The sequence below is a fragment of the Acipenser ruthenus genome, chromosome 2 (genome assembly GCF_902713425.1).
Source record: "Acipenser ruthenus chromosome 2, fAciRut3.2 maternal haplotype, whole genome shotgun sequence".
In the NCBI taxonomy this organism is placed as follows: domain Eukaryota; kingdom Metazoa; phylum Chordata; class Actinopteri; order Acipenseriformes; family Acipenseridae; genus Acipenser; species Acipenser ruthenus.
In genome coordinates this window covers 12,161,036-12,284,318 of record NC_081190.1, presented here as the reverse complement: position 1 = coordinate 12,284,318, position 123,283 = coordinate 12,161,036, and the positions used below count along the sequence as shown (strand labels likewise).

At 41.5% G+C, this 123,283-nt stretch overlaps 1 protein-coding gene across 4 annotated transcripts; it reads right to left on the bottom strand.

Moving 5' to 3' along the window:
- Positions 1-16,028: 16,028 nt before the first annotated feature.
- LOC117403781 (WD repeat and FYVE domain-containing protein 3) lies at positions 16,029-120,301 on the bottom strand. Of its 4 annotated transcripts, none has more exons than XM_058989513.1 (65): positions 119,804-120,301; positions 98,538-98,736; positions 96,530-96,653; positions 96,309-96,418; positions 89,628-89,789; positions 88,332-88,524; positions 86,379-86,565; positions 85,335-85,501; positions 84,454-84,921; positions 83,682-83,780; positions 79,424-79,617; positions 77,330-77,787; positions 73,754-73,837; positions 72,969-73,149; positions 72,382-72,596; positions 71,616-71,728; positions 71,057-71,285; positions 68,476-68,576; positions 67,412-67,630; positions 66,631-66,812; positions 65,739-65,970; positions 63,355-63,515; positions 62,823-62,934; positions 61,581-61,771; positions 60,704-60,856; positions 60,042-60,115; positions 59,497-59,658; positions 58,615-58,709; positions 57,996-58,116; positions 57,238-57,455; positions 56,552-56,742; positions 55,419-55,553; positions 54,833-55,012; positions 53,177-53,410; positions 52,665-52,764; positions 50,644-50,804; positions 49,604-49,833; positions 48,695-48,804; positions 48,113-48,295; positions 47,532-47,689; positions 46,964-47,041; positions 46,488-46,715; positions 41,342-41,510; positions 40,303-40,466; positions 39,039-39,187; positions 38,468-38,588; positions 38,037-38,122; positions 37,864-37,944; positions 37,023-37,077; positions 36,770-36,889; positions 36,213-36,330; positions 35,685-35,791; positions 34,448-34,601; positions 34,205-34,296; positions 33,616-33,828; positions 33,163-33,310; positions 32,643-32,797; positions 30,643-30,801; positions 28,219-28,398; positions 25,649-25,831; positions 25,133-25,229; positions 24,255-24,632; positions 21,748-21,859; positions 21,311-21,508; positions 16,029-20,145 (listed from the first exon to the last, which is right to left on the bottom strand). In XM_058989513.1, exons 2-65 carry the CDS (start codon positions 98,715-98,717, stop codon positions 20,025-20,027), a joined length of 10,533 nt encoding a protein of 3,510 aa, XP_058845496.1. In that variant the 5' UTR covers positions 98,718-98,736; positions 119,804-120,301; the 3' UTR covers positions 16,029-20,024. The 4 variants fall into 4 exon arrangements, with proteins under 4 accessions (XP_058845496.1, XP_058845486.1, XP_058845491.1 ...); XM_058989503.1 differs by lacking the exon at positions 119,804-120,301 and adding an exon at positions 106,842-107,276; XM_058989508.1 differs by lacking the exon at positions 119,804-120,301 and adding an exon at positions 106,842-107,276 and having other exon boundaries at positions 83,682-83,777.
- Between the last annotated feature and the right edge of the window lie 2,982 nt (positions 120,302-123,283).

Sequence of the window (123,283 nt, the reverse complement as noted above, 5' to 3'; positions counted from 1 at the left end):
GATGTAATAGATTTTTTTATTTGAAGTTTTAAAATTAATCTCATCCATTCTCATACCTCTTTATCACTGGGCCCCCTTTAATGTAATGCTAACTACGGTTTTAAAAATGCATTATGTGAAATACTGCTAATAAGATGTTAGGAAATTGATTTTAAAGTTTAGTTACTCCTCTTTTAAATCAAAACCAAACATTGGACACACTGCAGTCTTTTTTGTGTTTTCTCTTTCAAGATATGTTGATGTATGTCAGCAAAAGAAATTGCACGGCTGCATCATGTTCACAAACAGTGCAATTAACCTTTATTTGCAAAACCTGTGCACTCGTTAAGACGCAGCAGGGTACAGCTGTTGGCGTATCTGAAAGCGCTGCTGCATGGTCCCAGTGCACAGGTGGTATTGAGACATTGCTATTCAGGTTGCTGGTCTTACTGCACCATGTATCCTCAGAAGCACTGTCAAGGCAGCTGGAGTCCACGAGGCAGCTCACTGTGAGAGGGAGAGACACTGTTACAAGAGGACATAGCCAGGGCAAGGGCACTGCTACAACATTATTAAAGTTATTTTTTATTTATTTTGCATTTGTGACAGTATTTTCAGTGAGTGTAAAAAAGCTCCCAGCTGCTATACTCCAAGTATATTAAAAGCAAGGGCTTCCACACAGGTGTGGCTCATGCGTTAATTAAGCAAATAACATCCCAGCATGCTTAGGGTCATGTGTAAAAATGCTGGACAGGCCTGGTTGCCTATAATTATGGCTAGCATGGCTGCAAGAGGATACCTCAGTGACTTTGAAAGAGGGGTGATTTTTGGGGTGCGTTTGGCAGGAGCTTCAGTGACCAAGACAGCTCAACTTGCTGATGTTTCACGAGCAACGGTGTCTAAGGTGATGTCGGCATGGAACTCGGAGGGAAAGACATCATCAGCAAAGGGCAACAGTGGGCGGAAGCGCATACTCCAGGATCGTGATATGCATTAATTCGAAGTGCAAGGCAAAACAAGCGAGCAACTGCAGATCAATTGACTGCGAGCAGCCAGTTTCATCAAAAACGGTCCTCCGAGAACTCCACAGAGCGGGATACCATTGTGGCCCAACGCCCTGTTAAGTGACTTTACATTGATGTTTCCATTTTTTTGTCACTACCTGTACATTTCACTTGTATTTCTTTATCTATACATTCCCCCAAACCTAGAACAAAACTCCTAAGATTAAAAGCATCATTAATTTATATATCATGATAATAGAATTAATAAAATATTGTTTTCGTTTGTTCACCTTCATCACAGCATCCCTCCTTCCTGCTACTAGTTAAAATTGCTGTTGCTGGGGTAACTATCCCTGCCTTTAAAAATTGTAATTTAAGTTTTGTAAACTGTGCTGGGCTGTGCCTACAGGATAGTATAAATTGGCAAACAGTGTCTTAGAACGCCAGTCATTCTAAGCACCAGCCGTCTAAGGGCCACACGTCCAAGAGCAGTCTGAGCTGTGGCAGTCTAAGGGCCACACGTCCAAGAGCAGAGCTGTGGCAGTCTAAGGGCCACACGTCCAAGAGCAGTCTGAGCTGTGGCAGTCTAAGGGCCACACGTCCAAGAGCAGTCTAAGCTGTGGCAGTCTAAGGGTCACACGTCCAAGAGCAGTCTGAGCTGTGGCAGTCAGAGCGAGGACAGGTGGAGTGAGGACCTTTTCCAAATCTCTCCCAATGGCTACTAGAGGCCTCATTCCTACATTGACACCTAACGTCTGGATCCCCTGGAAAAAGCGGGCTCACTCTTTCTCCACTCCCAGAACGAACACTGGCAAGTACCTGCTGCACATACCGTTACGAACTCCTTCTCCCCCTACGTTGCCTGCTACAAATTTGAAAATCTCCTTTTTTAATTGTCATTCTCTGACTAATAAATCTCTGCTTCTCAGCTAACTTATAACTGATACCAATCTTGATCTTCTCTGTCTAGCTGAAACCTGTCACTCTGTAAATGACATGCACTCGCTGCATCTAGCCACCACAAAGGGCTATTCCCTCTTTGACAAACCTCGCCTCACTGGCCGAGGCGGGGGCACCACCTCCCCCCATCAGCTTTTATAGGTATGATCTTTTAGAGGGGTCTCCTATCTCATCCAGGTAGTGGATCCTCAATCCAAGATGGTTTGATACCAAAATTGTTTATGTTTATCGCATACTTATCAATAAAAGTTTTCTTATCTCACAATTTTCATGTCATGGGGTTTGTCCTGAGCATCATATTTCTCTACAGAACCTTTTAGGTTGACTTGCCACTCTTCCCACAGTGTAAATGTCTGTTATTAGGGGTAAAGTGAGGGTTCTATGGCCTTACTGACTCATCAGAGTCAAAGACGCTATTTATGGGTCCCTTCTGACACGCTGCAAACCCTGAGTTCCACAGAATGTGGCCTCTTGGTAACCTTTATGTAATAACTGTCTGATTTTTGTATCATAATCAATGTCAGTTATCAGGAAGGGATGAAACATGGAAAGGAGGAGTGTTCACTTCTCTACATCATCTGGCTGGATAAACTTTAATTGGATGATTCCAAACAACGACACACCTCTGCAAAGGTGTTTAAGAAGTGCTGCTTAAAAAAGAACATGGGCTCCATCTCTCTCAGCAGCTGATAGGAAAAAGCATTATGGCAGCAGTCATATAGCGGCCCAGAAAATTCACTGTATTTTTAAAAGAAATTCACGAATGACAATAAAAAAAAATGCATTTCACGTAGTTTCACGAAACTGACATTTTATTAAAAAAAAAATCTATTTACATTATATTCTACTGCTTTAAGTTGCTTAAAATTATCAAGAACATCACCCAAAAACCAACGCTGAAAAATTTTAACATTTAGCCTAAAATGCACACTGCAATTCAATTCTCTAAAAATGTAATAAACTTCTGCTGGAAACAAGACGTTTAAAATGGTCTGTGTTGACTGCGAAAAAAAGTAACAAGCAGACAAAATAGATTTTTTTAAAAAAACAACCTTGAATGACAAATTAGGCAACATTTTCAAGTTTTGTAAACCTTTAAAACTTATGTTGACATATCACTTAAAATGATTATTCCCATAGCCTATTTTGCTACCTCTAATCCCAAAATACAGGTATTAAACATGGGAGAAATGTTAACTGCAAAACCTGAAATGACAAAAACATTTGTGTTTTTCTTTATACACACTATACATTAGTAGTATGTAGAAACGGAGGCTGTGTGGTCTAGTGGTTAAAGAAAAGGGCTTGTAACCAGGAGGTCCCCAGTTCAAATCCCCCCTCAGCCACTGACTCATTGTGTGACCCTGAGCAAGTCATTTAACCTCCTTGTGCTCCGTCTTTCGGGTGAGACGTAATTGTAAGTGACTCTGCAGCTGATGCATAGTTCACACACCCTAGTCTCTGTAAGTCGCCTTGGATAAAGGCGTCTGCTAAATAAACAAATAATAATAAAATTCATTGTACAGTATGAGGAATTCACCAATCATAAAGCTGGTATTTGCTTGACCCCGTTGCTGTAGTAACCAAATGCATGGCATTGAGCCGGACCATGTACAGCTACTGTAACGCTGCTTCTACTTGATAAAATTATTGAAATCAACAGGGGAGGTGAAGAGTACAATAATGTAAAATACTGTAAGGGAAATAAAATGCATATTTTTCACGAAATCTGTGATATCGTGCATTTTCAGAGGCATTTCTTACGACGGAAAGTGCAGACCCCGAACCTTCCTAATCAATTTCTTGAATCTGCTGATCCTCATTGATTGAACCTAAGAACGCAATATTAATTTGGGCCAAGTATTGAACAATAATATTCTTCATGAGTTCTGACATGTTGGAGGCATGTCCTAAAGGACAATAATATTCTTAAATAGTTCTGACACTCAACACAATACACACTGTTCACACTCAAGACTCTTGACATTCGTAACACTGGAATATTACCACACATTCATTATAAATAAATATTTATACCATCTGAACCGTTCTTAAAGCACATTACTAGGAACACCTGAATATCTGCACTGCCCTAGTATTTTGTTAGCTACAACTTTAACACCCTATTGAAGTTCAATTAAATAAAAGAACCTGATTGGAACAAAATCTTACAATGGAATGGACTAGAAGGGTTAAGACTGTCTACAGTTGAGCTATGTGATATTTGATAGATAACACACGGCAGACAATAAAAATGTAAAAATAAAGTCAAAAGCAGAGATGTCACAGGATAACAAATGAAAAGCACAGCGCGTAGAGGATTTAGTAATTTGAGCGAGGGGGATTTTAAAGCTGTTGTAGTGGCTAAAGGAATGCTTTTTCGTAAGGCAACAGAAAAGACAATTTTCTCAAAATGTTTCTCTACTTCAGCTCTAAAACTCATTGGCTGATGTGAAAACCACCTAATTGGTCATATCTCTATGAGGGCGTGGCTTACCCTAGTAGTTAGACAGTCCTGTCCCTGGTGTTCAGAATCTCATTCTAATGGCAACAAAGAGGGTTTAAATTGTTGATTCCTGCTGACAACATCATAACATTGTGGTAAGAGAAACTGTGTTTAATATCTGTTTAGAGAATGTATATTTAGTGCAATATTCTTGAAATAATGTTAGATTCTAGTCTTTGCAGGTATTTCATATTTAGCATTTTCTGTAGCTTTTCTCTTCATCTGAAAACGCAACTGATCTTAAAATGTTGACTTTGATGTTTTTAATGTTTTCACTCACATTAACAAAAACGTAATTACTATAACTACATTTTTTAGGTATGTTGGCTTAAAAAGCAAAAATTCATGTAAAAATCTCCCATAACATGAAAACTTAGTGGATATGACCCACTCTACAGTGTAATAATGTAGAAAGATATTGTATATGTGTTGTTAATTTTAATCTTTCTCTAATTAGAATATCCTTTTGGCCAGTAAAATTCCTTGCTGGATCATTCAGTACGCAATGGATTCATTTTCCACAAACTCTACCATGGTCCCCAACATCACCACAGCTCTTTATATCAATGACTCGCTGGTATGCAGAGACAAATATGGACATGCATTCCAGGCCGCTGTGGGTGTTATAACTACAGTTCTGGGTTTGCCAGCCAATATGATGGTGCTGTGGATTCTACTGAGGAAACAAACTGCCATCTCATCTGCTGAGGTGTTTGAAATCAACCTGGCTGTCATGGATGCTTTGTATTGCCTAAATACACCCCTTGATATATATCATTATTACTTCGCACAACAAAATGGAATTGTCCGCATTATAGTATTTTTTTTCTATGGCTTCAATGCATATGGAGGGCCCCTGTTCCTTTGTTGTATCTGTATGGAGCGTTACATGGCGGTGGTGTATCCAATCACCTACCTGGGGTTCAAGTCACTCACGTACAGAGTGCTTTGCTCTGTTGCTGCTTGGGCCATTACTTTGGCATTCTCCATCTACTCAAGCATGGAAGCATTTGATGCCACTATTTATGTATACACAGGTTACATTTCTGCCTTGTTTATTGTCATGATTTTCTGTAACATATCCATCCTGAGGGTCCTGAGGAGATCTTCACCGGGGAGAGACGAGATCCATCCCATGAAGAAAAAAGCCTTCAGGATGGTTTCTGCAGTTTTAATGATTGTGTTTGTTTCCTGTTTTCCTGCAATAGTCATCTTCCCATTGAAACCATATTTCAATGTCATTACATTTAAATGTTCTGTCGTACCAGTAGCGTTTTGCTTTGTTGGCCCCAGCAGCTGCATACAGCCTTTCCTCTACCTGTCCAGTGTGGTTACATTTTCTTTTCGAAAGTACCCATGCAATGGGCCATGTTGTTTAACACTGAGCTCAAGTCCATGAAGTCAGCACAAAAGGTGTCCTAACCCCCTTTCTCAAATAATAAGTTAGAATTATATTTTGGTATAACCTGAGTAAGGGTTTTTTTTTTTTTTAATTTCCAGCTCTGACCCAATATGTCAAAAATGTCTATGAGCTCTGGAAGTTCCCTGAAAATAAGTAATTGGCTTTCTACTGATATATTAAGAAAATATGTCATACTTGGCACAGATACTCATTAATGGATCCAACCACACTATTTGCATAATTATATTGTAATACTTTTGCATCTGCATAAATCTTGGTGTCTAATGAAAATAAAGACTGTTTCATCATAAACATTGCAAGTAACAATGTTGAGGCTGTGAGACAACGCTCATGTTTAAAACTTGAATTATTGAATTATAACTGTCGATAAAAATAGCATTACCAGTTAGGCAACATGAATCTTTTTTTGTGTCCTGTGAATGATCCCACTCATTATCCAGAGGCGATGACGATAAATGTACACAGGTGGTTGTCTGAGTGGATTTTTCAGGGGGTGTTAACAGAGTGATTGTGTTGTGAGCTGACACCAGTTTAACAATAGCAGATCAGATAAATTACCATTGAATGTGTGAAAGGTAAAGATTATTATTATTATTATTATTATTATTATTATTATTATTATTATTATTATTATTATTATTATTATTAAGTTGTGAAACTCATTCTGGATGTGTTATGTTTCATTGGTATTTATTTGTGGATTTGTTTAAAGCCCTTTTAATGCAGACTGAAAATAACAGATAATCTGTAAAAATACCTGGTTGCTTTTTGGATAAAATATTCTCTTGCTGAGACTTGGTATTGTGGGTCAGGGGTGTATGATGCACTAATGTCACAATCTGATATGTATCGTTGTATGCAAGTCAATTGTATCACAATGCATGTAATAGTCCTGATGGGCCACTTGTATGGTGCATATTAAGACCGAATGATCATGTAAGACAATAATTAAGGGACAGTATGTATCCATACCAACTCTAAATACACATATTCTTCATGCGAACCACCTGGTGAACTGCAGTGAGCTCTGTATTTTTGAATTTGGGACACTCGGGACAATTCAGAACCACTGTCCTTTTAACAGTGGAACAAAAGCTATCAGATTCACAGGTCCAAATATAAGGTAAAACAAGTGATTTTTGCTATATACAGTAGCATTACTGCAAATTGCAGAAGGGTTATGGGTAACACACCATTGACATGCTAGGTCATGTTACACATTTCTAAAATCCTTATTTTGTACAGTTTCAAAAGAATGTATACTTATGTCAGGGTATCTCATTCTTTGGTGGCGTACTGGGCACATGAAATTTTGGGGGGCGGGTACTATGGACCATGGGCTGCATATTTCAAAGTGGAAAGGTAAAAGTGGCCTGCTGTCTGTCTATAGCAGGGCTTTTCAAACTCTGGGGACCCCCTTTGGCTGCTGGTTTTCATTCCAACCGAGCTCTCAATTACTTAACTAGACCCTTAATTGAACTGATCATTTGCTTAATTAGACCTTTTTATTGTTTTCAGCTCTTAAACAGTTGCATATTTCAAGTTAGCTATTTGATAAGTAACTTGAACTGCAACTGGTTAAGAGCTGAAAACAAGTAAAAATGTCTAATTGAGCAAATTATTAGTTTAATTAAAGGTCTAGTTAAGTAATTAAGAGCTTGATTGGAATGAAAACCAGCACATACAGGGGGTCCCCAGGACCGAGTTTGAGAAGCCCTGGTCTAGAGCATGTAAACCCCCCAAAACTAGTTCCACATAGGCACAGGCACATCCAGCAGCTTAAAAGTTTCTACATTTTCCATCAAACATTTGCATTATAGTGACTAAATGTGATGCAGGTATAATACATTTTATGAAAAAGCAACTTTTTTTTTTTTACAATGTATTTTGTGGTCACATGACCAAATAAACCACAAAAATTGTGTGACATTATATATATATATATATATATATATATATATATATATATATATATATATATATATGGTTTGCCAGGAGTATCTGAAAAGGAAAATAGAATAATTTTGATGTATAATAAGCAAGTCCAAAAATCACAACATGCCTGTAGGGGGCCAGGGTTCCACTCCTATCTATAAAGTAGATGAATCTCCTGTTTAGTGAATTACTGGGCTACTGCCATCCCTTGGTTTCAGATAGAGTAACTCCCCTGCCAATTTTTCATTATTTTGATACAGAGACCTTAAAGGTTTTAACTAGATGAATCTTTTGTATACGGTAAGAAGTGTATGCATTTTCTAAAAAGTGCTTGTAAAACCTTTCAAACTATGAGAAACTAATAAAAAGAAACAATAAAAAAAATTGTTTTTTTATGACTTTCGTGTTGCTTCCTCACTCACTTTTAAGAACCTGTTTACAAATTATTTTTTGTATTTAGAGTGTAAGCTGAAATACAAGATCTGCAGTGCCTGTGTTTTACCATTTAATTAATCCATAACACTCAATTATAAAATCTCACTCATTCCAACAAAACTGTCTGAAACTCAGACAGATACCTTTTCCACACATTTATCTACTGGAAAAGTTTAGTTAGTTTTATTCATGTATTTGTCATATAGGAAATGTACTATAGCAGCAAAAATCCCACCTGGATTTGGCACTACCAGTCAGTGCTGCTGAATGAGGCGATTCAGCTGGCAGAGGGTTATCTAACCATGATTCAACAGGAGGTAGGCCCAGTTGATTGACACCTGCGAGGGAGGTGAAGGGACACACATGGGTCAGGGAAACGCTTGGACTACGGGTGATCCGGGCTCAGAAGCAATAGCAGTGTGGGCTATCTCTTGTTCTGCTGCTGCGCCGGTCCTGGGACTCCTGGACCTCAAAACATGTCATCCTCCCTTGCTGGTAGGTTTAGTAGGCTGCATAGTAGCAGCGCAGTGGTGCACATTCCTGTGCTCTAACTTAAAAAAATAAATAAATAAATAACCAACAAAGTGTTTATTTGCCAGTTCAGGTCAGCGGGGGGAATCTGTGCAGCTTTTTTAATCTTCAGTCCAGTGTAGCAAGGTAGAGGCTGTGTTTAGCCGAGAGACCAGAGAGAGTATTCAGTTGCCAAGAGCACTTACAGTGCAGTATAGGCTTAGTTAGTTAGGGAGACAGCAAAAACAGAATTTCTGAACACAAAAGAAATCGTGCTATAAGAAATCGTGACCTTAAATCATCGGTAGTGATACATTTTAATTTCATGGAACATGACATCTGCTCCCTCAGATTCCTGGCCATTGAATTGGTTAAGATTCCAAGGAGAGGTGGTGATCGTGATAGAATACTTTTACAAAAAAAAAGCAAAGTGGATACATACGCTTCAAACAAAGGAGACTAAGAGGGGATCTGATTCACGTATTCAAAATTCTAAAAGGCATAGACAAAGTCATCCCTCAGGACTTTTTTTGACCTGAAAAATGAAACAAGGACCAGGGGTCCCACATGGAGATTAGATAAAGAGGCATTCAAAACAGAAAATAGGAGGCTTTTTTTTTTTTTTTTTTTTTTTTACAGAGAATTGTGGGAGTTTGGAACAAACTCTCCAGTAATGTTGTTGACACCCTGGGATCCTTCAAGAAGCTGCTTGATGAGATTCTGGGATCAATAAGCTACTAACAACCAAACGAGCAAGATGGGCCGAATGGCCTCCTCTCATTTGTAAACTTTGTTATGTTCTTATGTTCTAATTGTTCATTTAAATATGGTGTTTCGGCTGTGCAGATTTTTGATATGATGTGCTTGAATAAAACGTTTGAGTTGTATCCGATAGTTTGTCTTTCATTTTAATATTGATGTTGTTTAAAATGTACCGTCATAATGACTGCCGGTGGTGGTTTTAGGTATGAGCAGCAGTTCTGGTGTTAATATATGAATCAGTCAAGAAAATGTTTTTGAAGTCCATAGCGCATAGTTAAAGTCTTTTTGGCGTCCAGCTCTCTGTCTGTTTACATCTCCGTCTGTTGTTTACATCGTTGAGTGGAATTTGTTTGAATTTCAGAAAGTCAGAAAACAGTGACAGTGATGTTTTAATTGCCATTTTAGTGTTTGGAGCATCTTTCTTTTGTTGTATGTTTTGTGATTCATTTTCTGTTAAGTCATAGAATCACATTTCAGCACGTCTTCCACGTTAGGCCATTTTCTCTTGTTGTGAGGAGTGCAGGGAAAGGGCGGTGCGGTCCTTTGAAAAGGAGCGGGACTGACACTGATGTGAACCAATCACATATGAGAAGGGAGACTATTGCCCTGTGGTGTAGGGATGTAGGAAACTATTACCCTGTGGTGTAGTGATGTTAGGGCAATAGTTCAAACTACTTTTGGTTGTATGCACTGGAAGAAGTGGAGCTGTGTTGTTCCTGGGACATCTTAAAAGAATAAATAATAATAATTAATAATAATAGCTTCAAATGCCATTGACTGCTGAAATCTCGTGAGATACGAGCACGAGTCCGGCTTCGCTTCACTTGCCATTTTTGAGCTATTTTAAGCATGAGAAAGTGATTGGCCCTGCCCTACCCAGCTGAGCGATGTCATTTTGCTATATCATGAGGAATGCATGTGATATGTGCTACGTCACAAAGTCATGACGGTGGAGGCATTTTGTAAGTGCATGTAAACCCAGCCAGTGTTAAAAATTATAATAATAATAATAATAATAATAATAATAATAATAATAATAATAATAATAATAATAATAATACCTTTGTTCCCCCACAAAACTAAGAAAATAAAGTACATTTTACGTTCGATGCACTGGGTGCATTAACTCACTTTAACAGGACTACAGACAAATATGCTTTTCAGCACTAACAGTCCTTTGTAAGTCAACATAGTAAAGCAAACTTTGGAAAAATACAATTATTTTATTTTATTTTTTTACAAAAACAAGTAGAGTTTGCTTTCAATGCAAACTGTGAACAAAGAACACACCACAAGGATCAGCAAAGCTGTTGAAAAGGTATGGCAAGCTGTTTAACATTTAATCCTCAATTTAACAATTACATTTTTTTTTTAATTAAATTCAATTAGAGTTGTTGATACCAAAAAATCTTTTTTTGATATCAAGACTTCTACTTTTGAGAACAATTTTATTTTTGATATCAATTTCTATATTGGATATCAATATTGAGAATTGTTGATATCAGAAATTGAGGAATAAATGTTAAAATGGCTTGCAATAAAAAGGGTTAATATGATGCATATCCTTTTGATCCATATTTTAGTGCAACATCAGCACTGGTCTTAAAGCCACAATAATCAGAGGAACTTAGGCACAGTCAGCTCACACAAGCAAGACTGGCTTCTGGGAAGCTTGCTGTCAGGCCAGGTGCAAAGACAACAGAAAGGCAATCTTCCAGGGACAGTGTCTCACATCCTGTCCAAAACATGGTCAAATCAGAAAAAATAAACTAGGCACGTTACTTTTTGCCAAACTCTAAATAATTTGTTTTAGGAATATTTAGGTTAAAAATGTATTTCCAAAATGCAACATTAATTTGTATGTATGTAACAAAGGTATGTTGATAATATTTCTTATTTGCACAGGGTGCAAGTACAAGACTGTTAGGTGGTTTGGTGGTTCAGTGTATTGCTGCTCACCTGTCATCATGGCCATTCATACTTTAGAACTTTAGAAATTTAGAACTTTAGAACATACGAACATAAGAACTTAAAAACATAACAATTTAAAAACATAACAACATAAGAAAGTTTCCAACAGAGAGGAGGCCATTCAGCCCAACTTGCTTGTTTGGTTGTTAGAATCTCATCAAGCAGCTTCTTGAAAGATCCCACGGTTTCAGCTTCAACAGCATTACTGGGGAGTTGGTTCCAGACTCCCACAATTCTCTGTGTAAAAAAATGCCTCCTATTTTGTTTTGAATGCCCCTTTATCTAATCTCCATTTGTGACCCCTGGTCCTTGTTTCTTTTTTCAAGTTGAAAAAGTCCCCTGGGTCGACATTGTCAAAACCTTTTAGAATTCTGAATGCTTGAATCAGATCGCCGCGTTGTCATCTTTGTTCAAGACTGAATAAATTCACTTCTTTTAGCCTGTCTGCATACGACATGCCTTTTAAACCCAGGATAATTCTGTTTGCTCTTCTTTGCACTCTTTCTATAGCAACAATATCCTTTTTGTAGCGAGGTGACCAGAACTGAACACAATATTCTAGATGATGTCTTACTAGTGCATTGTAAAGTTTTAACATTATTTCCCTTAATTTAAATTCAACACTTTTCACTATGTATCCAAGCATTTTGTTGGCCTTTTTTAATAGCTTCCCCACATTGTCTAAATGAAGACATTTCTGAGTCAACATAAACTCCTCATAGATTCCATCTTCAATTTCAGTATCCCCCATATAGTATTTATAATGGATATTTTTATTGCCTGCGTGCAGTACCTTACACTTTTCTATATTAAATGTCATTCAGATGCAGGGAGCCAGGGGTCCATCTCTTGGGGGGAAGTGACTATCACTTCCCAGCCTTAAAGGTTCAAGCACACTTGCCTCGTACTCCGAGAGGAAGGTTCTTTGTGAGCCAGAGGGGACCCCCGGCCAAACCTATTCTGAATCTTCAATTTCTCCTTTTCTGAGTATGCTACTCACTTTATCTTACTTAAATCTCTCCTTGACACTTCCTCATGCATGCTCACTTGTCATCACTTTTCAATACTCCGGTCTCCCTGCAAGGGAAGTGAAGCTTTTGCAACCTTGGTTGTTCTGCCGAGACAACCTTCCAGCAGGCGACCCCTGTAAGCCAAAGAGACCTAGTTTCTCATCGTTTGACTATCTATTCTGATTTCAGCTTTCCCTTGGGTGAAGTAACACATGCTTCCTGGCCTTGGATGCTGATCGGTTCAGTCTCACCTCTGCGCGGGTGGTTCTTCACCGAGTCAAGGGAACACTCTATCCTCTCTCTAAGTTACAAGCATTTACCTCATGTTTCTATCCCTGAAACCCTTGAATCAGCATTGTAACCAGAGCTGACATTCTAGCGAGGTCAAACTGAGGTTTCAAGCTATAACTGGTAGTATTTATATGACTGCTTGGTATTTACTATTCAACCTCCAAATCTGTGTTACACGGCAAACCAACAGAGAAAATTAAAGAGTCTTTTGTACTTTACCAGAATTTTTACATGAGCATCAGCATTGATAATGCAAAAAACAAAACAACCGAAGACATGACCTCGGTGTCCTCATAGTTAGTTACGACCATGCCTTGCATGCAGCCCTTGCTCCTGTGAATAAACTGGAATGTTGAAGATGAAACAGGTGCCATGTTTCTTCAATACAGATGAAGAATGCAGTGCTTTTTGGAAGTGGAATTTCCCATTCATGGTATAACAGATTATTTATACACAACACATATAATGAAAGATAACTATATTGTAGACTTGGTCTGGGTTAATGGCAACGTCTTACCAGTTGATTTAAACCACTAGTGGGTTTTTTAAAATTTTATTTTAGGGAGGACAACTTAAGAGTTATGCCATTTTCCCTGTAGAACTAATGAGGTTTAAGGACGCTGCCCTGAGCCAAAAATGGCCTTACTGATACATTACTTATTGGATGCAAATTTCCGCAGTGGTCAAATTCCCAATATCATGCATTAACTATAAAGAGGAACATCTGCACACAGTGTAAAATAACAACCCTTAGCAGTCATTTGCAAGCTCATATCAAAACAATGTCATGGGACAGGTGCCTTGCATATGCAAAGCATTTGATTAATGGCTTATTCTATGTGTTTAGTGTAGCTGTGGTACTTCCTTCCCTTATTAACAAAGTAGAATTTGAATAATAAAGCTGGGTTTGATGTGCTGCTATACACACACATCTGTTTTAAAGCAAGCTTTTGAATATATTTTTTTTTTATTAACCTCCTGCTAATTTGAATGCCATTAACTTCATAAATATACAGACTGCCCTCTCTGACCTGTAATAATTAGACCTATTTTCATGTTTAAATCTAAATTACCCTAATTAATGTTACCTTGTTACAGTTTCCTGTAATTAAATCACATTCATAGGAAATGATCATCATCTCCATTTTCAAATAGCTCATCCTTAGATTACTCTAGATTTGTTTTAGGATCAATTGCTTTTATAAAGTTGATGTCAGTCACATAGATATTACAATTATTAGTTAGTTACTTATATAATCATTTGATCATATCACAGCAGCTGAGTATACTGGTAGTTCTCAAAAGCCATGACTACCTATTGAAGGATACTGAGGTCATCTAGAGGCGCACTGAGTGGACGAGGCATTCCTAGCTGAAACTCCTCACCAGAATCTCCAGGAATGATGTTGCTAGCTGCTTCAACTACACTTGACACCTCCTTCAGGATCTTACAATGATGATAAATGAAAACACCCATGAGGAAAATTGAAATAACAACATTATAGTACATGTACATACACATAAGAAACTCAATGTACTTCTCTTTATTCCTCATATTCACTTTAACATAAATTATTAAGCTCTCACTAGTCGACTAAATACAGTTCTGCAGATTATATACATGTGTCTGTAACGGGCCATTTTCAATATAACATGTTTTAGATTTTATGTTATTTAGACTCCTGTAATTATGACTTATAACAAATTGATTGTAGCTGCTTGATTGACATTTCATTATGAAAATAAAATATTAAACAACACAGTCTATAGCCTATGTATTAAACACCACAGTCTATAGCCTATGTATTAAACAACAGTGTCTATTGAGGGTTTTCATGTGACGTCACATTTTCTCCGCCGCGATATTGGCAGTCAAAAAGCGCTGCATATCAATGTGTCAATGGCGGATTATTATTATTATTATTATTATTATTATTATTATTAACACGGTTAATTGTATAGCCAATTTTTTCATAAAAAATATACACTTAAATAGGTTGGTGATTCTTGTCCTTTAAAAAAAAAAAAAAAAATCCTTCATCATGAACAGAATCCTAAAGGCACTGCATTGTGAATGACAATTTACTAACGCGGCTGTACAATAATAATAGGCCTGCAGAGTGCACATGCACAGGAGAGAGACCCAAAGGTAGGGTCTGAGAAGCTGCTGCCATCAAGCCCAGAAGCTTCTGGAACTTCATACCGTGAGCGCTCTGTTGAGCTAACAAGCTCTAAACAAGCGGCTATTCTCTGCACTGCTGTCTGACAGAGTGGACAGCATTGACCTGGAGTCCAAGCACACTCCTAGATAGGAGGCTGATCGGGAAGGCATGAGCTGGCTCTTCACATGATTCACTGTAAGGCCCAACCGTTGAAGGCTGGATACTGGGCACAAAACAAGAACAAAATAACTCCAGCCGGAGTTATTGCAGCCTGGGGAGAGAGCACAAAGTCAGCTGACTTATGTTGCTTGATCCTTGGGAAGGGGTGACTCAACTCACCAGCTTCAAGCGTGGCACAAGGCTGCAGTGGGATGTAACAAACAACAGGCTGTAGAGCACAATATACACGTAATTAATTTTTACAAAATCACCACATAAATTATGTAAAACACAATAATTAGTGAAAAGCACACAGAGTCGTAAGCACCTAGTAGTCATCTGGCTCCTCCAGTCAGGTCAGTTCGTGAAAGTAAAATGGTGTCTGTGACCGCAGTGTTTTTATGTCCTCGGGGGCAGGCCCTGACACAGGCTCGTCGAGCAGCTTTGATGTATCTTATTCAGGTTTCAGGTCTTTAAGAGGTAAATACCCATTCGGTAATGGTTACATTTCGTACTTGAAAGGGAACCTAATCCCCTGAACTAAAACTGCCTGTGATGTTAGTTCCATCTTTAGGATACGTCTTGGTTCGGTTCTTGAGACCTTTAAAAGATCCTTTGTGTCTGACACTAAGCTTCTGACTCGCTGTGCATCCAAATTGTTTGTCTACTGCTGAAAGAAAGAGTGGATACCAGTACCTTTCCACAGACCCCCATCTCAATAGCTGGTAAACACTCTTCGACCAGCCTAGCTCTACTCAGTCACCAGGATTTGGCATTTCCTGCTGCAGTTAAAATGGCACTGTCAGAGTTTGCAAAATATGACACACAATCATTTCAGTCTGAACGTCAACAACCAAGTGCTGCTTCTACACGCCATTGTTAAACATGCACAATGTAACAAAACAACACAAACAACAAGACTCTTGGTGGTAAACAGCAGGTTTTTAATTGAAATAATAATTTAAAAAAAGTTTAGTACCAAGACTATTGCATTCTAGTTACATACTGTACTGTTTTTTATAGGTTATTCTACTTTTTTGCTATTGTACTGAAGATCAATCTACAATGACACATTCAGCCATCACAGATTGCAAGCTAGATACTGTAGTAACGCATCAGTCTAGCACAAGACCACCAAAAAAAGGAAACATTTTTTCCCCATATATAGTACAAAATTTCACTCTTCAGTTTTCCAGTATTTATTTCATTACTGTACATATAATGATATTTTAGGGCTACAAGTAATTAATTAATGCCTTATGAATCAAAACAAACAAACAAACAAAAAAAAAATATACATAGCACTGACACAAAAAGTCAGCAGTGTTAATAAGCATGCAACAAGTAACAAAACTTGCTGACATTAACAAATACTTAAAAACCAGTATAATTGCATAAATACTTTATACAGTTAATTTACTGTGAAGAAACATGTCATTTAACGTTATAAGAGCATGAATAAATGTATCTGATAAAATTAAGGTTCCAAGCAATTTATACATAACAAGAAGGTGCAAAACAACTTGTTCAAAACTGTTTTGCCGTGTAGTTTCTGAGAGCTGTGAAACAGCAGCGGGTCCTATCATCCACAACAGCCTGGCATTATGATTGCACACGACATATAAATACATACAGTACTGAATAAATAATAAGAACGAGGACACACTACATGGCATAAGGGGAGATCATTCTGTATTAACAGTTAACAGTGTAACTGGACACAGAAAACAACTCTACTCGTTACATGTTATATGTAATAAAATGGTTATGAATGTGCTTTGTGTATGTAATAAAATGGTTATGAATATGTTTTATATATGTATGACATAGAAAGTTACCTAATCAAGGCTGCTTTCTTCCTGTTAAAGCAGCATTACATAGAACTATTGTTACCCAGAGTACCTAAAAGAAAGCAACCTTCTAGCTTAGAGGGATAGTGATATAATAGTGCAAGAACATCATCAAACTATTGATGAACAAAAGACGCCACAGTAAACGGATAAAGGGTCCTGGCTATCCTCACACGTTTGGAACCAATTAAAAAAAAATGAACAGCTCTAAACAGACTTGATATTTAACAAGTGAAGACAATGGATTTGATGAGGAGACCAGTAATGGGAAGAGAGCCACAGCGTATTTACAGACGGACATCACATCAAAGGTCTTACATTCTAGTGTAGTCACCAAAACCACCAAGTTATCTACATGCCAGTTCCATTGCTAGCAAACAGAATGCATTCCTAGAACTTACAATAAACAAGCTACCCTTCAAACAAGCAGAGAGGAGACATCAGTGCACACAATAGCCTGCATGTCAGTTAAAGAGGTGGAACGCTGTGTTCCTATGGAAGTCAGTGAGTCTCAATGCTATCGGGGAACGGTGTGTTCCTATGGAAGTCAGTGAGTCTCAATGCTATCAGGGAACGCTGTGTTCCTATGGAAGTCAGTGAGTCTCAATGCTATCAGGGAACGCTGTGTTCCTATGGAAGTCAGTGAGTCTCAATGCTATCAGGGAACGCTGTGTTCCTATGGAAGTCAGTGAGTCTCAATGCTATCAGGGAACGCTGTGTTCCTATGGAAGTCAGTGAGTCTCAATGCTATCAGGGAACGCTGTGTTCCTATGGAAGTCAGTGAGTCTCAATGCTATCAGGGAACGCTGTGTTCCTATGGAAGTCAGTGAGTCTCAATGCTATCAGGGAACGTTGTTCCTACGGAAGTCAGTGAGTCTCAATGCTATCAGGGAACGCTGTGTTCCTATGGAAGTCAGTGAGTCTCAATGCTATCAGGGAACGCTGTGTTCCTATGGAAGTCAGTGAGTCTCAATGCTATCAGGGAACGCTGTTCCTATGGAAGTCAGTGAGTCTCAATGCTATCAGGGAACGCTGTGTTCCTATGGAAGTCAGTGAGTCTCAATGCTATCAGGGAACGCTGTTCCTATGGAAGTCAGTGAGTCTCAATGCTATCAGGGAACGCTGTGTTCCTATGGAAGTCAGTGAGTCTCAATGCTATCAGGGAACGCTGTGTTCCTATGGAAGTCAGTGAGTCTCAATGCTATCGGGGAACGCTGTGTTCCTATGGAAGTCAGTGAGTCTCAATGCTATCAGGGAACGCTGTGTTCCTATGGAAGTCAGTGAGTCTCAATGCTATCAGGGAACGCTGTGTTCCTGTGGAAGGCTTTGTACCTTCTTGCAAGTCTCAATGCTACCATTTCTTGAGAGATGTCTTTGCTTGAACTGCTGCAATATGCAAAGCATCTTAAGGCTAAGTAACAAGCAGGATAAGTTGGAATGATATGTTTGCGAAAGGTCACGTAATGTAACATTGTTTAAAATAAACAAAGAAACTGGATCAGAACTATCCTGAAAACAACATTATCATCCTGTGTATGTACTGATGTTTTTTAATTCTGAATGCTATTACTTAGTGGTTTATATAATTGAAAGTCTATTGGTTCTAAACTACTGTCTACACACTGAACAGTCATCATTGGAAACAGACTCCAGGATACTGTGGGCAATATTTTAACAAAATCAATGTAGTAAAACAACAGGTAACAATTCATGACATTTAATCCACATAAAATACACTCAGAATGGAATTAACATGTAAACATTCATTGTTGTGTTTTTTTCTGCCCACATTTTCTATATAGCGGCATCAGCTGACGTTCTTTTTTCATATTTTTTTCCTTTTTTTTTTTTTTTTTTTTAAAGCAAATAGCGTTTTGACAGAATTCTTAGTAACAGGCAACATTTTTAATAAATTTGTCAAGTTAAAAAGGCCATTGTGTTTATTTACAATATAAACAAATTAATTTTATTTTTCAAGGAGGCCCAAATATAGTGTATATCTAAAATCTAAAAAGCCAGTGTTCTTTGAAGATTTTCAGGTAGAACTGATGTCAAGACAAAAAAAGCAAAGACAATAAGGGGAAGAAGAAACGAGTGCGTTATTGTTTAAAACCATCCAATCCTACTGGACCCAAACCTGCCACATACAGACATTTAACACATTTTAATACAATCAGTGATCCCTTTTCTAAATCAGTGCTTTATACACAGTACAAAGAAATGTATGTGAATGTCCAGAATCTCACTCTCCTCCTCCCTCTCATTCAGGTGCCTTGAGGGGTGGGGTTGGCTCTAGTTCCTGGAGCTCTCCTCTCTCTGAGCTCTAGCTCCTGGAGCCCTCCTCTCTCAGCTCTAGTTCCTGGAGCTCTCCTCTCTCTGAGCTCTAGTTCCTGGAGCCCTGCTCTCTGAGCTCTAGTTCCTGGAGCCCTCCTCTCTCTGAGCTCTAGTTCCTGGAGCCCTCCTCTCTCTGAGCTCTAGTTCCTGGAGCCCTCCTCTCTCTGAGCTCTAGTTCCTGGAGCCCTCCTCTCTCTGAGCTCTAGTTCCTGGAGCCCTGCTCTCTGAGCTCTAGTTCCTGGAGCCCTCCTCCCTGAGCTCTAGTTCTTGGAGCCCTCCTCTCTCTGAGCTCTAGTTCCTGGAGCCCTGCTCTCTCTTAGCTCTAGTTCCTGGAGCCCTGCTCTCTCCGAGCTCTAGTTCCTGGGGTCCACCTCTCTCTGAGCTCTAGTTCCTGGAGCCCTGCTATCTCTGAGCTCTAGTTCCTGAAGCCCTCCTCTCTCTCTGAGCTCTAGTTCCTGAAGCCCTCCTCTCTCTCTGAGCTCTAGTTTCTGGAGCCCTCCTCTCTCAGCTCTAGTTCCTGGAGCCCTCCTTTCTCTCAGCTCTAGTTCCTGGAGCCCTGCTCTCTCTGCTCTAGTTCCTGGAGCCCTCCTCTCTCTCTGCTCTAGTTCCTGGAGCCCTCCTCTCTCTCTCAGCTCTAGTTCCTGGAGCCCTCCTCACTCTCTCAGCTCTAGATCCTGGAGCCCTCCTCTCTCTCTCAGCTCTAGATCCTGGAGCCCTCCTCTCTCTCTCAGCTCTAGATCCTGGAGCCCTCGTCTGGCCCCCGCTCGTGCTGTAGGTTGTAGTAACAGTTCTGACACACTCTGACTGGGGAGGAGATTTTTAGACGCTTGATCTCAGATTGGAATCTACTGCACCTGGAACGAGAGGACGTGGAGCAGCTCAGTTAGCACAGCACACAACAAAGAGAGGCTTTTGTATTTCACAAGCCACTTCATTCCAAAGCCCCTTTCACACTGGCGCTCCTACTGGGATCCCAACCCGGGTTCTGGCTACCTGAGTCACAATCCCACATAGTGTGAAACCACTGGTTTACCTGGGTCCGCAACAACCTACCTCAGGATGTGGGCCGACATGCTTTGACTCGGGTAGAATGCATGATGGACTTTCAGAAGCTGACAAAGTAACAAACAGCCTCGCCTCCGTAAAGGTTTCATATCCACAAGGAACATTTCTGTTTATTCTGTTAAGCCATATTTCTGTTGCTTGAGACACACGATGAGCCAGATTGAGGCACAGTTACATTTGCTCTAATCAACATTTGGGCCGATGATTCAATCCAGAGAAGCTTGGATGGACGTTTCTGTAACAAGCTGCTTCCGGGGCATTGCTACGCTCATTGTGTATTTGCTTCTGTCACCCAGGTCAACCCTGCTTCTTCAAAAAGCAGTGTGAAATCACGTAGCCGACCACATGACCCTGGGTCCAGCCCGGGTAGAGCATGCCAGTGTGAAAGGGGTAGAAGAGGAATTCAGAGAAAATAAACCCTTTAGCTTTTACTCATTTAGAAGAGCTGACCTCATTGCTACAAAAATATTATACAGCTAGCTTGCAGATTGTTAAGTGCAGGAGTTATTTTGTGAAACTGTTCCCTGTTCACTACCTATCTGAAAGACACTCAACAGAAGTAAACATGTTTAAAAATAGACAAACCTGTTAGCAGTCTTTGTCAATGTCTCTTATTCAAGGTTAAATAGAATTGTCTTCCACACACATTTTCTCCTGCACAACTCTTATTTTCCATGTGCTGCTATTCAATTGCTTTCATTTTGAACTCTCTCTAAGGTTTCCCATAAAGCTTTACAGGCACCTGTCTGCAAATGCAGCACATGCTACTGCTTCCATGCTGGGCTTTGTTTCTACAGAAGTACATGCTGCACCAGTGAGAAAGCACATTTCCATGCTTCCTTGTACTCACAAAGCCTTTCAATCAATAGTTCTTATGTTTGCATCAAAATGTACCACCATCTAAAATCGCTATTATTAATATCTCCTTCAGCCACCCTCAGAAAGCACCCTTACTTCTGACAGAAGAGCTGTCCACAGTTCCTGCAGTGATGGCGCCTCTCAGTGAGGGAGAAGCGCAGTGTGCAGCCGGAGCAGCTGTCTCCTCCCTCGTCCTTCACCCAGTGGTCTGCAGCAGAGCGGCCAGGCTGGTCACTCACTGACCAGCAGAACACCCTGCCCCGGCCGTCCCCCACCAGGACCTTGCTGTGATCCCTGTGAGTCACAAACACCATATCAGACAGGGCTTCCTCAACAATGGACAGTGCATCTCAAACAAGACACAGGGCTTCTACAACAATGGACATTTCATCTCAAACACAGACACAGGGCTTCTACAACAATGGACATTTCATAGGGCTTCTTTCATGCTACTGGCTACTAAATAAAACAATCTGTAGTTGTATATAATCTTGGGAAGGACAGTTCTTGTTAAATTAAAAAAAAAGACATACTTGGAGATTCCAAGAGATGTGATCTCGGCTGGATGGGCATTGTCTTTGCGATCGAACGCAGTGTGCATCGTCAGCTTGCTTCTGAAGACCAGCTGGCGCTCCCATCTGTACCCTGCAGAGGAAACATTATGTAATACAGTTTGTATTATGTTGTAATATGGAAACGTCTGGGACTAAACAGATCCATGGCAACTGCCTTGCAAGCTGTCAATCAAACGCGGCTTGCACATGATTCGTTGTGTGAGAGCAAGATCCCACCCAAATATTGCATCACAATGACTACTTTGCTTTGATTGGCTAAAGCCTGCAGCATTTAAAAAAAATAGCCTATTTGGCCTAAACTTGAACACCTGCCTTTGGGGCGCACAGTTTACATTTATTTTTATTTTGTTATAAATGTTCTTAAACTTGACATTCACATCGGCGCAGATTTGGGTGGGCCTGTGTGCGAACTGGGTGGGCTGTGGCTACGCCCCTGATCGGCACACACATTATATACAAACCAATGGAATAGCGTGTGTGTGTGTCTGCGCGCACGCACATCTATTTTTAATAGAGAGAATACAGGCATGTCTGTCTCCAGTCACATGACTGAACACAGTGAACTCGTTGGTTGTTGTCTTTGAGACTTGCGAATGGGTATAACACACTAGCTGATGCGAGGGAATCACATCGCAAAATATTAAACATGTTTAAACTCTGCGAAATCGATCGGCCGATCCTGTAAAATCCCATCGCAAAGCATAACACACTCACGTCACTATTGATCACATCGGGCAGTGTGTCCAGGGCTTTAGTGCTTAATAATAATTTTTGCTTCATGAAATCAAATAAAGAAAACATAGTTCAGTCCAAACATACTGGCTAAAACTGAGCCCATCTAATTTTTGTGCATGACACATGGCAAAACAAAAATAATAATTCAACTAAAAATTAATTTGAGTGCATTTTTAAACATATTCTTTACATTCAAACTAGGGTATATTTCATCATAGAGTGAAAACACTACTCTCTTAATAATCTTCAGATACTCAGCTGTGTATAAAGGTATAATACGGTATACTTTCGGTGGATATTTGTCCTGATACACAAGCCGAAAGTCATGTTATGCTAAACGGGTAGAATGGGTTAAAGGATTGATTTCTAAACTACATTACCCAGAAGAACGGCGATGACGCTTGTTTAATAAGTTTTAGTTTCCTATATGGCCATTGGATAAAGAGAAATCATTTTGTTTTGTGGGCGTTTCAGTGGTGTTGCCCCGTCGGTCTCACAGCAGCATGATTGTGTGAGATTGAGGATGGTCAGTGGAGTTGAGTCAGCATTCGGGGAAGGTAGCAGTTTATTAAGAGTGCCCTGCTGTGGAGTATTTTCAAAGTTGTATTAAAAATAATGAAGTCAATCTATAGCTTTACAATCCCACTGCCAACCACCCGATTAAGTAGCTTTTTAAAAAAATTAATAAAATTAATAATTAATAAAAAATTAATAAAGTGTTGCATCTAAAATAGTTTAAAGGTTTTTGTAATTTTTATTATGTAAATATTCTGGTGGTCAAACTTTACTATAGACAAAGGCAATGTAATAGTATTGTTGCATTAGTTTAAATATGTGTGTTACTGTGTGTGACTGAGGGTTTGTGAATTAAAAGGATATGTGTATTTGTGTACTCTATATATATATGTAAATATTTTTGCTTTGAAGTTTAGAGTTACACATTTTTATTTTTTTTATTTTCATTTGTATTTGCGAGACTTCTGCAGTTTAGAGTTTCCAGGAGCATGCGTGAATCCCTAGAAATCTGCGGGAGTTTTTCTAGCAACAGAATGTTGTTACAGAAGAAGAAAAAAAGTACTTGTCTGACGTGCAAAGTATAACGTTTATTACTGTGTTTTATTTTGCCGTTTGTTTTCATTATTATTTCTGAGCACCTGCGCGTGCTGTATAAAACAAGTGAGAGCCCTTTACCATCATTGGTATTGGGTATAGCAGAACCAGCGCCATCTGGTGGATAATAAAAGAAACAAAAGAAAATAATAATACAACTGGGCACCAGAGAGGTGTTTCAATTAAACCTTCTGTCTCCCGTGTCAGTGAGTACCCACACCCTTCCACAGTCTCTCAAATGTAAACATTTAACATTATGTACATTCAGCTGTTTGATCATCATTGTGATGCAGAGCACTCACCATTGCCTGAAGTTTCTATTTCAATTTTTTTTTTTTTCAAAGCCACGTTGTTTGTGCTGGTCTTGTAACAGTGGTTAGCAAAACTACACTGCAGACCAAACTACTAATTTGACCACTATCTTTATTAAACTCCAGCCATGGGTAAATCTTCAGCCAGTCTGCTTGAAAATCTATCTTTTTTAACTTTCCCTTCACTGACACTGCTTACAGTGCTGTTGTAAGAGAGGGTTGCAAGTATTTCAGGCGGTCATGCTTTATAACACTGTACTAAAGGGACTAAATACACAATGAAGCTGGAGTAAGCAAGGCTGTATTTACCTGGTCTCAGTGTGTTGTAAGGTCCAGGCCTGTGCTGTAGAGGTTGAGGGGGAGGGGGCTGGGGCTGGGGAGGGGGCTGGGGCTGGGGCTGGGGTTGTACTGGGAGGGCCTGCACTGGGATCCTGGTTTGACCCTCAGAGTAATTCACAAAGACAAAGCCATCTTTCTCATCCAAGCTGAGGTGGTCTGACCAGCGGTGAGAGTTGTCTGAGTCGTTGTCTGCAGACCAGGAGGGGGCTGCCTTGCCCCCTGCTCCTTTGGGCCTCTGGACGACACTGCCAGGCTGGCTCTGGCAAGGTTGGGGTTTGGCCTCCTGACTAATGCTCTGGTCGTCAGCATCAGAGTCGCTGCTCTCCTCATCCTGCGCTTCCCTTCCCTCTGCACAAGACAGAACCCCAGAAGACTGTTAAATGAATGGCTTGTTTAGTAGAACCCCAGAATGCTGTTAAAGTGAGGGCTTGTTTATGATGAATGCTTCACTTTCTTGTGCTGTCTTGGCTCTGTTACAATAGTTTTGGGAAATACGGAATTCTTCAACCTGCTCAGAGTCTGAACACCTTGTGAAAGCAGATCTAGTAAAATATCGTGCATGTGTGGAACATGCTGCACTGACAGAACTGCAACATACACAATCTCCACCATCACAGTCTCAAGTTAAAACAGAACTACAGAAGATAATACAGACGCACAAGAAAGGAACAAACTTTTAGTTTATCATACTAAAGGCATTGTGTTCTGTATCGCTTTAATAATCACCATGACATACTGGAAAGAATAATACATTATTACATTATACTGTTTACATTATCATACTGTATGCGAGTAATATGGGGAATAGATGCTGAATTGTACATAATCCTGCAGCAGTGAGCTGTTACCTATCTTGTCATCTGCACAGCAGTCAGGTATATCTGGAACCTCCACTGGCCCTGGAGCAGGGGTCTCTGGAACCTGCAAAAACTCCATCCTCCAGAACTGGAGAAAAAACCAACAGATTAGCATTGCAGAACAGGGGCTCCCATTATAGAAGCTTCACTGTGCATCAGGGCTCAGTGCGAAATAAATATGCCTCTCATGCTGCCTTCCTCAGGGCTACCTCCCAATAGAACATCACTAATGCTGTCCACACCACGAAGAACACAATGAATTAGATAACGATGTTAATCAGAATTAGCAGAGCCCTCACAGAGGAGAGTTATTGAAAAGCCTAATAGGATAAAATTCACAATTGTAAATAGGGGGTTTATTTTTCATGTAATGAATGAATGCTACTAAACAAGCAAAACAGATCCCACAGACTGATGTGAGCGTCTGTACAGACCTGCTCTCAGAAGCCGTGCTGTGAGGTGATGTGTTGCTAATGAAACACAAAGAGAATCCGAAGCAGCACTTACCCGGACCACTCCGTCAGAATGTCCTGTTAATATCACATTCTGGGTGTCCCATTCATTCATCTCGGATACACAGCAGCACAGGATCTGCTGGCTTCTTCCTGTGAAGGTGTTAACGCTCACAATGGGACTTCCATTGATGCTCCACACATGGATGTAGGTGCCAGCACAAGAGACAATATCACCCTGGAGAAAAACACAAGCCAAGCACCTCCATAAACACAATATCACCCTCGCGAACACACACCAAACACCTCCATAAACACAATATCACCCTCGCGAACACACACCAAACACCTCCATAAACACAACATCAACCTGGAGAACACAAACCAAACACCTCCATAAACACAACATCACCCTGGAGAACAACGCACACCAAACACCTCCATAAACACAATATCACCCTGGAGAACACAAACCAAACACCTCCATGAACACAATATCACCCTGAAGAACACAAACCAAAACACCTCCATAAACACAACATCACCCTGGAGAACAACACACACCAAACACCTCCATAAACACAACATCACCCTGGAGAACACAAACCAAACACCTCCATAAACACAACATCACCCTGGAGAACACACACCAAACACCTCCATAAACACACTATCACCCTGGAGAACAACACACACCAAACACCTCCATAAACACAACATCATCCTGGAGAACACAAACCAAACACCTCCATAAACACAACATCACCCTGGAGAACACACACCAAACACCTCCATAAACACAATATCACCCTGGAGAACAACACACACCAAACACCTCCATAAACACAATACCACCCTGGAGAACACAAACCAAACACCTCCATAAACACAACATCACCCTGGAGAACAACACACACCAAACACCTCCATGAACACAATATCACCCTGAAGAACACAAACCAAACACCTCCATAAACACAACATCACCCTGGAGAACAACACACACCAAACACCTCCATAAACACAATATCACCCTGGAGAACACAAACCAAACACCTCCATGAACACAATATCACCCTCGCGAACACACACTAAAGACCTCCATAAACACAATATCACCCTGGAGAACAACACACACCAAACACCTCCATAAACACACTATCACCCTGGAGAACACACACCAAACACCTCCATAAACACACTATCACCCTGGAGAACAACACACACCAAACACCTCCATAAACACAATACCACCCTGGAGAACACAAACCAAACACCTCCATAAACACACTATCACCCTGGAGAACAACACACACCAAACACCTCCATAAACACAACATCATCCTGGAGAACACAAACCAAACACCTCCATAAACACAACATCACCCTGGAGAACACACACCAAACACCTCCATAAACACAACATCACCCTGGAGAACACACACCAAACACCTCCATAAACACAATATCACCCTGGAGAACAACACACACCAAACACCTCCATAAACACAACATCACCCTGGAGAACACAAACCAAACACCTCCATAAACACAACATCACCCTGGAGAACACACACCAAACACCTCCATAAACACAATATCACCCTGGAGAACAACACACACCAAACACCTCCATAAACACAATACCACCCTGGAGAACACAAACCAAACACCTCCATGAACACAATATCACCCTCGCGAACACACACCAAACACCTCCATAAACACAACATCACCCTGGAGAACACAAACCAAACACCTCCATAAACACAACATCACCCTGGAGAACACAAACCAAACACCTCCATAAACACAATATCACCCTGGAGAACACACACCAAACACCTCCATAAACACAACATCACCCTGGAGAACACAATCCAAACACCTCCATAAACACACTATCAGCCTGGAGATCACACACCAAACACCTCCATAAACACAATATCACCCTGGAGAACACACACCAAAAACCTCCATAAACACAACATCACCCTGGAGAACAACACACACCAAACACCTCCATAAACACAATATCGCCCTGGAGAACAACACACACCAAACACCTCCATAAACACACCAAGCACCCTAGAGAACAACACACACCAAACACCTCCATAAACAGCTTTCAGTGTCGGGGCCCGAGGCACCAGGCTTTAACTCCTTATTTATTTAAATAATGCTTTTTCAAAGAATACAAAGTTTTACACATTTGGGAAATTATTTCAAACTCTTGTTAAAGAAGGCAATAACAGACGTAGAACAGTTGCTTGAATTTCAAACTGCTTTGTGAATATGGGCCACAAAGAAGCAGGTACTGGTGCAGGTTCCTTATTTTCCAAGATGTACCAACAGTGATAACACCAGTTTGTATTCAATGTGCAAAAGACATCTTCTACTTCTATGAAACATTTGGTTTCTTTGTAATTTTCATTCTGCTGTGCATACAACAGGCTTGCTTTTCATTATTTCAGAAGGAAACTATAAACACTGCATTGCCCTGGCTTATTGATTCTCTCGGTAGAGGGTAAACGATACAGCAGTCATCTCATTCCCCCACAGTCCAATAACTATAAACTCTGGCTGCATTCCATACATGAGAAGCCACTAGAGTGGAGCACATACCGTCAGCTCATTGATGCAGAGCGCTGAGACCGGCGCCCTGTGGCCTCGCAACTGGGTGACGAACAACAGCTTATTCAGGTCCCAGATGATACAGGTCCGGTCCCGAGATCCACTAACAATGATGTGATAGGCTGAGGAGGCTGTAAGACATGTCACAGCATCTGTGTGGCCCAACAGTGCCTGATGAAAAACATTACACCATTAACCCAGGGTACACTCACAGCATTAACACACTGAGACAGCATGAACCCAGGGTACATACTCACAGCATGAACCCAGGGTACACACTGAGACAGCATGAACCCAGGGTACACACTGAGACAGCATGAACCCAGGGTACACACTGAGACAGCATGAACCCAGGGTACACACTGAGACAGCATGAACCCAGGGTACACACTGAGACAGCATGAACCCAGGGTACACACTGAGACAGCATGAACCCAGGGTACACACTGAGACAGCATGAACCCAGGGTACACACTGAGACAGCATGAACCCAGGGTACACACTGAGACAGCATGAACCCAGGGTACACACTGAGACAGCATGAACCCAGGGTACACACTGAGACAGCATGAACCCAGGGTACACACTGAGACAGCATGAACCCAGGGTACACACTGAGACAGCATGAACCCAGGGTACATACTCACAGCATGAACCCAGGGTACACACTGAGACAGCATGAACCCAGGGTACACACTGAGACAGCATGAACCCAGGGTACACACTGAGACAGCATGAACCCAGGGTACACACTGAGACAGCGTGAACCCAGGGTACACACTGAGATACAGCATGAACCCAGGGTACACACTGAGATACAGCATTAACCCAGGGTACACACTGAGACAGCATTAACCCGGGTACACACTGAGACAGCATTAACCCGGGTACACACTGAGACAGCACTAATGCAGGGTACACACTGAGACAGCATGAACCCAGGGTACACACTGAGACAGCATGAACCCAGGGTACACACTGAGACAGCATGAACCCAGGGTACACACTGAGACAGCATGAACCCAGGGTACACACTGAGACAGCATGAACCCAGGGTACACACTGAGACAGCATGAACCCAGGGTACACACTGAGACAGCATGAACCCAGGGTACACACTGAGACAGCATGAACCCAGGGTACACACTGAGACAGCATGAACCCAGGGTACACACTGAGACAGCATGAACCCAGGGTACACACTGAGACAGCATGAACCCAGGGTACACACTGAGACAGCATGAACCCAGGGTACATACTCACAGCATGAACCCAGGTTACACACTGAGACAGCATGAACCCAGGGTACACACTGAGACAGCACTAACGCAGGGTACACACTGAGACAGCACGAACCCAGGGTACACACTGAGACAGCATGAACCCAGGGTACACACTGAGACAGCATGAACCCAGGGTACACACTGAGACAGCATGAACCCAGGGTACACACTGAGACAGCATGAACCCAGGGTACACACTGAGACAGCATGAACCCAGGGTACACACTGAGATACAGCATTAACCCAGGGTACACACTGAGACAGCATTAACCAGGGTACACACTGAGACAGCACTAATGCAGGGTACACACTGAGACAGCATGAACCCAGGGTACACACTGAGATACAGCATTAACCAGGGTACACACTGAGATACAGCATTAACCCAGGGTACACACTGAGACAGCAGTAACCCAGGGTACACACTGAGACAGCATGAACCCAGGGTACACACTGAGACAGCATGAACCCAGGGTACACACTGAGATACAGCATTAACCAGGGTACACACTGAGATACAGCATTAACCAGGGTACACACTGAGATACAGCATTAACCCAGGGTACACACTGAGATACAGCATTAACCCAGGGTACACACTGAGATACAGCATTAACCCAGGGTACACACTGAGATACAGCATTAACCCAGGGTACACACTGAGATACAGCATTAACCCAGGGTACACACTGAGACACAGCATTATGCTTCCAACTACCAAATAATTCTCTATAAATCAATGTAGGTTCTTACAGTCACAAAAACAAGATATTTCAGATCTGTTTCCAATTTGATGGAAAAATCTCACAAATACTCTGCACAATATCCAATTTCTTTTCAGCCCTGGGATGTACGATTCGCACCTGTAACATTCGTACCTGTTCAGCGGGTAGAATTACTGGAAACTCAGGGGTAAAGTACAGCCCACTGCAGGAACGCTGAAGTTGATCTTGCAAACTGAGATACAGAGACTGGACACTTGAGCATATACAGTGTGACACATTCAGACTAGAACGCTCAAGAACACTGGCAGAGGAGATTTTGCAGTAAATACAGATTTCCTCTTGTTCACACACCAGTGCTCACAGCTCCAATTTAATGAGAGAAGACAGTCAATGTTGAGCCAGTTCACCTGTTTCAGTGTGAGTGTTTTTGCCCTCTCTTTTGAAGTTCCCATCTCCCACACACAGATTGCAGTGCTTGTCCCTCCAGTAATGACCAGCTTTGGGTTCGGACAAATAGCGCAGAGGATCTGACCCCATTCAGACAGGCACTCGTACACAGTAACAGCCTGCAAGAGGAAATAGATTCATTAGAACTTCATCAGGCACTTGCACTGTATTGACTACATTACTTTGTCATTCATATGCACTGCCAGTGATTTATCTGAATTGTAAATCGGCCTGCATAAAGGGAGATGAATGTATCAAGAAAGATCAAATTCCTGATAATTCTGTGCACTACAGTCAGCATTCACATATCCAACCTTGAGACGGTTAAACGAGTGTGACGGATATCTGATTATTTCATCTGATTTGACGTGTATGTAGCTGAGCACGTTGTAATCTGCCCCTCCCACCCAAACAACCCCCTACCCTGCACACACACACACATTTCGTACAAAAAAAATATGACTTGGGTTTGAGGAACTGAACAAGAAGTTGATTCTTGCATTGAAATTTGTTTGCACACGACTTGGGAATAACACAGCAGTAAAAGACAAAAACTTGTCAGTTCTTTCAGGGAACACAAAAAAGATGGAATGTCAAAAATACATAGCTGAAAGAACTGTTTTAAAATAAGCATGCTTCCATTTAGATGTACTGTAGTTGGTTTTGTTGGTACAGTGCTATATTTTCAACAGAAGTATTTTAATTCAGAACGATACGATTCTGAAAATATCACTTGCCAAAAGAGACAACACGTGGACTGCAATACAGTACATACTTTTAAATCCGGTATGTATTGTAGCGGTATGTAACGTTCCCCGTTAACGACCCAACAGCAAAATTAAATCAAAATGTTACCCATGCACACAACTGCGTACAACATGAAAGGTAATGCAATTTAGCAAAAGATAAAAAACAAAAAAAACGAAAACCACCAGGTTTCCAGAATTAAAACCGTATCCAAAGTCAGTATTCAAAATTGCAGAATACAGTGCTCGATAAGGCCCTAATGTCACAGTTCACTTGCAAAGGAAAATGCACAAAAACAACTAAATCTTTGCTTTGTTTTTGGAGGAAGCGCTGTGTAACTGCAGTGCACAATAAAGACAGACTGATTTTCCATGCCATAAAAAAAGAAGAATAACGCGGGCTGCGACTGTTAAACAAGTCAATTGTAACACTGAAGGGCTTCGTATCAGAAAACTAGTGACAGAGTAGGAAATCACGTGTGACAGGTAAGTGCATTAATTTGTATATATATATATATATATATATATATATATATATATATATATAATTGGGGATTTTATTCTTAATACAAGGATGGTAAAACATGACTGACGTGTATCTGGGTAATGGATATCCGAGTGCTGACTGTATTAACTGCTATTCCACCTGTGTGGCAGGGGTGTCCAGCAGAGGGCAGTATATACAACTCTTGCAGCTCAGCATCACAGGAGAAATGCTTCCTGGATATAGAATTAGATAAAAGCATGCCTACACAGGAGATTTGAAATGCTGTATATTAAAGAACAGCAGATAAATATTTCATGTGAAACAGTTTTATTTAATGCACACCATCCTACAAATATCGTCACACTAAATTGCAGCAACTATTGTTAGCAAATCAGTAAGGAGACAGCAACACAAGCTCAATGCATCACCATCGTTCTCTTGTCTCAAAACAGCTCTTACTTATTTTCTGGCAATAAAGGAAAGTATTTTATTAAAGGGAACGTTATTAAACGAGTATATAAGCCACTCAACACAGAAGCACAACAAAGGGAGCTGAGTGACAATCTGCTTGCTAAGAATCCAATGTCTACAGGCCCTCTTCAGAGGCTTAGGAATTCTACACATGCCCACACAGCCCACAGCAAACCCAGCTTTAAAAAGCAGTGGAGCAGCTATTCCAAGCCAGTTTAACAGGCAACAGAACGGCGCTGGACTGACTCCTCCCAACCTTGTCAGACTCGTAATGTGCCAGCCTGCAGCTGAGGTCAGCGTAGCCCCAGGCGAAGGTCTTGTTCCAGGCTGGGGGAGTGAGAAGCTTGTTCTGTTCCACGGCCAGGATGCCTTTGTCTGTGCACACGATCTGTCCCACTGGCTCCTTGAGTTCTAGGAACAAGAACAAGAGACCCGAAAACGCTTCAGAAAGAGACGGGACACACACTTCCAAACCTGACCAGTGGTGGCTTTCAATCTTTAGAGTGAATGCTTTATCTGAGGCAGTGTGCCAGTTTACATGTTAAATTAAACTAAATGTATGCTGAAGTACTTTATTATGGAACTGGCTAAGAACACGCTACAGATACCAACTTTCATTTTGGGAAAACCTCTTGGACACTTCAAGATATAATAGTAATAATAATAATAATAATAATAATAATAACTCATTCTTTGTTGAAAGCTTTGGATAACATCATCTGAACACAAACAGTGGCTTGAAAAATATACATAATATATCTTCAGGGGTGCCTCACCTTTCACAGGGGCCAGTGAAGGCCTCAGGTTGTCTAAGTGATGGAAGAAGATCTTGTCCCCAGCAGAGCCCCCAGAGGCTGGCATCCCTGGGACATCTCCATTGGACCTGCTCCGAACTCGCTTGGGTGGGTGAGGCTTCTTAAACAACTGGAACCAAATGAAACAAGCTTTAATCTCTCCCTCTAGAAAACTACAAGACAAACAGATATCAGCACATACCAGCACATACCAGCAGGCTGACATGCTCTCCACAGATGCAATCGAGCCAGGCACTGTCCTGTATCAATAGCACCGGAGCCAGGCACTAACCTGTATTGAGAGCACCGGAGCCAGGCACTAACCTGTATTGAGAGCACTGGAGCCAGGCACTGCCCTGTATCAACAGCACTGGATAGGGACAAATTTCAGTGTTGAAATTAAGAATTGGTGCAAGCAGCTCTCAAAAAGGCTACCTGTTTGGGTATCTGCCCAAAGTTGTTAATAAATCCTATGGTAGCCGTCTCCTTGAGCGGATCATTGATGTTGTAGATGTCCACCTGGCCCTCGTAGAAGAGGTGATGAAAGACATTCACAGACTCCACTGCCGGAGGGCCCTGCTGTTTGTAACCGAAGATCAGGTCTATCCATTCATGCAGGTGTGCGCTGACATAGTCACACTCCAGTGCCTGGAATTGGAAAGCACACATTACACATCTGCACACAAACTCCATACAGTGTCCATCACATGTGAGTTACATCTTCACATGACACTATTTCTATAGGAAAAAGCACTTTAAAAGGTACAGTACTAACATGTGACAGGTGCTGCCTACAATCCCACTCCTAAACCATAGCTGCAGAGCCTTCATCCTTTCTGATGTTTCCCCCATACTGCTGGAGGCAAATACACTGCCACACTTCGGAACCACTTACCATACTTGTTCAGGGAGCTTCAAAATCAGTCAATTAAAGATAATAAAATTGATAATGTATTTGTATTTGAAAAACCGTCTTAACCCAAACAGCGGCCCAGGAATTGTGCTGGGAGCAGCCCTTCATTACCTCTCGATGAACGCGGATGAACTCTCTTGGGTCCCCTTTAGCCCATGGGGGCAGAATCACATCCCCCAGCTTGGTGCCATTCTGTTTAGCACCTATTACAATTAAACACAGATATAGAGAACCTCAGTCACCACAGAGTCCAATTCCTACTTTTGAACAGTGTTTTTTTTAGTACCTTGTTGATGTTGCTACCTCTTTTACAAGAAAGAGCTGTTCATAACCCTCGTAGAGCTTTGCTCTCACCTAGGTCAAAGTTGTTGGAGTTCAGGAGAAACTCGGGAAGATAGAAGAATTCAGGGAGGAGTTCCTTGACGTCGGCCATGTTGTGTTTTGCTGCAGAATACCAGGCCTCTCGCACACTGTGAAACATTCTGTCAGCAAGGTCAAAGTGCCCACCCTGCAATAACAAGGCTGTTGAGTTTGGGTTCTTTTTGTATTTATGTGTTATTTTCAAACTAGAAATGGATATTTTTGTTTGATGTCATTTCACTATACATAGTGTAGTAAAAATCACTTGTTTTTCACAATATTTGGACTTGATTCTTTATAGGTAGTCAACAGCAAGGTTACCTAACCAATTACTCAAGGGTACCTGCCCCTCTTGAAAAGCCTGCCCCTCTTGAACCTGCCCCTCTTGAGCAGCCTGCCCCTCTTGTACAGCCTGCCCCTCTTGTACAGCCTGCCCCCCTTGAACCTGCCCCTCTTGAGCAGCCTGCCCCTCTTGTACAGCCTGCCCCTCTTGAACCTGCCCCTCTTGAACAGCCTGACCCTCTTGAACCTGCCCCTCTTGAACAGCCTGACCCTCTTGAACCTGCCCTTCTTGAACAGCCTGCCCCTCTTGAGCAGCCTGCCCCTCTTGAGCAGTGGTATATTTAGAATACTATGACCCCAGCACACATCGAACACAAGACACCGTGTCACACCAAAACATATCCTAAAACCTGCAAGAACGGTGAGCATTATGCTCCAAAAACTCCTCTAAGAAATTAATTGATACTGGGGTTTAATTCAATGTTGACCAAGTTGTGATGAGAAGTTAAGAAACTAAACTTCTTTAAAAAAAAAAAAAAAAAAAAAACCCACCATTGTCTGGTAAACATTCTAGATCCACAGCATGTATTAAAGCAGAGCTGCAGGCATGTGAAGCACAAGAAACTTCACATCCTCCCTCCTGCACACCAGTCATGGGAAATGGGCATTTTATAGACGACAGGAAGGCAATTAGAAAAGCTTCCTTATTCAAACAGAAAGAACTCCACTCTCTGTACCTGCTTTTATAACCACATTAATCAAGTGTATTTTAGCACTGAGCAGTACAGTAGAATACCTTCATTAACTATACAAGTAAAAACAAAAGCACACGACTTCAATGTAATGATCATTAAGAAATAAACACTCATATCTACCAACACTCACGTTTCATCCCAAACACAGATTAGCAATGACATTAAAAACAGATCCAACAATTCCAGACAATGACCTGCAGTCTTAAGAAGATCTGGGTGAAAGGCTCCATTCTAAGCAGATAGGAAGCCACAATCATGGCAGAGGAGTAGTGTGTCCCATAATGATAGGCTGGAGTTTCACCTGGGAATTACATGAGTAAAGTACATCAATAAAGCAGCCTCAACGACTACTTAAAAGCATGGAAACACAATGCATCACATTAAAAGACTGCATTCTTCTGACTTTAATGTATTGTTTGTGTTCTCTACAAATCAAATTAGATCCTGTGATATTACATTTTATTACAACAAAATATAGCAGGCTTTAGGAATATTATTCATATTCACAGTGCCATTCCAAATGTGCATTTTTGAGTTAGTTAGACTAATTAAATGAATGCCTTGTTTTTCATTATAAAGAATATGTCTTACAATGTAATCTGCTGCCAGAACCACTGGAATGCTCGGAATCCCTTTATCTGTGAGCTTTATTGGACATTCATTTGAATGAACACTTCAACATCATTGCAATGTAGGAAAGGGTTATGAAATACAATCAGTACCAGTAGGGTCCTCCCAGTCCTTGAATCTCTTCTTATACTGGGCCAGCCTGTCATCAGTCTGTGCTCCCATTGGCTTAGCCAGGTTTCGGAAAGTATTGGGATTGGTGAGATCAAGTTCCTAGAAGATGTTTTGAAAAGAGTTCTTTACACAGTGCTGCAAAATACAGCAGGATTAAAAACAGTGCCTAAAGCTAGCGTGCATAAACTTCACTCTTCATCTTCAGCAGGGGCATTTTCTAAAGCTCAGCTAGGCCTAAAGATCACATTCCACTACAATCAAGGTTCAGAATTCAATAGAAAGAAGGGTGAAACTAGAGTCAGCATTAATATACAATCAGAATTCAGAAGAAAGAAGGGTGAAACTGGAGTCAACATTAATATACAATCAGAATTCAGTAGAAAGAAGGGTGAAACTGGAGTCAACATTAATATACAATTCACCTTCTGTGTTTTCAACAACCCATCCCTCAGAACTACACATTGCTTAAACTCAGATGGCCCCTTAAATGTCTCGTCCTTAATCTCCCAATGAATAATGCAGCCGTTTCTTTTATTACCTCTGAATCATAGTCGGCAAGGATCCATGGGAAGACTGGGTACTGCATGAGGTCATTGTAGGACCTGCCAGCCAATGTATTCAGATGCATCAGGTACTGGAAATTGCTGATCTCTCCTCTCTGTAGGAGACAAAGGAAAAGGTCACTCCTAGTGCTGGTGATATGAATTCATCCAGTCTGTCCCTGCATCATTTGTGATATAAAAAAAAAATACATAAAATCTCAAGAGCCTGAAGTAAAACCATGAACTTACCTCCCATCTCTGTGTCACAGACCTCTCTCCAACCAATGTACTCAGCAGACCAGAGCTAAGGATAACAAAGTATATACTTTGAAATGATTCACATTTTACTTGACAGGAATATGCACTTTATGAATGCTTCATGATCCAGAAAACTGCATTCGAGTAAGCTCTGCCAGCTATTTCCCTACTGGCAATAAGAGTTGCTTCAGCATCAGGGTTCAGGTAACTATCTATTAAACAGGGATCATCACTGCAATAAGAGTCGCTTCAGTGTCAGGGTTCAGGTAACTATCTTTTAAACAGGGATCATCACTGCAATAAGAGTCGCTTCAGTGTCAGGGTTCAGGTAACTATCTATTAAACAGGGATCATCACTGCAATAAGAGTCGCTTCAGTGTCAGGGTTCAGGTAACTGTCTATTAAACAGGGATCATCACTGCAATAAGAGTCGCTTCAGTGTCAGGGTTCAGGTAACTATCTATTAAACAGGGATTATCACTGCAATAAGAGTCGCTTCAGTGTCAGGGTTCAGGTAACTATCTATTAAACAGGGATCATCACTGCAATAAGAGTCGCTTCAGTGTCAGGGTTCAGGGATCATCACTGCAATAAGAGTCGCTTCAGTGTCAGGGTTCAGGTAACTATCTATTAAACAGGGATCATCACTGCAATAAGAGTCGCTTCAGTGTCAGGGTTCAGGGATCATCACTGCAATAAGAGTCGCTTCAGTGTCAGGGTTCAGGTAAATGTCTATTAAACAGGGATCATCACGGCAATAAGAGTCTGTAAGAAACGGAAGTGATTACATAAAGGCTTCCCAGTGTTACTTTTTCATACTAGGAATACGTACCCTTGCTCCACACTGGTGTTCGGGCGCTGACCAGAAACCGACTCTGAACTGTCAGCCAGTGAAGGTACAACAGCCAGAAACCTGGAAGAAAAGAAGCAAAACAGGAATTATTTAAAGAGCTGGGTGAAAAAAAAGAAAAAAAGTCATATCAGAAACATAACATGAACAGTTACCTCTGGTACACTTTATTTCTAATCCCTTTCTGGAATGCCAAGAGGTAATTTCGACCATCACCTGAAAATACTTCGACTGCAATGGGCTGAAAAAAAAGAAAAGAAATGAATCTCAGTATAAACAGTATAGTAATATGATGGACAATGCAACACAAAGCCAAACTAACAGTTCAACTATATACAGCATGACATCTGCTCTTCCTCTAAATGCAACACAATAGATATACTGGTATGAGGGGAGCATGATCATCAACACAGATTGCAGAAGCGGGAGCTAGAAACGTAATACAAGGAGTTCCCTTCCACTGCATCACTCATCTTACCTGCAGGAGGTACCTTCGCTGGTGCACTCATCTTACCTGCAGGAGGTACCTTCGCTGGTGCACTCATCTTACCTGCAGGAGGTACCTTCACTTGTGCACTCATCTTACCTGCAGGAGGTACCTTCGCTTGTGCACTTCTTTGATGTCTTCATAAGCAAAACTACTGCAGGTTCTCTTGAGCTGGCTTTGACCTTGCCTGGCCCCTCTGGGAATAATAGCTTCATGCATGCTTATAAAAACAAGGACAAAAGCACACAGCACAGTGGTTATTCTAGTTACTATGACGCAACGAGATCTAGGGCAACTTTGTAACTGATGCCTTATTGACAACATTTTAAATACTGAGCAAGATAATGCAATGTATAAAAAATAGAGAGAAACTCTGTATTGCATTAAATGTAAAATAGCTAGATTCAATAGGAAGGTTTTTGTTCAACAGGAAATAATTTTATGGTTATAATATATGCAGCCTTTATTTTCAGTCCTTTTCTACAAACACTGCCCATACGCAGAAGTGTATTGATCTTGTATATTGTGCATGTTTCTTCAATAAAAGACATCAACTTCAACATTTCCTCCGTTTCACCGGTGGAGCAGTACAGCTGACAGAAGGATTGTTTGACACTAATCTGTTTGAAGCCATTTCAGTATGAAGCCGTGAAAGTGAAAATGCACTTACTCTGGGGGCAGCGTCTCAATATCCCTGATCTCTCTGGTGACTGTCATTGTGAAGCCATCAATCACATAGAAATGCTCTTTTCCAAATAACAGAAGGCCCTCGCTGGTGTCAAGCCCTTGAACTCGCGCACATCTGTACATATGCTGAATCTAAATGCACAAAGATTTGCTTTTTAAAAAATATACATATATTACAATTACATTAAGCCGTGGTTTTCAGTTCTCTCCTAACGTCTTTGTTCTCTAATTTTAATGCATGGTTCTTCCTGTCTGCCGGGCATATTTCAAATTGCTCTGTAAAACACACGCACGCACGCACGCACGCACGCACGCACGCACGCACACACACACACAGGCCGTTTCACTGGGATGTGAACTCATGACATTTTATTCCACAAGGTCAACACACAAGTGTATAAAGTGATACAGTATTGACTCCCAAGAAAATGTTCTCTCACTGTCTATTTCTGGGATACAAAAAGCCTGTATTTCAGACATGTTTTGTTGGGTGTTATGTACATTTCATTGCACAGGATAAGAAAGCACACTGACTTGGCATTGCCTATATAAACAAACAAAAAAAGGGGTTTGGTTCCATTGGGGAAAATAGAGAGAATGAATGACAGTGAGAAGGATCTGATCTAGAGAGCATGAATGGCAGTGAGAAGGATCTGATCCAGAGAGCATGAATGACAGTGAGAAGGATCTGATCCAGAGAGCATGAATGACAGTGAGAAGGATCTGTTACAGAGAGCATGAATGACAGTGAGAAGGATCTGATACAGAGAGCATGAATGACAGTGAGAAGGATCTGTTACAGAGAGCATGAATGACAGTGAGAAGGATCTGATACAGAGAGCATGAATGACAGTGAGAAGGATCTGATCCAGAGAGCATGAATGACAGTGAGAAGGATCTGATACAGAGAGCATGAATGACAGTGAGAAGGATCTGATCCAGAGAGCATGAATGACAGTGAGAAGGATCTGATCCAGAGAGCATGAATGACAGTGAGAAGGATCTGATCCAGAGAGCATGAATGGCAGTGAGAAGGATCTGATACAGAGAGCATGCATGACAGTGAGAAGGATCTGTTACAGAGAGCATGAATGACAGTGAGAAGGATCCGATACAGAGAGAGCATGAATGACAGTGAGAAGGATCTGATGCTGCTTCAGATACATGCTGTGGAATTCTAGACTTCAAAACAGGTTCTGTTCCTTGCACCACACCAACATGTTTGAGTCCCTGGTGCTGTGCATTACCTTCTCCCCCTCCTCCAGCAGCCGCAGCAGGGTGCTGTTGTTGGTCTTCTCCTCCTCGTCCATCGCACCAGCCTCCAGGAGCTGATCCTGCATCTGGTCCTGGCTGTCCTCGTCCGGCCCCTCGGCCGTGGAGCGGGAACGCCTCAGAGGGGGCTTCACAAGCCCTGAGACAGAGGGAAAGCACATCAAACACAGAAACACAATCCACAAGCCCTGAGACAAAGGGAAAGCACATCACAAACACAGAACCACAATCCACAAGCCCTGAGACAAAGGGAAAGCACACCACAAACACAGAACCACAATCCACCAGCCCTGAGACAAAGGGAAAGCACACCACAAACACAGAACCACAATCCACCAGCCCTGAGACAAAGGGAAAGCACACCACAAACACAGAACCACAATCCACAAGCCCTGAGACAGAGAGACAACACATCACAAACACATAACCACAAACCCCAAGCCCTGAGACAGAGGGAAAGCACACCACAAACACAGAACAACAATCCACAAGCCCTGAGACAGAGAGACAACACATCACAGACACATAACCACAATCCGCAAGCCCTGAGACAGAGGGACAACACATCACAGACACAGAACCACAATCCACAAGCCCTGAGACAGAGAGGCAGCACATCACAAACACAGAACCACAAACCACAAGCCCTGAGACAGAGGGAAAGCACATCAAACACAAAAACTACAGCAGTCTATCTTCAGTGATCTTTTTTCAAGGAGATGCTTTTATGGTCTCACTGCTTTCCATTGTTCTGAAGATGATAAAGACTCCTGCAGGTTAGGAACCCACCTGCTCTTTGACTAGACAAGCTGTTCTGAAGACAAAGACTCCTGCAGGTTAGGAACCTGCCTGCTCTTTGACTAGACAAGCTGTTCTGAAGATAATAAAGACTCCTGCAGGTTACGAACCTGCCTGCTCTTTGACTAGACAAGCTGTTCTGAAGATGATAAAGACTCCTGCAGGTTAGGAACTCGCCTGCTTTTTGACTAGACAAGCTGTACTGTCAGCAGTTACCTTTGACCTTGGCGATGGTATCCTCCCCATGCTCGTGCTCATGCTGAGTGGTCTCCCTCACTGCAGTCTGCTCCATGGAGTGCTGATACATGCCAGGGTTTCCAGACAGCAGCCGCATGAAGTACTCTTTACTGTCATAACTTACCGCTCTTCGGTAGCGGGTCGGTTTCTGGAGATACATGATGAGAAGATGACATGTTTTTGCTCTGCCACTGAAACAAAGTAGCAAGAACCTGGTCCAGACTTGCCCTGCACAGTGCATTATTAGCATATTAAAACACCAATACATTAAAAAAACAAATGTATATGTATCATGATACTGTACTGAGGAAGTAGGTCAGTAACCTACATCCTGCCATGGCTGTACATTGAAAATTAGAGCTTTTAGTGTGATGAGAAAGTGTGTCAACAGTGTGGCATGTTTAATCATGAAGTGCTTCCCCAGATATATGTGTAAATTTAAGAGTGACATGCAGGTGGGCGATGTACAGACAGACGACCCAGATTTACTCACAACCTGAAATTCTCAGAAACTTATGTTAAATAATGTTGCTACCAAGTTTCATGAAAGTTGGATAAGTGGTTCTCCAGAAAGATGGAAAATGTGTGGCATGTGACATGCGTTCAATGCCTGTACGGACGTAGGTCCGCCTCCACTGTATCCCCTTCACAAGGGATTTTGTAAGAATTGATCAAAGTTGCTCTCTTCTGTATGACCAGTACTCCCGGTTCTACTGAGGAAAGCAATGGGCACAATCCTGATTGGTTTCTATTGGTTAGATCTACTTCTAGTCACAGATAAGCAGAATTAGCAGGGGCCTTGATTTCTTTTCGTTGTTTGCACTTATTGTTTTCTACCCCTTTCTCTGCACACTTGAGGGATAAATATGAGCACATGCTTCTTTTCTTCAGAAGAGCTGCTTTCATTTGTTAATTAAGCCTATAATGTTTGACAACATACTGTACAGCTTTTATAGCTACAGCCAAACAGTGCAAGCTATCTACACACAGGCATTTCCAAATTGCAACAAACAGCCGATAATACTTCTGAGAGGCACACAATCCATACAGGTCATTAGTAAGCAATTATGCTGATAATATATATTTGCATTAGAACTCTTTCTTATAACAGTCATTTTGCTGCTTCATTGAACATCTCCCACAGGGCAGTTTATTTGACTTGGCTAATGAAATCTTGTTTATTGCTCCATGCCCATTACACATCTCCACCCTCTACCCTCAGGTATCCATGCCAACATAACAAGTAACTTCTAGTGAGAGAAACACACCATTGCAGTGCACAGAAAGGAGCTGCCCATCGCTGCAGTGCAGCGCTCCAAGAACCCAAGGGCTGGTCTTCCTGACTATGAGACCTAGACAGGGGGCAGCAGCACCAGTCATTTCAAATACAAATCACTAGAGACTGTCCTCCATGTGAGGAAATACATGATGAACGCTGACCAGGCAGGCAAATAAATGAACAAACAAGTTAAATCAGTGACAGGATCCCCCAACACGGCTGAAATGTAAATTCAAAGATGTGAGCATCATGATAAAGTTCATTACCATGACTTACATCCACTATATGCCCATCAACCACAACTGGAGACGTGGTCCTCTAGATTCATATAAACTCTAACAACCCTAACCCATACAACACAACTGGAGACGTGGTCGTCTGGATTCATATAAACTCTAACAACCCTAACCCATACAACACAACTGGAGACGTGGTCCTCTAGATTCATATAAACTCTAACCCATACAACAAAACTGGAGACGTGGTCCTCTAGATTCATATAAACTCTAACCCATACAACACAACTGGAGAAGTGGTCCTCTAGATTCATATAAACCCTAACCCATACAACACAACTGGAGAAGTGGTCCTCTAGATTCATATAAACTCTAACCCATACAACACAACTGGAGAAGTGGCCCTCTAGATTCATATAAACTCTAACCCTAACATCACAACTGGAGAAGTGGTCCTCTAGATTCATATAAACTCTAACCCATACAACACAACTGGAGACGTGGTCCTCTAGATTCATATAAACTCTAACAACCCTAACCCATACAACACAACTGGAGAAGTGGCCCTCTAGATTCATATAAACTCTAACCCATACAACACAACTGGAGACGTGGTCCTCTAGATTCATATAAACTCTAACAACCCTAACCCATACAACACAACTGGAGACGTGGTCCTCTAGATTCATATAAACTCTAACAACCCTAACCCATACAACACAACTGGAGACGTGGTCCTCTAGATTCATATAAACTCTAACAACCCTAACCCATACAACACAACTGGAGAAGTGGTCCTCTAGATTCATATAAACTCTAACAACCCTAACCCATACAACACAACTGGAGACGTGGTCCTCTAGATTCATATAAACTCTAACCCATACAACACAACTGGAGACGTGGTCCTCTAGATTCATATAAACTCTAACAACCCTAACCCATACAACACAACTGGAGAAGTGGTTCTCTAGATTCATATAAACTCTAACAACCCTAACCCATACAACACAACTGGAGACGTGGTCCTCTAGATTCATATAAACCCTAACCCATACAACAAAACTGGAGACGTGGCCCTCTAGATTCATATAAACTCTAACAACCCTAACCCATACAACACAACTGGAGAAGTGGTCCTCTAGATTCATATAAACTCTAACCCATACAACACAACTGGAGAAGTGGTCCTCTAGATTCATATAAACTCTAACAACCCTAACCCATACAACACAACTGGAGAAGTGGTCCTCTAGATTCATATAAACTCTAACCCATACAACACAACTGGAGAAGTGGTCCTCTAGATTCATATAAACTCTAACAACTCTAACCCATACAACACAACTGGAGACGTGGTCCTCTAGATTCATATAAACTCTAACAACCCTAACCCATACAACACAACTGGAGAAGTGGTCCTCTAGATTCATATAAACTCTAACCCATACAACACAACTGGAGAAGTGGTCCTCTAGATTCATATAAACTCTAACCCATACAACACAACTGGAGAAGTGGTCCTCTAGATTCATATAAACTCTAACCCATACAACACAACTGGAGAAGTGGTCCTCTAGATTCATATAAACTCTAACAACTCTAACCCATACAACACAACTGGAGACGTGGTCCTCTAGATTCATATAAACTCTAACAACCCTAACCCATACAACACAACTGGAGACGTGGTCCTCTAGATTCATATAAACTCTAACCCATACAACACAACTGGAGACGTGGTCCTCTAGATTCATATAAACTCTAACAACCCTAACCCATACAACACAACTGGAGACGTGGTCCTCTAGATTCATATAAACTCTAACCCATACAACACAACTGGAGAAGTGGTCCTCTAGATTCATATAAACTCTAACAACCCTAACCCATACAACACAACTGGAGACGTGGTCCTCTAGATTCATATAAACTCTAACCCATACAACAAAACTGGAGACGTGGTCCTCTAGATTCATATAAACTCTAACAACTCTAACCCATACAACACAACTGGAGAAGTGGTCCTCTAGATTCATATAAACTCTAACCCATACAACACAACTGGAGATGTGGTCCTCTAGATTCATATAAACTCTAACAACCCTAACCCATACAACACAACTGGAGACGTGGTCCTCTAGATTCATATAAACTCTAACCCATACAACACAACTGGAGAAGTGGTTCTCTAGATTCATATAAACTCTAACAACCCTAACCCATACAACACAACTGGAGACGTGGTCCTCTAGATTCATATAAACTCTAACCCATACAACACAACTGGAGAAGTGGTCCTCTAGATTCATATAAACTCTAACAACCCTAACCCATACAACACAACTGGAGACGTGGTCCTCTAGATTCATATAAACTCTAACAACCCTAACCCATACAACACAACTGGAGAAGTGGTCCTCTAGATTCATATAAACTCTAACCCATACAACACAACTGGAGAAGTGGTCCTCTAGATTCATATAAACTCTAACCCATACAACACAACTGGAGAAGTGGTCCTCTAGATTCATATAAACTCTAACCCATACAACACAACTGGAGACGTGGTCCTCTAGATTCATATACACTCTAACAACCCTAACCCATACAACAAAACTGGAGATGTGGTCCTCTAGATTCATATAAACTCTAACAACCCTAACCCATACAACACAACTGGAGAAGTGGTCCTCTAGATTCATATAAACTCTAACCCATACAACACAACTGGAGAAGTGGTCCTCTAGATTCATATAAACTCTAACCTATACAACACAACTGGAGAAGTGGTCCTCTAGATTCATATAAACTCTAACCCATACAACACAACTGGAGAAGTGGTCCTCTAGATTCATATAAACTCTAACCCATACAACACAACTGGAGAAGTGGTCCTCTAGATTCATATAAACTCTAACAACCCTAACCCATACAACACAACTGGAGAAGTGGTCCTCTAGATTCATATAAACTCTAACCCATACAACACAACTGGAGACGTGGTCCTCTAGATTCATATAAACTCTAACAACTCTAACCCATACAACACAACTGGAGAAGTGGTCCTCTAGATTCATATAAACTCTAACCCATACAACAAAACTGAAGAAGTGGTTCTCTAGATTCATATAAACTCTAACCCATACAACACAACTGGAGATGTGGTTCTCTAGATTCATATAAACTCTAAAGTGTGACACACACCAAAATCAATCACCAGCCGCACCATGTATTGTTTTAAAGCCATCATGCAGCTTGATAAATCACTGCCTCTGGTCTAGTCAAGCAGCACTTTTACCTGTTGATGAATCACAGTGCAATCGGCATACAAAGGCACTTCAGGCTGATCACTTGTGACAAACTGAACAGGCTATTAGAAAACACAGGTGGCATACGTGAGTGAAAGAAGTTTATTCAGTGACTGAAGTAAGATGAGTCTTGAACCCTTATACAGAGATACATCTGATGTGCACAACCCTGCAGTGTTGACTAATTTCACCAGGGATGGACTTTTCAATATAGTAACTGGACATACAATACAGTAACCCTACAGTACAATACAGTAAGGGCCATGTTTGGAATAATAATAAGTCCTATTGATGCTTACCACATTGCTGGTCTCCTGATCGTTGTCTGGTACGCAGGGGTAGTGGACGTAAAACATGTCATTGCGAACCATCTTCTTCCTCATGCGGCAAGGCCCTTCAGTCATCTCCAGCAGAAACTTGTCCAGGTGGGACCCGATGGGTGGCCCCCACAGGCCCCTCTCCCTTAGGAGTTCATACTCAATCTGAGCCCACTCCTCAGAGACGTACTTCAGAGCATTCTGCTGTCGCTGAGTGGGGCAAGAGCAGGACACGTATTATTATTATAACAATATTGAATCATTACAAACCAGTGGAGCATGGAATATACAGTTGCCATACAGTGTAGGTTAGCCTAAGAAAGTATTCAAGCTGTAGACTGGATTGATGCAGGTGATATAGATGTAATACAGTGTAGGTTAATCTAAGAAAGTATTCAAGCTGTAGACTGGATTGATGCAGCCGATATAGATGTAATACAGTAGATTACATAACATACCTCTTGATATTCTTTATACTGCATGGCCACCAAATCCCGCACAACAGCAATATGGGTGAACATCCACTGAAACGTCTCCTGGGGTCAAATATCATTGGGATTTTAGACATAAAAGATTCACTACAGATCTGCAGGTTTGTTCCAGTTACACAATTACTTATGCATGAATGGACAGGATCCTCCATATATCCCTTATCCAAGCGCTTCTTTAAATAAATGTAAGAATATAACATACATACATGAAGTCCCACATTATTCCTACACTCCCATATACTTAAGAACTGAAGAATGTTTCATCACAAGTGGATCTCAAGATAGATGCATCTCAGTTGTGTGACATACCTATGTACCAACGTCTTTACTACATACCTGTTGTCAGGGGCATGATTTGCCACTGGGCGATAACTAAACTGCTTTTTATTACTGATATGCGCAATACACTTTATACTTGGAGTAAGCGACATGGTTTTATAGTGGTATGGTGTATACATACTGTACTGCACCTAGAGCCAGACAGGGGGCAGTGTGGCTGTTGGGAGTTCAATATATAATGCACAGCAGCCCATACCTGAGCAGAGAGGTTATTCTTGTTTAATGCACTCTCCTTCCTGTTGCGCCTCGATCCAGTGAGCTTGGAAAGACCGAAGCCACTGCTGACTCTGGACAGCTTGGACTGTGCGACTGGAGCGATAGCCTCGCCTCTGCTAATGCACTTCTTCTCATGGGCTGTGCAGGTAAAGAGCACAGTCAAATACATGGCACCCTCAGCAGGGACTATAGCTCAAGCACTTCAAGAGCAAGGAAACATCATTAGCATCCCAATACAATAGATGTTAGACTGAAAAGTTGGGTTCAAATCCCCTTGCCAGAATCAAACTGGTTTAGATACCTGCCTAAATGACAGCCGAGTCGAGCTCCAAGTTCTAATCATGGAAGCAATTCTTCATTCCAATGTCTGTATTATGTAATGCAATTACGGGAAACTTTCTCAAGGATTGTACGACTCCAACTGCCGACAGGCCATAAAGGACACATGTATTATTTTGTAATGTATAATGAAAGGCAGCAGTCAGGCCTGCCACAGTAAATGTATCTGCTGTTGAAGCAGCTCTGTTGCCCTATAGGAGGCAGTGTGGTATGTTGCCTCACCCAGGTAGTTCTGCCAGTTCTTCACAGCAGCCTCCTCAATGTGTACTCGGGCTGTGGCAATGTCAATGTGCCCGCGATCGTTTGTGGGCAGAGGCACTTTGAATATATCCTCCAGTGCCTGCTTCTTACTGAGAATGAGCTCTGTCCACACTCTGTTCACTGCTTTCAGCAGAAGCTGCCGTCCTAGTGAAGAAGAAACAAACACCGGGGCAAAGAGAAAACATCAGCCGTTTCAAAAGGATCTTTAAACAAACAGCACTACATCTTTGAAATCCATAAAGCAACATTTCCTGAGATCATCAGAATAAGATGACCAATAAGAAGAACATATCGATCAACTGACTAGAATACAAACCTCTTCACTTCTGATGACTGGGTCAGATTTTAAAAAGAATATTGATATCCTCTTTTATTAAATAAACAAAAATACAGGCTGGCTATAGTGAAATCCTCACTGTAGTTCTTTTTATCATTAAATATATATTTTTACAAACATACATGAACTTGCACTACTCAATGTACTTTCAAATGCAGATATTAAAGTTACACTTGGATTCATTATTTAACTGAGAAGATATTTACCTTCACTAACATCTTGATTGTGAAGGACATCTGGTTCAACGTCAGAGGGCATCATGATGTGCCACGTTGTCATTCTAGCTTCTGCCTCCAAGCCAAATCCATCCACACTGCTGGTAAAGGTAAACATGGAGCGAGTTCAGTAAATATGAACACTTTTCATTGGGCAATTTCCGTGGAGCACCACACAATACATCCTTTTTTCTTTTTTTTTTTAATATATAAATGTAGTAGTCGCCAATTGATTTTTACCCCGTTTTTCTCCCAATTTGAAACAGCCAATTATTTTAGGCTCAGCTAACCGCTAACACCCCTGCGCTGACTCGGGAACAACAAAGACAAACACACGCTGTCCTCCGAAGCGTGTGCCATCAGCCGACCGCTTCTTTCTGCAAGTCCACCATGCAGCCACCTCAGGCAGGCCGCAGGCGCCCGGCCAGTGCAAAGGGGTCGCTGGTGCGCAGTGAGCAGAAGACACCCTGGCCGACCTACGCCCTCCCCACCCGGGTGACGCTTGGCCAATTGTGCACCGCCCCATTTGTGGGGATTGTAGTGAATTCTACACACATTTGCATGTGTAGGTTATAGAAACTACTGACACTGGTATTCCCTTTAGTGTACTTCAGACACACCAACTACTATTGTTTGTGCTGCCATTATATTACCCGTTCAATGGCTGGTGTCTAAATATTCAAAAAATATCTCTTATCATTTCCAATGAGGTTTCCCTAATAACTATTCCTCCACTGTATAAGACTGACCCTCCTAAAAAAGCTAAGCCAGCCCAGCTATCCTCACCTCCCTGCATGGAGGCTGATGAAGCAGTGCGCCAGGCAGCCCAGGAACTAACTATTCCTCCACTGTATAAGACTGACCCTCCTGAAACAGCTGAGCCAGCCCAGCTATCCTCACCTCCCTGCATGGAGGCTGATGAAGCAGTGCGCCAGGCAGCCCAGGAACTCCTGATCGTGGTTCCCGGGGCCCAGAAGGAGGTTCCTGTTGACGGTGAGGACCCGGAGCGAGTCCAGGAGAGCCACCTGCTGCGGGACAGTCTTGTGGGGTCTGGAAAGTTGATAGAGGATGGTCCTGTTCAGGCCGTGGTAGATGGAGTCCAGCGACAGACCTTGAGATCTTCTCTTAGACTTTAGAAGGGAAAAAGTTGTCCTGAAGTCACTAAACAACTCTTAAAACCAAGACTTTTTTCAATCTCTTCAAAACCTTTGAAGCATATATTTCAGAAGAACAAGTTACATTTGTATTTGTTAAAGAGATTTGTCCCAATTCTTTATTGTTTCTTGTAGTGATTTTATATCATACATGTTGTCTAAGCTCCATCCAACATGTTAGCCAAAGGCTGGTACATATTTGGTTTGCCCAAGGACTGATGCAGAAACCAAGGACAGCACAAATTTTCCAACTATTTCTGGGGACTGCTGTTGCTGATAACTTTCCAGTCAGACCTGTTACTGAAAGATGTGCCCCACCCCCAAAGCACGATTGGACACTGGGAACCCAGCTTCCAAACTCAAAGTCCGGTTTGTAAATGGACAGATTTGTAGTTGATGTGCCAGATTTTCTGAAATGAGCCTTTTGTTAAATGTGTCACAGGGAGAGTGTAAAGAGGTGTCTGCAGAACTTTGTAAAGACTATTATCTGTGAATCTTCTGATATTAACTTTAAATTATTGATCCCAGATATGTAGATTAAATGCTCTCTTAAAAAGAAAATATAATACAATATGCATACTGTAGGACACTGCACTTTATTAACAGTAATTAACTCTATTACTGCAAGAAAATAAATTACAAAGGAACAGGACTAGCTTTGCTGGCTGCATTCGGGTCATCCACGAATGCAAAAGCATTCCTTAAATACAGCTGTCGGCAAGAAGCTTCCTAGCTGTCCAATCAGCTGAATGCATTCCCTCACACCCACTACAAGAAACTTCATACCTGTCCAATGAGCTGAATGATGAAGTCTACGACCACCTTGGACTCCCTGTTGAACATGCCCTGCCACAGTTTGTCCACGACTCGCTGAGTGAAATAAAACACATTGTTCACCAGGACCTGGTAACTTCCTCCACTCGTGATGGGCAGAGAGGCATCTTCCCCTGAAAGAGGATGGGAAAGATCAATTAGAACACTTCACAGATACTGCAGTACAATCAGCACACACAGATATTATTCATGGTTTTATTAATGACTAAAGTCCCACTTTTGGAAGACTGGTCCCAGTGTCCCTAGAACCTTTCTTGAGATGCTATCTCATCCCGTTTTATTTCCCGAGCACACAGAATATTGTATTTTCATACAGGCTGCTGTGTTACCATATCTAACTTATCACAGTACAATGACACTTGATGTAACTAGAGCAAAGGTTGAACGACCAACAGCATTAACAAGCAGCTGTACAGCGCCATGTAAAACTGGAGAATTACTGAACAGTCAACATTCATATTTGCAACCAATCAGGAAATTGGGGGTGGGTTTATCCACTGACTGTTGTAAAACGAACTGGCGACTATCCTCGTCTGAATCATCACTCCCACTGTGTGAAGAGGTTAGTCTAACAAGAATGACTCATACAGGTACCGTTGGAATTATTCTCTTCAACAATTACAAAAAAAAGAAATCACATCCGCGTTTCATTTTACCTTCCTTCTTTAAAAAATATCTAAGTAAGCTTCCTAGAGGCAGGATACATCTCTCTTTAATTTGGTGACACCTGTATTATAGAAGAAGTACATTTTATTCTGCAAAGTTTAAGAAAACAATAGAGACAATGGAGTATTCATATTTTAGAATAATGCTATCTGTTGCATATGTGTGATAGCTATATAATGTATTTTAATTTATCACAGCTATCAGTTCAATAGAAGAAAAACAACACTGATAAAAACATGTTTTTCCTTCAGCAAAAGAGGCAAATATCAGGTCTCGGAATTTCAACAAATACAAATGTCCTTTTCTTTTCTTTTTTTTTTTTAATTTAGTTGTTGCCAATTATTTTTATTATTTTCTCCCAATTTTGGAAATGGCCAATTATTTTTAGGATCAGCTCACCGCTACCACCCCTGCGCTGACACGGGAGGGCGAAGACGAACACACGCTGTCCTCTGAAGCGTGTGCCGTCAGCCGACCGCTTTTTTTCACACTGCGGACTCACGATGCAGCCATCCAAGAGCTACAGCGTCGGAGGACAACGCAGCTCTCGGGCAACTTACAGGCAAGCCCGCAAGCGCCGGGCCAGACTACAGGGGTCGCTGGTGCGCAGTGAGCCGAGGACATCCTGGCTGACCTAAGCCCCCCGCTGGAGTCAATGTTTACTTTCCTGGCTATGGTTAAACAAGAATAGAACACAAACACATTGTAGTACATCCTGTGAGTGCACTACTCCAGAGATCACAGTGAATTATTAATATATTGTAGTATATCCTGTCAGTGCACTACACCAGAGATCACACTGAATTCTTACTATATTGCAGTACATCCTGTGAGTGCACTACTCCAGAGATCACAGTGAATTATTCATGTATTGCAGTATATCCTGTCAGTGCACTACACCAGAGATCACAGTGAATTCTTAATATATTGCAGTATATCCTGAGTGCACTACGCCAGAGATCACACTGAATTCTTAATATATTGCAGTATATCCTGAGTGCACTACACCAGAGATCACAGTGAATTATTAATATATTGTAGTATATCCTGTCAGTGCACTACACCAGAGATCACACTGAATTCTTACTATATTGCAGTACATCCTGTGAGTGCACTACTCCAGAGATCACAGTGAATTATTCATGTATTGCAGTATATCCTGTCAGTGCACTACACCAGAGATCACAGTGAATTCTTAATATATTGCAGTATATCCTGAGTGCACTACGCCAGAGATCACACTGAATTCTTAATATATTGCAGTATATCCTGAGTGCACTACACTAGAGATCACAGTGAATTCTTACCCAGCAGGACCTCAGCGGCGAGCAGGTGCTCCATCACACTGTCCACAATGGAAGTCTGAAACTCTTTCTGTTGGGTTCTAGTTGACCTTTCTGGTGAAGCCTTCCAAAAAAGAACACATTTATTAAAAACAACAATACAAAAATAATAACAATAAAAAGTGTCCCTAACATGCATTCCCACCACTGTTGTAAATATACCCCAGGATTCTGATAAACTTGCTAAATAATGTCCTTCGCGAGTTCGTAACAACTTGACTAGTGGGTCCCCATAAAAGTATGACACACAGTTTACTTCATATCCCTGTGTACACACGGTCCTTTCTTGATGTCAAGTAAAGAGCATTCTGTTTTCTTTTAAATAAATTGTTCAAGTTCAACTAACCCTCTGAAACACCTCATCAGTCATTTCCAAAGGAGTTTATTCCCACAATGAGTTGCAGAAGAAAACGGGACACCTTAAAAGGATCTGATTCCAGAAAAAAAAACCATAGAAGGCTGATATAGCTCCTCACCTCCAGCAGAAGGTCAATAATGGGAGTCTGCTTGCTGGCTGGTGTCAAGCAGAGGTTGTCCATGATGAGGACCCTCATGAAGTCAAACACATACTTCTTGGCCGGGTGGTTGGTCAGGTAGGTCTTTGACCCCACATTGCAGTATTCAGACTGGCTGCGGTTCATGCCAGTGTCGGCAGTGAAGGTTTTAAACTCTTCTGCAGGAGAGCCAACTTCATCATCTAGATCACTGACCTGAGGAGAGACAAACAACAACAACAATAAATAATGTAACCCTTAGGAAACTCTGTCTGTCTAAGAGCAGCGCATGCAAGTGCAAACTGAAAATCATACATGTGGTCACATTACTGAATCCACTAGACATACTTATACAGGAGTTGAGAAAGCCTCATGTGTAAGCAGCAAGTTTGCCTTCAGAACTGCATGATACTGGGAGCACATCTTTAGAGATTTCAGTGCCTTCAGAAGCTGCATGACAGTGATAGCACATCTTTCCCCTCAGTGCAGCAGCTGCACTCACCATTGTGTCCATTAAGACATCCTAGAATAGCAACGTTTGCAGAAAGCTGCCAATGGAAAGATCAACTATGGTTGCAAGTAGGTCATGAAGGATATAGACACCTGTCTCCACTCAAACAATGTGCTGGGAGTCAAGGGTCCTATTAAATCCATTCTCTCATTCATTAGCCAGTCAATGTATATTTGAAGCATAACTGATTGGCTTTGTGAGTTCAACCAGGGGTTTTATTGTGCTCTCAAAATGAAGGTATTATCAGTATTTATTTTTTGTAATAATTTAGTGTGACTGTGGCAGGAATGGCTGAGGGTCTGACGTCACGGCAGAAGAAGGGACAACCAAAAACAAAAAGGTATTGTGCAGTGGCGCGGGCGCCGTTTTATTTAATGAATCCAAAAAAATAAATAAAATATTCAAACAGAAAACACTCGCTCACAGAGCAAAATAAATAATTAAACAAAAAGAAATCACTAACACAAAAACACAGGTCAGGCTGGGCAGATCGCCGTCACTGTTCCTGTTTACTGTTAGTTTCGTTTTAATCCTCTCGCTCTCCGTCTCTCTACTCCAAACACCCACCCTGAACTGGAGAGCTGCAGGCTTTTTATATTCAGGTGACCATCTCCCGATTAGCAACTAAATTAATCACTTAATTAATTCGGGAGATGGCCACCTTCTGCACGAGTATTTTTCATTACACCTGGCAGAGGACGAGCACCGATCTCGCCTCTGCCAGGACACGTTTTAAAAATAAACAAAACAATAACACGGCGCTACGCCGTCATTTAATCAAAACAAAACATACGGCGCTCGCCGACATAAATACAATACACTAAAAATAAATAAACAATACAAAACAATCTGCACAGGGGCGGAGGGGGAGACCCCGATCTAAAAATAAATAAACAAACAATATACAGGGCTGCTCGCCCTGTTACAGTGACCAATTATTATTTATATTTATTTATTTTTCCCCCAATTTGGAATGTCCAATTATGTTTTTTTCTCCTCATCACAGCGAGTCCCCACACAGGACAGTTAATAGATGAGGGTTAATACCAACAGGCTGGATAATGAGCAGATAACATATTTAACAATACACCAATATTTCTAAAGACATTTCAATTTAAATTGTGTACCATCTCTGAATAGGGCCGGATGTTGAAAGGGAAGACTGTGGCTGCCAGCGAACAGAGGAATTCGGGGCTGATCCACATTGGAGCTAGATCTGGAACATTGTGATAGAGATACCGGAAGAACTGCATGAGAGTGACTGGGTACTCCCGCAGCCAGGACCCCTCCTCCTCAGACTGCCATGGCTGCAAAACACACACAAGCAGGATTGGAAACAGAACTGCGACACCAGCACTGAACATTTAAACTGCTGTCTTCTAAGGGATAGAGATGCTAAATAAACATTCCCTCTGTTAAAAAGGGGCTTGTCTAGTAATCACAAGCCTTGGTTTTAGGTGGATTTATACATATGCAGATAGTAAAAAAAATGTTTTGTTAACAAATATATTTAAGTGTTTCCTATCTGTACACTGCACACCCCTGCAAGCAGCACACTTACTAGATTGAGCATGCTCCTGAACTAGAAGAGTGTTTCCCATCTGTACATGGCACACCCCTGCAAGCAGCACACTTACTAGATTGAGCATGCTCCTGAACTAGAAGAGTGTTTCCCATCTGTACACGGCACACCTCTGCAAGCAGCACACTTACTAGATTGAGCATGCTTCTGAGCATCCCGAGCAGTAAGAAGGCAGCCTCAGTGCAAACATTATGAATCGATCCCACCGCAGGTCCACTGGAAGCAGGAACTCCAAAAATAAATGTCCAGATGGAGTCTAGATCAAACTACAAAGAAAATGCTACTTAATGAAAACTGATTGGTGTAACTTAGCACTGGCCATATTTATGAAGCATTAGCTTGTCAGTAAATACATAGGACAGCAATACATTTATTGGCGCTGAAATGCTTTATAATTCAGCTCCAATATGAGTGTCTGATATCCCCTGCAATGAGGCAGCACTAAGGGTCTTATTTACAGATGCTGCCTGATTCTCTGGGATTAAAGCTTTGGAACAATGAAAGCAAAATCATTTTTTACTGAGCAAAAGAGAATAGAAATGGATTCAAACCAAGTTTTATTAACCCCCTAAGCACATACTGTATCCAGGACCACCATCGACATGCATGCACACAGAGAGAGATGAAAGATAAGGCAGGTATTGAGAGACAGATGAAAGATAAGGCACGTATTGATGCACGGAGAGAGAGATGAAAGATAAGGCAGGTATTGATGAACACAGAGAGATGAAAGATAAGGCAGGTATTGATTCCAGTAGTTCTGTTTTATGTTATTTTTCTTAGTATTTCTAGTAATAAAATCATTTAAAACTCATCATTTACATTTTGTATTTTATTTTTGGCATAATGTATGTGAATTCTTCAGGACACCAATAGTTGTGAAATTCTGTCCAAATCAAATCTTCTTAATTCTTTTAGACAGTACTCATGTGCATATTGCCATTGTTTACCATAATAGCATCATCTTTGGCAGTAAGGTTTATTTTAACATATTAATGACCTTGGATTTCAGCTTTACTATGAAAAACCCTTGAGCTCTTCATGCAAGAATGAAATCCTAAGATTGGGGAAAAATGTCAAAAAAAGACAGCTGTTAGCATTTAGAATTCTTTAACAAGCATTCTTATGAATCAAGGGATTATTGATCATTTATGAAGAAAGGGATTATTGATCATGAGAATATAGTAGTGTATGTGTATCAATGCAATGCACAACAAGAAACAAAGCAGCAGAGTTAAATAAACCGGACTGTCCTGACAGTTACCTGCAGGTTCCCAGGCAGCTCAGCGACTGGCTGCTGCAGGAACAGGGCCATCAACAGGAAGTACAGCTCGGGGACGTTGGTATGTTTGGGTAAGAAGGTCTGAAGAACAGGGAAGCCCGGGAAGTGACAAGCATCGCGGTTAATCTCCCGCACTGTGGATCTACCACCTGCACTTCTACCAACATTGAAACCTGGGTTTGAAAAACAAGCCAAAAAGAATGACATGCAAAACGCCACAGGCATTCACTTTACCAAGAGCGCAACACACGGTAGATGAAAATACAGCAATGAACTCAGTATTGTTCTGCTTTATACACTGTACAATGAAATACTCTGGTAAGAAGTCAAGACCTTCATCAGTGTACAGCAAAGCAATAACAGAAACCTTGAATCCTCAGTGAACAGTAACTCACATCACAGTTGGCACAGAAGTTTAAAAGGGCAGAAACTGCTCCCTTTGCTTCGAAGAGTATGGTCTCTGTAAGTTAGCCATGTGGATACATAAGACATGCCTCCAACATTTGTCTGCAGATCAATCAATCAACCTTTCAGTCTTAATTTCTTAAGCAACGAAGTGGCCTTCCGTTACAGACGCCACTGCATGCTAAGTTACAACCCACTCAATTAAAGAGGGTAACAGAAATAAGCCACAGCAGTAAGTTTGCATTGTGTTTGTGCATCCCTACCTAGTACAGTGCCGATCTTGTTGGTAAGCACAGAGTCGGTGTGGTCCAGCCAGCCTCCCCCTGTGAGCCCCTCCTTGAAGCGGGTGAGATTGGGCTGGTTGCTGAGCAGGACTGCGAGGATCCTCATGGCAGCGGTGACTGTGCTGGAGTGAAGATGCTCCTCCATGAACATCAGGAGCCAATCGAAACCCAGGATCTTCACCAGGTCCTCACAGGCTCTGCACAGGACAGACAGGCTAGCAATGTGTGTTCCTGGTCTGTTACAAGGAGCTCTAGGAACTAGAGTATGCAGGGTTACAGGCAGCAAGTCAAGTGCACACAAGTGTATTTGTATTAACCTAATTCACATTGAATATATTGCTTACGGTACCCTTTTCTGTCCCACATCTTATAACAATACAGTCTTTAACATGGACCAAAAACAGACTTAATGTTCAGGCAGGCAGAGTGAGATCACGTGCATTTTAACAGTAACGTCAGAAAGTGTAAGAAATCAGTAAAACGTTAAGGTTCTACCAAAAATGTGCTACTGCACAGCATTCACGTTGTTAATGAAAACCTTTGTGTGTGTGTGTGTGTGTGCGTGCATGCATGTGTGTGAGCGTGTGTGTGAGTGAGCGTGTGTGTGCGTGTGTGTATGTGTCAGTGTGTGAGCGTGTGTCAGTGTGTGAGCGTGTGTGAAATGATTTCAATTTTTAATACTGATGGATGCAGATGGGTGAAGATGGGTGAAGCCCAAGACCTCGGGTCTCACTTACTGTGCATTAACAGTGACCTTCTCCTTCGAGGTGAACAGCAGTTTCAGTAAGATGTCCAGCAGACAGTTCCTTAACAAGATGAGGTTAGCAGAAAGAAGCCCCCCAAAATCATCTTCATTTCCTGAGGAGAAAAAGCACATTCATGAAATAAAGCATATTTCATGTTAGCGATAAAACTTCCTTTTAGAAATCACATCAACAATAAGGTACAGCTTCAGAATATACAAACGGTAAACTCATGCCACTAGCCAAAGCTTCTCGATGGCTTTCTAGATAAGTTATGAAGATCATTTGAATACAAACTTTAATGAATGAGATAATACAGTTCACATGGCAAGTAGAGCAATCTGTCATATAGGAATAACAATCTGTGATATAGGAAAAGCATGTTCTGCCTGCAGCGTTAGTGTTATGATTGTTCAGTCCAGTTCTGAAGTCATTCTCAAGAGTTTAGCTCCATCTATCTGTTAAGATTAGTTCTGTGCAGTTCTGCAGTAATACTGAAGAGTTTACCTCCATCTATATTTTAAGATTAGTTCTGCAGTAATACTGAAGAGTTTACCTCCATCTATATGTTAAGATTAGTTCTGTGCAGTTCTGTAGTAATTCAAGAGCTTACCTCCATCTACCATTTCATCGTTTTTGACCTCCATTACCACAAACTTTTCACAGACTGCAAAGGTGGGCAGTGTTGAGGAAATGAACTGACCAAACCTGTAGATTCACAAAGAAGCAGCAACATAGTTCATATTCAATTTGCAAGTAATGATCACATTGTTTTGAAGCATTTCTAAAGGTAAGGACTGTGATAAAAGCTCTGTATTCGATGGTTGTAATTGTGCAACCTGTTCCATGGGTCTTTCGACCCACAGCATGATGCAAAGAAGCTTTCACAGATCACATGAATGATTCACTTCTAACCCATGTCAAAGTCTATAATGGATATTTCAGTCCCCAGGAGTTTGGTGCAGGTATGTGGTGGGAAACAAAAACACAGGAGGCTGTGGAAATACACCAAAAATAAATCTGCATCACAAAAGACATGAAACATGTCTGTCAACATGGAGAACGAAAACAGATCAAGCAGGGCTTTGGCTACTGTGACACGAAGTAGTTTCTTACTGACCTCATGGCTTACTGAGGCTGTTTATCCAAGCCTTCATCATACCCCTGAATCTGTGGGATCATGTATGATTGAGGATCAGCATGTGCTATCTCTAGCAGATCCCAATGGATTCTTTATATCTGATCTATAAAGTGCACTCTAAGGAGGCCTTAGGATTAGAGGATGAAAAGAGCAGGTGTACAGCATGTATTACCACATGCCCTTGCCTGATTCACATATACTAGAACACAGTACTGCGCTGTGTCTGAAACACTGGATACTTGACCTGTTATCCGATTCACATGTACTAGAACATCTGAGTTATTACAGAGTGTTGCTCACCACTGTTATTAGGTACCCTGTGGCACTTTCCTTATGGGAGGTGATTGGGAGTACCTGAGTACATCATTGCTGTTTGGAAAGCCCTGGAGCAGAAGACTGAGCACATTACTGATGGCTGCAATGGTGGGCTGGGACAGGGAGGTATCTCTTAGCGTGAGCAGCAACTTGGGGATCAGCTGGAACTCTCTCAGTAACTTGGCATTTTTATCTGCCTCACTGTGAAGGTAAAATACATGTATTACACAGGCTTTCAAAGCACAGGCACACTCAAACACAACAAACACAAAACAAATTGGATAATTTCTTCCATTCCTTTTGACCCTGGTAAATATGCTCTCAAGAAAGTATTTTCTTTTAAAAAACGTCAAGGCATTTGTATACATACTTAATAGAATTCATACGACACAAACGTATCTGCTCTCTGTAAGGCTACAGAACAGACACAATTCAGATGCGATTGTCCTTTATTCATCCTTTCTTCAAAAACATGCTGTGTGTCACAATATCAGACAATGCTTTACTGATAGCTCTTAACAATATATTAAACATGTTGGCCCTTTTAAATACTATAACCTGAATGATAAAGGCTGGAATCTGACCTTGATTCTGTAAGAAGTTCAGTGAAGTGCTCAAACAAGGACAGGTGCAGTTCATATGGAGCATGAAGCCAGACCTGCAAGCAGCAGAGTGCAATCGTTATACAGGCAATACAGTGAGCCACCATCACTACACAGAGAGATGTGCATCCCACTCACTGTCATCACACTCACAATCAAATAGGGGGGTTACTCTACAGCATAGTACAGCAAGAACAAACATTTCATCTCGAGTGGGGCAAGGGCTCACATAATTCCTCTCAGCTGCAATCGTGCTACCCAGACTAAGACTACACTTTAAACATCTGCCTCTGATTGAGTAGAGCATGAACAAGTCAAGAGTTCAACGGCGCAGTCTTCCACAGATGGAAATGGAAGCTTATTTGGATCATAAATCACACAGAAACTGACAGTGCGAGATTCACTCTGCTGACCCAGCATCCTGCATTGTAATCCCTGCAGATCTCACTTGCTAGGTTGCCCTGGCCAGGACATCGAGGAATGGCAGGTGCTACAGGACGTGGTGCTGCTCAATAGGAGGCTTTCCCGACTGTGGCCTAAATGCATCTCAAGCAGTGGGGTTCAGTAAATACTGCAGTTCTGTATGGTACTGGTAAGAGGCAGTTAGAACGCTGTCTGTGCAGACTGAAGGATACAGAACTTACCTCAAAATCACAGAGCAGATCTTGGAAGGCAGTGGAATTAGGAATGATGGAGGTCTCATGGCCGCTGTCCACTGTACCCACCAGGGAGAAGGTGAGATGGAGAATATGGCTGTTCAGAAGGGGGCGTTTCTTCTTCAGCAGCATTGCAAGTAACTGGAATTGCACGTACAAATAAACAAAGAAACACCATTTAAAGGAGGACCTAAAACAACAACAGGAACAAAAGCTATTCAGTACAAATCCCACTCTTAGTCCATCCCCCAGTGTGCAGAAGGACAGGATGGCTCAGGGAAGATTCCTGGTAAAATCAAACACAGGTTCCCGATTCAATCCCAGCTCAGCCACTAACTCACTGTGTGTGACCCTGAGCAAGTCAATTAACCTCCTTGTGCTCCGTTCTTCGGATGAGACGTAAAACCGAGGTTCTAGCGTAAGTGACTCTGCAGCAGCAGCTGTGATGCACAGTTCACCCCCAGGTCTCTGTAAGTTGTTTTGGATAAAAGCCTCTGCTAAATGACTAAATGATAAATAATAAGTAATCTAAACACTGACTGGAGATGTCTTTTATCACCAGTCATATGTACACTCCAACGTTAAATTCTACCCTGATCTGCTATGTCAGTTTGGGGCTAAAGGGGTAAACGTATCAAAGTCACAGTGAAACTGAGACAATGTTGTGCCAGGGATTTTGGTAATGACGATTACCATGTTCTAGGAAGATCAAAGATGAATATCCATACTTGTCTGATCATTAATGTCACAGCTGTATCTTAAATATGTTTTTTACAGATATGATTTCTACTGAATATACATTTCCATCTGTATACTCTGCAAGCCGTGTGGCACATATTTCCATGTGGGTCCTGCATGCTGGTACCTGATAGCCTTTGATTCTTTCCATCTCCTTGCTGGCCAGAGAGTTGCTCTTCACCACACACACCAGAGCTTTTACTGCAGCATACAGTCCCTCAACATCCGATGCCATGGCAACCAGGCCAAGGGTGGCTGCAGCTCCCCCGATATACTGCAGGTTCGTTGCAACTGGTTTAGGAACAAATTCTCTCACTCCTAATAAGAGAAAAAATGTTTTGTGCTACTACTCTTTGCATCAGCTTACTGTATATATATATATATATATATATATATATATACTATTAATACAGGCTGTGCATTGAGCTGTCGGTGCAGCTCAGTGTGTCACTCTTATATTAATACAGGCTGTGCATTGAGCTGTCGGTGCAGCTCAGTGTGTCACCCTTATATTAATACAGGCTGTGCATTGAGCTGTCGGTGCAGCCCAGTGTGTCACCCTTATATTAATACAGGCTGTGCATTGAGCTGTCAGTGCAGCCCAGTGTGTCACTCTTATATTAATACAAGCTGTGCATTGAACTGTCGGTGCAGCCCAGTGTGTCACCCTTATATTAATACAAGCTGTGCATTGAGCTGTCAGTGCAGCCCAGTGTGTCACTCTTATATTAATACAAGCTGTGCATTGAGCTGTCAGTGCAGCCCAGTGTGTCACTCTTATATTAATACAGGCTGTGCATTGAGCTGTCAGTGCAGCCCAGTGTGTCACTCTTATATTAATACAAGCTGTGCATTGAGCTGTCGGTGCAGCCCAGTGTGTCACTCTTATATTAATACAAGCTGTGCATTGAACTGTCGGTGCAGCCCAGTGTGTCACTCTTATATTAATACAAGCTGTGCATTGAACTGTCGGTGCAGCCCAGTGTGTCACTCTTATATTAATACAAGCTGTGCATTGAGCTGTCGGTGCAGCCCAGTGTGTCACTCTTATATTAATACAAGCTGTGCATTGAACTGTCGGTGCAGCCCAGTGTGTCACTCTTATATTAATACAAGCTGTGCATTGAACTGTCGGTGCAGCCCAGTGTGTCACCCTTATATTAATACAGGCTGTGCATTGAGCTGTCGGTGCAGCTCAGTGTGTCACTCTTATATTAATACAAGCTGTGCATTGAACTGTCGGTGCAGCCCAGTGTGTCACCCTTATATTAATACAGGCTGTGCATTGAGCTGTCAGTGCAGCCCAGTGTGTCACTCTTATATTAATACAGGCTGTGCATTGAACTGTCGGTGCAGCCCAGCTACATACCTAGGTACCCAATGACGGCAGCCCCAATAGTGCGCGCTGGTCCATTTAGATGCCCTGCAGAGTTGTGCAACAGCTTGACTGGGGTAGCATTTTCATGGGAGGAAACGGTCAGCTGGGGAAGTCAATCAGAAAATTATTAGATCAACAACAACAACAACAACAACTGCTGCTGCTGTATCGGTTTAACATTCAATTATATTAACAAGGCTTTTAACAACATGATAGCTTTATGAATTGTTACTGCAGTCTACTTAAAAATATATTAAAATGTACACAAATATACTAAAAGCACCTAATTAAAACTAGTCTCAGTCCAAATGATACCAGTATGTAAAACGCATTACAGCAATGCTGGTAATTTGTAAGCAGAATGAAAAGCCTGGAATTGTTATATCCTCGCCAATGATGCAGGTTTAATCCAGGCATAGACAGTACATTGAATTGATGTGGATTCAAAATCATTCACAATACTATGTTGGTCCAGTTCACAAACTACCTGTAAAACTCTCTTACAGTGCAAGCGAGTGCTCACCTGCTTAGCGATGGCTTTGCCGTCCAGCTTGTTGTACACTTTCCTGATCTTGGCCACAGTGAGCGCAGACACAGAGAGTGCAGAGAGCCCAAAGGAAACCTTCTCCTCAGGCACCAGGGCCACAGGGCAGGGGGCAGCAGCTTCAGCCTTGGAGTCTTTACCTGCAAAGAGGAACGTGTCACAAGGTCTCACACACATTCCACACTAACAATGCAGCATTAATACAATAAAGTGCTGTGGAATTAGTGAAGCATTACTGTCAATTAATATACAAGTTCAATTGTATACAGGTGATGAGCTCTACAGAGGATCTTACACTTATTATAAACATGAGCCAAGCTCAATTATATACAGATGATGAGCTCTGCAGAGGATCTTACACTTATTACGGGCAGCAGTGTGGAGTAGTGGTTAGGGCTCAGGACTCTTGACCGGAGGGTTGTGGGTTCAATCCCCAGTGGGGGACACTGCTGTTGTACCCTTGAGCAAGGTACTTTACCATTACTTAATTGTACTACAAAAGCTCCAGTAAAAACCCAACTGTATAAATGGGTAATTGTATGTAAAAATAATGTGATATCTGTATAATGTGATATCTTGTAACAATTGTAAGTCGCCCTGGATAAGGGCGTCTGCTAAGAAATGAATTATAATAATAATAATTATTATTATTATTATTATTATTAATAATAATAAATAATAATTATAACATGAGAAAAGCTCAATTATATACAGGTGATGAGCTCTGCAGAGGATCTTACAAATAATAATAATAATAATAATAATAATAATAATAATAATAATAATATTAATACCACCAGCTTGGATGCTTTACAGCCATTTATAGCAAGTTTCAAGATTCTAAAAATAAAGTCCTGTTGGCTTTTAAAGGACAGCTACCTGATTGTGAGATTTAGAATTGATCATGCAATATTCTGGACAGTCAGCAATACCCATTACTTAATTGTACAACAAAATGAAATGTCAAATCACCAGGACACCTCTCCAACTCAAAATCACCTTTCATACAATACAGCACTCAGTTAGCTATTCGTAGTATCAGCCATGCTCCTCAGTGAGAGGTGTGAAGCACTGGTGTTGAAATCCATGGTGTGTGGACATGCTGACAGGGGCAGAACCCTTTCATATCGAGCTGCATTCTGCCCAAACACACAACCTGTGATGCTTCATGCCACATTGGATCAGTGCAGTGGCTGTGCACTTTACTTTGGGGGATGAACACATTATTACACATGTGCTGTTCTACAGTAATTGGAAAGGTTCCAATCTACTGCTTACGTAAGCATGCCTCATTACCATCATAACTGCTACATAGTTTCATCAGTGACAACTGGCAATTACATGTTGATTAAAAACAATATTGAATCTTTGTGAACAGTTTTTAATATTTATGCAAATCAAACTTTCACAAAGTTTTAGTAAAAAAAAAAACACACAGCAAACAAGATGGGTGTAATTGTCAATGTTTCACATATACCCCACATGTGGATTTCTACTCCATGGTGTGAAGTTACACCTTCATTGGATGTTGAGTAATTAACCCTTTCTTGCAGGGCGACCTCATATGGGGTCAGATAAAAAAAAAAAATCTCTTCTAGCCTTTAGATAGATAGATAGATAGATAGATAGTGAAGACGCATGCCATGCTGTTGAGGGCTGCAGTTAGTGAAGATTCATGCCATGCTGTTGAGTGCTGCAGTTAGTGAAGATTCATGCCATGCTGTTGAAGGCTTTACCAGCGAAGCTTGGGTGTGGTGTATGTTACCGTTTTCAATGGACTGTGTTTGGTGGTTTTAAATGCTCATTATTGTATTTCCTCATCTTTCTGTTTAACAATGAGTGCAAGAACTGTTTCACTTCTGCTTCTGAGAGTGTGAGCATGTCTGTTACTTTCCATAAAACCTCCCTGAAACTAATAGGAGTTTTTACATAGACAAATAACAGAAATTGTGTGATTGTAACATACAGGGAGGTAATGGAGCTACAGCGCCCTCTACAGCCCATGGCGGTAGTCCACCAATCATGATGAAATGATTACAAATGGGGGAACAATCTTTCCCTTCAAAACAAGGAATGTATTCATGAACTAATTCCCCATTAGAGAAAATAATTTGTATGATTAACTTTAAAAATTACATAGGTTAGGTTCGTCAAGATACTTATCAAATTGTACAATCAAACAGTTTTTGGTATTCAGTGTAATTTAAATAAACAGAATTCCAACCCCTATATAAATGTGAAGAGAATTCCTCTGCAGTAAATATGAGGTCTGTAGTATTGAAGGAGTGTAACCCAAGGCTAATGCAGGCTTGCATTACAAAAATTTTTGTTAAAATAAATGAAGAAAGAGAAGTTGAAGTTACCTGGGAGGTAGACTGCTTGGAAGCTCCCGGCGTAGTTTGGTCCCAGTTCATAAATGGTGGAGACGCTGGAAGCAGGCAGGACGTCCTCCAGGAAGAGTGTGGGTCCGAGGCGCCACACCAGTGTGGAGAGCTGGCGCTGGGCAGGGGGAGAGCCGACATAGCAGTACACCGTGCTGACCACCGGGGGATTTGTGGAGCCAGAGCCTCCAGGGCTGCTGTGGACATAGTGGAGCTGGACACACACACAGAGAATGCATTGAAAACACATGTTAGTAACATATTTCCCAGCCATGTTTGTAAATACAATTGTCTTTTAATGCAGATCTGCATCTATCGCCTGTACATGTGAAAATGTAAGTGTGACACACTGACAGAGGGACAGGAACAGACTGACTGACTGAATAGATATTCCAAAGAGCACACAATTCAGACACTGCTAATAACTACCTAAAGAATGTCTCAAAATTAATCAGGACTGGATCCGCGTTTCTCTAGAGGAATGTAAAAGTCACAACTAAGAGGAACGTATACAATCCAATAACTCTGTCGTTTTGTTTTAATTGGGAACTCATTTGTTTTAAATGTTTCCTGTGCACAGAAGATGACACTCTTTAGCTGCAATGATTGCTCTACTCTTCAGATGTACTTCCTCCAATTCATCAATGCCTTCATGTACACCCATTCTCATAAATATGAAATGCTTTAGCACACCCCTTTTGTAATGGGGTTTTAAAGCCAGCAAGGTGCAGCTTTTATTCGAGTGCCACTATTTAGCTAATGTCTTGGGGGTGGGGGAGGGATTGACAGTATATGTGATCCCAGTGCTGAAAGGGTTAAAGAAAGTATAAATATTAACCCTTCAAACCCCCTAACCCCATTTCCTTAGACATACCTTGACAGTGTTTACCAGCTGCCCATCGATGTAGAGTGTGGCTGTGCTGTTCTTCAGCATGCCCTTACTCATCACCAACACTAGGTGATGCCACTGCGCCTCACTAATGAGGTCACCACAGCGGAAACGAGCACAGCAGGGAAGGATCTCGTAGAAAGAGGATTCCTCGCTGAAGTCATCAACTATGAAGAGAAGAAAACAAAACAAGAACATATCAGACAAACCTGAGCCCTCTATCAGAGTGTTAGGACATACCCGAGCATCTCTATTTGAGTGTTAGGGGACAGGAGATACGCGAGCCCCTCTATCAGTGTGTTAGGACAGGAGATACCCGAGCCCCTCTATCAGAGTGTTAGGACAGGAGCTACCCGAGCATCTCTATCACAGAATTAGGGGACACAGTATTATTATTATTATTATTATTATTATTATTATTTATTTCTTAGCAGACGCCCTTATCCAGGGAGACTTACAATCGTAAGCAAATACATTTCAAGTGTTACAATACAAGTAATACAATAAGAGCAAGAAATACAATAACTTTTGTTCAAGCAAAGTACAAGTGTGACAGTAACACAATGATTGCACAATATCCAGTAGCAACTAACTTGAAAGCTATTATCAACCAGCTAGCAGTCACACAGTATTCTGAAAATCTGAGGAAACATTTGAGGAATGAAAAAACAACCAGAACAAATCATATAAATTGCTTAATGTGCTTATATTAATTGAAGAAAGAAATACTGTTCCTTCCAGTCCTTTACAATTCATCAGCACTTGCCATAATTGTGCAGCAGCTCCTCTTTGGTGGACACGGTGAGGGACCTGTCCTTTGCGGAGAGGACGATGGCCAGGCACACGTAGTGCTGCTCTGAGGAGGAGGCCCTTCGCACCACAGTGAGGAGCCGCACAGGGTGGTGATTAGGAGGAGTGCTGAAGCGCTCAATGCAAAACCACGAGGTGTAGGTTAGGCCAGACGGAGGTGGGAACAGCCTTTCACCTACACACAAGAAAGAAGAGCAAAGTGCAGAGGAATAAAGAAGAAACAACGACATGGGGACCATTCTTTTGCTTCTTTAATAAAATATGTTATATCAACATATATTCTTTTTTTTTATTTTTTTACCCTGTTTGGAGCAGTCAGGAAGTTTCAAAAAATATTTAAGGACAGGATGTCCCAGTAGCACAAGACACACTTAAATCAGGGTTATCCTTCATTTAAACTTCACATAGGAAATAGAACATCAATAAACTATTTTAGTTTTAGTTTTGTTGGTAATGCATTCAAAAGTACACCCCTACTGGTTTTATATTCATAAAAATGAAATTGTACATTTTCAACCATGTGACCTTTAAATGTAGGCCAGAAAATCTCAAGCTGCAGTCTATATATAAATCTCCACTTACAGACATTTCAAGAGGATTTTGTCAGCTGAAAACCTTCCATTTACTCTTTCATGTCACACTACTAAGAATGCAGGCTGGTGTCAGTTCATAAACTATTGATGACATCATGCAGCGGTCTTAACATTAACCTCAGACAAATACAATGTGACATATTTGAAGTGACAATTTAACAGTGTCTAGAATGAATACAATCTGATCTGAAGACACTGAGTTTAAGAAACATGATAAAAGTACCATAGAACCAACATTTAAAACCAGTTATTTGTGTGGCAAATCTGGCAAATCTATTTCACCAGCGGTATTATACTTGATAATATTAGTAGGGTACAATAAATGAACAATAATTACAAAAAGCCATCAGCATTCAAAACGTCAAGCACATTCTACCCAATGAGTGCATCATTATGCATGGAATATCAAGAGCATAATCAAACATACCATTTCCTATTCCACTGACAACAGCCCCATCACTGACTCCAGATGCAGGGATATTATTCGAAGGAGCATTATGTGGAGCCAAACTTGGCATGAAGAGGCAGCTGAGGGGAAAAGGAGAAATTGAAATACAGAGGCAAGCAGAACAACTGCAGGTAAAAGACTGAACGTCATGCAGAGTTTCACATTTCTCCTCTTGCTTGTTTATTGGCTCACTGTGTGTGTTCCCAATGATTCTGATTGTTCTCTGCTCACTGTGTGTGTTTCCAATGATTCTGATTGTTCTCTGCTCACTGTGTGTGTTCCCAATGATTCTGAATGTTCTCTGCTCACTGTGTGTGTTTCCAATGATTCTGATTGTTCTCTGCTCACTGTGTGTGTTTCCAATGATTCTGATTGTTCTCTGCTCATTGTGTGTGTTTCCAATGATTCTGATTGTTCTCTGCTCACTGTGTGTGTTTCCAATGATTCTGATTGTTCTCTACTCACTGTGTGTGTTTCCAATGATTCTGATTGTTCTCTACTCACTGTGTGTGTTTCCAATGATTCTGATTGTTCTCTGCTCACTGTGTGTGTTTCCAATGATTCTGATTGTTCTCTGCTCATTGTGTGTGTTTCCAATGATTCTGATTGTTCTCTGCTCACTGTGTGTGTTTCCAATGATTCTGATTGTTCTCTGCTCACTGTGTGTGTTCCCAATGATCCTGGATTATTGTCTGATCAGCTCATTATACTCCAGCAAAAATTGGCTTTTTTCTAACCAAAATGAATTTCTGAAGTAAGACAATAAAAACTACTAATACTACGACTACTAGTACGACTCCTACTACTACTACTAGATAGGCCTGTTAAACAAGTAACTAAGAAGGATGAGCAACAGTGAACACATAGAGCAGGGTATTACACAAGTAAGAAATTAAATATTGGGCTGGCATGCAGTCACTTGTGGTGTATCCACACATGCAGTGCTGAGTTCTGATGGAGGCACAGAATAAGCCCTAGAGAACACAATGATGCGGTAACAGAAAACCAAATTCAATAGGGGGTGCTGTCCTCCGGATGAGCTGCTGCAAGCTGGCAACAGGGGAGGTGGTGTGTTGATCGTTCCTTCTTTTAGACAAATCACAGGGTGTTTACAAAGACAGTGACATCCCAAAATAGAGGCTTGTTCAGAACATTGAGAAAGAAATGTTTAACTGACGCTTCCTTCAACAAATGGACCACAAATGACTACTGTACGTGATGCTTTCAAGTAATTCTGTAAGATCAATAGCAGTCGTTCACACTGGCAATATTTGATTTGTATCGATTACAAAAAACTAAAAATACTGTAAAGGCCCTGTAAAAAATAAAAACGATAACACATGTCTATGTGTCTGTTTGAGCATTTAAAAGGAACAAACTCAAGTTTACAGCAACACTTGCGCTTTCTAATATTGTAACAGTACGAAAGGAAGTAAAAGAAGCGCCCGTTCATTTCCAGTCTCATAACCTGCTAATGCCTTGTGGAGCCCTAACTCTCAGAGTGGAGCTGTGAGCTATACTTCCTTTAGTCTCCTCCGCTCGCATGAATAAACGACTGAAACTGGCTGTCAAACAGGAAGGCAGGTCCTGAGAACCAGCACAAAACATGCACTGTATAAATGCACACTGTGCCCCATACATGCCCTGTGCTGCAGAGATACAGTATGTCATCATATGATGTGAGCTCGCTGTCTTAGTAAAAGACATGCCTCTGTCAATCATGTTACTGGTCTCTCACAGTATTCATATGCAAGCAGTTTGAGGCAATACTTTATTGACTAATGAGGATTTTATAAATATATGAAAAATGTAAATGGTACAGTATTTACTGTGTGCAGAAATGAAGTCTCAAATACCCCTTGCGGGATGTGGGTGGAATTTAGTAAAGCTACAAATGTAACTTGCATTGTTTTCAATGGTTCAGAGTGGTTCTGTTCCAGTATTGTAACTTGCATTGTTTTCAATTGTTCAGAGTGGTTCTGTTCCAGTACTGTAACTTGCATTGTTTTCAATGGTTCAGAGTGGTTCTGTTCCAGTACTGTAACTTGCATTGTTTTCAATGGTTCAGAGTGGTTCTGTTCCAGTACTGTAACTTGCATTGTTTTCAATGGTTCAGAGTGGTTCTGTTCTAATACTGTAACTTGCATTGTTTTCAATGGTTCAGAGTGGTTCTGGGTTCTGTTGTTCCAATACTGAGTGATCATTTTCTCTGAATATCTTTACCTGGCAGTGAGCTTCTTTACAAGTCTGGAGAATCCTAACTGCCGGGACTGAGCCGCCTTCCTCATTGCATTGAAATCATTTGACAACATAACCTTTGAACTCTGCCAGCCCTACCTACGCTCCATTTCTATTGGATCTTGGAATTCCGATAAGAGGTTTATTATTTTTGGACCACATGAATGTTGTGAATATTATGCATGTGTGCCTCTATTATGAATATTATGCATGTGTGCCTCTATCATGAATGTTCTGCACGGCATTCAGAAGCTTCTTGTATTACAACATGCATCTCCTTTTCTCACACGTGTACATGCAGAAGCAGAGAACAGCAGCTCACCCAAACCCTTCCAGAGACGTGTCAAACTCCACAAAGGCCGGGGTGACTGCTGAGCCGTGAAGCCTGATATCATGTGGGGTTGTCATGGAGACCAGGCACTTCACTCTGGTCAGAGGCACTGTGCTTCCTTCTGCTGACCTCACCAGACTCCTGCTTATCCTATAGTGGTTATTATCTTCATTCACAGCGAACACGCTGTCCGGGCCCTCCATGGACAAGGTCATACTGTCTGGAGGAAGAGAAATTCATTGAAATCCATACTGACATTAATCTTTATACATTTAAAATGAACCACTGATCTTTTTAATAGGGGGTTCAACACATTTCCATGTTGCTCTTCGGAGAATGTGACATCAGTGTTTGATTAATTAGTTTTATCTATTCCAGAAAAGTATCCAGTAGGAACAGCTACAATTGGATGTCATTAATAAATACACTTCAGAACAGACACTGGACCCAAACATCAGGCCTAACACTGCACTTTGTTCACGTGGAAGTAAGAGCTAGATTTGTAACAAGACAACAAGATAGCAAAACAGTCCAAGAGTACACAACTTACTTCTCATTTCAGCTTCATACCATACAGAACTGGGCTTGTGGACTCGGTACTGTTTCAATAGCTTCTTGTCCCAGGCACCACAGTTCAACGGATTTCCCAGGCGGAGAAATTCCCTTGTTAAAACACAACACAAAGACTCACTGTGTTAATACAAAGCAATTGAGATTCATTGTACTCTGTGGAAATGGGTTGTTCGTTACACAGACAGGTCATTGATACCAGAACGACAATCCCACAGTATTTGTAGTGATGATTTCATTTGTATTGTTTAAAACAGTAATAAAGGTCACCAAAAACATCAAAGCAGATTTTATAACCACCACCTATAGGACCCTCAATACACTGATATTAATGAAATGAACTGTTTAAAACCAAGCGTCTCATCTAAACTCACATCTCATATAAATAGTGTTCGTTACATATTGAAGAGATCAATAGATCGTGCAGCTTCTTCTCTTTCTAAGCACGGTTTACAGTTAACAAGCCAAGCCAGCCTGACATTGAGAAGCTGATGATGTGAAAGTTACTCTGGAGATGCCTTCACAGCACTATTGCCTTTTTTTATTATTTTTAAAAAAGGTACTATAATGCAAAAAAACAGTTGTGGTATCTTACAAAGAACTTCTCAGTTTATAAGAGATCAAGCTGGCAGCTTCTACAGAGCGCACAATCAATGAATATTTAACACAGCACGTTGTTTAACTTTCAGTAGGGCTCAGCTGTTCCTGAGCCTCTGTAACCTACAAGCTGTGCAGATAAGGAGTACCTCAGGACCATGGGCTGCAAGGCCTGCGAGACCAGCCTCTCGAACATCCTCTGCAGTGGGGGGTGGAGGGGGTGGTCCTCGTCAGCCAGGGCAGCACTGCACCGCTGGAGCAGTCTGGAGTGAAGGGCTGCCTCACACAGCATCTGCTGATTCCTCTCTGTGTGAACCAGCAGCTGCAAGATGTTAGCCACTGCCAGCTGGAGGTCCAGGGCGTGCTGAGAATATACAAGAGACAGAGACAGCATGCACTTTACAATGAACACATCTGAGAATATACAAGAGAGAGACATCATGCACTTTACAAAGAACACATCTGAAAACATACAAGAGAGAGACATCATGCACTTTATAAAGAACACATCTGAGAATATACAAGAGATAGAGACAGCATAGTGACACATCCACTTCCAGCAAGAACTCTCAATAATATTGGGTTGATAAATGAAGTTTACTCATCAAGAGAGACCAGGATTCAGACCAGTCACTGTGACTGAGAAGACAAGGGCCTTTCCAGAAAAGGGTTTTTACTAGTTGTGTTCTAATTCTAAAGCAGTAAGCTCAGGTGGGTGTGTGCACTCGGCTCATACCTCGGGTTGGGTGTCACAGCTGACAGAGGGCAGGAGGTCCAGCATGGCCAGCACCGCTCCAGGGTGGATGACGACAGCATCAGGGGAGTGCAGGGGTGCATCTCCAGAGTGCAGCTTCAGCTCAGTGACTTGCTTCAGAGGAAGGACGGGCCCCGGGGCCGACACTAAGTGATAGCCGTGTCTGGAGGAGCACAGAGGAACACTGGAGCATAAACAGGGCTGTACTTCACACACCACACTTCAAATAACACTTTGGGAATTTCATTCTGTTCAAACGATGGGATGCTGTTTCTACATGAGTTCTATATATGAATGCATTTTACTTAATTGAAATACATTCAGTTTCATTAATGTCTTAAATTGAACAAACCACGTTACTACTAAGAACTCACAAACTTAAACCAGATAGCAACATGTCTTTATAATCGTTCTGAATGACTCCTTTTCTAGACTGTTTTTCTTCTAATAGAAGGTGACACCTGCAATGCAAACTCCTAAAGCAAAATCCAGAATGGTGAGCAACAAGTGCTGTTACTGGAATGTTTTTTCCATTGCAGGGCTACCACTGAGTGTTAAAAATACATCCAGCAATGCAATGCAAGCCGTGACAAGCGCTGGAACGCACAGCAAAGCCATTTCAAACAGACATTTCATACAAAAGCAGTCTTACTTTATAACACAAAGTATAAGAAAGCAGAAGGATTCAAAAGAGATGACACAGTAAAAAGGCTTAAAGAAACGGGCTCAACGTGAACAGAAAGAAAGCGGTGAGCCCGGGGCAGTACCTTTTCCTGGGCAGAGCTGGGGTCCCCCATGGGGAGGGGAGGGAGGTCTCGTGTGTCAGGCAAGGAGGCACCTGCTCAGCACGACTAGATACACAAGACAGCAGATCACAGCCAATCAACATGAGAGGTTAGGAGAGAAAACAAGAGGCAGGAAGCTCGTTAGTATCAGAGAAGAGCAAGAATACACACACGAGAAAGAACACCGTAGCAGTGCATGCATTACACATGACAGACACAAACAGTGGAGGCAAAAAGGAACGACTAAAACAAAGGTTTACAATTTTAAAAAGGCAAACTATGAAGGAATGAAACTGAGAATAACAGGAGTAAAACAGAGAAAACATCCGCAGAAAAAGGATGGTTGTTTTTCAAAAATGTAGTTCTAGAGGCGCAAAACAATTACATCCCAAAAGTGGACAAATCAAAATCTAAAACAAAATGGCCAAAATGGTTTAACACATCAATTAAAAAATATATATTCAATATACATTCAAAGAGGAAGTAAAATGTCAAAGAGATACAAATGGCAAAAACATTGAAGAAGAGAAAAGAAATAACAATACAATATAATATACTAAATGATTACTTTTCACAAGTTTTTACAAAAGGAGGATATGGACAACATGCCCCACATGTCGACCTGTTCCTATCCAGTTTTAAATAACTTTAGCATAACAGAGGCAGAAGTGTTAAAGGGACTAGGACCTCTTAAAATAAACAAACGTAATACTGATCCACAAAAAGAGACAAAACCAAACCAGATAACTATAGACCAATAAGCCTGACTTCTATTATATGTAAACTTATGGAAACTATAATAAGATCCAAAATGGAAAATTACCTATATGGTAACAGTATCCTGGGAGACAATCCGCATGGTTTTAGGAAAGAGATATCGTGTCTAACTAACCTGCTTGATTTTTTTAAGGATGCAACATTGACAATGGATAATTGCAAAGCATATGACATGGTTTATTTAGATTTCCAGAAAGCTTTTGACAAAGTCCTGCATAAAAGATTAATTCTCAAACTGAACGCAGTAGGGATTCAAGGAAATGCATGCACAGGGAGTGGTTAACATGTTGAAAACAGAAAGTACTGATTAGAAGAGAAACCTCAAAATGAAGCAAGGTAACCAGTGGAGTACCACATGGATCAGTATTAGGTCCTCTGCTATTCGTAATCGACATTAATGACTTAGATTCTGGTATAGTAAGCAAACTTGTTAAATTTGCAGACGACAGAAAAAGGAGAGGCAAACACTGTTGCAGCAGCAAAGGTCATTCAAAATGATCTAGACAGCATTCAGAACTGGGCGAATGACATTGAATAGAGAAAAGTGTAAGGTACGGTACGCAGGCAATAAAAATGTGCATTATAAATACCATATGGGAGATACTGAAATTGAAGAAGGAATCTATGAAAAAGATCTAGGAGTTTATGTTGACTCAAAATGTCTTCATCTAGACAATGTGGGGAACCTATAAAAAAGGCTAACAAGATGCTTGGATATATTGTGAGAAGTGTTGAATTTAAATCAAGGGAAGTAATGTTAAAACTTTACAATGCATTAGTAAGACCTCATCTAGAATATTGTGTTCAGTTCTGGTCACCTTGCTACAAAAAGGATATTGCTGCTCTAGAAACAGTGGAAAGAAGAGCTACCAGAATTATTCTGGTTATAAAAGGCATGTCATATGCAGACAGGCTAAAATAATTTAATCTGTTCAGTCTTGAACAAAGAAGACTACGCTGCAATCTGATTCAAGCATTCAAAATTCTAAAACGTATTGACAATGTCGACCCAGGGGACTTTTTCGACCTGAAAAAAAAACAAGGACCTGGGATCACAAATGGAGATTAGATAAAGGGGCATTCAGAACAGAAAATAGGAGGCACTTTTTTACAGAGAGAATTGTGGGAGTCTGGAACCAACTCCCCAATAATGTTGTTGAAGCTGACACCCTGGGATCCTTCAAGAAGCTGCTTGATGAGATTCTGGGATCAATAAGCTACTAACAACCAAACAAGCAAGATGGGCTGAATGGCCTCCTCTTGTTTGTAAACTTTCTTATGTTCTTATGCCTACTGGACTGTGCAGACTCCAAGTAGAGCGAAGGGCTGTCTGAACATCATAGCAGTGCATGCATTAGACATGACAGACACACAGAGTGGAGGCAATGCCAAGTCTACTGGACTGTGCAGACTCCAAGTAGAGCGAAGGGCTGTCAGAAAAAGAAAGTCCTTCCCAACCAGAGGCTTGATTACTTCACACTTCATATTAGTGATGAGAGGATTTAAGTGATTTTATACCGTATGCCTGAATCATTTGGTGCAAAAATGTAAACCCAACTAGACATCCATTTTGCCAAGGTTATTTTACCGTAATTCACATGTAAAACTACAAATGGGAGCTTTTGTGAACAGAAACAAAGCACCCCCTGTACGAACATCAGGGCTCTGTTAAATCAAATGGGTTGTAAACAAAGCACCCCCTGTACGAACATCAGGGCTCTGTTAAATCAAATGGTTTGTAAACAAAGCACCCCCTGTATGAACATCAGGGCTCTTTGACAAAAGTCACAAAACCTCAATATGGCTCCATATTAGATCAGAGATCAATTCCATAGTGAGCAACACATTTAGCATGAAGGTTTATTAAAACCCTGAAAATATGACATCACTACATGAAATCAACTCTGAGATAGAAGATAGCTTTGCAAAGAAACTAGCAGGTGAAACTCATTCTAGTGTGACACCCCAATCAAAACTAGCATAGAGGAGACTCATTCTAGTGTGACACCCCGATCAAAACTAGCAGGAGACTCATTTTAGTGACACCCCAATCAAAACTAGCAGGAGAGACTCATTCTAGTGTGACACCCCAATCAAAACTAGCATAGAGGAGACTCATTCTAGTGTGACACCCCGATCAAAACTAGCAGGAGACTCATTTTAGTGACACCCCAATCAAAACTAGCAGGAGAGACTCATTCTAGTGTGACACCCCGATCAAAACTAGCAGGAGAGACTCATTCTAGTGAGACACCCCGATCAAAACTAGCAGGAGAGACTCATTCTAGTGAGACAACCCGATCGAACTGACTTACAGAATCACAGAATATTGAGCCAATACCTGGAAGCGTTGAGTCTTTATCAGTCAGTTTGCAGAAATCACATATGTTTAATTAAAATGCAAATTAGCTGAAACTGGGGCTTGTAAGTTGCCCGCTTTGTGTTTCATTTGTGTCTTTTAGAACTGAATCCAAAAATCCTGTCCAATTATATTCCACCTACAAAGAGAAATACAATTGTAATGAGCAGGCACAACAAGGCCTTGAGGTTGAAAGCACATGTATTCTATCACCAATCTTTTTCTACTTCCAGGTAGGAGCTAAACTGGCAATGTGACACTATAGACCAGCAATCGGATCAATACGTCCGCTCACAGCTTCCGAACTGCCCAACTTTAAACCTAGATTCTTTTCAAAAGCACCGTATTTTAGTTTCACTGTATTCTGATATTATCTTCACCCCATCCAAAACACTTTTTCAATACCAGACCGAGTTGCATACCTGTCAAAGGAATCCGTGGCCATCTTGTACAGGTAGATGAAGAGCTTGCTGCAGTGCCTCAGAGTGGGAGACACACTGTCCCCTGGGAGGAGCTCCTCTTCAAGCAGCCTCTGGAAGGGTTGAGAGTTTGATGGGAAGACCGTTGCCGGGGAGATTTTCTTGGAGTCTGAGAAGCAGCCCAGCAGCCTCACTGCGTCTGCCAGCTTCTCGTACTGGATCTCTGTGCTGAAGAAGTGGGAGTTGGCAGGCTCATAGCGCATGGCAGCAGTCAGCGTGCAGAACACTGTGTGCAGCAGCTCAAACAACTGCTTCTGGTTGACTGTCTCCCAGCCGTTCCTAGGGGGAGAACACAAGGACCTCTCCATGGCAACCAGCAGAGAGGTGACATAAACAAACCCTCCAACCTTTCTGAACACTGTCCTGGTGCGGTGACTCTCTCTCAAGACAGCGAGAAGGGCCTGTGGGTAACACAATATACATAACTGTTATTATTAATATTACAATGAGATATTCAATTACAATTATAGGAGTCGCCTGCCGCTGCAATAATACAAAATACAAGCCTGGCTATAATGCACCTCGCCTTCCTCATATTTAATCGTGTTTGTTTAGCAAGTTCAATTCACTTTGAAAGGGACAAATGTGGAAGTAGGATTAGCTGCATTTTCAACTATCTAAATTATTAGCCTGTCAGTGTGCCATACAGGTTGCTACACAGAGTGCATCTCCAGATTCCAGACACTCTCGTTAACTTGTGATAAAGAATGTTATCAGTAGGTTTAACACAATTGAATAGGACCTTCTCTGGATACATGTAGAACTCTAACCAATCACAATTGAATAAGAGCTTCTCTGGACACATGTAGAACTCTAACCAATCACAACTGAATAAGAGCTTCTCTGGATACATGTAGAACTCTAACCAATCACAATTGAATAAGAGCTTCTCTGGACACATGTAGAACTCTAACTAATCACAACTGAATAAGAGCTTCTCTGGATACATGTAGATAACTTCAGACTTGTTTTTATTGTAACAATATAATAACTGCACTCTACCCATGAAACTCGGACACTGCTGTCCAGGAAAACTTCTTTTAGATTCGATTTCAGTTTTTCACTTCCCAGATAGAAGCATGACATGAATCATTTATGGAAACTCTCAGGGTCGTTTCAGCATTGGCGCACTGATAGCCACAGATAATACAATGCAGATTTCAAGCAATGTGCAACACATGTAGAGCAACCAAAAACATTTCCAATATTTCTGAAAGAGTGAACGCTCTATCACAGGAAGTGCTGCGGAAATGTATGAAGTCATAGATACTGAGGAGAGGGAACCTGCTTCAAACAAACAGCAGGGAGTGAGAAGGGAGTCAGTGTTCTGATTGGTTCATCTTGTCTGCCATCTTCGCAAGAATTCTGGCCACGCTGTAATACTTTGCACAAGCCCAGTGGTTATTTAGGTGTACAAGAGAAGGCCAATACCAACCACAATGCCACTTGTTTGGAGGAGTTGAGGGAGGAAGCAGTCAATACACAGCATGAAATAAACAACAGCACAGCTGGAATATGATGCGACAGTAATACAATATATGACAGATTAATCCAGTGTGGTCAAGCTGATGATCCCAAGAGCACCTATCGTCTGAAGAAAGCGCAACACACAATCATATACCTCCCCTGACTCCGGCTCTGACATTTCCAGGATCTTGGCAAACATGGTGGATGAGATGAATCAATAAAAACACTGAACTTACTAGTCACTGCTGACCCCTACGTGTAGCACAGTGTGGCCATGGGAAGAGTCAGGAACCAACAAGACCAATGCAGCGTTCAATGTGGGCCCCTCCGCCAAGATCAGCATATCTGCCTGCCAGGATCTGAACCCCCTGGACTCCAGTGCTTTTACTAGGTGAGCCAGCGGGGACTTCTCATGTAATATGGATGAGTTTCTTCAATACAATACCAGAGGTGCTCAGTCAGTGACTAAACAAGCTAGCATACTGTCTGGAGCTCTGTTAAAGGAACCCTCATAGTGTATGGCTTTTGAGCTGCAGTTCTTTGGGTGGTGCTGACTCACAGTGTACCTACCTTGAGTATATGGGTTTTGAGCTGCAGTTCTGTGGGTGGTGCTGAGTGCATTAACCCTAGCAGAGTGCCCATGTCATCATCTCCACTGGGGGACAGCAGCAGCTGCTGGATAATCAGCAGAGCATGCTCCCTGCACTGGGGGTACTTCACAATGTTATGGACACACCTGGCACCGCCAAACTCCCTGAAAACACCTGAAAAACAAGCAAACAAGAATTCATCTCGCACTTTAATGAGGGCTGACATAATTAAACAACATTGTCAATAAGTATCACAGTGAAGCTTTTCTGGTGTTTCTAGTAAACCAAAATACTACCATAATACTCCCTGTTCTTGATTGATAGAGACCTGAGGGACCTAATCGGAGGCCTGATTTAAAGGGGCAGGGAAGTCTGTGGACTCGCTAAAACTGGATCCAGGCTCAGATTATTGAGATAAGCTGTGGAGGAATGCAGTACACGCTCACTAAGGAACTCCACTTTAGTGTAAAATTCAATATATTGTTGCCTCTTCAGCCTTTAATAGGGGTCACCAGTTTCACAGAGGGGTTAAGAGCCTCTTCTTATTCACAGACATGGATTTACATGAAGTACACATAGAGTGCTGAACACTGTCAAGAGGCTCTTGTTTCTACCCTTATTTGACTCGATCATTTCTGGGTACTTCTGCTGTTTTCTATCAAGGTCTACGGGGCTTTCTGTTCCTGTGATGTGTGGGTGGGTGGTTTAAAACCCCCCTCCCAGGCAGGATGGAAAATGAAAGCATGTGGTAATCCTGACTTTCAAAAATCATCTGACATGTATGGAATCCAATTTATAGAGAACTCAAAAAACATTTTCCAGCAGGCTCTTTGGCCAATAAGAATGTTCCCCATCAAGTTTTCAAGTAATCATCTCAGTAGAATTACAATGTGGTCTGCTCAGCTCCACAATGTACTTCAACACGTGAAGCTGTTTCCTATGTGAAAGCCTGTTTCATCAGCTCCACAATGTACTTCAACACGTGACGCTGTTTCCTATGTTAAAGCCTGTGATTTAATGTATTTGTTAATCCCAATATGTCTGAGAAAAACATATTTGGATAAATCTATTAATGTCACTCCTATATAAGTTTCAATGAAAAGTTTCAACTGAACCCTACATACTAGACGTGTCCAGTTCAACTGAACCCTATATACTAGACGTGTCCAGTTCAACTGAACCCTATATACTAGACTTTTTAAGGACAGATTACGGAAGACCCTTTGCAGTCTGATGTCATTAATAGTTACTAAAGGGTAAATGATGTTAGTACTGTGTGGTTCCTGCTAGTAGCTTCTAATAGCACTCGACTTCCTTCCTATAAATGAATCACTATTAATACCAATCCACAAAAAAGGCATCAGCTTGTTAACTTCTACAGTCACAGCCTGTCAGAATAGTCATACATGTTTTTAAAAAGTGGGACAAATCAAGTTTAAATGGCTTTAATTATAAACACAGGCAAATGAGAAGCTCGAGATGAGAACACTGTGTAACAATTATTTATTTATTTTTTTTGTTCCTGGGTAGTAAGTGTTATTTCCTAATTGCTTATGCCTCAAAAGTATAGAAAATGGTTATTATTCCCCACAAACTTTGCTTTTGTGACCAGGACAGTGATATTTTGAAATTTACCTATTTTCCAGAACATTCCAGATAGATTCAGTGCTGAGTAAACTTGGAGTAACTTCTAGAACTTTCTAGAACTTTCCAGTAATATAAATAGTAGTATAAATACAGGGGCCTTAAGCCCACCAGTTCAGTTTAGTTCCAGCTGCCTAAGTAGATACATATCTGCATTTTTCTGAGATGGCATCAAGAGGCTGCAAGCATCCGGCAGACGCATTTTGCTATGTCTGCGGCCAATTTATCAAGACAAGAGCGAAAAAGTACTCCGTGGAAGCATCTGCTAAGATGTGTGAGGCCTACAAGGCATATTTCGGCATGCCTGTCGGGGATCAAGACAAACCCTGGGCACTTCATTTCACCTGCGAGCACTGCAAAAACACTCTGGAAGGTAAGATGGACAATTGTTGCTCGGAATTTTATGTTATAAAATTTGTTAAAATTTTTAAAATTGTAAAAGTTTTTAATTTTAAAATGTTTTACAATTTTCAATGTTATTGAAAAAATATATCATATATGAAAAATGTTGCGAGAATCTCTTACACATTAGTCATGGGTGAAATAAATGTATTTTTGTAGGATGGTACAGAGGGGAAAAGAGAGCCATGAAGTTCGCTATCCCAAGAATTTGGTGGGAACCCACTGACCACTCAAGCAACTGCTACTTCTGCATGGTGGACCCTTCCAAACGTCGGACTGGCAAGAATGCACCTGCTATCACGTATCCGGATCTTCCTTCATCCATCGCCCCGGTGCCACACTGCCATGAGCTCCCCGTACCCACTCCTCCAGAGAGAGAGCAGCCGTCTTTAGGAGAGAGCAGCAAGTCAGAGAGCGAGGAAGACGTTGTAGATCCAGATGACAATTTCAGAGGTGGAGCTGAGGAGAGAAACCCATACTACCCCAACCAAAAAGACCTCAACGACTTGATTAGAGATCTTGGTCTCACCAAGTCCAATGCCGAGCTTTTGACATCTAGGCTCAAGCAGTGGAACTTGTTGGATGAAAGTGTGCAAGTCACAGATCAGAGGAAGCGTCACCAACCTTTTTCCAGCTTCTTCACCCGTCAAGATGGGCTCTGCTTCTGCCACAATGTGACCAGTCTGTTCGAGGCAATCGGAATCGCCTGTAACCAGAATGAGTGGCGCCTCTTCATTGACAGCTCATCCAGGAGCCTCAAAGCCGTGCTGCTCCATAATGGTAACAAGTACCCATCTCTTCCCCTGGCTCACTCGGTGCACCTCAAAGAGGATTACAACAGCATCAAGACCTTGCTGGACGCCTTGAAGTATGATGAGTATGGCTGGGAGGTCATAGGAGACTTCAAAATGGTGGCATTCCTGATGGGTCTCCAAGGCGGTTTTACCAAGTTTCCCTGCTATCTTTGCCTTTGGGACAGCAGGGACACCAAGGCGCACTACCACAGGTGGGACTGGCCACAGCGGACCGAGTTCTCTGTGGGGAGGAACAACGTCAAGTGGGAGCCACTGCTGGACCCCCGGAAGGTGCTGATGCCACCACTGCACATCAAATTGGGCCTTATGAAACAATTTGTCAGAGCTCTAGATAAGGAGTCGGCAGCCTTCAAGTACCTTCAAGACTTCTTCCCTAAGCTGTCTGAGGCAAAGGTCAAAGCCGGTGTCTTCGTCGGACCACAGATAAAGAAGATCCTGGAGTGCAATGAATTCCCCAAGAAGCTCACTAGTAAGGAGAAAGCGGCTTGGAACAGCTTTGTCGCAGTGGTTCGGGGCTTCCTGGGCAATCACAAGGCCGAAAACTATGTGGAGCTGGTTGAGACTCTGGTGAAGAACTACGGCACAATGGGCTATAGGATGTCCCTCAAAGTCCATATCCTTGATGCTCATCTTGATAAATTCAAGGAGAACATGGGAGCGTACTCGGAGGAGCAAGGCGAGCGCTTCCACCAGGATATACTGGACTTTGAACGCCGCTACCAAGGACAGTATAACGAGAACATGATGTGAGACTACATTTGGGGGCTGATTCGTGAAAGTGATTTACAGTATAATCGTAAATCTCGAAAAACTACTCACTTCTAAATCTTTGGTAGTCATTTTTGTATTACTTTAGTATAAATACATGTTAATTTGGATTCATATGTTGTTTTTTTCTGACTTTATGTGAACAAAAAGACACAAATTCGCCCGTTTTCTCATTGGAAATAGGTACATTTCAAAATATCACTGTCCTGGTCACAAAAGCAAAGTTTGTGGGGAATAATAGCCATTTTCTATACTTTTGAGGCATAAGCAATTAGGAAATAACACTTACTACCCAGGAACAATAATTGTGTTACATAGTGAATCAGTATGGGGATTGTGGGAGTCTGGAACCAACTCCCCAGTAATGTTGTTGAAGCAGACACCCTGGGATCCTTGAAGAAGCTGCTTGATGAGATTCTGGGATCAATAACTACCAACAACCAAACAAGCAAGATGGCCTCCTCTCGTTTGTAACCTTTCTTATGTTCTTACCAAAACTCCACTGTTAGCCCATTCGTTTACAAGACCCCACTGTTGGCCCATTCGTTTACAAGACCCCACTGTTAGCCCATTCGTTTATAAGACCCCACTGTTAACCCATTCGTTTACCTGCATTTGTGTTGGACCCTTGCAGAAGCACTGTTAAGGTCTCCATCACCAGCCATGCCAACTGCTTTTGGTCCTCCATTAAGCTATTATTAGAATCTACTGCAATACAAGAGGGTACAGAGTGAGTGGATCCATCATGCCTTCCAACATTTCAAACAACAGCCCGTTTGAACATGCAGCATGCTTTCTTTCCTAGCTCACACACCTAGCTCATTCGGCCCGTTTGTACATGCAGCATGGTTTCTTTCCTAGCTAAAACACCTTGCTAGTTCAGCCCGTGTACAAGCAGCATGCTTTCTTTCCTAGCTCACACACCTTGTTCGTTCAGCCCGTTTATACATGCAGCATGCTTTCTTTCCTAGCTCAAACACCTTGCTGGTTCAGCCCGGGTACATGCAGCATGCTTTCTTTCCTAGCTCACACACCTTGTTCGTTCAGCCTGTTTGTACATGCAGCATGCTTTCTTTCCTAGCTCATTCAGCCCATGTACATGCAGCATGCTTTCATTCCTAGCTCACACACCTTGTTCGTTCAGCCTGTTTGTACATGCAGCATGCTTTCTTTCCTAGCTCACACACCTTGTTCGTTCAGCCTGTTTGTACATGCAGCATGCTTTCTTTCCTAGCTCATTCAGCCCATGTACATGCAGCATGCTTTCTTTCCTAGCTCACACACCTTGTTCGTTCAGCCTGTTTGTACATGCAGCATGCTTTCTTTCCTAGCTTATTCAGCCCATGTACATGCAGCATGCTTTCTTTCCTAGCTCACACACCTTGCTCGTTCAACCCCTGTGTGGGGTCCTTCAGCAGCGCAGCGTACTTGTGCAGCAGGTTCACCAGAACCTCCATCAGCCCCACCTCTCTGAACACGTCTCTGAAGAGGGGGTCGTGGCGGCTGAACTTCAGCAGGGTCCGCGTCGCTGCCATGCTGCACTGGTAAGAGGAGCTGGACTTCAGCAGCATGCTCACACTGAACAACTCTTTACAGGGGATGTAGTTCAAACTGAAAACCACAAACTCCAACAGCTCAAAATATTTGGTCTGCACCTCCGACATCTTCAACATCTTTTCTGCAAACTGCGACAAAGTGTGCTGGGACTCCAGGATGAAGTAATTGGCATTGTCTGCCATGTAAATGTTTGAAATTGCATCCAGGATGATTCTGGTGAGGCGACAGGTTTTCGCTTTGAGAAAGGCGTTCTGAAGCACAGAGAAGGCTTGGATGTTCCGCACAGTGTGGCCTAAATCAAACAAGATAGAACTTAGTACAGTACAGACTAGACTTCTTATAAACCTTGACTCATCCCCCTCTTATATACTGCTTAATAAGAAGATATGTATGTTATAGCAATCAAGGATTTCATGACATCTGGTATCACTCCGTTAAAGAAAGATCTCAGTATGCATGCTCTATTTTCAAGGTATACTTGCGCTTCCTACGTCATTTCACCTCATTAATATCAGCTTCCTTCAAAACTGTACATATGATACTTACATAGAGCATGTCAGTGCATAACAAGTAAGATTTATGGAATTATTTAATAAGCAATAACCCCTTTCATTTTATTTTTATATAACACAGTATTTCATAGCCTAGTTGAAACATGTGGTGTATCAGTTTTAAAATATATTAAAAAAAGAGACTAAAAGAAACCTTTTCCTGTTGGCTGTGGCACAGCAAACCCTGGCAAGAGAAACGGTACCCCCGTGGTGATGCCAGCAGGTTTGAGCTCAGTCACCCCGTACAATGTCAGGGAAGTGACCACATTAACCAAGTCTTTCAGAGCGTCTTTGGAATCATCCTCTTTTGCTTGCTCCAGCCTACAAACAGAAAAGGAACACGTTGTTATTGGTGATTCATGACTACATTTGAAATGGATAAAAATTACTTTGAAGGCTGTGATATTCGCTATCCTTGTCTAAAATCAAAGTACCATAAAGTTATTAAAAAAATCAACCTCTACTTATGAAAAACTATTTTCTGCTTACATGCCTTATTTGTGATTCCCTGGGGGCTGGAATCATGAAGGACAAACAATTGGAAGGAGTGTCTCCTATGATAATGTTAATGTTATCCATGTTCTACTACAATGAGCTCTTGAGCCCTGGTTGTGTGTGTGTCCAGTATCCTATTCACATAATTGAGAATCAGCACACAATACACATAGCTTTACAGCAGTGGATCCCAGCAACACGGCTCCCAGCTGGTCCTCAAGGCCCGGCACAGTCCAGGACTTTGTTCCAATCAACTCCTAAATTGGTTAATTGAAGCTCAGCCTGTTGAACTCATTTAAGAGCTGATTGTTAAATATGATCTCTGGACTGAAATGGACATTCAGAGTCTGTGTTGGGAGCAGACTTGTAGGACAAGTCTGGAACTTGCACTCAGGACGCATTTTTCGTGACTCGGACTCGACCCTGTGTGACTCGGACTCGAACATTCGGACTCCGTGACTCGGAGATATTTTCTATTACACTAGTAATATTACAATTACTAGGAAACTTCGCAATAAAAACCCACCCAACAAAACATTATCCAATCACTAGTTAGCCCCGGTGTCTTTGCAGCCAATCATAGTAAGAATAAGAAATTGGAAGAGAGTTAGGTTGTAGCGTAAACACACGCCCACACAAATCCAACCGCAACCATCGCAGACCAACTTTTTTTTTCTTCTCTCTTTTGCATTAAGTTTTTTACCTCAGCATTAGATCACAAAGGAAAGTGTATCCCTGACACATCCTGAAATCATCCAGCAATGTCTGTGATACATCACTGGAGTCTTTCAGAAAGCAGGACAGCCCAGCAAACATTTCCACTATCTCCAGGGATGAAAGGTCCTCTGACTGCTGCATGTTCTGAATGCATGTGGCCAAACATTCTTTCTCTGCAAAATAAATACATAGATAAATAAATGAATAAATCAAAGCATACCTTGAAGAAAGCCCCTTTTTAAATGCATATTTCATGTAGACTGCTGCAAAAATTAAGCGTTACACATTCCAAAATCCTGTAATGAAATGCTGTCCAAACCTCCTTGTCATTTTAATGCCAACCAGATGTCAGGTAAGGTGTCTGGTGACGGTAATATACAGCTATCAGACCGTGCAGTCTATGCTAGGAAAGGGGTCTCCCCTCCACACGTCAATATGGGGTATTATCACCACTGACTTCAACATTGATCTGGCATCAATAAGCATACTGGAAATCAGTGTCAGGCAGTCTCTGTATACACAATAAGCACTTCTCAGAGTGTCCCTTATTTGTTTGAAGCCCTGTAGGATATTTAATAAAACAAGGGAACTGTCAATTATTTTGGCACAGTTTTACGGTATTAACAATAATCTGTAATTGTTTGGTGTCATAAAAGCACACAAACAAAGCTTTATATGAACAATATTTACAGTAAATACTATTTTAAAATCTTTTAGAATAAACGGAAAGGGTTTTGTTTAGTACAGGTTTCTTTGCACCACGCTGTAGGCCTTTTTCTCTCGGACGCATCTCAATCTGTCACATCAAAGTGAATTGATGCAAACATAGCTGGGTGCAGGTAAACTTCAGCAGAAGAAAAATGGATGGTTTTCAAAATGTGGGAAACATCCACATCCACTGCAACAAGCTGCTCAGTGTTGGCTCTATGCTGAGAATCTACATCAATGGTGTGTTGGGTTGTAAATCTTGTTGAGTTAATCCAGCCAGTCTGTACCCTGAAAGTGTGGAATGAGACCCATTAAAAACAGTAGCTGTTCACAGCGGTGACACAGTAAGGAGCTGCTCGAAGCAATGTCTGCTCATAGATTTCACAAACAGCAGGTCTGAGCTGAGCTGAAGGCTGTCAAAACCAGTATTATTTGTTTATTTAGCAGACACCTTTATCCAAGGCGACTTACAGAGAATAGGGTGTGTGAACTATGCATCAGCCGCAGAGTCACTTACAATTACGTCTCACCCGAAAGACGGAGCACAAGGAGATTAAGTGACTTGCTCAGGGTCACACAATGCGTCAGTGGCAGAGGTGGGATTTGAACTGGGGACCTCCTGGTTACAAGCCCTTTTCTTTAACCACTGGACCACACAGCCTCCTGTATTATAGTGGTTGATATTCAAGCAAGTCATTAACAAGAGGAAGTAACATGAGCTCCATTTCTACCTGCCAGATTGGGGAGAATCTTTGCATGTGTTGGAGTAATTGAATGCACCAGTCTCCATTTAACTGGAACATGCGTACAGTACTATTCCCAGTAGTGCAATTACTGAAGAACTGCAAGGCATTATGGGACATGTGGCATGTTAGAGAATAACCCTCTCTCACCTGCTCAGAGAATCACTATATGGAAGCAGAAATGTCAGCCAATATCTCTTTTGATTTGTGAATCTATCTGCATTACAGTGAGAAATAACATTCTCCTTCTGGCACAGACGTATGCAACGTTGTAAGCAAAGAGACAAAGACACATTGGGATGGAAAGACGACTTTGATCGCATAGGTGTTTCAGACAGTTAAACTATGATCTTTAAATCTGTCACAGCTGAACTTATGACCTCTAAGGATTGACTAATTCACAAAACAAGCAGACTATTAAATAATAAACAAGACCACTCCAAGAACGCAGCTTCAGTACTAACAGTAACCAGGGGCAGCACACGCACCGTGAATGTACTTGACTACATTAACACTGAGGCCATGCCGTGATATTGTCATCAGCACTTCCCCTGCGCTCTTCCTCCAAGGCAGATTGTGGGGAGGACACCATGATGTTATTGCACTGAATAACAGCTGCAGGTCATCTTTCTGTGCAAGCTCTTCTGCTGGGGACACGAAACTGCACAACTTCACCAGGATCTGAAACAGGAAGAACAAACTAACTTAGGGTAAAAGGGCTTGGTGCTGGCTGGGCAAAATGACTACTTTTTTATTTTAGACCATGAAAAGGAATCTATGACAAGAACATTATAAGCTAATAAAGAATTAAAGAAAATTGTAACCCTATTTAACTTATTTTCTCCAAAATAAGTTAAAAAAATAAAAAGGCTTACTCTAAACACCAATATCACTGAGTCTCCAAAAGCTTTCTCTAAGGATGTATATCTAATAAAAAAGAAGAGTTTAATTATTAAAAAGGGATTTAATCCTGAAATAGGCTTTATAGAAAGTCTCTCTTACAAAAATAATAGTACAAAAATAGAGCTGACACTTTTAAAATCAAGGAAGATGTCATGGTCAATTGTTTAAAATAACCTGTCAAGTCCTATTTCCCAATACATGCATATACTATAGGAGACACACGTGTTTTCATTAGAATGATATTCATGCCGACAACAGCAGATTGCTGAAGGGGATACTTTACAAGTCGCTGTTGATAGGCTAGTGGAGAGGCTACTCGGTTATCAGCTGTTCATTCACAATATTTCAGTGCAGCGCTACCTCTATTTTCACCAACTGTCTTACAAATAAACAAAACAGTGAAATATTAAAAAAGTGACTCAGCGAATGTACAATTTACTGGCAACATGCCCTAACCGTGAATTATTGAATTGTGAAATACTGAGTTCAGACTGCTCTTGTGTGTAATACATTCACACCATGCAGACTGCTCTTGTGTGTAATACATTGACATCATGCAGACTGCTTGTGTGTAATACATTGACATCATGCAGACTGCTCTTGTGTGTAATACATTGACATCATGCAGACTGCTCTTGTGTGTAATACATTGACATCATGCAGACTGCTCATGTGTGTAATACATTAACATTATGCAGACTGCTCATGTGTGTAATACATTGACATCATGCAGACTGCTCTTGTGGGTAATACATTGACATCATGCATCATGCAGGCTGCTCTTGTGTGTAATACATTGACATCATGCATCATGCAGACTGCTCTTGTGTGTAATATATTGACATCATGAATCATGCAGACTGCTCTTGTGGCTCGCTGACCTGCACAAAGACTTTCTGCAGCAGAGCCCTGCGTTCCGCGAGGGGCAGCTCGGTCTGGGCAGCTCCGGGTACCTCCGGCACGTGAGGGAGGTCAAAGAACAGGTACAAGCACTTCACCAGTGTGGACGGCACCGACATTGTGGTCATGCAATCCACCGCTTTCTGAGAAAGAAACACAGCACCACACCCTTCATCGGTTTCTGTTCAGGTCGCTTACCAAAAAACGGAAACAGCACTTCTTTAAAATAACAATGAAAGCCTTTAATTGAAGGTAATGTAAAATAATAAAAAAAGAATAAAAAAATAAAATAAAAAAAACACAAACAACAACAAAAACAACAACATTTTCCCTTCCATATTATGAAACAATGAATGTTTCAAAGTTGTGTAATAGATCCTAGCATTGTGAACATCTTTTCAACCCTCTGAGACCTGGTGTATAGATCATGTGACCCCTCCAGAGCGTTCTCCAGACCTGCACATCTGTGCTGTGAATGCTGGGAACAATAGGCCTGTCACGCCTGTCTCCAGTGCATGTGGAGTTGGTGGACAGGCACAGAGGCAGGTCCCATCACTAGTAAACTGGATTCTGGTCTCCAAGCCACTGGCTCATCACACTACTCCAGCAGGTTTATATACAGCACAGAAAACATAAAATGCTGTTATGTAGTTGAATATATTGCTTAATTCGGCCTACAAAGTCAGTTTGGAAAGCTGTGATCTTTTTACTGCTCCAGGCCTGTCTGCAGGCCCCTCAAGATAAACACATCATTGTGAAGTCAGAATTTGAACATGTTTTTTTTTTTTTTTTTCAGGTATTAAATAGTCAATCTACAGCTATATATAAAATAAAAACAATCTGGTTATATGTAGCTCAGGTAGAACAGATACATCCTTTATTCAGTGACAGTGTGTGGGGTGGAATTTGAGTCTCCAGTATTCAGTGTATTTTGTATTGTTGTAATGGACCGGGATGGAATTGCAGTCTCCTGTGTTCAGTGTATTTTGTAATGGACTGGGATGGGCAGCAGTGTGGAGTAGTGGTTAGGGCTCTGGACTCTTGACCAGAGGGTCGTGGGTTCAATCCCAGCTGGGGGACACTGCTGCTGTACCCTTGAGCAAGGTACTTTACCTAGATTTCTCCAGTAAAAACCCAAATGTATAAATGGGTAACTGTATGTAAAAATAATGTGTAAAAAATAATGTAATAGTATGTAAAAATAATGTAATATCTTGTAACAATTGTAAGTCGCCCTGGATAAGGGCATCTGCTAAGAAATAAATAATAATGGAATTGCAGTCTCCTGTGTTCAGTGTATTTTGTAATGCACTGGGATGGTGCAGTCTCCTGTGTTCAGTGTATTTTGTAATGGACCGGGATTGAATTGGAGTCTCCTGTGTTCAGTGTATTTTGTAATGTTGTAATGCACTGGGATGGTGCAGTCTCCTGTGTTCAGTGTATTTTGTAATGTTGTAATACACTGGGATGGTGGAGTCTCCTGTGTTCAGTGTATTTTGTAATGTTGTAATGCACTGGGATGGTGCAGTCTCCTGTGTTCAGTGTATTTTGTAATGTTGTAATGCACTGGGATGGTGCAGTCTCCTGTGTTCAGTGCATTTTGTAATGTTGTAATGCACTGGGATGGTGCAGTCTCCTGTGTTCAGTGTATTTTGTAATGTTGTAATGCACTGGGATGGTAGAGTCTCCTGTGTTCAGTGTATTTTGTAATGTTGTAATGCACTGGGATGGTGCAGTCTCCTGTGTTCAGTGTATTTTGTAATGTTGTAATGCACTGGGATGGTGGAGTCTCCTGTGTTCAGTGTATTTTGTAATGTTGTAATGCACTGGGATGGTGGAGTCTCCTGTGTTCAGTGTATTTTGTAATGTTGTAATGCACTGGGATGGTGGAGTCTCCTGTGTTCAGTGTATTTTGTAATGTTGTAATGCACTGGGATGGTGGAGTCTCCTGTGTTCAGTGTATTTTGTAATGTTGTAATGCACTGGGATGGTGGAGTCTCCTGTGTTCAGTGTATTTTGTAATGTTGTAATGCACTGGGATGGTGGAGTCTCCTGTGTTCAGTGTATTTTGTAATGTTGTAATGCACTGGGATGGTGGAGTCTCCTGTGTTCAGTGTATTTTGTAATGTTGTAATGCACTGGGATGGTGCAGTCTCCTGTGTTCAGTGTATTTTGTAATGTTGTAATGCACTGGGATGGTGCAGTCTCCTGTGTTCAGTGTATTTTGTAATGTTGTAATGCACTGGGATGGTGGAGTCTCCTGTATTCAGTGTATTTTGTAATGTTGTAATGCACTGGGATGGTGAAGTCTCCTGTATTCAGTGTATTTTGTAATGTTGTAATGCACTGGGATGGTGCAGTCTCCTGTGCTCAGTGTATTTTGTAATGTTGTAATGCACTGGGATGGTAGAGTCTCCTGTGTTCAGTGTATTTTGTAATGTTGTAATGCACTGGGATGGTGGAGTCTCCTGTATTCAGTGTATTTTGTAATGTTGTAATACACTGGGATGGTGGAGTCTCCTGTATTCAGTGTATTTTGTAATGTTGTAATGCACTGGGATGGTGCAGTCTCCTGTGCTCAGTGTATTTTGTAATGTTGTAATGCACTGGGATGGTAGAGTCTCCTGTATTCAGTGTATTTTGTAATGTTGTAATGCACTGGGATGGTGCAGTCTCCTGTGCTCAGTGTATTTTGTAATGTTGTAATGCACTGGGATGGTGGAGTCTCCTGTGTTCAGTGTATTTTGTAATGTTGTAATGCACTGGGATGGTGGAGTCTCCTGTGTTCAGTGTATTTTGTAATGTTGTAATGCACTGGGATGGTGGAGTCTCCTGTGTTCAGTGTATTTTGTAATGTTGTAATGCACTGGGATGGTAGAGTCTCCTGTGTTCAGTGTATTTTGTAATGTTGTAATGCACTGGGATGGTGGAGTCTCCTGTGTTCAGTGTATTTTGTAATGTTGTAATGCACTGGGATGGTGCAGTCTCCTGTGTTCAGTGTATTTTGTAATGTTGTAATGCACTGGGATGGTGCAGTCTCCTGTGTTCAGTGTATTTTGTAATGTTGTAATGCACTGGGATGGTGGAGTCTCCTGTATTCAGTGTATTTTGTAATGTTGTAATGCACTGGGATGGTGCAGTCTCCTGTGTTCAGTGTATTTTGTAATGTTGTAATGCACTGGGATGGTGCAGTCTCCTGTGTTCAGTGTATTTTGTAATGTTGTAATGCACTGGGATGGTAGAGTCTCCTGTGTTCAGTGTATTTTGTAATGTTGTAATGCACTGGGATGGTGCAGTCTCCTGTGTTCAGTGTATTTTGTAATGTTGTAATACACTGGGATGGTGGAGTCTCCTGTGTTCAGTGTATTTTGTAATGTTGTAATGCACTGGGATGGTGCAGTCTCCTGTGTTCAGTGTATTTTGTAATGTTGTAATGCACTGGGATGGTGCAGTCTCCTGTGTTCAGTGCATTTTGTAATGTTGTAATGCACTGGGATGGTGCAGTCTCCTGTGTTCAGTGTATTTTGTAATGTTGTAATGCACTGGGATGGTAGAGTCTCCTGTGTTCAGTGTATTTTGTAATGTTGTAATGCACTGGGATGGTGCAGTCTCCTGTGTTCAGTGTATTTTGTAATGTTGTAATGCACTGGGATGGTGGAGTCTCCTGTGTTCAGTGTATTTTGTAATGTTGTAATGCACTGGGATGGTGGAGTCTCCTGTGTTCAGTGTATTTTGTAATGTTGTAATGCACTGGGATGGTGGAGTCTCCTGTGTTCAGTGTATTTTGTAATGTTGTAATGCACTGGGATGGTGGAGTCTCCTGTGTTCAGTGTATTTTGTAATGTTGTAATGCACTGGGATGGTGGAGTCTCCTGTGTTCAGTGTATTTTGTAATGTTGTAATGCACTGGGATGGTGGAGTCTCCTGTGTTCAGTGTATTTTGTAATGTTGTAATGCACTGGGATGGTGGAGTCTCCTGTGTTCAGTGTATTTTGTAATGTTGTAATGCACTGGGATGGTGCAGTCTCCTGTGTTCAGTGTATTTTGTAATGTTGTAATGCACTGGGATGGTGGAGTCTCCTGTGTTCAGTGTATTTTGTAATGTTGTAATGCACTGGGATGGTGGAGTCTCCTGTATTCAGTGTATTTTGTAATGTTGTAATGCACTGGGATGGTGGAGTCTCCTGTATTCAGTGTATTTTGTAATGTTGTAATGCACTGGGATGGTGCAGTCTCCTGTGCTCAGTGTATTTTGTAATGTTGTAATGCACTGGGATGGTAGAGTCTCCTGTGTTCAGTGTATTTTGTAATGTTGTAATGCACTGGGATGGTGGAGTCTCCTGTATTCAGTGTATTTTGTAATGTTGTAATGCACTGGGATGGTGGAGTCTCCTGTATTCAGTGTATTTTGTAATGTTGTAATGCACTGGGATGGTGCAGTCTCCTGTGCTCAGTGTATTTTGTAATGTTGTAATGCACTGGGATGGTAGAGTCTCCTGTGTTCAGTGTATTTTGTAATGTTGTAATGCACTGGGATGGTGGAGTCTCCTGTATTCAGTGTATTTTGTAATGTTGTAATACACTGGGATGGTGGAGTCTCCTGTATTCAGTGTATTTTGTAATGTTGTAATGCACTGGGATGGTGCAGTCTCCTGTGCTCAGTGTATTTTGTAATGTTGTAATGCACTGGGATGGTAGAGTCTCCTGTATTCAGTGTATTTTGTAATGTTGTAATGCACTGGGATGGTGCAGTCTCCTGTGCTCAGTGTATTTTGTAATGTTGTAATGCACTGGGATGGTAGAGTCTCCTGTGTTCAGTGTATTTTGTAATGTTGTAATGCACTGGGATGGTGGAGTCTCCTGTATTCAGTGTATTTTGTAATGTTGTAATGCACTGGGATGGTGCAGTCTCCTGTGTTCAGTGTATTTTGTAATGTTGTAATGCACTGGGATGGTGCAGTCTCCTGTGTTCCAGTGTATTTTGTAATGTTGTAATGCACTGGGATGGTAGAGTCTCCTGTGTTCAGTGTATTTTGTAATGTTGTAATGCACTGGGATGGTAGAGTCTCCTGTGTTCAGTGTATTTTGTAATGTTGTAATGCACTGGGATGGTGCAGTCTCCTGTGTTCAGTGTATTTTGTAATGTTGTAATGCACTGGGATGGTGCAGTCTCCTGTGTTCAGTGTATTTTGTAATGTTGTAATGCACTGGGATGGTGCAGTCTCCTGTGTTCAGTGTATTTTGTAATGTTGTAATGCACTGGGATGGTGCAGTCTCCTGTGTTCCAGTGTATTTTGTAATGTTGTAATGCACTGGGATGGTAGAGTCTCCTGTGTTCAGTGTATTTTGTAATGTTGTAATGCACTGGGATGGTGCAGTCTCCTGTATTCAGTGTATTTTGTAATGTTGTAATGCACTGGGATGGTGCAGTCTCCTGTGTTCAGTGTATTTTGTAATGTTGTAATGCACTGGGATGGTAGAGTCTCCTGTGTTCAGTGTATTTTGTAATGTTGTAATGCACTGGGATGGTGCAGTCTCCTGTGTTCAGTGTATTTTGTAATGTTGTAATGCACTGGGATGGTAGAGTCTCCTGTGTTCAGTGTATTTTGTAATGTTGTAATGCACTGGGATGGTAGAGTCTCCTGTGTTCAGTGTATTTTGTAATGTTGTAATGCACTGGGATGGTGCAGTCTCCTGTATTCAGTGTATTTTGTAATGTTGTAATGCACTGGGATGGTAGAGTCTCCTGTGTTCAGTGTATTTTGTAATGTTGTAATGCACTGGGATGGTAGAGTCTCCTGTGTTCAGTGTATTTTGTAATGTTGTAATGCACTGGGATGGTGCAGTCTCCTGTGTTCAGTGTATTTTGTAATGTTGTAATGCACTGGGATGGTGCAGTCTCCTATGTTCAGTGTATTTTGTAATGTTGTAATGTACTGGGATGGTGCAGTCTCCTGTGTTCAGTGTATTTTGTAATGTTGTAATGCACTGGGATGGTGCAGTCTCCTGTGTTCAGTGTATTTTGTAATGTTGTAATGCACTGGGATGGTAGAGTCTCCTGTGTTCAGTGTATTTTGTAATGTTGTAATGCACTGGGATGGTGCAGTCTCCTGTGTTCAGTGTATTTTGTAATGTTGTAATGCACTGGGATGGTGCAGTCTCCTGTGTTCAGTGTATTTTGTAATGTTGTAATGCACTGGGATGGTGCAGTCTCCTGTGTTCAGTGTATTTTGTAATGTTGTAATGCACTGGGATGGTAGAGTCTCCTGTGTTCAGTGTATTTTGTAATGTTGTAATGCACTGGGATGGTAGAGTCTCCTGTGTTCAGTGCATTTTGTAATGTTGTAATGCACTGGGATGGTGCAGTCTCCTGTGTTCAGTGTATTTTGTAATGTTGTAATGCACTGGGATGGTGGAGTCTCCTGTATTCAGTGTATTTTGTAATGTTGTAATGCACTGGGATGGTGGAGTCTCCTGTGTTCAGTGTATTTTGTAATGTTGTAATGCACTGGGATGGTAGAGTCTCCTGTGTTCAGTGTATTTTGTAATGTTGTAATGCACTGGGATGGTGCAGTCTCCTGTGTTCAGTGTATTTTGTAATGTTGTAATGCACTGGGATGGTGCAGTCCCCCAGTGTCCGGGTGTTTTTTAGCTACACACACCTGTCCCGATGATGCCAGCAGGTTGATGGTGGTGAGCAGCATCCAGCCTCGACTCGCCTCCTCACTGTGATTCACCTCCAGAAACTGAACGATGGCCCGACTGGCAGCCTCTGCAGAGGGACAGAGACAAGCCCAGCGCAACCAGCGAGGGCGGGTTTCATTAGACAAAGCCCTCAAGGACTTATTGCTACAGCGCCCCATATAGTTTCAGCTGCTCGTACCTGTTGATTTGTTAGATGCCCGCCTTCTGATCTCGGTGACCATTAATCGTGATACTTGTGTTGTAAACTGGAGGATGTCAGAGAACTTCTCTGTCATTGTACTTGAGGGCGCATTGCCAAACACCTTCATTAAAGAGAAAACAAGTCAGTTTCAGTTCTTCCATCAGAATGATCCTGCAAAGCAAATGCCATTAGATTTCACTTGGACCCATTACCGACTACAGTACTTTATTAAGATTTCTATAACTATTGTACATGCATAATACCAAATAATGGTTTTGTTTCTGTTAATACAAATTAAGAATTCACTATTAAGCAATCCAAAAAGAATATTTGTCAATAGTGGGAGTAGTGGTTAGGGCTCTGGACTCTTGACCGGAGGGTTGTGGGTTCAATCCCCAGTGAGAGACACTGCTGTTGTACCCTTGAGCAAGGTACTTAACCTAGATTGCTCCAGTAAAAACCCAACTGTAAAAATGGGTAATTGTATGTAAAATAACGTGATATCTGTATAACGTGAAATAATGTATAATGTGATATCTTGTAACAATTGTAAGTCGCCCTGGATAAGGGCGTCTGCTAAGAAATAAATAATAATAATAATAATAATGATGTAAACAGTTAAACTGAACACGAGCGAGTGTGCGTCGTGTGTGTGTGCCGTTGTCGTGTGTGTGCGTCTCTTTGTGTGTATGTGCGTCTGTGTTGTATGTGTGTGCGTCTCTCTGCATCTGTATCTCTGTGTGTCGTGTGTGTGCGTCGTGTTAGAGTGGGCTGCAGTAGAACAACGAGCAAAGTAAAGAATAGAAGCCTGAGGAGAGACAGTGGTCTTGACAACGACACGCATGGCATGGCACTACGAGTAGTAGAAATAACCAACGCTTTCTGTGCCCTGCCTCCTAGGTCAGATGACATCAATGTAGCCATGGGGTTTAACTGTAACACAGATCTTTCATGTAGCCACGGGGTTTAACTGTAACACAGATCTTTCATGTAGCCACGGGGTTTAACTTTGTAACACAGATCTTTCATGTAGCCATGGGGTTTAACTCTGTAACACAGATCTTTCATGTAGCCACGGGGTTTAACTGTAACACAGATCTTTCATGTAGCCACAGGGTTTAACTCTGTAACACAGATCTTTCATGTAGCCACGGGGTTTAACTCTGTAACACAGATCTTTCATGTAGCCACGGGGTTTAACTCTGTAACACAGATCTTTCATGTAGCCACGGGGTTTAACTCTGTAACACAGATCTTTTTTTGGCCTACCTTCAGCGTTCAGTCTTACCAGAATCATGAATAAATCTAGAAACAGAAGTACTGCAGGGTCTGTATTTATAGACTATATCCATCAGAATGCAATCTCATTCACTGTCTCCAGTAAAGGGCTCTGAGATGATTCATTTTATTTGAATACAATTTTAAAAAATAACGTTTAAGGAAAGAATTTATAAATACATGTAGATATGGCTAAACAGTCGCTCAATTTTTCACATCAGCAAAACAAAGTAATTGTAGCTAACAAAACAATTCAAATTCTGTAAAAACTGCAACTGTTCTGGTTGAGACAATTAAACATTTTTTCTGCTTCTTTCAATCTCCATTTCACATTTTCTTACCTGTCATATCTTGTATGTGTTTGCTATCATTCGCTATAAATATTGCTGTTTGTGAATAATGTACATCACTATTTATCAGGTATGGCTAGCAAAGAATGGCAATTAGACATGTCCCATAGGGGTGTGCAATAGTACTGTCTGTCTCTGTGCAGTTAGTAGCGAGTTAATAAATAGAAAATCTCTATTCTATCATAACTCACGCCTCTAGTGGTCCTTTTCAAATCCCCTCTCCTCAGAGGCTGGTTAGTACAGTGCGCTTGTTAAACAGTGCTGTAAAGCGCAGACACACACACACTCGCGCACACACGCGCACACACACACACACACACACACACACACACACACAGGCCTGTGTCAGAAGACAGGTAGCAGGCTGCCTCTCTCACCCTGTTGAAGACAGGCAGCATCATGTACAGCTTCTCCTCCTGCTCTTTCTGGCTCATGTGGCGCGGCGGGTGGCAGAGCTCACTGAAGAGGCGGCGCAGGTGCATGAGGCCCAGTGCGTTGTCCTGCGGGCTGCACTCCTCCAGCCGGGGCCGCCCCATGATCCTCTTCACCATGTTCATCTTGAGAAGCGAGCCAGCACTGAGGAACAGGACAGCAGCGCTCAGGCAAAACTGCACAGTGTAGTATCGTCAAATCATCTGCATTCATATGTTCAATGAAAATAGAAATCCTAAGCAGCACAGCATTCCACTAAACATTGAATGTGAAATGTCCTGTTTTATGAGGCGCTTCAATTTTTTTCCCCCAAAAGTTTCATTTCTAGTACCTTGGCGCAGTGTAAACTAGTGCCGGGACAAACATGGAATTTTCATGTAGGGATATTTGTTCACACATTAGTTCATTTTCAAAACATTAACAAAGCCCTTATCTGTACTGTAACTGCAAAAACACCAGCTCTGGAGACATCAACCCTCCTTTCTGCAAAAAAAAAAAGAAAAACTTGACCTGGCAATGAATTTGCTTTGTTTATGTTGTGGATTGAAATAGGACAGCCCCTGTCTTTGCTGACTACAATAACAAAAACATAAACTAATCTTAAATCTATTCAGTAAGAAAATGGCAGCAGATCCCACCTTTTAAACACAGCTCTTTGTAGCATGGCAAGAAGTCCCAATGGTTGTGCTGTTCACTTCCCGTGTTTGATTGTCAGGTACAGCACAGTATTAATGCAGAAACCCACCTGAGCTTTCAACCCCATGCCTCAGTGTACTGTATATGAATGAATCAATAGTACTTGGTGTCCGATGGGGTCTTACTACCTCATTTCGGTGTTATAAGATAATATTAATACAGAACAAAGCAAAGCCCTGTATGACAGTGTAGTTATGGGTCTACAATAATCAGAATGCCCTGCTTCACTACTGTATAGAAGTGCCATATTTCATATGAACATTTCACTGGATTTGGTATACTGTCATTCCACAAACACTGACAGCTGAGATTACTAGTATATTTGTTTGTTAAGTGAAAACTTATTTGTGTGTGTATTTTCAGATCAAGAAGAATCCCCAAAAATATGCTTTGAATCGTTCACTCCCATCAGGTTTACTGCTTTAAAACTAACATTCCTAATGGGATGCTCTAGGAAATACTAAGCAACGAAGTCAGAGAGACAATGCCAGTGAAAACCCCACAGCTTCACTGACAGCACCAAGATTAAACTGACACAGATAAAGAAAACATGAAACCATCATTTGAACACTTAGAAATGAAATGGGTTAAAACAAAAGACAATGCTCTCTTTATAGGACAGGGGTATACAGTGTACTGTACAGAACAGCTCTCTGTGCAGCAGAAACAACAACATGGTGTCTTAGCAATGCTACAGTATCTGAGGGCAGCTCCCTAAGGAAGAAAATTCCCAAGCACTGGAAATATTTACATGAAAAACAATAGAAACTATTTAGTGGCTAACAATCCTTTATAATAACACCAGAATAAAGTGACACTGTGAACACTTTACATGCACACTTTCAGGACGGCTCCATGCAGTCAGGTGACACTAAAGTTATCCTTCCAGGAGAGGGGCCTTCAAGCCACTTTATCCAAGAAATAGATTTTAAACATAATTCATAAACCGGACTGTTGTGATATTTTTTATCTACCAATCATATTTCTCTGCTTTTACTCAGGAGTGTTAACCAGTATGAAAATCATTTCTCTTGTAACAGTGGTAGTGTATCCATGTCAGGCTTGTTTTCTGTTCCCACAATCAGAGCATTGATCAGCTTTACTGCAGCAGTACAGGTAATCATGAGCTCGATACACTGTGGTGCTCACACTGCAACACAAACTCTCTCCTTTACTTCAGATCAGAGCATTGATCAGCTTTACTGCAGCAGCACCAGTAACCATGAGCTCGATACACTGTGGTGCTCACACTGCAACACAAACTCTCTCCTTTACTTCAGATCAGAGCATTGATCAGCTTTACTGCAGCAGCACCAGTAATCATGAGCTCGATACACTGTGGTGCTCACACTGCAACACAAACTCTCTCCTTTACTTCAGATCAGAGCATTGATCAGCTTTACTGCAGCAGCACCAGTAATCATGAGCTCGATACACTGTGGTGCTCACACTGCAACACAAACTCTCTCCTTTACTTCAGATCAGAGCATTGATCAGCTTTACTGCAGCAGCACCAGTAATCATGAGCTCGATACACTGTGGTGCTCACACTGCAACACAAACTCTCTCCTTTACTTCAGATCAGAGCATTGATCAGCTTTACTGCAGCAGTACAGGTAATCATGAGCTCGATACACTGTGGTGCTCACACTGCAACACAAACTCTCTCCTTTACTTCAGATCAGAGCATTGATCAGCTTTACTGCAGCAGCACCGGTAATCATGAGCTCGATACACTGTGGTGCTCACACTGCAACACAAACTCTCTCCTTTACTTCAGATCAGAGCATTGATCAGCTTTACTGCAGCAGCACCGGTAATCATGAGCTCGATACACTGTGGTGCTCACACTGCAACACAAACTCTCTCCTTTACTTCAGATCAGAGCATTGATCAGCTTTACTGCAGCAGTACCGGTAAACATGAGCTCAATACACTGTGGTGCTCACACTGCAACACAAACTCTCTCCTTTACTTCACATCAGAGCATTGATCAGCTTTTTGGAACTGCAAAAGGGCCATTTTTCAAAATAAAATCATCAAATGTCATCATTGCCAAAGCAACATAAAAATGTGCCTCAAACGAACAAGCTACAGAGTCCGCACTGCGTTTCTTATTGGGGTTTTTTGTGTCCTGGGAATTTCTTAGTAGTCAGATAACAGACAGTAAGGAAAACAAAACCAAAAATTGCCCTTGAAAGCATATAATATAAATAATTAAAGAAAGCAAAGAAATGCACGGAAAGTATAGTGAAATCAATAAAGCACTTACTGTAGACTTATAATAACAGGAATAGAAATCAGGGCTGCTTACTAATTGTTTACACGTAAAGTGTTGTATTAGTCATTAGAACCTTTTGCATGGAAGGCCTCGGTTGCAAGGGTGTGCGGTTCTTTGATGGTCCCAGATTCAGTTAAAATGTGTTTGCCCACTGACGATGGGAACGAGAATGCAGAGATGGGAGCCCAGCTAACAAGATTTAAGTTTTTGCAGGTATCAGGCTTTTAAAGACTGTCACCCACACCTGTGAGCAGAAACTGACCCAACACTGTCACAGCTACTGGAAGCAGGCTGATCTTTGGGAAATAAATTGAACATTTGTGAAACTGCAACCAATATTGTAATGGCTGTAATGTGTTTTAGAAAATATCTTTAGCAGATGTGCACAGACCTGTCGTGGTGTTCACAGAACCAGTCCGAGCTGAGCCTGGCGCAAAGTTCAAATCTTGTTGGGAATGTGCTGAGTTATTGGATGATTTAAACTAACCTGTATTGATTGAAATAATATGATATACTCTTTGTCAATAATGATAATAATACTGTATATGGTTGTTGTGTGCAGTCGATGAAAGCACCTGCTGGAAGGAGTCAAACTCGGCAGGCTCATATCATAAGGCCTTGTTAGCGCATTCCAGTTTTATGAGAAAAAGTAGCTTATTTCGATACTTTACTTTCTTTGCTTCATGTCTCATATTAATGAACACCAAAAAATTGGCAAAAGGCTAGGTTTTCTTAAAACCTGCTTTGACTGGATTTTGTATGAACAGAGAAAGGGGTCAGACTTAAATTCAGTAAAATAATATTAGCAACTGTTATACTGAAGTAACTGAATTAGAAATACATGTTACTCTCTGAAGAGAAAGAATATGTTTTAAGTATTTTGATCTAAAAGTGTTTTTGCTTGTTAAGGCTCTACTGTAATACAAATAGACTGTAAAAGCAGGAGCGAGCATTTAATTTAATCAATTTAAGAATTAGTTCAGTTTCTCCAATATCCATTAAATTAAAGAATATAAATGTTTAGTTTATATAAAGGTTTTACTGCAATAAAAAAAACAGGAACTGTTAGGTTGGAATATTAGACAAAGTGTAAACCGTATTCAATAATTTTAGTAGACAATAAATCTACAGAAAAATAGCCTTGCCCTTATCTGCTTGCAAGCAGAGCAGTGCTAGATATGGAAGGTTCTTTTTGGCAGTCAATGTGAGATTTACTTGTAGTCCACAGTTTTGAATCCAAGGTCTTTCTATGATAAGAAAACCTCGTAGTAGAAGGGAGCATTCCACGAAGGGGAGTTGTGTCCAGCCACAGTTCTTATCAAATAAGTAGCGACTTTCGTTGGGAGAAAACTGATTTCACGCAATGAATTTGGAGAAGTGCTTACAGTGGTGTTTCATATTAATCAAAACAATAGTCTTGGCAAGAAAACAGGGTGTTTGAATCCTGCTTGTGCAGACAACTTTTAGAAACAGAGAGAGAGGTCAGGCATAGTCCGAGAATGGAACAGTTAAATAAGGCTGTTTATTATAGCTTAAATTTAAATGAAACTAATTGAACTGACCGCTGTATGCTTATTCAAAGTCTTTGTCAAAAACTGTGTTAATACACATTTGTATATGAAGTTAAACTGACCTATTGACAACACATTGAAATGGTAACATAATATGCAGCTAGGAGGGATATATATTTTGACCCAGCTTAATATAATCAAATAGAGCTGGTGTTACATATTAAAAATCTATAAATCTCTCATATATACACATATACTTGTATTGTATTTGGTAGCAAGACTCCAGTTCACCTATTTTTTTTAGAAAAGGGAGTTCGAAAAAAAAAGAGCGATGAAATCATGTTTCAATGTTTTTTGGCAAGAAGTTACATTCAATCAGTTTTGAAAAAAGAGTTGAACAGATCCTTCTAGAATGTATCGTTAACTTAAAGATAAGAAATGTCAAAGCCGAGTGATTTGATTTACTTGGGACTGATGTATTCAATGGAGGGAAAATCCTATAAAAACCAAGGTAAAACCCCAGTCAAGTATCGCTCAACTTGCTAACTACAAGCTGATGTGATCCATGCTCTGAAGATCTCTGAAAAACTGATTGCTGTTTGGTCGTAGTCTCTGCCTTTTGAAGACAGTTCTTATTTTTCAATATATCCTACACTACACTTCCATATACTGGAAGGTAAGTACATATTTGAATTTAATATCTCTTTTATATTGATGCATTGTTATAAGGTATAGAAATTATGTTTCAGTCTTAAGAGAGTGATATATATTGAATGTTCTAGAATTTAGCGCTGGGCGTTTTTAGCATTTTATAGCCTAAGAGCTAAATATATGACCATATCTGTATTACCGTATTGAAGTACTAATGCTGTTAAACCTGTAAAGCTCTGGATAACCCAGACTGATTTTTACTTGGGATTTATGGTGGTCTGCGCAACCAATCAATCCAATTTTTAACATAAGCATTTAATAAACTGAAAAGAGCTCTACTACTGCTCCGATTCGTTAAAACTTCAAATTAAATGACTGTGTGAATTTCTTTATTATTAAAAAGTCATCTGGATACGTTGCAAGCCCAGTGCACGAACAATCCACTACAGGAGTTTGAAACATCTTAATGCCCTCCTGAACGTCTCCCCTTAGTTTAAGAGTATGGTCAGAGCATATACATAAATAAAAAGAGTACATTGCGAGAATTTCTGACAAAAGTCACTGAAATCAGATGGAACATGTACCTTCTGTACTGCAGATTCTATGGGACTGTACCAGCTAAACATGCTGCAGACTGTACCTTCTTTACTGCAGATTCTATGGGACTGTACCAGCTAAACATGCTGCAGACTGTACCTTCTGTACTGCAGATTCTATGGGACTGTACCAGCTAAATGTTGTCTGGTATGTTTTATTAAAAGTGCTAATAACTAGGGGCTCCCGAGTGGCACATCCAGTAAAGGCGCTCCACGTGGAGTGCAGGATGTGCCCTATAGTCTGGAGGTCGCCGGTTCGAGTCCAGGCTATTCCATTGTCAAAGTGAAAAGGCTTTGAAAGACAGGAAGGAAGCTCACCTGGGCTCCAAGCACTGCAAGGTCTCATTGTCACAGGATTCTGAAAGAGGAAGATGGGATTCTGCAGACAACCTCAAAGCAGCTCAAAAGACTGTTCAGTAATAGCGGATTTAGAGAAAAATCATAGGAGTCAGCATTGGAGCAACAGAACCCAGAACCCTCCGAATGATGCAAACACAGGAACAGAGGAGGGGATGGAAAAGAAGAACTGAGATGACATGTGCAGACCCTACTCTTAAACAACCCTGCAGTTCCACACACTTAGCAGTCATGGGGTAATGCGTTACTGTTATAACATTACTTTCGTCAATAACAAGGTAATATAACATTCCATTTTTAATGGGATTAATAATATTAGTTACTTTCTGCAAAAAATATGCGCGCTTGTCTCGTTACCTTTTCTCTGTTCTACACGGCTCACGGAAGTCCCTAAAGACGGAAAGTTATTTTCCTTGAATACACAGAAACCCTACATACAGCTTTCACTGCATGCGTGTGCACAATCAGGATTAACTGGCTTGAGTACAGAGTTTAATAAAGTCACAACAGAGGTCCTGACAGGTACGTAACAGTTTGTTCATCAGTAACCTACTTTTGATGCGATACAACAAGGACTATTATAAACAAATAGTTTTAAATAGTTTGACTCAAATTGCATGCGTACGAAAAATAATTGTATAAACATAGTATAACTGATGCATAAGCATCTACAAAATACATGTGTGTATTATGTGAAGCCATTTATCTATTTCCATTATGTCAGTTTTTCCAACTAACACTCGCTATTCTCTTATAAAAAGCCTTTATGTTTCTTTTTTTTTTACTCACTCCTTATGACTTCCGCACAGTCGCATGTATTGAAATGATTACAGTTGACTATTTGGTATATCCTGTACATTATTAACAGTTGTTTGTTTTGCTACAGACATTTTAAAAACCTGTTTGACACATTTAATACATGAATTACCAGACATACACTTAAATAGTAAACAATAGTCAACAAGTGTTTCGCAGGACAAGACAGGGGAAAGAAATATAACGAGTAATATGCTACTTTTTTATGAAGTAATAAGTAAGGACATTATAGCGTGCAAGTGTGCAGCAAGATCATTTCAAGTGCATTGAGCCTTGGAACTTTGTAACAACAGAATCAGTACAAAGAGCATCATCTCTGAAACACTGAGCACAGCTTCAATTCATTCTTGCCACTTCACTTGACTGGGCAGTGAAAAAGGAAATCGTAACTGCAACATGGAGTTCAGTATTACTGTTTGTAAAGATGCCCAAGAGCAAGCGCAATTGTAACAAACCCCTGGAAAGCTGCAGTAGGGCAGAAGCGTGGTTATTTTATAGAGAGTAATGACAGAGTACCAAACCCTGGTATCCAACTAACTGTGTGCTCTGCTAAAGAGCCAGGCTCCATTACTAGAGGAGAAACATCTGATTGGAAGATGTTATCTTGAACAATAACAAATCTGAAGGTTGCATACAGCATGGTGTTAAAGTGATCAGGTACAATCACTCCCTATATTAAACACATGACTGAATTCGTTCCACTGTGTTAATATGTTGACAGTGAAGCTCATTATCTATGGAACTCCATGACACTTCAGCTTCATTCTTCATTAGAATGCTCATCCTTTACAGTACAGTAGGTGACAGTTGAAGACATTACTACAGTACCTGACTCTTTCAACTGACTATGACCATGTCCAGGTAGCTACCGTGGCTGCTCTTTGAAAGCAGCCCTTTTTAAAGTTTTTAATAGTGCGGTTTGCCTTTTGAAGTCACAATACATCTTCATACGTATACAGTACATTTCTTCATGATGTTGCCACTACAGTATGTGGTTTGTAAAGCATGTTTCTTCAGCTCCAGTAGAAACACAATGTCTAATAATATGTGCAATCACAGCACCATCATCCAATCCTAAAGGCTGATCACTGATGTGACAACAATAGCCATTTTCAAGTATTTACCAACTTTTTGCTAATTTATTCGACCCATGCATGCTGCTCTGTATACTATTTCCCAGGCGGATTGAAGAATGGATTCCAGTATATTCCAGCTCATTCACATCCTGGATAGCAGATAGAATGTAAAGACAACACTTAACCTCCCATACCCGTCCCTTCACAGCAGGACCCTACGATAGTCATTATAACAACGCCCTGACTCGTGCACAGTATTGCATACCTGCTGTTCTCTCCATGCCCTGCAGGCATTGCGCTGGATTCCTGGAACATCCAGCTTTGTCTGGTGTTATTAACAACAGATCCCACCCTGCCTTGCACAGTGCAGTGCAGAGGCCTGTCAGCTGAGCCAGCCCCAGTCCGGGATTAAGCAGACATCCTGTGGGCAGAGCAGGCAGAGGCCCCAAAGAAGCTATTGTACCACCTAACAGACTGGCCTGGAGGCACTAGCACAGCTGAGCCATCCACCACCAGTCAGGGGGATTCAGTCACGCCAGGGAGGGAGGTACCATCTGCACTGTAGACATGGGGGTCAGTCACACCAAGGGAGGGAGGTACCATCTGCACTGCAGACATGGGGAAGTCAGTCACACCAGGGGAGGGAGGTACCATCTGCACTGCAGACATGGGGAAGTCAGTCACACCAAGGGAGGGAGGTACCATCTGCACTCCAGACATGGGGGGGTCAGTCACACCAAGGGAGGGAGGTACCATCTGCAATGGAGACATGGGGGTCAGTCACACCAGGGGAGGGTGGTACCATCTGCACTGCAAACATGGGGGTGGGGAGCAGTCACACCAGGGGGGGGAAGGTACAGTGCAGTCTGTTTATAAGAATCACTGATATAAGAATCAACTGCATATAGTTATCAAAACCACTGGGACAAAATCATTCCTATACCAACTAATGTAAAATACTCCACTTGTAAAAATCAAGCAATCCACTTAAAAGAATCATTTCGGGGCAAACTGACTACAAGTAATACAGTACTTGATCAAGTGCAATGACGTGCACAGCCAATAAAAGCTGTTTTTGAATTTTAATTTGATCACATCTCGTGTGATTAGGCATGTACGCAGCGTGGATTGTGCAATGATGCAGGAAACACTGCATTGTTTGTAATCAAACGTGACTGCGCCACTGCATTGTGCAGGTATGTTTTTTGTGTTCTCTGTTAGTGAAAATGTGTTTCAATAAAGTGAATACACGTTCATTGAATACATACTGCGTACGACAGTGATATTGTGTGATATGCATGTAGACAGCGTGGCGCGGTGAGGAGGAGGGGTTTGCAGCGCTTTGCATCTCCGTTTAATGAAAAACTGTGAGATTTGCATTGCAACAGAAAATAAATAAGCCACAGATGTTTAACTGCAGTGGTAGTCCTTACAGTAAAATACTGTTCTGTAATGTCATTTTATTTCAAAGGCCATTACACTGAACAGTGCACGGCAGGCACCCACACGAGATGATCACTTCTCAAGTATACTGTAGTAAAATAGGATTCTGCAGCCTTGAGTAAACATAAGTCCTAACCGTGATCGTATAACAAGCTGCTTACCCACGAGGACTTGTTTTGATGTATTGTCCTCAGTGATTGAGCACCATTGACATCTGTATACTGTATTTAAACTGCTGATGGCACGCTTTTGCTAATTGTAATGCGACAGAGTGGCCGAGGACAGTGTAAATTATCAGGCTGATTTACAGTTTTAAACCGGTGTTGGTTTTATTTTTCTTACACTGCAGTGGCGAAACCACCGCTAAAAAATAAACAAAACAAACCTAGCTCTCAGCTGGAGCACTAACTAACAGTACTTCGTGTGGAACAAACACTAGATCTCTTACTCAAGTTTTGGTTTCTTTTTGTTACTTCTGCTTCCTTACTCCTCTATACCCCCATCACAAAGCTATCGGCTAAGCCATTTCTACGAGGTGTCATTAACTTTAACAAGCACTAAACCAAGTGACTATTATCCATAATTCGTTAAGGAAAGCAGCTTTGGATTTTTCATGGGCGTGCACACATACGGGAACTCGTGACCTCTAGTGGTCAACCCATTACACTGCAGCCAGGGAACAAGCTCTTATTCTCATGCTAAGTTTGATTCTGCACCACAGTAATCATATCAGTCTGCTTTTAAGAATCATCTGCTTATAAGAATCAAAACACCTGGGGCGCATTTAAGTTAAGCTTACGTAAATAAAAATCTATTGATTGACCCACCAAATAAGTAATTTCTTGTTGATACTTGGTAAGAAATAATAAAAAAGACCACAAATGATTTAAGTTATTTTAGACACAGTTTATTTTAGTTTGGCATTTCTCAGTGCTGGCAGGATGCAGACTGCTTATTTGTCTCCCGGTCTACTCCATAGTTTTTTCTGAACTCTCTATGCTGCTGACGCTCTTCCCTCTGTCTCTACGCTGCTGACGCTCTTCTCTGTCTCTATGCTGCTGACGCTCTTCTCTGTCTCTATGCTGCTGACGCTTTTCTCTCTGTCTCTATGCTGCTGACGCTCTTCTCTGTCTCTATGCTGCTGACGCTCTTCCCTCTGTCTCTACGCTGCTGACGCTCTTCTCTGTCTCTATGCTGCTGACGCTCTTCTCTCTGTCTCTATGCTGCTGACGCTCTTCTCTCTGTCTCTATGCTGCTGACGCTCTTCTCTCTGTCTCTATGCTGCTGACGCTCTTCTCTCTGTCTCTATTCTGCTGACGCTCTTCCCTGTCTCTATGCTGCTGACGCTCTTCTCTCTGTCTCTATGCTGCTGACGCTTTTCTCTCTGTCTCTATGCTGCTGACGCTCTTCTCTCTGTCTCTATTCTGCTGACGCTCTTCTCTCTGTCTCTATGCTGCTGACGCTTTTCTCTCTGTCTCTATGCTGCTGACGCTCTTCTCTCTGTCTCTATGCTGCTGACGCTCTTCCCTCTGTCTCTATTCTGCTGACGCTCTTCTCTGTCTCTATGCTGCTGACTTTCTTCCCTCTGTCTCTATGCTGCTGACGCTCTTCTCTCTGTCTCTATGCTGCTGACGCTCTTCCCTCTGTCTCTATGCTGCTGACGCTCGTCCCTCTGTCTCTATGCTGCTGACGCTCTTCTCTGTCTCTATGCTGCTGACGCTCTTCCCTCTGTCTCTATGCTGCTGACGCTCTTCCCTCTGTCTCTATGCTGCTGACGCTCTTCTCTGTCTCTATGCTGCTGATGCTCTTCTCTCTGTCTCTATGCTGCTGACGCTCTTCTCTCTGTCTCCATGCTGCTGACGCTCTTCCCTGTCTCTACGCTGCTGATGCTCTTCCCTCTGTCACTATGCTGCTGACGCTCTTCTCTCTGTCTCTATGCTGCTGACGTTCTTCCGTCTCTACGCTGCTGACGCTCTTCTCTCTGTCTCTATGCTGCTGACGCTCTTCTCTCTGTCTCTATGCTGCTGACGCTCTTCTCTCTGTCTCTATGCTTCCATGCTGCTGACTCTCTTCTCTGTCTCTATGCTGCTGACGCTCTTCTCTGTCTCTATGCTGCTGACGCTCTTCCCTCTGTCTCTATGCTGCTGACGCTCTTCTCTCTCTCTATGCTGCTGACGCTCTTCTCTCTGTCTCTATGCTTCCATGCTGCTGACTCTCTTCTCTGTCTCTATGCTGCTGACGCTCTTCTCTGTCTCTATGCTGCTGACGCTCTTCCCTCTGTCTCTATTCTGCTGACACTCTTCTCTGTCTTTATGCTGCTGACGTTCTTCCCTCTGTCTCTATGCTGCTGACGCTCTTCCCTCTGTCTCTATGCTGCTGACGCTCTTCCCTCTGTCTCCATGCTGCTGACGCTCTTCCCTCTGTCTCCATGCTGCTGACGCTCTTCCCTCTGTCTCTATGCAGCTGACGCTCTTCCCTCTGTCTCTATGCTGCTGACGCTCTTCCCTCTGTCTTTATGCTGCTGACGCTCTTCCCTCTGTCTCCATGCTGCTGACGCTCTTCCCTCTGTCTCCATGCTGCTGACGCTCTTCCCTCTGTCTCTATGCAGCTGACGCTCTTCCCTCTGTCTCTATGCTGCTGATGCTCTTCTCTGTCTCTATGCTGCTGACGCTCTTCCCTCTGTCTCCATGCTGCTGACGCTCTTCTCTGTCTCTATTCTGCTGACGCTCTTCTCTCTGTCTCTATGCTGCGGACGCTCTTCCCTCTGTCTCTATGCAGCTGACGCTCTTCCCTCTGTCTCTATGCTGCTGATGCTCTTCTCTGTCTCTATGCTGCTGACGCTCTTCCCTCTGTCTCCATGCTGCTGACGCTCTTCTCTCTGTCTCTATTCTGCTGACGCTCTTCTCTCTGTCTCTATGCTGCTGACGCTCTTCTCTCTGTCTCTATGCTGCTGACGCTCTTCTCTCTGTCTCTATGCTGCTGACGCTCTTCTCTCTGTCTCTATGCTTCCATGCTGCTGACTCTCTTCTCTCTGTCTCTATGCTGCTGACGCTCTTCTCTGTCTCTATGCTGCTGACGCTCTTCCCTCTGTCTCTATGCTGCTGACGCTCTTCTCTCAGTCTCTATGCTGCTGACGCTCTTCTCTCTGTCTCTATGCTTCCATGCTGCTGACTCTCTTCTCTCTGTCTCTATGCTGCTGACGCTCTTCTCTGTCTCTATGCTGCTGACGCTCTTCCCTCTGTCTCTATTCTGCTGACGCTCTTCTCTCTGTCTCTATGCTGCTGACGCTCTTCTCTCTGTCTCTATGCTTCCATGCTGCTGACTCTCTTCTCTCTGTCTCTATGCTGCTGACGCTCTTCTCTGTCTCTATGCTGCTGACGCTCTTCTCTCAGTCTCTATGCTGCTGACGCTCTTCCCTCTGTCTCTATTCTACTGACGCTCTTCCCTCAGTCTCTATGCTGCTGACGCTCTTCCCTCTGTCTCTATGCTGCTGACGCTCTTCCCTCAGTCTCTATGCTGCTGACGCTCTTCCCTCTGTCTCTATTCTGCTGACGCTCTTCTCTCTGTCTCTATGCTGCTGATGCTCTTCTCTCTGTCTCTATGCTGCTGACGCTCTTCTCTCTGTCTCTATGTTGTAACGTGTTCCTCTCACTCAAAGAGGCAGGGCTTGTACGCATCAGAAGAAGAGCTGCGGTTACTGAAAACGAAAGTGATCATTTTATCATAAAGACTATGACTCGAGTCGAGTGGAGACTTTTGGCTTGGGACTCGAGTCGAGTCTTTTGAGCAGGGACTCTTTTCTTGCACCCTAACCCTCGTGTCTCCCTACATCCCCACTCCATTCCATCCTATCCCTTGTGTCTCCCTACACCCTATCCGCTCCACCCAACCCTAACCCTCGTGTCTCCCTACACCCCCTCTCCGCTCCACTCTAACCCTCGTGTCTCCCTACACCCTCTCCGCTCCACCCTAACTCTAACCCTAACCCTCGTGTCTCCCTACACCCCCTCTCCGCTCCACTCTAACCCTCGTGTCTCCCTACACCCTCTCCGCTCCACCCTAACTCTAACCCTCGTGTCTCCCTACAACCGTCTCCGCTCCACCCTAACCCTCGTGTCTCCCTACACCCCCTCTCCCCTCCTCCTCTACAGGCTGACTGGTCATTTCTTCCCCCAACTCTCCATCCTCCCATGCCGCTCCTTGTCTTCCCCAGCCCCTCTGTGGTGGAACCAGCTACCAGAGAACTTCAGGACTCCCTGCCATCAGCCGCCTCCTCAAGACCCCCCTGTTTAGACTGCACTTGTAGATCTCTTGATCTGCCCCTCTGCTCTGCACTGGATTCACCTGAGCTACACACTACTAACATTTCATTGGAGATATAACTGGTTGTGATCCTAAACTGTTGCATCCTACTACATATTGTGTTTTAGTGGTATTATTATTTGCACTTACTGTAAATTAGTGGTGCAATCGGCACCCTAATTTGTAGAGTAGTGGTTAGGGCTCTGGACTCTTGACCGGGAGGGTCATTGGTTCAATCCCAGGTGGGGGACACTGTTGCTGTACCTTTGAGCAAGGTACTTTACGTAGATTGCTCCAGTAAAAACCGAATTGTATAAATTGGTAATTGTATGTAAAACATAATGTGATATAATTGTAAGTCGCCCTGGATAAGGGCATCTGGTAATAAATAAATAAATAAATAAATAAATAAATAAAAATACATTTCTTACTCGATTATTGTATAGACATTTATCAATGATAATCGATGAAGTGATGTTTTTTTCAAAATAAGACAAACATTCGGTTTTTTTAACAGAAGATCAAATAACTAAAAACACCATTGTGCATAATAATTAAACAAAAAGGCACAACTTATATTCAAATTAGAACCCTTCTGATAAAAAAAAGAATACAAAGAACTTTAACAACTCAAAAGAATATGCTTGCGTCCGCATCAGATGTCCCTTTGACATTGTAACAATAATAAAAAATACTATATTTTAACAGAAGTAATTTCTATCTGAACTATGGTTGTTCATTACTGTTAACAATTTATGTCCAAAGGCAAAGCAAAACATTTGAATTAATCTCACAAATCCTGACTAATTTAACTATCGTACTAAATTCAGCTTCTTTTATATAACATTGCCATATAATCCAAACACAACATGCTTTGACAAAAGAATGTAAATTGGTAGATTTAATAGATTTAAAAAAAAAACAAACTATGGTCTTAATTTTTAAATCAAGAAAACATAAATACAATAGGCCTACTTCATATCTGGCTTGTCCAACGCGAATTCCTAAAGTGTGTATCCTAGCAACGTGCTAATCTTCTGTACTAGCACTAAAAGAAGCACACTGTGACACACTCAAGGTTTTAATGCAAATCGGCAACAGGAAGCTTCAAACTGAGTTCTAATTTGATGCATCGATTCACCAATATGTAATCGAAGCTAGGGAAATTTATCTATTTATCTATTCTAACTGTTGCACCCCTACTGTAAACTATACTGTATTTAAATATTGATTTTGCATTGTAACCCTGTACTGCCCTGACACACCTGTAGGGCGTCACACTTGACATCACATATCATTGGTCTGATCTGGGCGCCATTTTGAGTCAAATATATGGTGACCTCTCACAGAAAAAACATTTGACCTAGGAGACGTGAAACTTGAAGAAATCTTATATCTCTGTGGCACCAAATAGCATCAAAATTGGAAGAGGTCAGGTCAGAAACCTTCCTGAAGTGATTGATTTGACATGGACTGACCCAGTACTGACAGTGTACCACACTATACTATATACAGATTCCAGGATGCTCCATGTAAACTACAGTGTGGACAGCGTACCACACTACTGTATATACAGAACCAGTCACTAAGAACATCAGCCCCAGAAGGGATAATAAAGTGAATCCAAACAGTTCCTGATGCAATATAAAGACAGGCAGTGCTGCTTCTCAGTGTTGTAACTGTTGTGGGCATGCTGGTAAAATTTGAATTTCCTTTTCATAATAAGCTAGAGTAGCAACTTTAAAGGCTGACCAAACACATTCCAGTCTGCAGGGAGTTCTGCTTTTTGAAGTCCCTGTGGTTGTATTCTTTAGACAGTGGTTCAATCTGCACTATGGTTGTATTGTATAGACAGGGGTTCAATCTGCACTGTGGTTGTATTGTATAGACAGGGGTTCAATCTGCACTGTGGTTGTATTTTATAGACAGGGGTTCAATCTGCACTGTGGTTGTATTTTATAGACAGGGGTTCAATCTGCACTGTGGTTGTATTGTATAGATGGGTTCAATCTGCACTGTGGATGTATTGTATAGACAGGGGTTCAATCTGCACTGTGGTTGTATTGTACAGACGGGTTCAATCTGCACTGTGGTTGTATTGTATAGACAGGGGTTCAGTCTGCACTGTGGTTGTATTGTATGCACAGTAGACAGTGGTTCAATCTTCACTAACTTCAGCAGTTATGTTTGTTTTTTGTTCTGGTACAGTAAACCCATTCCTAACATCAATACTGTTAAGAGATGTCATCCATGTTAATGTTGCACGGCAGTGCATACTGGAAGGGACGGCCTAGCTGTGGTTTAGACACAAAGAAGCCTGCATTTCATTGTCACACATCTTACTGTCACCTCATCACACCCCTAATGTTAGGAACATACAGTACAAGAAGAAAGTTTCAGCTTGAACAAAAGCTCCATAGGTCATTATTTGGAATTCATTTTGGAAATGTTTATTTAAGGAAATACTTTACATTGGTAATGTGCACAGTGCGCGTAGTACATTTTTAGTAAGAATGTCTAAGAAAACAAGTTTCTTTTTAATGTCGTCATGTATCAAAGGTTATGAATCTGGAGATCAGAAGCACGAATGGTTTTTAATTGAGACTGTGAGCTGACAACGAGGCTGGATTCTCGATATTCTGAGAGGGTCGAGCCACCCCCTTCCATGAGCTACCTCCACTAAAGAGGGATGGAAAGAAGACTTCCATTGACACCCCCTCCCATGAGCTACCTCCACTAAAGAGGGATGGAAAGAAGACTTCCACTGACACCTCCTCCCATGAGCTACCTCCACTAAAGAGGGATGGAAAGAAGACTTCCATTGACACCCCCTCCCATGAGCTACCTCCACTAAAGAGGGATGGAAAGAAGACTTCCACTGACACCCCCTCCCATAAGCTACCTCCACTAAAGAGGGATGGAAAGAAGACTTCCACTGACACCCCCTCCCATGAGCTACCTCCACTAAAGAGGGATGGAAAGAAGACTTCCATTGACACCTCCTCCCATGAGCTACCTCCACTAAAGAGGGATGGAAAGAAGACTTCCACTGACACCTCCTCTCATGAGCTACCTCCACTAAAGAGGGATGGAAAGAAGACTTCCATTGACACCTCCTCTCATGAGCTACCTCCACTAAAGAGGGATGGAAAGAAGACTTCCATTGACACCACCTCCCATGAGCTACCTCCACTAAAGAGGGATGGAAAGAAGACTTCCATTGACACCTCCTCCCATGAGCTACCTCCACTAAAGAGGGATGGAAAGAAGACTTCCATTGACACCTCCTCCCATGAGCTACCTCCACTAAAGAGGGATGGAAAGAAGACTTCCATTGACACCCCCTCCCATGAGCTACCTCCACTAAAGAGGGATGGAAAGAAGACTTCCATTGACACCTCCTCCCATGAGCTACCTCCACTAAAGAGGGATGGAAAGAAGACTTCCACTGACACCTCCTCCCATGAGCTACCTCCACTAAAGAGGGATGGAAAGAAGACTTCCATTGACACCTCCTCCCATTAGCTACCTCCACTAAAGAGGGATGGAAAGAAGACTTCCACTGACACCTCCTCTCATGAGCTACCTCCACTAAAGAGGGATGGAAAGAAGACTTCCATTGACACCCCCTCCCATGAGCTACCTCCACTACAGAGGGATGGAAAGAAGTCTTCCATTAACACCCCCTCCCATGAGCTACCTCCACTAAAGAAGGATGGAAAGAAGACTTCCATTAACACCTCCTCCCATGAGCTACCTCCACTAAAAAGGGAAGGAAAGAAGACTTCCATTGATCCAATCTTGGGTTTACTACAAGTACTGTAAGACACACTTTAGTGTTATACACTGCGAGTGATCAAGCTTGTATTAAAACCTGGAATGGGTGAAACTGCTATGTAATATTACTGTGGTCCTATGTGTTATACACTGAGTGATCAAGCTTGTATTAACACCTGGAATAATGAAACTGCTATGTAATATTACTGTGGTCCTATGTGTTATACACTGAGTGATCAAGCTTGTATTAACACCTGGAATAGATGAAACTGCTATGTAATATTACTGTGGTCCTATGTGTTATACACTGTGAGTGATCAAGCTTGTATTAACACCTGGAATAATGAAACTGCTATGTAATATTACTGTGGTCCTATGTGTTATACACTGAGTGATCAAGCTTGTATTAACACCTGGAATAGATTAAACTGCTATGTAATATTACTGTGGTCCTATGTCCATTCCTGTAAGTAATGACCCAGTGCTTACTGTATTAGGTGCAATACAGCAGTCACACCTGATCTTCCACAAACAAGCAGCACAGGTTTGTACTGTAGAAGAGCCCAGACTGCTGCATGTGTGCAATCACTTAACAGTCTGGGTTGAAACATCTCTAAAACACTCGTATTTCACAATCCTAACTCAAACACACACTTTATTTCTCAACTTCAACTTTCCTCATTCCACTTCCTGAATGACAGCAACAGAAAACTCCTGATGTGCGCCGTTTCAAGCAAAGAAAAAACACAAATGCTTTTCCAGGTTGAACAAAATGTTGTTTTTTCTCACTGTACTGCATTAGTACTAAATAAATGAGAAATGTCATTAACAGTTAACTACAGTATAAGAATCAGTCATTCCTTCAGATACTGTGGGTAGCTGTTTAGCAAAATAACCTTAAACAGTAAAATACAATTTAATTATTCATGACTTTGTGAATAGCACCTGCTGTTATATTTCTACTGAAGCAGGCTTTAATGTAGGAAATACAGACTGCACTAATGTACATGACTAATGGACAGGAGAACTGGTCACACAAGCAGCACACTCTTCAACAGGATCATTTCAAAATAGCTTTTTGGTCGGCTTCATTTTTGCGAGTTTCAGGTTTTATTAAGTCAATTATCTGCTTTGTTGAGGCTTGACACCTCACCACGTCATACATGGATGTAACTCAAAGTGTTTTTGAAGTTATGGGCCTGTAATGGGGGTGCCTGTGACACATGAAAGCAAGCACTGATCAGGGGCCATGTATGAGAGGCCAAATATTTCAAAGTATTCAAGATCTTCTTCATACTCACTGCACACACGGGACTGCTCTATTTAAAAGAATGTATTTTTACCTTAATTCCAGTTTATAGCATTGCATGGCACACAGACAGTAGTGGTTTGGGAATAAAGTCTGAATCCACTTTTATTTGGGCTCAAAACAGAGCATAGTGTGTACTGTGAGAGCTGCTTACTGTGAGCAAAACACAGCATAGTGTGTACTGTGAGAGCTGCTTACTGTATATGCAAAACACAGCATAGTGTGTACTGCAAGAGCTGCTTTCTGTATGTGCAAAACAGAGCATAGTGTGTACTGTCACAGCGGCTTACTTTATTATGGAATCGATTCCCATTATAAGTTGTTTTGAGATTCAATTTTTATCAGGGACCTCCCCTAAATCCCTTTAGAAAGATACCGGGTATTAATGTTTGTGACAGAGTAGTCGCCTGTCGTGTGGGTGCGTGCATTCGCTGCTGAGTGACAGGCAGGAGATCGAGACGGAGGTTGAAGTTGATACACCCCGCAGATGAACAGGATTTATTTACATATCAACACACTGAACAGCTCTTGTGACATTACCAACAATGGCAGTGCATTGGATCACATACAACACAGTGTATGAAAACTTTGGTGGGATCTACAATATCTGAACTAATCTTCTCTGTTCAATAATAATAATGTTGCTGAAGATCATGATCATGGTGGATAAACAGTTATGTGACGGGCGAATACGTGACGGATTACTGTACAGTGGAATCCCACAATAAAAGATTGTTTAAATCTCTAGCTACAACTATATCCGAATGGGTGGGCTGTGAGCAGCTTGCAATGCAACATTTAGAAATGCTTAACCATTCTTTCTAACAGGCATTACAATGCAGACACATTCCTTTAGTCAACAATTACACTTTACAAAGAGGGCTGCTACTGTTGATTGTGTCAAGCCTGAATAAAATAACAGGCATGCATTCTTTCCGTAGTTTACAGGCGGTTCAGATGAAACAGAATGGTTTTGAAATGAAAGTCAGAAATACTGGCAATCAAGGGCTGGTTTACTAACTGCAGGTTTGTGGTTGTTTAAAACTTTTACATTTTTGTTTTCCCAAACTCTGCAGCTGGATTCTAAATTATTTTAATTGTTTTTTTGATGTATTTTTTCATTATTATTTTGTACTGTAGTTTAAGAATTTGCCTGATGACTGAAATTCAGAAGTCAAATCAATAAATACAGTCGAGTTAGTCGAGGCAGTATAGTATACCTAGTGAAACCACAAGGGCAACAATCGCGTCAGAGTCAGCATATTGATTTAAATAATTATATAATGCAGCATCATAACAATACATAATAATGATAATATCATTAATAATAATAATAATAATAATAATAATAATAATAATAATAATAATAATAATAATAATAATAGCCTTGCAAGTAAAGGCCTTTTATCGAAAATACATTTTGCATGCACAGATCGAACAATTCGCCTGTAATAATTGACACATTCGCATGCACGGGCAGACAGCCCAATACAGTATTAAACCGGCTTGCTTTATCCGCGTTGCAGTACAGTTACATACCTGAACTCGAGGCACCAGATTAGCGTTACATAAATCTTTCAAAAGCGGCCAATGTTCTACTGGTTGTTTAAATGTATATTACATTAGATTATAAAATGCAGTTCTGCAAAATCAGTGTTATCGCTCATACCACCAGTCGCGAAAACGCTCTAAACAGCAAAATACTACTAGTACGCATTCATCAATGTACAATGGGAAGGCATTAACTCAAAATGACTCATCTAGTAACTAACATTGTGCAGTGCTAGTGGAAAGCCTGTCTCACTCAGACAAAAACGCCTTGGCGATCAGACCCCTGTATCAACAGACGACGGCACAAACATTAAGAACACAATTCGACTTATCAATATTGTTCATTGGATACATACTGTTTCATACACATACAATTTCCACCCTGATAAAATAAAGACCGTTGCAGCTGACTGAATATTCACACTTCTAATTCCGGCGCCTCTGTACAGTACGTGTACAGTCAGGCAGACAATAATGTAGAACATAAAAAACGACGTCGGGAAAGAACTAGCCATGATCGATGACAAGTATCGTTGCAATACCTTCAAACAGCACCTACGTTTGACCCCTCTTAAACTGACAACAGCGGCCTGTAAACCCCCCAGACAGCGGTTAAAAAAAATCAAAATAAATCAGAAACACAACAACAGACCTGGCAGCAAGGAACATGGTCAAACTGGCACTTCCTCGTAAAATGTGATTTTAACCTATGATTGACACAACCAGAATAACAAGACCGTTCGTGCAGGAATGAGGAACAAACTCCCATATTTTGGGAAAGAATGCTGGCAGTGCCCCTTTCCTACCGTGATTCCAATGAAAATATTTACGTATTGTCAACTCACCAGGCAGTCGGTGGTTTTGTTTTGATTAGTTTTTTTTTTTTTAATCCACAGGGATCGGGGTCAGGGAGAATGAAGGTTTGTTTGTATGTTTGTTAATGACGGCTTTCTGTTTTCATTTTATCCATCAATGATGAATAACGCTGAAATGCTGGAGTAGCTACTGTCCCTGTTCCTTCTGCCGGTGGCCATCTTTAATCCTGAACATCCCAACAACACAGCCTGCTCCAACACGGCTTCGCTGCATTCTGGGTAACAAAACACAGCCCCCTTCGTTCCAGTGGCACTGATGCCAGTTCAGGGAATAGAACCCGCAATATAGACAGTGGGAAAACACTGACATCTACTGCATAGAGATGATTAAAATAACTCGACACATCCCTGATTAAAAGCAGTATTTCCAACCAGGTCCAGGCGAGTATTACACACAGAAACAGGAAACAATGCATCCAAGCAGAAAGATGCTTAGAAACAAACCGAAACAAAAGAACCGGACACGGAACAGCGCCGGTGCAACGTCCACCGATATCAGGACTGCCCGTTCCCTGACCACCTTCCGGCACCTCATCAAGACACACCTGTTCAAACAGCATCTGTAAACACTCTCGACCATCGACTGTATGGCACCCACTTGTACCAGTACTTGCATCAGCTTGTATTTGCACTGAAATTCTTCATACATTGCTGCATTCAGCTACTTTTCCTACCTATAACTACTTACTATATCTTGTATTTGATTTTACTCTTCTAGGTATCTGTACTCACGTTTTCTGTAATTGCTCTTATTTGAAATCATTCTCATCCATGTATCGTACTTACTACATGCTCTTACTGGACTTCACTCATAGAAGCAAATAGTTACTATAAGTTTAACTGCACTTACTTGAAATGATTTTATTGTACTTTCATTTCTGCTCTTATCTGTATTATGATATTCTGTAATGTGATATTTTATAATGTGATAACTTGTACTGTGATATTTTATAATGAAATACTTTGTACTGTGATAACCTGTAACAATTGTAAGTCGCCCTGGATAAGGGTCTGCTAAGAAATAAATAATAGTAATAATAATAATTTGTGCTAGCTCATCAAAATTTGTATAAGCGTAACATTTTGCTACCTTGTCACCTATAAAGGTTTTTTTTTTGGTCACATTAAAACAATAAACAATTCATCTTGGTGGTTCTTATGTTCTTATAGAGAGTAGTTTGAAAAGATTCTAAATATATATATATAGCAGAACTAAAGCAATAATATAATTAACATTACTTATTTTTAAACTAATATTAACAACATGATCGGAATTCACACCAGGAAATATCTCTAAAATAATAATAACAATAATATTAATAATAATATTAGAACATAAGAAAGGTTACAAACGAGAGGAGGCCATTCGGTTCATCTTGCTCGTTTGGTCGTTAGTAGCTTATTGATCCCAGAATCTGATCAAGCAGCTTCTTGAAGGATCCCAGGGTGTCAGCTTCAACAACATTATTGGGGAGTTGGTTCCAGACTCCCACAATTCTCTCTGTAAAAAAGTGCCTCCTATTTTCTGTTTTGAAATGCCACTTTATCTAATCTCCATTTGTGACCCCCTGGTCCTTGTTTCTTTTTTCAGGTCAAAAAAGTCCCCTGGGTCGACATTGTCGACCTTTTAGAATTCGGAATGCTTGAATCAGATCGCTGCATAGTCTTCTTTGTTCAAGACTGAATAGATTAAATTATTTTAGCACATGGTAGACTGTATAAATGAATTAGTGCCAGGTGTCCCGTGTTAAAAAAAACAAAACACTATATATTCCAGGCACCTAAACCTGCGTAAAGTTAAACTGTTGTTTAATTGTTTAATTGATGATTAAATTGAAAACAGTGTACACCTGTATTGTACTGGTTGGGCTGGTATAAAAACTTGTGTTTAACGGAAGGAAGGAAGGAAGGAAGGAAGGAAGGAAGGAAGGAAGGAAGGAAGGAAGGAAGGAAGGAAGGAAGGAAGGAAGGAAGGAAGGAAGGAAGGAAGGAAGGAAGGAAGGAAGGAAGGAAGGAAGGAAGGAAGGAAGGAAGGAAGGAAGGAAGGAAGGAAGGAAGGCTTCCTGAAAATGACAGATTGTGAAACCGAGGGCAGTGAGGAGTGCAGCGGGGGGGTTAAAAATCAATAGTCAGTTTTGTAGAAACAGAAACACATTTCAGAATATTGTCCAGGCTAAGGAAGTTTTGAAGGTAGTGGTTAGCTACTAGATGGGAAGTATACTTAAGATATGTTGTCATTAGGGGTAGGATTTGAGGGCTAAATAATGTACACTTCTGCAGTAATGTGTGTCTTGGATACATGGATGACAACTTAGGTAGCATCGGTTACCTTACAACATAATTATAGAAGTACACTGACTGGCCAAAGAACAGAATGACCTTAGTGGTGGGTTGTAGCCACATAGCTTGAGGTTGTGTGCATACTCTCCTCATTAAAACACCTTGTTTCTTCTATTTCCATGTACACAGCTAGGAACTTTTTCACTGGCAAGAGCGAAACCCCATTATTACCAAACCTGCTCCACAAGTAGGAGAACAGCATTGAGTAACACTGCAAGACTTATAAAAATGCACACGTGTCGCAAAATATTTGTATTATACCTCCTTACAGTAAGGTAAAGCTAAAGTGATGTAAGAATACATCATGCTTTTATTATTGAAGCCGCTCCACTGTTAGCTGTTGATCAAAGCACCACATCCTTGCCAGATGTTTTTTATCCTGAACAGATGACTCCCTTGAACATGCTACTGTACTAGTAAGCAGCAAGAGGGGTTCCTGCTGTTTTAAAGGGATATTTTAACTTTAATTCACAACACCTGTCTGCAAGGCACTGCAAGATTAGGTGTGTTTTTGTATCTCATTGTGAACCCAGCCACATTGTGCATTTATTGTCAATGATGTATTTCTTCCAGTCCTGTTTAACTGCAGTCATCCTGTTTTCAGGGGTTCAATTGGGTCGATGCATTTCAATACTGAGAAACATATTGTTCCAATCCTTCATCTTCATCTGACACTTTGGACTCCAGCTGGAGTAACACAACAGCATACTCAGCCTGATCAGGACTCACGTCTCTCACAAACAACTGCATGATCAGGACCCACGTCTCTCACAAACACCTGCCTGATCAGGACCCACGTCTCTCACAAACAACTGCCTGATCAGGGCCCACGTCTCTCACAAACAGCTGCCTGATCAGGACCCACATCTCTCACAAACAACTGCCTGAACAAGACCCACATCTCTCACAAACAACTGCCTGATCAGGGCCCACGTCTCTCACAAACACCTGCCTGATCAGGACCCACGTCTCTCACAAACAACTGCCTGATCAGGACCCACGTCTCTCACAAACACCTGCCTGATCAGGACCCACGTCTCTCACAAACAACTGCCTGATTAGGACCCACGTCTCTCACAAACAACTGAGAAGTTTCTGCTGTCAGCTCTA

Excerpts from the sequence above, each read along its gene's own strand:
- LOC117403781 (XM_058989503.1), bottom strand. The coding sequence starts at position 106,891 with ATGTTCCAGGAATCCAGCGCAATGCCTGCAGGGCATGGAGAGAACAGC. Across the intron at positions 72,597-72,968 it reads GCTGTGACACCCAACCCGAG|CACGCCCTGGACCTCCAGCT; the intron begins GTATGAGCCGAG and ends GTATATTCTCAG. Across the intron at positions 37,945-38,036 it reads AGAAATAAAGTGTACCAGAG|GTTTCTGGCTGTTGTACCTT; the intron begins GTAACTGTTCAT and ends CTTTTCTTCCAG.